This window comes from Epinephelus fuscoguttatus, linkage group LG19 (assembly GCF_011397635.1).
Source record: "Epinephelus fuscoguttatus linkage group LG19, E.fuscoguttatus.final_Chr_v1".
In the NCBI taxonomy this organism is placed as follows: Eukaryota; Metazoa; Chordata; class Actinopteri; order Perciformes; family Serranidae; genus Epinephelus; species Epinephelus fuscoguttatus.
In genome coordinates, this window is record NC_064770.1 from 1710901 (window position 1) to 1841292 (window position 130392).

Below are 130392 nucleotides of genomic sequence, written 5' to 3' on the forward strand. Positions count from 1 at the left end.
TTCCTGATGCTAAATTGCAAAGCTTTAAGTTTTGTCAAACAGCATTGCTGTGCCAGCAAATTCCAATGTTTCATCATGACACAGGAAGCTTTTGTAATTTGACTTTACATACAGTTTGCCCCAAATTTCACATGCTGCGCAAGAATCCAAGCCTGAAGACATCTGAGGACACAGATTTGATCAGAAAAGTCCTTGATGATGCTGTATTGAGAAGATGGTGAGTTTTTGTTTAATGGCTTTTCCGTGCGGTGGCCATTTTACATGTATCACTATAAAACAGACAGTTGCTGTATTTACAGCATGTGTTGTCCAGTGTGCTCCAAATTTTTCATGCTTCATAACACTACCGACCTCATGACATCTACAAGCATACATTAAGTTATAGTCATAGTGCAACCTACTAGCAACAGGAAACACTTTGTTTTATAGTTTGATGTACACCTCCTAGCGGGTTGACCAGATCCACTTCGAATGTGGTCAAATAAATAAAAAAAAGAATGTTATTATTTCTAGTAATTGTGAGTTTTCATTAAATGTTGCCATGGTGACACATTTTTCGCCATGCCATAGGATGTTGTTATAACTTGAGAATACATTGTGTAATCTGCCCAAATTTTCCCATTTCATAAAACGCCAGGTCGAAAGCCATTAACATGCCTATCAGGTGTCATAGACAGTAATCCTTGTGTGACAATCATCATTTGATTTACATGCACTATACAGTGTGGGTTACAATTCATATATCGCAGCATGACCCATAGTTAGTGTGCAGAGCCAGCCCAAGGCATAAGCGAACTAAGCACCTCCTTAGGGCCCCGTGACCACTAGGGGGCCCCCAAGAGCAATTAACTTAAAAGAAAAAAAAGAATTATTTTTTCCATGTGTGAGTGATGATGATTCATATATCAAATGTACGCTGTTGTACAAAAAGACAATATTATGTTAACAGAGTGTAGTTTCCTACTGCCTCTCTGCTCTAAATGTCAGAGCTCCGCTAGGAAGGTGTGCATCCAGCCCTGCAGTGCACACTGCGCATCCAAGGAGCTAGGAGCAGGTGGAAGGCCTAATAATGTCGCAAATAGAACATACCTTTCAGGGGCAGAAGAAAGAAAAAGGAAGGAAGAGGAGAAAAAAACAACAAGATAAAGGTATGTTTGCATATCTTGGTAATGTAATGTTTGGTGTCAAGGAGATTTTTAAAAGTTTCCTCAAATTAGGAAAGTCCCTAATTATTGTTGATATTTTGTTCCAACTATGTTAGCCTATAATAGCAAATTAGCTAACTAACATTAGTTCAAAACTAGAGAAATTTCTCTTTTAACTGGTAGGTTAGATAGCTTACTATTCAAGCTAACGTTTTTGTGTTTGTGCAATACGCTGTGTAGTGAATGGAAATTCTGACTGGAGCCACAAAACCACCAGGAAACAGGATTGCAATCAATCATTCAATTTATTTTAAATCACAGGGTGAATGTTGGTTCTGTGATGTTGCAGGATGATTACCATGGTTCTAAACAAAGAACAGATGACATTATCTTGACAAACAAATGAATTCACTCTTTGAAGCATGTTGAATATATACATATTAAAGGACCACAAATCTCTCCAATAATGATTCCCAAACACATGATTCTTAACATTATTTAACGAATTAGATCAAATAAATTATCCATTTTTCATGTCAGAGACACTACAATTAAAGGAATATAAAGAAACTACTTACATTGGAGGTCAAACCAAAAGACACATGGCAAACACCTGACAAACACTCAGTCAAGGTGTGAGTGCTTGGAGACAAAGAGGAGGAAGTGATCTTCAGGCCTCTATTTATAGAGTGGGAGGTACCACTGATGCCCTAAGCCACCACTGGGTGCCTCCTCCTAGTGGAGAGGAGGGAACATGAACTGGCACTTTCTGACACTCTGAATAAGTTGATTCTCGGTGAATATATTCTGGGTCACTTTTGGGCATCAAAATAACGTTTTTGATAACATTTGATAGCAAATGTTTAATAACAACTAACATTAATTACAGACGCGGTGACATTTGCTAGCAATATGTTTTTGCATTAATGAATTAACTTAGTTAACTTATAGTTTGAGATATGTTGTTTGCTGCAGAGCATAGTAATTTATGTGAGTAAATAAACATGTTCCTTTTACATCAACTCCCTATTATGCTCATAAGTTATGTGAAACTTCCCCAGGAGCACTGTTTAAGTATTTTGGAGGAGGCACTGGCTCAGCCCAGAGGCAGTCCACTTCCTCAGGCTCAGCCAAGGCTAATGAATCAGGTGAGGGAAAACTGTCACCATATATATTTAATTTCTAGTCAAATTATCTCATAAGATATACTAATATAAGATATAATCATATGACAAGGGACATGTTTTTCATCTTAGGTCTATCTCCATCCTCTGCCCCATCCACTGTGCCCACTGTCCCCTCTGTGTCTGCTGCAACCTCAGCTGTACCTGGCAAGTTAACAACAAAACAGTCTTTGTAATTGCTCAATGTACTGCAGAACATTCCGAGATGAATCATTTTTAATATAAGATATAATTATATGAAAAGAGACATGTTTTTAGACAAATGCATATTATTTCAAAACTTCTCAAGCAATTTTCAGTTGTTCCACTGGCAGATTGTTTTCTTATTACAAGCTATAGCTCTACTATTTTACTTAGAAAATAAGCAGCAAGTGTAATATGACATCGAACATGACTAGCTTTTGTTGTTGTTTTTCATCTTAGGCCCATCTCCATCCTTTGCTCCATCCACTGTCCCCTCTGTGTTGCAGTTTATTTAAAACAAAAAATAACAAAGCAGATTGTGTTTACAGTAAAGGACTGGTTCATTTTGTTACTGTTACTTTTACTAGATGACAGTCGGTATCCCACTTAGTATTATATCACTTTGAATATTAAGTGTAAATCAACCCCAGGCTGCTCTTGTAGCTGAGTTTGCTACCATTTCAGATTAAAAACCATAAATGGGTAAACATGCTGGGCTGCTCTTTGAGGTTTTATGTATTGATTCTCTGTGTGGCCAGTAGGGAGAGTTGCTGACTTTGTCAAATATTAATTGAAAGATTTTTCAGCAAGTTTGCAAATCTGTTGTCTGCTTCCGTGGCCTTAATCACTGTGGATTACAATTTAACTACAACAAAAAGTTCTCACATCTAGTTTTACAAGTGTGTCTGTAATGATAGAGTAGAACATGAAATAACTTATAGTAACTGTGTGAATTTTGCTTAGGGCCCCAAGGAGGCTTGGGCCGGCCCTGCCTCTGGCACCAGCCTTTTAATCAAAAGTCAGAACAAAAACCCACGGGGAGGCTGCATTCAGCCATTATGGCCCTCACTTATGGAATAGCCTTCCGGAGAGCATCAGGGCTGCAGAGACTGTTGATGTTTTTAAAAGGAGGCTCAAGACTCACCTTTTTAGTTTGGCTTTTAACTTATTTCTTTTACTCTTTTTATTCTATTATATGTTATTTTAATCTCTAATGCTTTTAAATTATTTATTTTTAAATCTTTATGCATTTTATTATTATTAAATTTCTCAATCTTCATTTTTTAGTCTTTAAATCTTTAATTTTTTTCTAAATCCTAAATTTTTTATGCATTTTATCATTATTTTATCTCATACCTGTTTTATCCTATCCTATTGCCTTTTAGTCTTTTAGTTTTAAGCTCCAGTGTTTCCTCATGGGGGGCCTCCACGCTGGTAGGTGTGTCCAGTCTCCCACGGGGACATCGTCCTGGAGATCCCTCAGGTCCGGAGGACTGGGAGGCTCTGCACCATATGTGGAGTCTACCCCGGTCTATCTGGGTTGGGGTGGTCTCTGTGGTGGCGCTCCCTGTGGCCATAGTCTGTGACACCTCTCAGTGTGGATGAGCTCCCCATAGGTGTTTTTTCTTCACCTGGTTCCTCAGTGCCCAGCTATGTTACTATATTGACTATACTGACTGTGTGTGTGTGTGTGTGTGTGTGTGTGTGTGTGTGCATGCGTGTGTGCGTGTATATGTGGGGATGGGAGGGGCGGGTTTTCAATATTTGTAGTATTTTTTGGTGTATGTTTTTATTTTGTGAAGTACTTTGTGTTGCATTTTTAATGTATGAAAAGTGCTATATAAATAAAGTTTGATTTGATTTGAAGATGTTCTTGAGACAGCCCTTTAACAACAATGAGAAAGATGCAAGGCCACAGTGACCTTGAACACTGACCACTAAAATCTAATCAGTTCAGCCTTAAGTCTAGGTGGAAGTTTGTGCCAGATTTGAAGAAATTTCCTCAGGGCATTCTTGGAATATTGCGTTCAAGAGAATGGGATGGACGGACAGATGGACAACCCGCAACTTCATGCCTCTGGGCATGGCTACAGCTGGCAAGAAGGCATAAAAATATACCAATTGTTTAAGATGTTAGTAGAGGTGATCTTGTTTATTCGGTCAAGATGAAGCTGTTGATCATGCACTTTTGCAAGATCCACAACTAAAGGACTTGAAGGATAAAAGAAATATATAGGCTCATGCCTTCTGTATTTGTCATCAATACAAACAAGAATGATGTGTGATGAAAAAAAATGCAATAAGAACAGGTGGTCCCTGTTAAATTGCAGAGGACTGAGACTTGTCTCAATAGGGGTCTCTTAAAATTATCACAAAGCAATTGGTTGATAAAGGACATTTTGGGTCAAACACTTGTCTTACCTTAAGACCCTGAAGACACTTGACATTCCTGTATTTGTATTTTTTTTCCCGGTGCTCTTCTCACTGGTTCAACATAGGCCAGGCTTAAATGTAAAACTCTGATACAACCTACATCTAAGCACCAACAAGGATTATCAGCATTTGAATGTTTAGTAATGCCTAAAGATGATTTTTTTGTCATGAATATTAAATGTCACAGAAAATACTTCAGATTTGAAAAAAAATGTTTTCAGGGGCTTTATGTGCCAGTCTGTGCATTCTGCAGAGAGACTAAGTTAGCTTAGCACAAAGACCAGAATCACATCCAACAGCTATCTTCCATCAAAGGGAAAGAAAATGTCTCCAATGTGTCCTGTTGGCAAGTAATTTAGACAACATATCTATTTTTTTTTTCACTTTTGACAGAGCTGAGGCCTACACTACGAAGCCAGTTCAATTTACCCAGGATATCCTTTTGTTATCTGGTTTGACTGCCCCTAACACTGGCTGGATAACCGGTACTACAAAGCTGGTTATCAACCACTTCAGTCAACTCTGGGTTTTCCTGTTCAGCCACGAGTATGTTCATGTGAAGGAGGCAGGGGTGTTAGTTATGAGCAACATCATCAGAACCATGAATGAAGTAGGTTGCTTCATATCATATGAGATAAAACGGTACCGCAAGTGTCTAGGACTGTGAGACAGTAAAATGTCAGTGACGCCAGATGTAAACAATACTAACTACAGAAAACATTAAAAATACTATTCAAAAACTCACTGTCGGCCAAGACTTAAATTACGTGTAGATATCACTGGACTATATGAGACATTTGCATGGACTATTTTTTCGTTGTTTTGTTGGATGATGTCACATAAAACACTTTAAAGTGATGTCAGACTGTTTCTGCTACTGAAGTAAAAGGTGGAAAAGTAGTTAATGACTGATGGTCTATTTGACCGAAATGTGGCATTTATAATAACAGGAGCTGATTAACAGTGTGTGGATTATTTAACTAATAAATATCATCCGTTTTATCTTAGTTCTCATCACACAGGCGTCTCATGTTATTTTGAGCTGCTGTGTAAAAAGCAAAAACAAAAGCATCACTATCACTGCAGACTTAAGTAAACTTTGCACAAGTGAAAATACTGTGAAAAAATCCTGTGTTTAGTGTTGTAAATAATCTCTCTGTTTGTTAGAAGCTCTGTTTTTAAACCAGTGGAAATAGGGCCCTGCAACAATGAAATTATTCTACTGACCTGTAACAGCATAGGCTACTCTTTTTTTATCTGAGACTCCCAGCTGTCATCCTTGGATACTTTTTCTTCAGTGATCTGATTGGTCAGGGGTCGGGTGTTGACAGCCTGTGATCTGATACTATGACATTAACCTGCTCTGGAGCAGGTTAGCTGTTGTTGTCAGTTACCATAGTGATTTATCCCTATAAAAAGAGAACCAGCTTTGTAGTACTGAAAACCCTGACTTAACCCCGAAGTTACCTCGCTAACTTCAAATCCTGCATCACAGTATAGGCCTCTGAGCTAGCTTCTAATATTTGTGCTAAGATAGGCTAAACACAAGGTGAAAAATTGTGTATGTAGGTGAAGAAAAAAAACAAACAAAAAAATAACACTGCATGTATCAGTATACAGGAGGTACCTCTAAATAGATTGCGTAGCCACTGAGCATGTCTGAGACAGCAGACACAGCACCACTCTGATAGCTGGATAGGCAGTTGAACTTTCCATCAAAAGTCATATACATTAGTCAATGAAGTACAGGCAAATCTTAATCCAGAATAAATAGGTTAACTAATGATGTAAAAATGCAATCATAACCTTAAAGATATCAGTAAAATCCTTTCTCTTAACAGGTTTGAGTCCTTTAATACTTGTGGTTCACAACTTTCCCCTCATAAAATCTTTATCTTAAAGCTTTTGGAAACACAGGTTGAAGTGGTGAAAATGCATATATTATATCAAAGTCGAGTGTCTCATTAATCATCCACAAAAGTCTGAGTGAAAATAACTATTCATAACTATTAGAAAACCTGGTTTAAAAACAGCTCATTTTGCTGTTTGGACCACTTGCCAGGACAGAGTGGGCGTGGCAGATAACACTCTGATTGACAGTTCCCTCGTTTTGATTGATATCTCCCTGGCTCAGCAATGGCTGCCACAAATTTAATCCAGCTGTACATGTTTGAGCCAAAGAGCATGGATACCAAGAGGCGAAGCTCCGTTGAATTTTTGCCAACAGCCACTAGGGGCGCTGCGGTAGCGCAACATTCAAGATGTCAAGGAGAGAGAATGAAAAAAGTAAAAGAAAACAGTGTAGTGCAATTAATTGCAATAACTATCAGTGGAACACCCCGCACCTGGCCTTCCACCGTTTCCCGAAGGATCCCGACAGGTAAGAACTCCTGAGGTGTATGTTTTAAAGTGTTTTAATATCAATTTATAATATGCCAGTTTTGGAGGGAAGATAACACTTGCAAAACTGATGAAGCTATCAGAACTGATTACTGCTTTAGCATTAAAATATATATTAAAATAGCCTATATTATTATTATTATTATTATTACTAATACTACTACTGTCCCCTTACTGTACAAACTGTAAATAAATCTTTATTCCTGAATATGTGACGTCGCCATTTATGTATTTCTAGTTAAAATATTGATTTTTTTATTTTTAGGTAAATTGGTTTATGGGGTGATTTTGAAGGAGTAATTAAGATAACGTTCTCATAAGTGGATGTAATATGTTTGCTAGAGATGCCATCTAGGCCATTTTTCTTCGTTTTTGTTTTTTTTTTTTTAAAAAGTCTATATTTTGCTTTACAAAAACGTGAAAAAGCAGCTGTGACCAAGCTATCACGAGGTGAGTAGCATTGTAAGCACAATTAATAGCAATATACTTCAGTTTGTCTGTGTGTTTTTGTATGCAAGCGGGTCTGCTGCGGTCTGCTGACAGTCCAAAATGGTGGCGGTAGGCTTGAGCTTCGCCTCTTGGTATCCATACTCTTTGTTTGAGCCCTCTGATGATTCAGAGGACGCTCCGTTTTTCTGATAATAGCCATTTTCATTCAAACACATCCAGTCTTAATAGATTAAATATGTCTTTACTCTGACACACACACCGACCCTCAAAGCGGGAGAGACCGGTGCCAGCTAAAATTGTGTTGTTTCCCCACAGCATCACCTCCGCGATTGGTGATATGTTTATGCGTAGCAAAGCTAACTGCTTGGGGTTGGGGTTAGGGGTAAGGAAGGGTGCACATTACGTCCCCTCCCCGCGAGCCGACACCGGCACCAGGCCTGGTGGGGAAGCCCGGCCGCTCACAAGCCGCCTCTTCCTGCAGCTCCATGAGCGGCAAAGGCTCGGATTATCCGGGCTCTGGAGCCAGTCAACCTGATTCGAGTGCTGCTGGAAGCCCGCCGCAGGCAGAGCCTCCGCTGGGTCGCAGCCGAGCGGTTCAGCCAGTTTACGATCTGTATTTTCTAAATATCAGACTAGAAAGCCATTTGTTGGCTCAGACTCAAAGAGGCAGATTTAGCTGGAGCAGAAAGGTTTTGTTGGCCTGCCACTGGGGGGCGGGATGAGACAACTGACGGATGATTTATGATTGGTTTGGAATTTATTGCATAATAAATCTCAGAGATAACCACGGCCAAATCAAACCCAATTTCAAGAATGTACAAAAACTTATAAGACAGATATTTCGAATTTGGATGGAAACTGATTTCTAATTGTTTTTACATGTTTAATATTATGTACATAAGACCCTAAATTACATAGTTAGAAGGCTATTGTGGATTTGGGTTTCCAGAGGCTTTAAAAATAAAAGATGACAGAATTAGTTGCAAAATTTTTGTCCCACTATACAAAAAGAAATTCCACACCACATAAAAAATAGTTCTGCAACTTTACAGTTTTGGTGTGCTGATCAGTGTCCATCCATACTTCGGTCTCTTCCCTGCTGAAGTTACTTAGCAGCTGTTTATTCTGTATGTCCTGACTAATCCGCTACCTCTACATGCACACACTAACCTTGTTACCTCAAGTTTCAATTGCATCTCTCTCAATCACCTGAAACAACCCAGGAGTTTGTGTAATACATCGAAGCAGGTCCACACAACAACCTGATACCAGAGATTCTTACTGTGATGAACATTTGGATTCAACTAAACAGCAGTAAGACCACTTGATGAAGACCAAGATGGTGGAGATGTTGTGTGATCTTTTTTTTTTATTTTTTGACATCAAATGTTTCAAGGGTGTTAACCTTTCTGATCACAATAGAAATGACCTTGATTAGGCGGACATGTCGAGATAGCCTTAGTCCTGCTCATAGTGGCAGCTGGTTCTTGGACTGCATCTGCAGCTCTGTACTTGGATATGGAATAGGCTGAGGAGAGCTGCTGCTTCTCTTTGTCTCTATCGCCAAGACCTCTGTCCTCTCATCCACCCTCCTCTCGTCCTCCTTCCTCTTGTCCTCAGCTTTCTGTTTCTCTGCCTTGGTCTTGAACCTCAGCCCATGGCCTGTCACCCAAAGACAGGATTATTTTCATTATGTCTGATAATGTTTTCTCTAACAGTGGTTGATGAAAACTGACTATCATGTTCTATGACTTTTTAGATATTCATGCAAAATGTGTGCAGTATTATGTTAGAAAAATGACTTACGATTATGACTTTCCCTTGATAACCCCCTTAGTATCAGATATATTGGTGATAAAATAATCAGCACAGACTGTTATCTGTGCATGTACCTACTTGGACAGTCTGCCACCTCCTTGTAGGCCTTCTTCTTGCAGCAGCCTCGACACAGGTTGAAGACACATTTATTTCCCTGCAGAGCAAAAGAAACCATATCAGCTGCTGGGGCTGAATCGGGATTGTCTTTTTTGATTCCCTGAAGGAAGCACATACAGAAAGAAAAGACATCCTTATAGATACCTATAACTGTATGTCAGTTGGTATTGTTTTAACTAGGGCTGACAGCATTAATTCGATGCGATTAAGGTCTGCAATTAAGGTTGTTTCTTTTTTAAAATCAGTGCTGCTAGTTTTGTCTCTTCAATGCACCCTTACTTGTAGTCAAGCCGCCACAGCTGCTTCCTGCTGTCACAGCAATGGAAAAGAATGGCTCCTTTTACTTTGAAAAACTCCCAATTGGCTCAGTTGACTAGTCAAAAGTAATCTGCACCTTGTGTCAAATGGAATTAAAATATCACTGAAACACTTCAAGTTTGGGCTACCACCTACAAGCTGAGCACACAGGTGGAGCTAATCAGACTGATGTCACTGGGCAAATGCATCACCAGTAATGCACTACTTTGGAGTGACCGAAAAGTTAACTAGCGACTGACAGCAGACCTGCATTTTAAGTTCTTTGTGTGATACAGCTTGGCTTCATGCAATAGAAAAAAACCCCTGCCAGCTGCTAGGCTAATTTATGCAATGTAAAATGTCATAGGCTTATGAGGATGACATATCTAGTGTAAGACAATTTTTAAGAAACCTTTGAGTTGGAACTGAACCATAATTTGTAATATTGCCTTTGTTAAATGTTGTTGTTCCTGGCTTCATATGAGCAGAGGAAGACCTTGGCTAATTTATACAATGTAAAATGCCATAAGCTTGTGCTAATAATGTTAGCATGTTCTATTTGTGGGGAAAATGTGTCCAGCAAAAGACAAGACAGCAGAAGTTTTTTGTCGAGGAACCGTGCAAGTTATAATAAAGTCAATTTGTATACTTTGTTTGAAATGGTCACAATTAAGCCATGTTTAATGCGTGTTTTAAGTGTGATTTGTATCAGTCAAAATACAGCACTTTACCATTACAGCACAGAAAGCCCATTAGCACACTAGAACACCAGGACTACTAATGTTTTGGAGGTATAACTGCAAAGCACAGACATACCACCATGCAAGTATATTATGTGTTAAGGGGATGTGCTCCCCCCGTGCATTCCCTATCTAGTTTCAAACTTCCGTCTGTTGCTGTAATATCTGGTCTGATTTGTAAATCCAAATCATCTACCTGCCTGTTAGACCCTCTTCCGACTAACCTAGTTAAACTCTGTCTTCCTTCCCTTTCCTCCTTTATAACTGTGATTGTTCATTCCTCCCTTCCCTCTGGGCTTGTGCCCATATCTCTCAAAACTGTTGCTGTAACTCCAGTACTAAAGAAACCTGGTGCAGATCCTAACAATTTGAGCAACTAATGTCCAATTTCAACTTTACCATTCCTCTATAAAATACTTGAAAGATCAGTTGCAGCTCAGGTCCACACTCACTTTAGCCATAACAATCTGTTTTAACAATTTCAGTTTGGTTTTTGCTCCCGCCACAGCACTCAGACAGCTCTGGTCAAAATCACTAATGATCTCCTAATGGCAGCTGACTCTGGGCTTTTAACTATTCTCATTCTTCTGGATCTAGGTGCAGCTTTCGATACCATTTCACATAACATCTGCCTAGAAAGATTAGCTACCATTGGTATCACTGGCACTGCTCTAAATCAGTTTAAGTCATACCTCTCCCGCTGCACTCATTTTGTTCAAATCAGCAAATTCAGATCCAACTCTTTCCCAGTCACTAGTGGTGTTCCTCAGGGCTCTGTCCCCTTCTATTCATCATTTACCTTCTACCTATTGGCCATACCTTTAGAAAATTTGGTATTCAATTCCACCCAGCTCTACCTGTCCACTAGGCCTACTTCCACTCTCCCCTCCAAATCCCTTTCTGACTGCTTACTGGATATTAAATCTTGGCTTTCATGCAACTTCCTCAAACTCAACAGTGATAAAACTGAGGGTCTCCTTGTGGGTACCAAATCTACTCTGGCTAAACTGCACAGTTTCACACTAACCATTGATAACTACAAAGTCCATCCATCCCCTCAGGTTAAGAGTCTAGGTGTCATCCTTGACAGTACAATGTCCTTTGAGGCCAACATCAATAATGTCACTCAGTCTGCATACTTTCACCTAAGAAACATTGACCGTCTTCACAATCACTTACGCCTCACAACACAGTCATCCTTGTTCATTCTTTGGTTACATCCCGTATTGATTACTGCAATTCTGTCCTCTTTGGTCTTCTTCTCAAGTGTCTTCATAAACTTAAGTTGGTCCAGTATTCAGCCGCCCCTATCATAATCAGAACCTCCTCGATGGATGGTGTGGTCCAGCAACTTCACTGGATCTTTGATTAACCACCTGCATGAACTGAAGCATTTGGCCTACTTGTGCACTTGCAAAATCAAATTTGGGGTAACAAAACCCGATATTTTTAGCCATTTTTCTGGTGACAAAACCAGGTATTTTTAGCCATTTTTCTGGTGACAAAACAATAAGAACCACGATGGTGGGACATTCTGTCACTTCACAGTTGTCCAAAACATGTGGTTTGTGCCAGGCGGACATGATTGCCAGTATTTTTTCATTATTGCAAGAAATTCCATTGACTCATTCACAAGTCAAAAATGTGTTTTGTCTTAAAGAAACATGCAATATTTACATCTAAGATCATAGAAAAATAGTCAACCAAGTGCAATGATGTCCTCCAAGATAATACTTGTTTTTCAGTTTCAGTTATATAGTGGGGATTTTGATCAAGATTTGTCTTTTAATTCTCATTTAAAGCAAACCTCACGGACTGCATTTTTTCATCTGCGTAATATTGCGAAAATTAGGCCTATCCTGACCCGAAAAGATGCAGAAAAATTGGTCCACGCTTTTGTTACCTCAAGGCTGGATTATTGTAACTCTCTATTATCAGGTAGCTCTAGTAAGTCCTTAAAAACTCTCCAGCTAATTCAGAATGCAGCAGCACGTGTACTAACAGGAACTAAGAAACGCGATCATATCTCTCCTGTTTTAGCTTCTCTGCACTGGCTCCCTGTAAAATCCAGAATTGAATTTAAAATCCTACTGTTAACTTATAAAGCTCTAAATGGTCAAGCTCCATCATATCTTAGAGAGCTCATAGTGCCATATTATCCCACCAGAACACTGCGCTCTGAGAACGCAGGGTTACTCGTGGTCCCTAAAGTCTCCAAAAGTAGATCAGGAGCCAGAGCCTTTAGCTATCAGGCTCCTCTGCTGTGGAATCATCTTCCTGTTACGGTCCGGGAGGCAGACACCGTCTCCACATTTAAGACTAGACTTAAGACTTTCCTCTTTGATAAAGCTTATAGTTAGGGCTGGCTCAGGCTTGTCCTGTACCAGCCCTTAGTTAGGCTGACTTAGGCCTAGTCTGCCGGAGGACCCCTCTATAATACACCAGGCCCCTTCTCTCCTTCTCTCTCTCTCTCTCTCTCTGTCATATGGATTACTGTTAATTTATCATGTTGATCTGTTCTGTACGACATCTATTGCACGTCTGTCCGTCCTGGAAGAGGGATCCCTCCTCAGTTGCTCTTCCTGAGGTTTCTACCGTTTTTTTTCCCCCGTTAAAGGGGTTTTTTTGGGGAGTTTTTCCTTATCCGCTGTGAGGGTCTTAAGGACAGAGGGATGTCGTATGCTGTAAAGCCCTGTGAGGCAAATTGTGATTTGTGATATTGGGCTTTATAAATAAAATTGATTGATTGATTGATTGATGGGGGGGCATTTTGGGCACTGGGGGGAACACATGTCCCTGTCAATGTATATGGTAACTACTGCCCTGTCAGGCATGCATAATTAGGCTACAGTTGTCTGGGTGCGCAAAGGTGAAGTGGCTGGTCTTGTCATTCAAAGTTTGATGGAGTGTCAACTGGACAATATGGAGATATTTGCATCTTGAAAGCTGGACTACAAATTTGGATAGACAGGGAGAAACACACACAAGCCTAAGACGTGGTAAGATACGATACTCCTCACTATATGAAGCGACTGATAACAAGATCTGCATCATGGATTGTAAAGAAATTTGTCAGGTTTTTGTTTTGTAGACAATTAATCTGGATTTATAGCGTGATGGGATGACAGCACAATGATGTGTGTGGTATTACTGGAAAGCTCTGCTCCTGCACTTTCATGTGATATGTGTGGCATTTCTGTGCGAGCCTGCATTCACGAGTAATCCATCCAAGAGTAATGTGTGTGCAAAGCTGTATGAAAGCTCTGTTATACAACATTTTAGTGTAAATTTATCCTTTTTTTTGCTGTAAAAACATTGGACTACAGACAAGTGCTTGGTCTTGTCAGAAAGCTACAATTCTGCTGTTTTGCGTGATATATAGGCTTCTCGCTATGACGCACAGTCGCGGAGAAAATCCATAGAGAAGAACGGGTGTGAATTTGGATGCACTATGCGTCGTTCGGGCCCGTAGCCATGTGCGCACTGTGTACGAGGAGTGAATGGAATAGCACATGAATGAATTACCATATTAAGTAGCCATGTCCGCACTGTGTATGCTATGTGGAGTTAAAAGTCCAAAGTGAATTTTTTACTGGTGAAATTTTTACTGGGGCACTGCAGATCAATACAGGGGCACGTGGTAAAATCTGTCTGGCGACGCCGATGATTCATACCTCCCTGAACTCCTCCATATCTACACATCCTTCTGTACTCTTGGATCCTCTTCTGCACTCACATCATCTGCCTGCTTGACTACTATGGGTTCTAGAGCCTTCAGCCATTCTGCCCCCCGCCCCTGGAACTCTCTCCCCTCTGACATTCCCAATATTCCCTTTCCACTTTCAAATCCCATCTGAATACACACCTATTCAAGCTGGATACTCTGATTTAATAGAGACACACATATTGATGATGCTATTATTATGATTATTTTATACCTAGTGTTTACAATTACGATTTTGTCTAGTCATTTTATTAACTTCTATTGTAGATTACTGAATTGTTTGATTTTATGATCTACGGATACATTGCTACTTGTGAGTTGTTTTTTTTTACTGTCTTGTAAGGTGACCTTGAGTGTCCTGAAAGGCGCCTATAAATAAAATGCATTGTTATTATTATTATTATTATTATTACTACATCCTCAGGTTGGCATGTTGTGACCTGTCATAAACGTTACCATTGCTGGAAACAGACGTTTCACACGTACAGGACCTGTATAAATGAAAGGAAGCAACTAAACTGGAACTCCTGAAAAGTGCAAATACTGTCACATAAACCAGGAATCACTGGAAGTCAGTGAATAATCAAGAAATACCAGATTTAAGTGCACTTTATCAACAGTAACAGTGTAACCCTTTGAAAAAAACCCACTGTATTTTACAGAATAAGCACACACTAAGTTGTCTCCTACATCTAAATCATGATATCAGACCACAATGTTGTAGCAGTGCAGCACTGATTTGAAAGACATACATCTGAAAGTCAAGATCACAGAGTAAATTTCTTTGCATTCACTTGATTGCCAATCAAGACACTCTGGTAAGAATTGCTTTACCTCAAAGTTTTGAAATGCAAAATAATGGAATTTTAAACATGTGTCTAAAAATGTGATTAACCACGATGAACTACTTAAATTACTAAATCAATCTTTACAGCTTGTTTTTTCATTAACACTGCACAGCCATTTCCTTGAATGAGCGGAAATCTGTGATACCTGCGATGAAAAGTGACTGATACACCAGCGTGCACATACACACACACACATACTGTTTAAACTGACTGCTGACCTTTGGGTTCCCACACTGCTCACATTTGATGTACTTGGCTGTAGGAGGAGAGAAGAGACACTTAAACACTGGACTTGTTTCAAAGAGGCAGTTTGAGGTGAAGGTGGCGGGTTAGACTGACGTTTCTGCTCGGGACAGAAGTTCTTGTTGGGGTTTCGTGATCTCTTCTTCTGCTTATTTTTGGAGAGTGTGTCAGCTGTTCCATCAGTGTCCTCCAGTGCTCTCTTCTGACAAACAGTCTTCCTCACCTCTGAGCCCTGGCTGTTACCATTTGCAACTGGCTCCTTCGGCCTGTAAGACATAATCAGTAAGATCACAATGTCCCTGTTGACTGGTGCTCAGGATTATTTGCTGGTGTCAGTCAGAGCTCAGCTCTGGAGTATTTGCCATTTGAAAATGTTTACCAAATACCATCTCTCATGCCTTATTTTTCCTGTCTGCTGTGATACTCAGCCAAAGCTCACTGTCCACGCTTGTGGATAGACTTTTCAGTGGAGCTGACGTCGACTCTACGGTGTATGGTAATTGTATGACAAATTTACTTAGAGAAAAATTCAACCAACAAAGGGTGGTAACTCACGCTGGTCTGACATATGGCTGGCAGATCCAGTGGGGAAATGGCAGGCCACCCTCCGTCTCTTCCCCATCTTGTCCTTTAGCTATCTCCTCCTGTGTGCGTTACACAGTATCAAACAACAGCAGCATCATTTCATTACAGTGTGTGATTTCAGACAGCATGCCAGCATCATGAAAGCAAAAGAGGTGTGAAATGTGACATAACAGCACTGGCTTCTAGTGTGACACATATCATAGGCGTCAGCAGCACTTTCTAAACAATTGCAATGTCGTTAACATGACAATAACAATCATTTACCGTTCCTGTTATATACAGTATCTCACATAAGTGAGTACACCCCTCCCATTTTTGCAAATATTTCACTATTTCTTGTCATGGGACACTATAGAAATGATACTTTGATATAACTTAAAGTAGTCAGTGTACAGCTTGTATAGTAGTATAGATCCACCTTCCTCTGAAAATTACTCAAACCACAGCCATCAACATCTAAACAGCTGGCAACATAAGTGAGTACACCCTACAGGGAACATGTCCAAATTGGGCCTAAAGTGTCAATATTTTGTGTGCCAACCATTATGATCTAGCACTGCCTTAACCCTTTTGGGCATGGAATTCACCAGAGCTCACAGGTTGCTTCAGGAATCCTCTCCCACTCCTCCATGATGACATCATAGAGCAGATGAATGTGAAGACACCTTGCGCTACCCCACCTTCATCTTGAGGATGCCCCACAGGTGCACAGGTGAGTTTAGGGCTGGATACATACTTGGCCAGTCCATCACCTTCACCTTCAGCTTCCTCAGCAAGGCAGTTGTCATCTTCTAGGTGTGTTTTGGGTCATTATCATGTTGGAAAACTGCATTGCGGCTCAGTTTCTGAAGCGATCATGCTCCGCTTGGAATTCATGTTTCCCTAAATGAACCAAGCTCCCCAGAGCCAGCAGCACTCATGCAGCCCCAAACCATGATGCTGCCACCACTATACTTGACTGCAGGTAAGGGACAGTTGTCATGGTGCTCTTCACCAAGGTGCCACACATGCCAAAAGAGCACCAAGACAACTGTCCCTTGCCTACAGTCAAGTATAGTGGTGGCAGCAGCACTCATGCAGCCCCAAACCATGATGCTGCCAGCTTAAGCTGGTGGCTGACACCAGCCAAACCCTCAAGGGTCTTCACCTTGGCCAAGTCTTCTCTCAGGTCCTGGTGGATCTGTAGCCTACACACACACACACACACAAACACACACAGTTGTTAGTTAACTGCGAGGATCACGTCACCTACACTCATCAGTAGGCTCGTTTGAGATGAACTGTGCCTCACCTGGGAAGTGGACGAGAGCAGGCAGCTGCAGCAGGAGGTGGTGACAACAAGTTGCAGTGAAGTCGGAGGCTGAATACAAACATTCACCCTCTGCACTTGCAAAGTCTGCCAAGGCAGAGACTTCAAGCGGATAATAGCCCTTTTTTTACTCGCTGCTGTAGAAAAGTTCAACTAGTGCTGCTGTCATATTCACATATGTCATATAAGTTGATGAACAGTGCCTACCAGGGCAGCACCACCAAAAGTTCAACTAGTGCTGCTGTCATATTCACATATGTCATATAAGTTGATGAACAGTGCCTACCAGGGCAGCACCACCAAAAGTTCAACTAGTGCTGCTGTCATATTCACATATGTCATATAAGTTGATGAACAGTGCCTACCAGGGCAGCACCACCAAAAGTTCAACTAGTGCTGCTGTCATATTCACATACAGTACAGGCCAAAAGTTTGGACACACCTTCTCATTCAATGCGTTTTCTTTATTTTCATGACTATTTACATTGTAGATTCTCACTGAAGGCATCAAAACTATGAATGAACACATGTGGAGTTATGTACTTAACAAAAAAAGGTGAAATAACTGAAAACATGTTTTATATTCTAGTTTCTTCAAAATAGCCACCCTTTGCTCTGATTACTGCTTTGCACACTCTTGGCATTCTCTCCATGAGCTTCAAGAGGTAGTCACCTGAAATGGTTTCCACTTCACAGGTGTGCCTTATCAGGGTTAATTAGTGGAATTTCTTGCTTTATCAATGGGGTTGGGACCATCAGTTGTGTTGTGCAGAAGTCAGGTTAATACACAGCCGACAGCCCTATTGGACAACTGTTAAAATTCATATTAAGGCAAGAACCAATCAGCTAACTAAAGAAAAACGAGTGGCCATCATTACTTTAAGAAATGAAGGTCAGTCAGTCCGGAAAATTGCAAAAACTTTAAATGTGTCCCCAAGTGGAGTCGCAAAAACCATCAAGCGCTACAACGAAACTGGCACACATGAGGACCGACCCAGGAAAGGAAGACCAAGAGTCACCTCTGCTTCTGAGGATAAGTTCATCCGAGTCACCAGCCTCAGAAATCGCAAGTTAACAGCAGCTCAGATCAGAGACCAGATGAATGCCACACAGAGTTCTAGCAGCAGACCCATCTCAGAACAACTGTTAAGAGGAGACTGCGCGAATCAGGCCTTCATGGTCAAATAGCTGCTAGGAAACCACTGCTAAGGAGAGGCAACAAGCAGAAGAGATTTGTTTGGGCCAAGAAACACAAGGAATGGACATTAGACCAGTGGAAATCTGTGCTTTGGTCTGATGAGTCAAAATTTGAGATCTTTGGTTCCAACCGCCGTGTCTTTGTGAGACGCAGAAAAGGTGAACGGATGGATTCCACATGCCTGGTTCCCACTGTGAAGCATGGAGGAGGAGGTGTGATGGTGTGGGGGTGTTTTGCTGGTGACACTGTTGGGGATTTATTCAAAATTGAAGGCACACTGAACCAGCATGGCTACCACAGCATCCTGCAGCGACATGCCATCCCATCCGGTTTGCGTTTAGTTGGACGATCATTTATTTTTCAACAGGACAATGACCCCAAACACACCTCCAGGCTGTGTAAGGGCTATTTGACCAAGAAGGAGAGTGATGGAGTGCTGCGGCAGATGACCTGGCCTCCACAGTCACCGGACCTGAACCCAATCGAGATGGTTTGGGGTGAGCTGGACTGCAGAGTGAAGGCAAAGGGGCCAACAAGTGCTAAACACCTCTGGGAACTCCTTCAAGACTGTTGGAAAACCATTTCAGGTGACTACCTCTTGAAGCTCATGGAGAGAATGCCAAGAGTGTGCAAAGCAGTAATCAGAGCAAAGGGTGGCTATTTTGAAGGAACTAGAATATAAAACATGTTTTCAGTTATTTCACCTTTTTTTGTTAAGTACATAACTCCACATGTGTTCATTCATAGTTTTGATGCCTTCAGTGAGAATCTACATTGTAAATAGTCATGAAAATAAAGAAAACGCATTGAATGAGAAGGTGTGTCCAAACTTTTGGCCTGTACTGTATGTCATATAAGTTGATGAACAGTGCCTACCAGGGCAGCACCACCAAAAGTTCAACTAGTGCTGCTGTCATATTCACATATGTCATATAAGTTGATGAACAGTGCCTACCAGGGCAGCACCACCAAGACAACTGTCCCTTGCCTACAGTCAAGTATAGTGGTGGCAGCATCATGGTTTGGGGCTGCATGAGTGCTGCTGCCACCACTATACTTGACTGTAGGCAAGGGACAGTTGTCTTGGTGCTCTTTTGGCATGTGTGGCACCTTGGTGAAGAGCACTATGACAACTGTCCCTTACCTACAGTCAAGTATAGTGGTGGCAGCATCATGGTTTGGGGCTGCATGAGTGCTGCCGGCTCTGGGGAGCTCGATTCATTTAGGGAAACATGAATTCCAAGCAGAGCATGATCGCCCCTCTTCAGAAACTGAGCTGCAATGCCGTTTTCCAACATGATAATGACTCAAAACACACCTAGTAGATGACAACTGCCTTGCTGAGGAAGCTGAAGGTGAAGGTGATGGACTGGCCAAGTATGTATCCAGCCCTAAACTCACCTGTGCACCTGTGGGGCATCCTCAAGATGAAGGTGGGGTAGTGCAAGGTGTCTTCACATTCATCTGCTCCATGATGTCATCATGGAGGAGTGGGAGAGGATTCCTGAAGCAACCTGTGAGCTCTGGTGAATTCCATGCCCAAAAGGGTTAAGGCAGTGCTAGATAATAATGGTTGGCACACAAAATATTGACACTTTAGGCCCAATTTGGACATGTTCACTGTGGGGTGTACTCACTTATGTTGTCAGCTGTTTAGATGTTGATGGCTGTGTTTTGAGTAATTTTCAGAGGAAGGTAAATCTATACTACTATACAAGCTGTACACTGACTACTTTAAGTTATATGAAAGTGTCATTTCTATAGTGTTGTCCCATGAAAAGACATAATGAAATATTTGCAAAAATGGGAGGGGTGTACTCACTTATGTGAGATACTGTACATTTACAATCCATCCACAGTTAGCTTGTTTACTGTATTAGATGAATGTCACTCTCGCACTGAAACATCAGCTGAACCCTGTTTTATCTTTAAACCTTTATATTGAAAAAAAAATAAATAAATAAAAAAATACAGCCCTGGTTATGGTGTGATTTGCCGTGCCCGCCCTATTGACTTCAACAGAAGTAGCACCAAATTCTGGCTCCAATGCCAAATTCATATGATACGCTACTGGAAACCCTGTATGTGTGAATGCAGTGGTGTGTGATGAGATGTCATGATCAGGATAATGTAGCAGATAGACTGCAACTGGAGTGATTTTTCATTTTCTTGAAAACTTCTAAGTTTTCCTGCTTTTGTTTTACCTCCCTCCAGTACTGCTGAACATTAAACATTAAAACATTAACATTAAAGCTACTGTGAGCTTTTACCTGGCAGCGCAGCTTAAGCTGGTGGCTGACACCAGCCAAACCCTCAAGGGTCTTCACCTTGGCCAAGTCTTCTCTCAGGTCCTGGTGGATCTGTAGCCTACATACATATACACACACACACACACACACACACACACACACACACACACACACACACACACACACACGGAAGGTGTGAGAGAGAGAAACACAGACAGGTGGAGACAGATCAACATTTCCTGCTACAATGTAGCACATGTGAAGACATCAGAACAAATGTTGTAAAACGAGGGAGGGAGTCTGCCAGTGTTGGCAAAAGTGTGCGAGAGGGGGAAAGTCCAGATAAAGTCCAGAGTGAGTTGTTAGTTAACTGCGAGGATCACGTCACCTACACTCATCAATAGGCTCGTTTGAGATGAACTGTGCCTCGCCTGGAAAGTGGACGAGAGCAGGCGGCTGCAGCAGGAGGTGGTGACAACAAGTTGCAGTGAAGTCGGAGGCTGAATACAAACATTCACCCATTCACCATTTGAGAAAAAAAAATGCGATGACATTCTGGATTCTTATTGGGTAACATCAAATGAGACGATGCGTACATCACCAGTGGTGGGTTTGATTCGAGCCTGGGATGAACCTGCTCTCTGCTTGTCAGGGCTGACCTCACAGACACACAGACACACAAACACAGACACACACACAAACACACACACACGGAAGGTGTGTGAGAGAGAGAGACAGAGACAGGTGGAGACAGAGCAACATTTCCTGCTAGCACATATGAAGTCGCAGTGAAGTCGGAGGCTGAATCCAAATATCCACCCTCTGCACTTGCAAAGTCTGCCAAGGCACTCAACTCAACTCAACTCAACTCAATAGAGTGAAGTCAGACAACAGCAGAGAGGCCGTGGTGCAGATGAAGGGAATATATAACTTCAAGATCACTCTAGTTGATAACAACTACGCTTGTTACTGTAAGTAAATGCGATGCGAAACCTCTGCCAGCCAAGCCAATACTTTATCGATACATGTGATCAGCATGTAGAAAACCATATTTCAACCCGCTCTGTCTTGAAATATGATTCTCTCATTCACCACTATGATTTACAATCGCGGTCGACACAAGCACATGGCGATCGCGAGGCTAACAGCAAAGTGTTAAAGACAAACTAAAATGAAAGCTGTCTGTATGTAGGCTAATACTTTATCTGAACATGTACCTGAGGCAGCCGACCTGCAGACAGTGAGTGTCCTCAGTAGAGGAGGGACAGAGAACAGGATGAATGGCTGATACTGATGTTTGTCTTCATGCTGAAATAACGTGACTTTCTTCACTCAGTATTGTGATGTCAGGAGGAATATTTATATTCCAGTGAGATATTACTGGGTTTTAAATAGCGACTTTGTTGTTGTACACATGACTGTTGCTGCCATAGACTGTATAAAACTATCCTGTTTAACTGACCTATAAGGAAAGCATCAGGAGGTGAAGTGTGTGCATGTGTGTGTGTGGAGAGGGGAGAGGGAGATATCAGTTTGTTCTCAGTCTCCATTTGTTTTAATTATGAGATTAATTTACTGAAATACTTTACAGGCTTTCTGTAATTTATATTCATAGTTCAACCTCCATTTTACATGAATTCTCATGTAAATCAGCCTCACATGAGTTTGTCAGACCTGTCCCCTCAGCTACACAGGTTAACTAAATTGTGTCTGACTGTAAGATTAATATTGTCAGAGGAAAAAAATACAAGACAACAGCTTTCATTAAAGATAAGTCAGATATATATATCTAAATCATCAACGTGTCTCTTAGATCCCATCCCAACTAGGCTACTTAAGGAAGTCTTACCTTTAGTTAACACTCATATATTAGATATGATCAATCTATCCTTATTAACAGGCTATGTACCAGAGTCTTTTAAGGTAGCTGTAATTAAACCTCTTCTAAAAAAGCCCACCCTGGATCCAGAGGTGTTAGCCAACTATAGATCAATATCTAATCTTCCCTTTCTTTCAAAGATCCTTGAGAAAGTAGTCGCAGACCAGCTGTGTGATTTTCTCCATGATAATAATTTATTTGAGGCATTTCAGTCAGGATTTAGAGTGCATCATAGCACTGAGACAGCACTAGTTAAAATTACAAATGATCTTTTGATTGCTTCAGACAAAGGACTCGTCTCTGTATTTGTTTTATTAGATCTTAGTGCAGCATTTGACACAATTGACCATCAAATTCTGCTACAGAGACTGGAACACTTAATGGGCCTAAAAGGTTCTGCACTAAGCTGGTTTAAATCTTATTTATCCAATCGTTTTCAGTTTGTTCACGTTCATAATGAATCATCCTTACGTCCTAAAGTTTGTTTTGGAGTTCCGCAAGATTCTGTGCTCAGACCAATCCTTTTTACTCTATATATGCTTCCTTTAGGTAACATCATTAGAAATCACTCTGTACATTTCCATTGTTATGCGGATGATACACAGTTGTATTTATCGATGAAGCCAGAAGAAAGTAATCAATTAATTAAACTTCATAACTGCCTTAAAGACATAAAAACCTGGATGAGCACCAATTTCCTGATGTTAAATTCAGACAAAACTGAAGTTATTGTTCTTGGCCCCAAACAACTCAGAGACTCTTTATCTGATGACATACTTTCTCTAGATGGCATTGCTCTGGCCTCTAGCACTACCGTAAGAAACCTCGGAGTAATATTTGATCAAGATTTGTCTTTTAATTCTTTGTTATCATTAGTCATACTTCTACTGTTATTATACACATATGATTATTGTCACATACAGTACAGGCCAAAAGTTTGGACACACCTTCTCATTCAATGCGTTTTCTTTATTTTCATGACTATTTACATTGTAGATTCTCACTGAAGGCATCAAAACTATGAATGAACACATGTGGAGTTATGTACTTAACAAAAAAAGGAGAAATAACTGAAAACATGTTTTATATTCTAGTTTCTTCAAAATAGCCACCCTTTGCTCTGATTACTGCTTTGCACACTCTTGGCATTCTCTCCATGAGCTTCAAGAGGTAGTCACCTGAAATGGTTTCCACTTCACAGGTGTGCCTTATCAGGGTTAATTAGTGGAATTTCTTGCTTTATCAATGGGGTTGGGACCATCAGTTGTGTTGTGCAGAAGTCAGGTTAATACACAGCCGACAGCCCTATTGGACAACTGTTAGAATTCATATTATGGCAAGAACCAATCAGCAAACTAAAGAAAAACGAGTGGCCATCATTACTTTAAGAAATGAAGGTCAGTCAGTCCGGAAAATTGCAAAAACTTTAAATGTGTCCCCAAGTGGAGTCGCAAAAACCATCAAGCGCTACAACGAAACTGGCACACATGAGGACCGACCCAGGAAAGGAAGACCAAGAGTCACCTCTGCTTCTGAGGATAAGTTCATCCGAGTCACCAGCCTCAGAAATGGCAAGTTAACAGCAGCTCAGATCAGAGACCAGATGAATGCCACACAGAGTTCTAGCAGCAGACCCATCTCTAGAACAACTGTTAAGAGGAGACTGCGCGAATCAGGCCTTCATGGTCAAATAGCTGCTAGGAAACCACTGCTAGGAGAGGCAACAAGCAGAAGAGATTTGTTTGGGCCAAGAAACACAAGGAATGGACATTAGACCAGTGGAAATCTGTGCTTTGGTCTGATGAGTCCAAATTTGAGATCTTTGGTTCCAACCGCCGTGTCTTTGTGAGACGCAGAAAAGGTGAACGGATGGATTCCACATGCCTGGTTCCCACTGTGAAGCATGGAGGAGGAGGTGTGATGGTGTGGGGTGTTTTGCTGGTGACACTGTTGGGGATTTATTCAAAATTGAAGGCACACTGAACCAGCATGGCTACCACAGCATCCTGCAGCGACATGCCATCCCATCCGGTTTGCGTTTAGTTGGACGATCATTTATTTTTCAACAGGACAATGACCCCAAACACACCTCCAGGCTGTGTAAGGGCTATTTGACCACGAAGGAGAGTGATGGAGTGCTGCGGCAGATGACCTGGCCTCCACAGTCACCGGACCTGAACCCAATCGAGATGGTTTGGGGTGAGCTGGACCGCAGAGTGAAAGCAAAGGGGCCAACAAGTGCTAAACACCTCTGGGAACTCCTTCAAGACTGTTGGAAAACCATTTCAGGTGACTACCTCTTGAAGCTCATGGAGAGAATGCCAAGAGTGTGCAAAGCAGTAATCAGAGCAAAGGGTGGCTATTTTGAAGAAACTAGAATATAAAACATGTTTTCAGTTATTTCACCTTTTTTTGTTAAGTACATAACTCCACATGTGTTCATTCATAGTTTTGATGCCTTCAGTGAGAATCTACAATGTAAATAGTCATGAAAATAAAGAAAACGCATTGAATGAGAAGGTGTGTCCAAACTTTTGGCCTGTACTGTATGTATACTATCAGATATCAATATATACTTTCAACATATTGTACAATAGCCAGAATTATAACTATAATATTATTGCTTTCATTAATGTTGTTGTAAGCTACTGTCATTACCGTCTGTCCTGCATCTCTCTCTGTCTCTGTCTCTCTCTCTGTCTCATTGTGTCATACGGATTACTGTTATTATTATGCTGATCTGTACGACATCTATCGCACGTCTGTCCGTCCTGGAAGAGGGATCCCTCCTCAGTTGCTCTTCCTGAGGTTTCTACCGCTTTTTTCCCCTGTTAAAGGTTTTTTTGGGGGGAGTTTTTCCTTATCCGCTGCGAGGGTCCTAAGGACAGAGGGATGTTGTATGCTGTATGCTGTATACCTGTGAGGCAAACTGTGATTTGTGATATTGGGCTTTATAAATAAAATTGATTGATTGATTGATTGATTGATTTAGTCAGGGCTTCACATCTGTACAGATGTTATTTTAACAATCCTCACATCTCACTGACCACAAGTCTCTGTGATGCTAATTACTTCAATAATTGAAACAGTCCAATGTTAATATACAGTAGACTACATATAGTTTATAATAAAATTAAAATGACAAAAAAGTGAATAATTGCATTGCAATATGATTTAAGGTGTGCCCCTAAATTTTCTGCTTGTGCTCCTAAAAGTTTCAGTTAGGGACTACAATGCTCCCACGAAACAAGTTAAGTCTGGAGCCCTGTATACAGCACACCTATGATACACACGTCATGCCAATGAAACCTGCTGAATTGAATTTAACTGAAATGAACTGAACTGAGAGAGGGGAAATATAATTGGAAAGAAATTCATGTTTTAAGCATTCAAGGATGAGGACTGCCTTATCTTTCTTTGACTAATAGCATAGAGACAGTTATCTTTTATTGCAGGTGTAAGGTATATGCATCAAACCCAGCCAAAGAGACATACGTGTGATGCCAGAGCTTGAAGAGGTGGGCTCGCACATAGGATAGAGTGCAGGGGGGATGCTGCTTCACCACCTCAAGATATTCCTCAGCCATCTCCCACACCGGGGGGCTGCGTCCTTCAAACAGTGCTGGATTGTGAAGGTTCCCCTCTACAAATAATAGAGATGAACACTGAAATGAGTTTTGAAACAGTCCATACCCTGAGTATTAATGTACATTACATATTATCCATTAATACCACTGAAATAGCAAAAACAGTTTGTAATGAGCCATTGTAAGCCTGCATCATTAACCTGCACTCATTACTCCCTGCACTCCTGTCTCCTGAATGCAGCGCTCCACATCACTCAGGTGCTGAATGTTGCCATTTGCAAACACTGGAATACTGACTGCCTTCCTGCAGCAAAAACACACCAAACAGTTACTGAACATACCTTGTTTTCAAACATCAAGAACTGCCAGTCATGTGGTTATAACCTAAAGTAGGGGTGGCCAAGACAGTTGCATGCAAAAGTTTGGGCACCTCCAAATTTAATTTATTGTAAATAGCTAAGCCAGTGAAAGATGACCAAAAGGTAAAAAGTTAAAGATGACACAATTCTTCAATTTTTCTTTTAATATATATTTTTTTAATTTCAATCTTTCACAGTTTCAAAAAAGGATAAGGGCCTGAAGCAAAAGTTTGGGCACCCTGCATGGTCAGTACTTAGTAAAGCCCCCTTTGGCAAGTATCACAGCTTCTAAATGCTTTTTGTAATCAGCTAAGGCTGCCTTTACACTACCATGTCTTGATGCCCAATTCCGATTTGTTGCCTATATCCGATTTTTCCTGACTGCTGTTTACATGTTCTATTCACCTTATTTTTCACGGAGACACGGAGGCAAAACAGAACGCAGCCAGCTTCCGTTTTTTTGTGCGACACTTCCGATCCAGCACTCTTGACCACTGTGTAAATGTCCCACGGTATTTGCTACACTGACATTACTGCGCGCATGGAAATGTTTACATTACTGAAAGCAATTTTAAGGACTAACTTTAAATATTTGAAGTTAATCGTTAATAAATCACCTGGAAAGCTGGCGCTGCTCCACATAATTTAAAAGGTAACTTAGCCTACACAGAGCTGTGGAAATGTCCATGCAGCTGCAGACGGGTGCAGCTGGATAACTGATAGGTACATGCTGATTCGGGTGCTATCAGAGCCGATCCGCGCATCACTATGGCTTAATAATCAACTCAGTCAATAAAAACAACCCGTCCTGCGTTAGGAGTGTATGTCGCTGACAGAAAAAAAGAAAGAAAAATAAAAAAAGATAGAAAAGCGGGGCACTGGTGGCTTAGTGGTAGGGCAGGCGCCCCATGTACAAGGCTGTTGCCGCAGCGGCCCGGGTTCGACTCCAGCCTGTGGCCCTTTGCTGCATGTCACTCCCTCTGTCTCTCTCTCCCCCTTTCACGCTTGTCTGTCCTATCCATTAAAGGCTAAAAAGCCCCAAAAAAATATGTTTAAAAAAGAAAAGCAGTGTACACCTCACATATTTATTTCTTACAGTTGCACACACCTTTGGCTGGCATGAGGAAGCGCAGTCTGTGTGTTGAGGGTGCGAGCAGCTGATTGGGTTCTGCAGGTTCTCTGCTGGTACACTGGAGAGGGGGATCAAGCAGTTTGTCTCACTTGGGATAGATTGTGCTTTTTTGGTTCATAGTTTTTGATTAACATGCGATTTATTCGGCTTTCCTTCCTTTCCCTCGCTCATGAACACGTCATCAAAATGCGCTGTCGTCGCATTATTCATAATGACGTGGATTGTCAAGAAATATCCGATCTGTCTGTTTAGATTACAGAGCTATTGACAGATATCTGATTCATATCCGATATATTTCCACATATGAAGGAGGTCTGAATCTGATCTGACAATATCCGATATCATGCGTTTTTTTGTCCCTGTTCACACATTCATGTTACAGATGCGATCTGTGCCGCTTGAGAGGAACAAAGTCAGAACTGGGTCACTTGAACCATGTAGTGTAAAGTAGGCTTTAGAGTCTTTCAGTTCTTGTTTGGGGGATTTTCACCCATCCTTCCTGCAAAAGGCTTCTAGTTCTGTGAGATTCTTGGGCCACTTTGCGCTGCTCTTTTGAGGTCTATAATGAAGTTAAGGTCAGGGGACTGTGAGGGCTATGGAAAAAACCTTCAGCTTGTGCCTCTTGAGGTAGTCCATTGTGGATTTCGAGTTTAGGATCATTGTCCTGCTGCAGAAGCCATCCTCTCTTCATCTTCAGCTTTTATTAGAGATGGTGTGATATCTGCTTCCAGAATTTGCTGGAAATTTGCTGCAGCACAAGCTCAAAGCATGATCGATCCACACACGTGTTTAACAGTTGGACGGGTGTTTTTTTCATTAAATTCTGCATCCTTTTTTTGCAAACATCCCTTTGCTCATTGCGTCCAAAAAGTACTATTTAACTTCATTAGTCCACAGGACTTGTTTCCAAAGAGTCTCAGACTTTTTTAAATGTTCTTTTGCAAACTTGTGATGGTGAGTTTTGTGGTAAGGACAATGGAAAGGTCTTCTTCTGATGACTTTTCCATGAAGGTCAAATTTGTACAGATGCCGCTGCACAGTAGAACAGTGCACCACCACTTCAGACTCTGATAAATCTTTCTGCAGGTCTTTTCAAACAGGAAGTTGGATTTGCCTTTCTAACAATTCCACAGGCAGCTCTCTCAGAAAGTTTGAGTGGTTTTCCAGACCTCAACGTGCTAACTGCTAACAGCAACTGTTGACCAGAAGCTTCAAGGTCATGGTAAAAACATCAACACTCCCTGCCTGAGACGAGCCTAATGGTTCAAAATAAGTGTGGTTCCGCTTTGATTTATTTAATTATACGTTGTATACTTTTTTTTAGCTACCTAATATACTGTATTTAACATTATTGTAAGAGAATTTTATTTATCTTTATTATAACAGCACTTTGTCTTTATTTTGACAGTGGCCATTAAATTTTATTGTAACTGTAGACCATTTAATAATTTTGTATGTTAGTCTACAGTACTTTACAGGATATTTCATATCATGATAAATATTGTGCATTGCAATTTAGCTTTAAAATAGATTAAATACAGTACATGTGAAGTGGGGTGGTAGCTCACCGTACGGCCCTGATGTGCGCCCAGTTAGCAACACCTGTCATGGCTCCTTTCTGGTCTTTGGTTCTGCCATGCACTGTCAGCAGCTGGAAAGATATTTGACAAAGACAAACTTAGGGCTTTTTAACACCTTTCTATTGCTTCTTGAAACTGCATTAAAGGCAGATTTTAAAGATAAATATAAGTAAACATGGCGGCACGGTGGTTTAGTGGTTAGCACTGTTGCCTCAAAGCAGGAGGGTTCCTGGTTTGAACCCAGGAGGGAGCCCTTCTGTGTGTGTCAGCATGGGTTTTCTTCGAGTACTCATGTATTCCTCCCACAGTCCAAAGACAAGCAGGTTGGGGATAAATTGACCGTAGGGGGAATGTGAGTGTGAATGGTTGTCTATCTCAATGTGTTAGCCCTGCGAAAGTCTGGCAACCTGTCCTGTGTACCCTCTCTCGTCCAATGTCAGCTGCAATAAGCTTCAGCCCCCACACAACCCTCTAGAGGATAAGCGGTTACAGAAATGAATGAATGAATATAAGTAAACATTCTGAACATTAAAATAAGATCCATATCAGTTAATCAATCTCTGTTTGATTAAATATTGATCACACCTGACACCCAGCTCTCTCCAGCATCTGAGCATAGCAGACTGTCTTTTCCACCTCCTCGAACACACGGATCTTGCATGTGATGGGCACTGAGAGCTTTTCATTGGCTAACCTGACTGTAAAATAAGAGGGAAATGATGGGTGACTGTGGTGATTTGTGCTCAAGTGGCATTACACTGGTGCAAGAAATTGGATCTTCTCTAGAAATTACATTTTGACAGAGATCAGAGTCCTACAATGAGTTAAATACAGACCTACCCATTTTCTCTAACAGCTCCCACTCGTCTTGTAGGAAAACTCCATAGTGCCCTTAGGAACAAACATCAAGACAGGTTAGTTCTGATCTCACAGCAAGGTTGTTATCAGTAGCCCTTTTTACACAGAGATCACACTATAGGGCCACTATTAAGTCCCTACTTTATGTTGCTTTTTGCATTTTTACATAGAACCAAACAACTGCGGCATTGGTGAGTGATTTTAGACAGCATGCCGACATCCCAGAAGCAAAAGAGGCATGACATGTGACACAATAGTGTCAGCCTCTAGCATGTAGCATCGGGACGGCTCAGACCAGGGTCCGACAACAACATACCCGTGCTCCATTGACTCTAATGAAGTTATTTCAGATTTCCTTCATTTTCAGGCTGGTTTTGTGGATTTGGAGCTAAATGTTGTGCCTGGGGCACATCATGTATTAATGATAGTCATTACCTGGAGAGGTAGGAAAGAGATTTACGTTTCTTGCCTGTTTCAAAACCAAAATCAAACCCTGAAAAGTGTAGGGTTAGCTCACGTTAGCTACTGAAGATATAGCCTGCTGAATGTATACACATGCTGCTTTTGCTTTTGCTTTTGAATGATTATAAAAGTGAAACAAAGACTGACCCTGCTGTAGAGGAACCAGTGAAGGGAAGCAGGGAAACTTTGCTGATATTCAACCAGCTGTGTGTCATCGCATTGTGCACAGATGAATGTTGTTTGACTTCCCCCGGAGATCCCTGCTTGTCCGGCGGCGGAGGTCCGGTTGCTGGCAGCAGCATGGGGGCGAAGCCAAACACCGTTCATCTGCACACACTGTGATGTCACACAGCTGGTTCAATATCGGTGAAGTTTGCCTTTATATTCATTGTCTTGTGTGGCGATTAGCAGTGATGTGGTGGCTCACTTTAACACTTTAGTGCTTCTAACTATCTTTGTCTTTTTAACCTGTTGTTGCTGCTGAGTCAGTTTGACATCCTCGATGTATCCTTCAAACACAGACTGTAGACCCCTCTGTCTGCTTCTCTCTGGAATCACTGTTTCAGTTTTCCAAAAATATGATAATATTTTTTCAGGGAGTGCAGTTAGTTACAGTGTGGGCTCCATGCTTACTCTGACAGCTTCGCTTTTGCTTAGCAAAGGGTCAATTTGTGGACATTTTCTGCTGCTGTTCTTCTTCTTTAAGTGCTATCAGCTACTTTTTAAATGTCCAACGATGGGTCACACACTTAACACGTACTTAAAACATCACAACCTAGCCTCACATGATCCAGCCACCGTCAGCCCATCAACCAGCAGTTGCCGATATATTCTGCAGTTGTGTGTGTGGCGGAGAAAAAAACAAGGAGGGGGGATGTTGCATTCATGTGATGTCGGAAAGAATCGAAAAATGACTTTCAGAATGGGATAATTCACATGAACGCCACCTCATGTCAGAAAAACAACTCGGCAACTTGGATCTCCCGACACCACATGAATGCAGCAAAAAAAATGCAGCGTGCTTTGCGAGCCCACTCATGTCCAACATGGCACGGAAATATCTGTGCATACTGGCGACAAGCACGCCATCAGAGAGGGTGTTTAGCACAGCTGGTAACATTGACTGTGTTTACAAGGTCTTTAGTATCCCGGTTTTGATTGGGTTTTTTAAGTATCCCGTTTTTGTGTTTGTGCATGTAAACACCATATCCCGAATTCAGAAACCGGGTTATGCCCTTTTCCCGGTTTCAAGAAACCCGGTTTTGCCACCTGGAGTACTCCGATAGAAGCCGGGATACTGGAGCATGTATACGCCTTATCCTGGTTTCATGAATGGTTCAACTACGTCACACAGCCGGCTGAAGGATGCCCTACTCATTCTGAAGTTTTCTCTCTACTCTGAATCTGTAAACTCCATGAGAACGATCCTATCCCACCAGTCACGGCTACGTATTTTCATCCACTGTTGCCTTGTACTGCGTGGTGGCAGTGACAGCCGAATACTAGAGCTTGAGATTCTCTGCGCGCCCGGCCTAATAATGTCAAAATATTATTTACAGACTGATTTAACAGACGATCACTGCTGCCACGATCGCTGGAAAGTCTGGGCGAGAGGCTTCCACAGAGGAGCGCCCAGTTTGCACCAGCTTTAAACACGTTATTTACTTCACTCAAACTGCGTGTGGCTATTAGCGCTGGTGTTAGTGAATTAGACCTTGTTTATCAGTGAGAATCATTTGCATAGAAATGTCCAATTTTTTTTTTTTACAATATTTATTCACAGCCCTTCACCACCTGGATCCTAAAATAAACACCTGTTTTATTACATAATCATGCTTCCATGTTGCGCCATTCATTAAGATCCTATGTTTCTGTCATTCAAATAACAAGACTTGTGGTTTAATACTCTTAATTATAACAGCCAACTTATTGAAAAATGTCAGGTTTAAATCGGGCTCGGGTCCATAATTACAGTTAATTGGACGGGCCGGGCCGGTCCCGGACATAACGTGCACAACGTGCATAACGGGCTGGATTTTTTGGGCCCGAAGCTCTACCAAATACCTATCAAAGTTGGTGACGTATTCAATATTTGTTGTCGCTCTCTCCTCCCATTGCTGAAGATGAAGTGGATGAGCCATAGCTGTAATGCGACGTGAGTATTTACTAACGCTAAGCCCGCTAGAAGCCACAGAGGTGTCATTTTTGTCTTACTTCTAAATATAATAAATATATCACATTTCCCGCTCAATCTGTTGTAAACAAAAGACGTAAAAGATGTAACACACGCCTGCGCAGATAGGATGCAGTGATCAGAAAACGGGTTACTGGTATTTATCATGTATACAGGGATATGAATAACTGGGTTTCTCTGTGTTCCATGTAAACATCATATCCCAGATATGCTCAAAACCGGGATAAGCCTCAAAACCGGGATACTAAAGACCTTGTAAACACAGTCATTGTTAACCATATGCGCACTTTGCTTAAGCCAGATAAGGTTAACATGCTCGTTTTCCTCTCCAAAAACATGTAAAACACTGTGTTTTTGAGTTAAAGACAGCGCAAAGGACTTTATTATTTTATGTGATTTTTGCACTTTATTTTTCCATTGTTCTTCGTTTAGCCTATATTTATTATTATTTGTATTTATTTATTCAAGCAATAAGCCTAAGAGAGGCTTTTAGAACAGCTATAACAGCTGTTCTAAAAGCAGTTTTTTTTGCCACGTCCGCAACAGCATTATTATAAAGACAGCGCAAAGGGAGTGGACATCATTATTTTATGTGATTGTGTGATTTTTGCACTTTATTTTTCCAATGTCCTTCGTTTATATTTACTTATTTGTTATCATAGGCTACTGTTAGTGTGTAACTTTTGTGGACCGACCAACTGTTTATTCTGTTTGAATAAATTTACCTGCGCCTTATCGTCTGACTGTGGTCTTTAATGTCAAAATTACTGAATTGAAATTTTACTGAAACATACAGCCTATAGGCTATACTCTTACTCATTAAAAAAAAAAAAATCACCTTGAGATCTTTGCTGAGTAATAAGCTGTGAAGACGGGCTGAAGACGACTGTCCGACACCATTTTAAAAAGAATCTGACGACTGCAGAAGGACGCATTCACTCACAGCCTCTAAATCAGCAAACAGGTGGGAGATAGGGATAACATACCTGTCCTACTATAACGATCGGGGTGCACAACTGCACATCTTTTTTGATGTAGTTCTCAAATATGGTTTATGAATTAACGTTATGGCTGGGTTCCACCGGCTGCAAATGTAAGCATCACGTCAAGCGTCTTGTTTACCATTTGCTGAGCCATGATAGTTTCAGCATTTTCCAGTTATTACATATATTTGAGTTATCTACAAGTTTACTGTACTGTTTGTCATCTACTCGCTTTCAAATGTCTGCCACGGACATTTACACAATGTCACAGATAAACATGGGTAAATGCATGAAAAAAAATCATCACATATCACCTCTGATAATGGTTTATTCATTTAAAAACACATTGTCCTCGTTTAGCACACTATTTCATATAGTTTTTATCTGCTGGAGGGTCGCGTAGGGGAGCGTAGCATGACAAAAATAGAAGAGCATCCTAAAATATAGAGTTGTAGTGCGGCAGACGGGGGTGGTCGCGCCGCTCCCGTTGCCGGTGGAGCCGCTGTAATTGATTAACAGGGGGGCGAGCTGCTACAGGACTCGCGCTGCAGACGTGTCGCGCCACTGACGTGCCCGGTGGACCCCGGCTGTAACTTTCAGCTCCGCCATCACTGACGTGTTTTGTGAAAGACTCGTCGGAAATCAGTGTTAAGCTGCCAGTTCCAATACTCACACACTTTGATTTGTGCTCTACATAGTAATTATGGACTATATGTACCGAGTTAAATTTTGTGGAGACAGACCATTAATTTAGCAAAATAAAATGACAAAAATCGCCAAAAAAATCGCCAAAAATGAAACCAACCGTGATGGACTCAGCCGATGGGCGATTGGCGATATATTCGTCCAATCGCCCAAGCCTAGTGGCATAAAGGTGTGAAATTCCCGCCTTGAAGAGGCTGTCTAAAAGGGGCTAGTGTATTCCTGATACAACCACTGGGCATCACGTAAGTCAGAATTTGGGGCTTAATTCCTGTCAGAAGTGTGTGTACCTCTCTTAGCGATCATTTGTGGACAGCCCAGGTTGAGGTCAATGGCATCGCAGTAGTCCTGGGCCAACAGGGCCGCCTGAAGGAATACCTCTGGATCATTGGCACAAAACTGACACAGAGGGAATGCAACACTGTGATTTACTGGAATTATATGAGGAACAATGTTTTGTAAGAACAAATACATAAAGCACCTGGTGACCAACCCGTGGCGACTGCACAGGAAAATCAACATGCCTGGAAATGTTCCAGTCTACCATCATTACCAACATGTAGATGACCTCACCTGTGTGATGAGAGGTCTGTCCTCTTCACACACCTCATTGTAGAGGTTTTCTCTCCTGTAGTTGGCATCGCGAACAAACACCTGGGCATGCAGCATGGGGGTGTAGCAGAGCTGAGCACCATGTCGGCGACTCAGCAGGCGCCAAGCCAGCTCGCTCTGGTCCACCATGGGTGCCACCACAAAGCGTGCTCCTTTCAGGGTCTTCTTCCAGAACTCAAAGCCCTGGAGCTTGGCCATTAAAGTTGTTTTCACTAGACCAGGAAGGACAACAATTAATTAAAAACCCTGCGAATAAACTGGTAAACACAACGGAGAGTGGACAAATTAAGAGAGTTACTCTATGAAACGAAGGGGGAAAGACGTTCAGATTTTGATGTAGCACCCAATAGTAGTGATGTTACCTCTGATACTGAAGTCCTGAGGCCTGTGTCGAGCAAAGTGGCCGTGTCCAAATGAAGCCTGTGTAAAGGCCCATATCGTTTTTCAGAATATCACATGACCAAAGACAAATGAGGGTCTGTTTCTCTGAAATCACGACTGCCTCGTTGTGGGACTCGAGTTGCTTAAAAAGGCATGGGAAATACAGTATCACCTCAGATCAGTGTTCTGATCTGAGGTGATACTGAAGACTGTTACGTGCAGAGGATTGAGTGACAGGCTGACAGCACATCTGAGAAAATGGAGCCACCAAAGGTAGATTTTCCAAAGGTAAAATCTAACATACATCGTCTGGACGATAGAAAATGTATTCCGTCTAATATGCACGCACACTAGTACGCGCTTTACGGCAACATTTTACGTCATGACGCTTTACGTTCTTCCACACGGCATGCGCAGGCGCAGGCACAGGCACAGGCATGCAACACGGCTGAGCACGCTGCTTAGCAGAAACAAACATGGAGGAAGACGAAAATGGACATGACACAGAACGGGGTAATTCCCAGAGACAACAAGGTGACAACGAGGACCAGCCAACACAACAGGACGAGGAGCTTGTACATAAAAAAGGGGCTACTTCAATCGTGTGGATGTGGTTCAGATTTAAAAAGACAGACACGGACCAGAAAACCATAGTTTGTAAAGTATGCTGCAGCCCGGTCCCAACAACGTACTCAAACACTCCCAACCTATTTTATCACCTACGCAAGAATCACAAGAAAGAGAACCGAGAGAGTCAACATTTGAAAGCTGCAAAAGCACAGTCGAGTAACGTTGACGATATTACAAAAAAACCAAAGACTCAGACGTTACAAGAGGCTTTTACCCGTGGCACACCATACAGCAAAGACTCCCGAAGATGGAAGCAGATAACTACTGCTGTTGCAACACACATCTGGAAAGATAAGGCTCCAATTTACACGGTCGAAAAACGGGGGTTTTGTGAGTTGGTGCACACTCGATCCAAGATACAGAATGCCAAGCTGAAAACAAGCTAACTCTAAATCGATGTAAACAATATGTATAAATTTCAGTACCTTGTAGCCTATGGAAATATATTAGTTATAGTAACAGCCATGAATGGTGAAATCATCCTGCAATTGAGTTTCTGAACATTTAAAATCTAAAAATACAGAATATTCCACCTGACTTTGTAGTCATGATTTTTACCATCCTCTGTGCACCTCTATACAAAACAATAAAATATAATCTATAAATTTACATTTTGGTAGAAAAGATACCTATAATAAATAAATAAGTATAAATAAATAAGTATAAATATAAATATAACAATGAGCATGAGTAAACAGCATTGCTCACAAACATATAGGAAAGAGTGGGAAAGCCAGGCCAATTTTGCCGGATGGCTGAAACCTGTTGCAGGCTCCGACGGTAAAGCCCTCTGTCGTTGTTGTAACATTGAGCTGGTGGCCGAAATGACAGTTTTAAAAAACCACAGCAAGTCTAAAAGACATAAGGAAAAAGAAAAAAAAATCTAGTGGCAACACTAGGGCTGTATATCTTCTTGGATTTCACGATATGATACGATACACAGGTCAAGATACGATATGCATCACGATACACAGGTCACAATACGATATGATTCGATGCGCATCGCGATACACACACATCATTTACTGTAAGATTTTAAGTGTTCAAGATTAGACTGAAAAGTGAATGGTTCAGTTACACTATATAGATAAACTCAAACTCAGTAACAGGAAATTGAAATTGAATCAAAGACGTGGGTAAAAAAATATGAATTTATTGTTGAAACAGTGCATTAAAGGCATACGTGCATAAATGCTTTTCACAAAACATGACAGGTTTTTTTTGTTTGCAGCCTACAGCTGACAATGTTGACTTGAAATGCTGCATTTGTATACTACTACTGTACTGTAGTAGGCTAACCTAGCCTGTATGAGTCACGGTCTGTCACTAACTGAAAAGTGAAAACTAGCATTTGTTGAAACGAGCCAAGACCAAGTGCATCAAGAGATCAAGATCAAGAAAATAAGAGATCAAGAAAATAAAGTGCATACCTCTCAGTAGTAATTTCAAGCACACACTGAGGTAGTTAACGTCACACGGACCTGTGACCACTTAAAGTGAGAATATTAAACATACAACACAACGAACAAATGAAAATAACCCTCCTGTTGTCCTCCCAGATCAAATTGACCCCTTCCTTCGTTCTTCCCCTCCGTCCCTCCTTGATGCACCGGCACTTGATGCAGTGGTTTGTATCCAGAGACATTTCAGGTATGAACTGAGCTATTGAGTATCTTTAAGCAATGAAAGTTATTATTAATTTATTTTTACTTGTAGGTTAGATTATGCTACAGTGATTTGTTTTCCACTACAGAGCTCTACAGTGCGGGCATTTTACTGGCATTTGCGACTTAAAATAGTTTTGTGCGCGCAAAATAAATCATTCAGCACGCTGTGCAAATACAGATTTCAATCAGCAGCAGAAACTAAAGGCAAATCCTGTCGGTTGTGGGTTGAACGGGGGTCACAGACACAGACGGGAATGTATTCCTGTTCAATACAGCGAAGGCTCATAGTGCTGCGCAGCGCAAGAACGGCTTACCGGCGACAGAGAAGTCCAACTCCAGATCCAATAATGTCCTCTTCTTGGCATCATGACTGCCCAAAAGTACCTGAACAGCCGAACTGTGGCGGTACACAGGTATGTGACGTGTCAGAGGAGAAACGAGCTGTTCACATTTCTCTCTCTGTGGCAGGTAATGGTTCACAAACCTCACTGCACTTTAGGGACTGTTCGTTACTTATGAAGGGACTGTCAGGGGAGGAGGGTGGCTGGTTGATTTTATTTCATTTATTTATTTTATTTTGATCCCCCCTATGTTAATCACTTATTGATGCCATTTTTGAAGTATGAATAAGTCAATAAGTAATTTATTCCATTGAAACATCATTGATGTATTATAGAAAAGTGATTTATCTTTTTATAAATGACAAAAGGCACATCTGCCTCATTTTTGCTGTCATGATACTACTCCGAACCATGATACTTTCACTGGTATCATACCGTGGGTCCCAATTTTGGTACCGTGACAACACTACTACATAGTAGTGTCTACTTGATTTGTATCTGTGCTGTTCAGATTAATATGACAGGTACTTTTTTTTTTTTGATAGTGTATATTGCACTAGTAGTTTAACACTGTCTGGGAATTTAATAAATATTGACAATCAATTTGAAACCCTTACAGCTATTTGTTATCAGGATGGGATTTTTCCTGTGAACAGAATTTCCTGCTTTTCTGACCTTATACTTACCTCAAGTTGCCCTCTGGGACATACATACCTGCATACATACGTACATATCATACTTGCCTGTAGAGAGGAGTTTATTACAGCCTCATATAAAATCAACAATAATGATAATAATATTAAAGCAAACAGAGCTCTGGTATCGGAATAGTATCGGTATCAGCAGATATCCAAATTCAGGTATCGGAATCGGATCAGAAGTGAAAAAATGTGGATCGGTGCATCCCTGGATGGGACGACACAGTTCTGTCTCCAGTCATCTCAGAAACGATTTGCCAGGGATCACCGTGCAGCACTGCATCCGTCACTCCTCACTGGCTGTCGCTTAATGAAGTTGTTAAAAGGGTGTCCACCCAGTGGGAAGCCCTCCGGCTTTTTTTCTCTGACCAGTGGCTTGATGCCAGATTGAATGCTGCAGAGAATATCTATCATGCACTCAAAGATGAGTCTCTCCGGCTGTATTACCACTTTCTGGAGTGGGCTCTGCCAGAGTTCACAGACCTTAATCAATATTTCCAGAGTGAAAACGTGGTTATTACATCACTGAGGAGCAAGATGTGCAAAACCTTTAAAGATCTCCTACTGACCTTCATGCAAAGGGACTATGTTGTACACACAGCCCTGAGTCTAGGGTTGGGTCGGTATGAGGGGGGGGAAAAAAAAAAAAAAAACGGTCCGGTTTTTGTGAAAAACCACATCAAGTCGGTAATACCAGATTTTTGCGGACTCCGCATACGCGGAACGTACGCGGAGTCCGCTCCGCGTATGTTCCGCCCGAGTATGTTTGGGCCTACAGGCTGTACAATGACATATGCGGTCTGGTCGGTCCCAAAGAGAAAAAAAAAAAAAAAAAAAAACCCCGGTCCAATACGGAGTACCGAACCAAATTGGTATTACCGAGAACCAACCCAACCCTACCTGAGTCAGATCAATTTCCATGATGACTCAAAGCTTTTACCACTCAACACAATGTACCTGTAGATGCTGCAAAAAAAATTCCTCCGGGTTGCCTGCAGAGAAATGAAGAAACACTTTGATGATGTCCTCTTGACCCACACTGCATGCCTGTCTCCTGCCGCTGCGACTGATGCCAGAGCTTGAGCAGAGTATCCCTCCCTGCTTCTACTCATGAGAGTATTGCCACGTCTGATTGAATTGACAGATGCTGACTGTCTCCAAGCCATCGATGACCAGTGAAGGAGATTGCCTCTTGTGACCCTTGATGAAGACACTAAGACAGTGACTGCGGATGAATTCTGGCACCATCTCTCCACTTTGGTGCAAGAAGGGTGTTCAGGGAACTGGGGGAGTTTGCCCTTGATGCGCTTGTCTTTCCTCATTCAAATGCATCTTGTGAGCGTGTGTTTTCCAAAGTGAATCTAATCAAAACAAAACCACGAAACCGACTCATCACAGACACGCTTAACGGGCTCATGCACACATCAGAGTGTGTGAAGATGGCAGGTGGATGTGCCAATATTAAGCCAACAACCATGATGCTGCGCTCCATGACAACATCAAATCTGTACCGTAAAAGGACTGCCCCTGCCCAGCAGGATGCAGCAGACTCAGACAGTGACTCAGAGCTGGAGCTTGAACTTTAAGGTAAGCATAGTTATTTATTTAATCAACCTAGCTGATGGCCTAAACTGTTTCATGCACATTATGAACAGGCTTCTAGTTGTGACATTTATCATGTAATGTAATATCATTATCAAACTAAACAATAGTCTCCTCTCTGCTCTTCTTCTATTCATTCAGAAAATGGCAAAAGACAGATGTGATGTGACATGAATGGCGCAGACCTGACAGCCCATGAAGACCGAGACGATTAGGGCTGCACACCACTATTCTAATTTTGTGAAATGTTCAATGCATCCCTAGTTTTTTTTGTCACCATTACTCTGGGGAGGTTGGGGATTGGTGAACTGGAAAAACATGTACCCTTGTTTTATTTCATTTATTATTGATTTATTATTTTTGACTTTTGCAGAGTTGCCTCTTTTATAAAAATGTTACGCAAACATTTGTAAGTGTCACAGGGAAATCACGGACTCCATAACAAACTACATAATAACAAATGAAAAATTGAGCAACTTTGCTCGGGTTCGGCCCACTTGACACGAAACATGGTCAAAACCAGATGAATACAACACCCTGAATGAAGCTACACCTCCAGCATTCTTATATATGCAGAAGCCCCAGCTATCTGGCCGCGGCGGAGGGGTCGCTGTCATCTACAGAGACAATTTCTTTAATAAGCCTGTTCCCTGTGGGGAATTCTCCTCCTTCGAAAACTCAACATTTTGTGTTAATAAGCACCAGCCGATTTTATTCCTTTTAATTTACCGCCCTCCGAAGCCCAATGGCACTTTTGTCTCTGAATTCTCTGACCTGCTCTCTCTGCTTTTACCTAATTATGACCGGGTCTGCATAATCGGTGACTTCAACATTCATGTTTGTTGTCCTGGTGATGCTCTTGCGGGGGAATTTCTTAATCTTTTAGAATCGTTTAATTTTGTTTTACATTCCACAGGGCCCACCCATGAGAAGGGCCATATCTTAGATCTTGTTATTTCATATGGTCTGAAGATTGATAATGTGGAACTTAACATCTGTATATCCAATCATTTTAGTATTGTTTTAAACTTGTACTCCTCTCCTTCACCTAAAGTCTCACCTGCCCCCACCCGCTCTCGCATCATTAACTCAACAGCAGCTAAATTTTCACATGCTTTTTCGTGCCTCTCTTCCAAACTACCTCTCTTGCATGATACCAACCTCCTGGTGAATTCCTTCAATGACCTCTGCCTGAATACAATGGACTCAGTAGCCCCAGTCAAAACCAGAACCAAAATCACTTCCTCAGTCTCTCCATGGTTTAATAACCATACCCGCTCCTTAAAAAGAGAGGTACGCAAAATAGAGGGTAAATGGAAGTCCTGCAAACTTCAAGTTCACTATGAGCATTTGAAAAGCCTAATGAATAATTACAATGCTGCATTAAAGATGCACAAGCAACTTTTTTCTCCAACTTGATCTCCCAGAATGCTCAAAACTCTAAAGTGCTGTTTCAAACACTCGACCGAATTGTTTGCGCCCCCACCAATATAAATTTACATGCATCACCTAAACTCATTTTTCACTGAAAAAATTGAAAACATTAGGCCCGTTTCCACTGCAGGAACTTTGGGGTAATTTTACGGGGCCGGGGCCATTGCTGCGTGTCTCCACCGCAGGAACCACCCCCAAAGGACAGAGTTCCGGAACTTTTACAGGGGCTAAACAAGTCCCTGCCTGGGAGTAGGTACTCAGAACGGCCCCGAAAAACTCCTGGCTGGGGCCTGGGGGTTACTTGGTGCTGATTGGATATACTCAAGGGGGGATGTGATGTCAACAGAAAGCAACAAAATAGCTGGCATTTTTAAAACTCAGCAGACGAGAGTTAGCTTGTTCATAGCTTCCACCACCATATAAACAAACTCAATAACCGGTCTGTGAAAAAAATATTTTTTCCAGCGGATATCTTAGTTACAACATGATTGAGCAAGCAAAGCAGTTTTGTGTTGCTAAGTGTGGTATTTATTCAGTTTTGGGAAATCACGATGTCTAGAAAGGGACAGGGACAGCTAACAGCAGCAGCAAAGCTAACATCAGGACGTCATCTGTTAAAAGCCTCCCGTTGTTGGATACAACATGAAACTATTCCAGTTAGCTCAATCATGTTGTAACTAAGACGTCCGCTGGAAAAAATATTTTTTTCATGGACCGTGACCGGAGTTATTACAGACACCGCTAACGGCTAACGGCGTCCCTACGCCCCTACATTGCCCTGGTCAAAATGGTCGTGCAGCAATTACGTCACATACAGAGCGAGCCCGGTAACTTAACAAGAACCTTCCTCCTACTCCGCTCTCTCAGTGGAGACACGGCGGTTGAGAGGGCCGAGCGAGAGGATGTTCCTGTAGTAGTTCCTGCCCCCCAAATACTACCAGGAACTTCTTCAGTGGAAACAGGCCTATTAGATCTCACACCATCAGCAGTCGACCAAACAATTCACTTGTCCCGGAACCGCCAACTCACCAATCCTACTCTATGTCAGTCCTGCTCGTTTAGTTCAGTGTCACTAACTAGGGATGTCCCGATCCAATATTCAGATTGCGTGGAAAAATGCAGATCCAAGAACTCCTATCCAGTTTTTCACGGAGTCCGATTCAGGTTTTCCAACCAGCCCAGCGCTCCGCGAGTAAAGCAGTCCATTCCAGTGATCCGCTCCAGCTCTTACTATCAATCCACCAGGCCAGCATGCAGACGGCAGACACGCACGGAGGGTAGGAAGAGTAGCGGTCAATTTAGTTAACTGACTATTTGTTTTCTGCTCTGGTTTTTTGAGAGTGATATTTTTATTTGGTTTACACTCTTACTGTTTAAGTAAAGAGCACTGATGGCATTGTTTTGGGCACACTTAGTGAAACTGGAGCCATGGATGGACTATTGCTTGTTTAAACAGTTGTACAATATATTTTTGTCCCCTCTGTTGGTCCCAGGAAACAGCAGCACCAGGCTGGCACTGACACTACTAAAATAACTGAAAAGGAAAGGCTGCATTGTTTGTTTAATGTCAACAATGTCTTGTGGTGTTAATCTTTTTTTTTATTTATTAGGGGGGCCAAAGCACAAGTGTGTGGAGTCTTGCTGCTGTTTTAATTTCAATATTAGACATTTTAAAGATTTCTTGTGTTGATTTATTTTCTATTTATTAAGGAGCCAAAGCAAACCAGCTATATTTTTTGTTTAAAGTTTTTTTATTTAAGCCTGTTAACAATAAACGGGTCAGTTTCTCATATCAACTGCTGTGGATCATTCTAACTAACCCGATTAAGTAGTTGTTCTTGTTAGAGTAATATCGCTTGATCAAACCTTTTCTAACATGATTCACAACAAAATAAGTGAATATGTATAATACGCGCTTGGATCGGATCGGTATCGGCCAAAACTCAAGGCTGTAATATTGGTATCGGATCGGAAGTGGAAAAAGCTGGATCGGGACTAGGATTGGGACTCGTTAGGATTTTAACGATTAACTAACTTCCAACACGACTCAAACCACAACAGCAAGAATGAAGACCTACTTCAAACAGTCACATGGTCAAAAACGTACATGCGTGTATGTATGTGTACGTACACTGCAAAAACTCAAAATCTTACCAAGAATATTTATTTCTAGTCAAAACAAACCTCATTACAATTGAAATAAAACTCATCACCTACAAAGTAACTTGTTTTTAGACAATTTTCACTTGTTTCAGGAAAATTTTCACTTGAAATAAGTAGAAAAAAAAATCTGTCAATGGAGCAAGTTTTTTTTTCTTACTGCAAGCAAAAAAAAAAAAAAACTTGCCCCATGGGCAGATTTTCATACTTATTTCAAGTGAAAATTTGCTTGAAACAAGTATTTTTTTAAGTGTAAAGAGATTTGTTTTGACCAGAGGCTAGTAAACACATTTTAGTAAACACATTTTATAGTGAGCAGCATACACATGTATGTCCCCTACAAATCCCAACCGTGTTTACAAAGTTTGAATGAACGAGACGGACGCAAAGGAAACGGAGCCTGCGCATTGATCCTTTTGCCTGTCTGCAGGAACGAATATAAATCCCGTTCATGATGGGGTCAAATGGATTATGTGCATTATTAACCACAAAACAAGCCAATACTTCATCTTAATGACATATAACACTCATTATGCTTCAGCTGAATCCTCTAAGCAAATGACCATGTTGAATTGAAATTAGTTTATCACGTTAAATGTCCGAAATTGTATGAAATTGCTCCAATGCGTTAACCAATCTTTGTGCATAATCACACAGCCTGATATGCCCTGGCAAACACAGTTGGACTGCTGTACAGACCGTTGGTCTTTCTTACCCTAACCCTGGTTATTTTCTGAAAGCACAGAGCAAAGAAATGTCCTTTTTTTCCTCCCCTGGTCTGCTGTCAGCAGAGAGTGGCGGCTGCAGCGGGGATTTCAGCACCATGGACGACGCACGTAAAAAGACTTGACAAGCGTCTCCTTTAAATGTGTTTGCTACTAGTGAAATTATACATAATAAATGTGACATAATAAACAGTGACATATTTTCAATAAAAAACAATGAGTTGAACGTTCATTTCAAGCTTTTGTAGTACAAGAAGTTTCAGAATTGTGCGAGTGCGGCCGGAGAGCGGGTGGCAGTGTTTGATGCAGGAAACTCGATATGGACTTGAAAATCAATTTCGGAGTGGGGGTCGTTCGGAACGGTGGGGTTTCGGAACGGCGGGGTTTTGGAATGGAAGGCTGTCCCCCGTCAGGTTCATGCGGAAGTGACTCTGTGTGGTAGCAGTGACAGTTTTATTTCAGTCAATAACAGAAATCCCCACCTCGTTTGAGCTTCAGAAATGATTTTGGAAATGCAGCTTGTGTGGACGCAACCGCGCTAAGTGATCAATAAAAGAGCTTAACTACTGAGAAGTTACTTGATTCAGAAAACAGCGACGCTACCACCAAGCTACTGAGAAATTTAGGCCTATCCTGACCCGAAAAGATGCAGAAAAATTGGTCCACGCTTTTGTTACCTCTAGGCTGGATTACTGTAACTCTCTATTATCAGGTAGCTCTAGTAAGTCCTTAAAAACTCTCCAGCTAATTCAGAATGCAGCAGCACATGTACTAACAGGAACTAATAAACAAGATCATATTTCTCCTGTTTTAGCTTCTCTGTACTGGCTCCCTGTAAAATCCAGAATTGAATTTAAAATCCTACTGTTAACTTATAAAGCTCTAAATGGTCAAGCTCCGTCATATCCTAGAGAGCTCATAGTGCCTTATTATCCCACCAGAACACTGCGCTCTGAGAACGCAGGGTTACTCATGGTCCCTAAAGTCTCCAAAAGTAGATCAGGAGCCAGAGCCTTCAGCTATCAGGCTCCTCTCCTGTGGAATCATCTTCCTGTTACGGTCCGGGAGGCAGACACCGTCTCCACATTTAAGACTAGACTTAAGACTTTCCTCTTTGATAAAGCTTATAGTTAGGGCTGGCTCAGGCTTGCCCTGTACCAGCCCCTAGTTAGGCTGACTTAGGCCTAGTCTGCCGGGGGAACCCCCTATAATACACTGGGCACCTTCTCTCCTTCTCTCTCTCTCGTATTCTATTAGTGCATCTTGCTAACTCGGCCATTCTGGATGTCACTGACTCGGCTTCTTCTCCGGAGCCTTTGTGCTCCACTGTCTCTCAGATTAACTCATATCACAGCGGTGCCTGGACAGCGTGACGTGTGTGGTTGTGCTGCTGCCGTGGTCCTGTCTGATGCCTCCTGCTGCTGCTGCCATCTGTGGGACTCATAGTAATGTGGGCAATATAAGCGGACACCCCCCATTCTTAGTTTGTATTATGTGTGTACTATTTTCTCATTATTTGGTTGTCATTATTTGTATTTATTTGTAATCTTATTTTTGTGCATAAGATCAGCTAATATTTGCAGTGGGTTAGAATGTGTATATAGTATCGGTATCGGGTTCCGATACCGGCGTAATTCACAGATCGGAAATTTCAGATCACCTGCGGAAATTTCTGATCCACGAGCCGTGTCTGTGCTTTCACATTGTCTGCTGGAATGACCCCACAAGTGATTCCTGCCTGCTACTAGTCTGCTGACTGGCTACAAACTGTGTAATGGATTTCCTGAACAGAGGAGTGTCTGAGAGACACACAGTTATGAGACACGCCTCCATTCAGGAAATCCATTCCACAGTTTGTAGCCAGCTAGCAGGCTAGCATTTTAGTGGCACTGTGGCTAGCTTACTTTTCCACACAACATGTCCGCTGTGTGGACATATTTTACTCTCGAAACACCGCAAAGCAAGACAGCAACGTGCAATGTTTGCAAAGCCGTTACTCCGAGAGGCGGAAGCTCCGTCACCACGTACAATACCACAAATGTTATCAAACATTTGAAAAAGCACCACGTTAAAGAGCACGAGGAATTTTTAGCCGGGGGGGCAGAAAGACAAAAGGAGCTGTCAGGAATCACTTCCGGAGTCATTTCAAAAGCTTGGTAAACCTCCAGCAGATGACGTGAAAGCTAAAAGGAATTACCAAGAAGCTGCTCAACTTCATTGTACTCGATGACCAACCGTTATCAGTGGTGGAAAACGAAGGATTTCGCAGCCTGATGGAACACTTGCAGCCAAGGTATAGTTTACCATCCAGGAGATATTTATCAGAGACTGCGCTACCTGAACTTTACCGAGTGTCAACCAAGTTTGCTAAGAAGTTAAAAAGGAGTATCAGCCCTGAGCTTTACTACAGATATTTGGACGTCAGATGTCTGCCCAATGTCGCCGAAAACCCTCACAGTGCACTGGGTTGACTCGGATACACATGGCCTAAAGAGTGCGGTGCTTCAGGTGAAAAAAAATGCAGGGGTTCACACAACCGAGCTACAATCGCATCTCTGCCATTACAGAGATGTTAAATCACTGGGAGATCCCTCTGGAAAAAGTGCATGTCATTTTACGTGACAATGCAAGTAATATGAAGGCTGCGATGGAAGACATGGCAGTCCCTAGTCTGGGCTGTTTTGCTCACACGCTGCAGCTCGTTGTGCACGAGGGGCTAATGTCACAACGCAGCGTTAGTGATGCATTAGCTAACAGCAGGAAGATAGTGGCCCATTTCAAGCATTCACAACTCGCACTGTCTCGCTTGGAGGACCTGCAGCGTGAAATGCAAGGTGTGGGAACCACATCCACCCCAACTCGTCTTGTCCAAGATGTTCAAACAAGATGGAACAGCTCCTTCTATATGATCAAGAGCCTTCTTAAAGAGAAGCGATCCCTCTGTGCATATGCTTCTGACTACAACTTGCCGGCAACACTGTCAGCCAACGAGTGGGCTTTGCTGGAAAAAACAGTGACGGTGCTGGAACCCTTCGAGGAGTTAACCAGGAAAATCAGCTCAGGGACCTCCTCTGCAGCCGATGTAATCCCAGCTGTCACCATTTTAAAACGCCTGCTCGCTGAGGAGAACAGTACTGACAGTGGCATCAAAACAATGACAAGCACGCTCCTCCAAGCTGTATTATTTATTAATGTTGGCCAAGTTTTAAACTGAAAAAGTTAAATCCTGCTAAACCAAAACTACATGTTGATTTTTTTCAGCTTTAAAGTGGATATTTGTTAATGTAGCCTCTAACGAATTGGATAAGGGGGAGGTGTGTGTGTGTGTGTGTGTGTGTGTGTGTGTGTGTGGCTGTGGCTGTGGCTGTGGCTGTGTGGCTGTGTGCATGCGTGCAGGCAGGGTTCTTGTGGCAGCAACAAATAAGTTGTACTCAACCTATTTCATTTTTGTGTCAGATTCTTTACAGGTGAAGAAACTGCCAGGGGTGCGAAGGCTCTCCTGACACGACAGCTTGAGAAGATGGAGGAAGCACTGCTCAGGGCATCAGCTGATGACTCAGGGGCAATGGAGGCAGAGCCAGCAGAAAAGGTCGCTCGCATGGAAGCTGGTCCAAGCACTGGTTCTCCTCCAAGCACAAGTAAGAGTAGCTTCAGCAGTCTGTATAACAGAATTCTGGAGGAGCATGATGAACCTGCTACAGGGGGTACCCAGGTAGTGGTTACCCAAATGCAAATGTATTTGAGAGAACCAACGATGGGTGAGAAAGACAGTCCTTTCCAGTACTGGGCAAACAACCATGCTGGCTTTCCTCTCCTTGCTGCTGTTGCGGTAAAGTTCCTGAGTGCCCCTTCAACTAGTGTGGAGAGTGAAAGACTGTTTAGCACGGTATCCAATATCGTGGATGCAAAGAGGAATCGTCTGACAGCAGAGAGAGCAGAAGTGCTCATATTCCTCAAAAAGAACCTGCCAATGTTTAAGTGAGATTTGTGAAACACTAGATCACTCCCTCAGTGTTAACTTTTTGGAGTGTCATTTACTTGTTATTGTTTTCTTTTGAAGAATAGTTACACAGACTCTGGTGTTAAGCTTAGTCCAGGTCACCATTCAGTGCCATACCTCATACTGTACTTGATTTGTGCTGTTCAGATGCACATTGCTTTATTGATAATGTGTGTGTAAGATGTTTACACTTATTGCACTTTTATTTTATTTCAGATATTTGACATTTGAAAAGAAAACCTTGATTTGTTGATGCTACAAGAGCCAGTGTACTTAATTTGTGATCAGATGAAGCAGCCCTTTGTTTGTATTTTATCTGGAGAGGGGCAGTGTAGAGTTTACACTTTATTTCATATTTGACACTTGAAAACTGTGTTGCTACATAGTAGTGTCTACGTATCTGTGCTGTTCAGATAAGACAGGTATTTTTGTTTTTTGACAGTGTTAAACAGAAATACTAGTGCAATATACACTGTCTTGGAATTAATAAATATTGACAATCAATTTGAAACCCTTACAGTTGCATATTTGTTTTCAGGATGGGATTTTTCCTGTTCCTGATTTCCTGCTTTTCTGACAATCACTCAGACAATTCAGCAAGCACTGTTACTGAACCATTATCAAAATATGTGGACTTTTTTCTGAAGGAGTTCATAAAAGATCTACCTGCTTACCTTGAAGACACCAAAGATGTGCTGAATTGTCTGAGTGAGTTTACATTGAATTCAGACACAATATTGGTTTCCCTGGATGTTGAAAACTTACATGGTTGCATTCCTCATAAGGAGACTTTGGATGCTGCTGCCTACTACTTATCCAAGAGAGAAACATCACAAAATCCTCCCAATGATTCCTATTAGAACTGTTACATCTAGTTCTGAGTCGCAACTATATGCAATATGAATCCAACTGGTACCTCCAACAAGCTGGGACTGCAATGGGGACAGCAACAGCACCTTCTGTGGCTGGATTGGTTGTGGGAAGATGGGAAGAAACTGTTGTAAATGACCCCAACAATAATCCATATCACTCAAAAATAAAATTATACAAATGGTACATTGATGACATCCTGTTGTTTTGGGATGGGACACAGGGACAATTAATTAACTTTGTGTCATACCTCAATAACAGTTCAAGTTTCTTGAAATTCACCTGTGAATAAAGCACTGCTAAAATCAACTATTTGGATTTAACTATACACAAAGAGCAAACTGAAACTATTCACACTTCTATTTTTCGAAAGGAGATGGAACGCAATTCAATATTGTATGCTTCTAGCAATCATCCTAAACACTTGAAAGATAACATCCCAGTTGGGCAGTTTTTGAGGTTCAAATGCAACTGTTTGGACCCTGAGGACTTTAATTCCAAAAAAAAAAAAACATCATGGCTTCTCAGTTCATGGAAAAAGGATATGCCTCCAGCTCTATCCAGACAGCCATGCACAGAGCTGACATCACCTCTCGCTCCAATCTCCTATCTACGTAATACCCAAAGAATAAAGAATCCCAGGGCTCAACAATATGGACTGCCCGATTGCCCGGGACAAGTAAAACTCACGGTCGGGCATGTAAACTAACAACTCACTTGCCCGATCGGTCAAGTTGCTAAAAATAGTAAAAGTTAATAACTAATTGATAAAATAAATGTATTATAAAACGTGCTCTTCTGCTCTGATGCAGCGGTCTCTCTGGCTGAAGTCACAAGCACACGCTGTGTAACAATGTCCTGCCCACAGCCCCCATTGATACTATTTTGCGTGACGGACGCTTCATATAATAACATAACAATATACTATTTATGGTGTTCTGTCATCGTGTCACTTCTGTCTCTACACGGTCACGTGTTAACAATTCTCCTCTGCTCTCTGTATCGCGCACGGCGGTGTGCCGCACTGCCTCACACACAGGTGATCACGCTAGAGCGGCTCGAGCCGCATTTTCCTGACCAAACCTGACCCCAAGCCTGGTGCATTTTGTCAGCTGACAAAGTTATTGTTATGGACACTGTGTAAATAACCAACAGACTGCTGTTATGCACAGACAAACAGCAGCTCAGTACAGCACTCATGCAGAGCTTGTGTTGCATTCAGGCGTTGTCACGTAAATAACAAGTTCCAACACTTAAATAGGTCATAGCACAAAACAGCAGCATGTCACGTGACTTTTTACTTTATTATATTCAATAAAATTGTATGTTCCTAAATCTTGAGACACCTCATATGTAAGCTAGACAGACATTTCACCTGCTCATTACTGTGCACACATGTACTGTATGTACTTAGTCCTAAAGAACCCTTCTGGTGCCAGTAGATACATAGAAACATCCCAGCAGGCTCTGTGCTGACCAACTTGCCCGACCGGGCAAGTGAAAAAAAACCTTAGCATTGAACCCTGAATTCAAATCAGGCTTGTTTTTCTACTGAATACAAACACTGTGCCTCACAAATAAAAGCCACACTGAAGAAACATTGGCATGTGCTCCAAGCGGAACCATCTCTGAAGGACTTCTGTAAATCTCCACCCCTGGTTTCATTCAGGAGAGCACCAACTATTAAAAACATTGTCATGTACAAACATATGACTCAAAACAAGACCACGTGGCTTTCTACAACTGGCATGTTTAGATGTGATAATTGTGCCTGCTGCAATAATACTACAATTACTAAATCCTTCAACAATCCCCACACTGGAAAGAACATTCCCATTCAAGGATTTATAAACTGCAAAACAACCCACGTGATTTATATGCTGTCATGTCCCTGTGGTCTCTCATACATCAGACAAACTAAAAGACCCCTCAAACAACGAATATCAGAACACAAAACTGCAATTCGCACAGGTAACATGGACTATGCAATTGCAAAGCATTATGCTGAAGCCAATCACGGTTCACCTTCTTCTCTGAAGTTCTGTGGGATTGAAAAAGTCATGATGACCACTAGAGGAGGTGACATCCTAAAGAGACTGGCTCAGAGAGAAATGTTCTGGATAAACACACTCAATACTATGACACCAAATGGACTTAATGATGATTTCAGCTTAAAAAGCTTCTTGGATTAAGTTTGTCTTTTTTTTCAAAAATGTAAAATGTTTGCTACTATCTGATTTATATAATCTCACACACACACACACACACACACACACACACACACACACACACATACTTCACTCAAGGACAGGTCATGTTTCTCCTACCTGCGACACGCAGGTTTGCTTCACAGAGTATGTTGCCATGGTAAGTGACTCAGGATTGCGCTGAGCTGGCTCTCTGAAATGGAAAACTCAGAGTTTCCCTCATCTCAGGCTCAACATAGGCTACTCAGAGTTTTCACTAATCCTGCTTTCTGAAATAGGGCCCAGATGTCTAAGTAAGAGGTTTAACAAGGACATAAATGTATACATATTCTTATTCTTTATGTATTTGTCTACATCCTTTATATTATTACTGTGCTACTTTCTATGCAATAATATTTGAACATTTTCTAGTATAATGATACAGACCATGTGTATTAAGATTGTTCTGAGCAATTATCCATCAAGGACATATCTGTATAACCAAAAGTTGTAAATAGTGTGCATAGCTTGTCCCCTGCCCCACTTCACCCCAGGACAGACATCAAGGTGTGATTTTTCTTTCTTACACACACACACACACACACACACACACACACACTTAAAGCTCGGGAAACGGAAATAGCTGCAGTGCACGTGAACGCAGCACTGTACGCTCAGAATGTGGCACAGAGCTCCTATAAATGTGCGATAATTTACTTCACAGGACAGTAGTGAATCTTTTTCTGGCACTTAAATGTGTGTGTATGTCGCCTCTTCCTCCAGCCACAGTGTGTACCTTCTATGTAGATCTTTATTTTGATACAGTGTGGTTTGGTTAACTTACCATTAACTCAGTTAAAAACAAGACTTTGAATGGTATTTATCCCCCGGTAAACACACGGACCTCCCCAGGTGTCTAAAGTTACTGTTCAATAGTGGCTTCTACTCTGATATTTTACTTATTTTTTTCTACCGAGTGTTCTTTAGTTTCTTGCTCTTGTGCAGATTGACGTGACATGTTGAAGCACGACACACTTCAAATCTTCGAGCTAACGTCATATTGCAAGCTCAGCCAGGTTTGCATTTGTCCCCTAAATGGGCAAGAGCGAAGTCGACAGCTCCGTCTTTTGTTGATTTCGAGTGTTTCTGCCTTTGTCTGTCTACGGTCAATACTTCTAAGCATTATCCACTGACTAGCTGTATCTGACCTGTGGAGCCGTTTAAGTTAGCTATGAAGCTAACAGCAGTCATGCAGCACACGATGCTCCAGGACACAGCCACAACAGTTACCACACTTTCTGTTTCTCTGGCAACATCATGCATGGCTCTGCTCAAGTACTTACTACACTTATCAATATAAGTTATAGCTTAATATGTTTATTTACCTGTAATACTGTAAGGATTATAGAGTAGCCTTGGTGTACAACTAGTCCTTCCGAGTGCAACGCCGACACAGCAGCGGAGGGAAACTTCTTCTTTTTTAAGTTTTAATGGCGGTTGGCAAACCAGCTTTAAGGTGCATTACCGCCACCTACTGGACGGGAGTGTGGGGCAGTAGATTGGATTGTCAGCAAGCCAAACGGAAAAAACAAACAAACAAAAAAAGGCCGAGGCTAAATTCTCTCTATTATTCATTTTACTCTTAAATGATTAAAGAGAAGCTTTTGCCATGGTGATTGACTCAGAGTTTGATTTACCTCTCTTTTTGGAACGGAAAACCCAGAGTTTCCCTCATTTCAGGGTTAACAGAGTTTTCACTAAACCCGCTTTCTGGAATACCCCTCAGCTGATCAGAATCAGTTCAATCAACTCTGAGTGGCCTATGTTCAGCCTGAGAAAAGCGCGTTCACGGCGAGCACCCCAAGCCATCAACTGTAGAGTGCAAATAACGCGATATTCAGTGGCCGAAAGCAGAAAGCCACTTGTTTCATCCCAACTGAGTCGGAGATTTAACGGCCGCGAAATGAAAAAAACAAAACAGCTGCAGCTAAACAGCGTGAGGTGTGGTGGGAACAGACTGCAGAGTGTGTTAATAGGTAGCCTAATGTTAAGTGATGTGATGTGTTAATGTGTCTAATAGGCTATAGGCTACAGAAAATACAGAAATATTATACAGAGTTCATATGTTTTAATATAATTTGCTTTATCCTCTAATTCAGCTGTAATCTGATGGAACCCAGATGCACGGGGCAGAAACTCAAAATCAAACACAAAGATATTAAACTACGACAGAGTATTAGGGCCACATTGAAGAAAAAAAAAATCGGAGATTTCGAGAATAAAGTCGAAATATTACGATAAAAAACTCGTAATATTTCGAGAATAAAGTCTGAGAAAAATTCATAATATTACGAGAATAAAGTCGAAATATTATGAGATTAAAGTCGTAATATTTCGAGAATAAAGTCATAACTGAGAAAAAGTCATAATATTACGAGAATAAAGTCGTAATATTATGAGATTAAAGTCGTAATTTAACGAGATTAAAGTCATAATATTACAAGAATAAAGTCGTAGTTTTTAAGGAAATAACCTACAACAAACAGAATATCAGATTGTCTTTCATGCCGTTGCAAGTAGCCTAATAATTAGGCCTAGGTTCGGGAACCGGCAGCGTGCCGGTTCTGTGTCAGTCGAAACTCCAGGCCCAACTCTGCCACTGATTGGCCAGTCTGACATTCTTCATAATACTTATAGAACATTAGTGAAACACAAATAGGTCTAACAGAAACATGCGTTTGTTTGGGGACAAGTTAGTGGTCACGTTACTCGTTTCACAGGTGAAGGACCCTGGACACATAACCTAGCCTACAGTAAATAGGCCTACACCGGTTGTAAGTGACTTTTAACATACATGAGTCTTTGTGACTCTTGACTCTTGTCCCCTAACTAACGCTTGTTTCTGTTTCACTAACGATATTTTCACCCCATTAAGTCACATCCCGTTATTTCCCGTTATTTCCTCTGTAAACCTAATGTTACAGCAGCCTACAAGCATGCTGTGTCAATAAATCAGATCAGACACTGTTAGAAATGTAGTATTTAGTCTAATAACATCATGCTACAGCAGTAATAACGTCAGCTTTAGTCAAATGGCTCTAGCTCTCCTGATAAATGTCATAAACTCTGGACACATTTTCCCTGTATGTTGACATGATAATGGCCGCGTTTCCCAGATTGCTCTTAGCTTAAGAAGATTTTTCACTAAGAAGGAGTTGTAAGATTGAGCTGACCCACTCTTAACACTCTTCTTAGCGACCAAACGCTCACAGATCCAGCCGCAGCAGGCACATTAATATTACACTAGCCTAAGCACCCTGTGTGCGCTCAGAGCTGTGGCACAAGTTACGCACCAAAATCTGGCGGAAGAAAAATAATAATAAGACGAAAAATAAGTAGGCTGTGTGTGACTTATGGCTGATAGTGGTGGGTGATCGATGTGCCTGACATCGATTGATTTAGTTTCAGCACCGCGGTGGTGGCCAGCTCCTGTCCCCACCTGTTTTAACATCTCCTTAATCTCGAAATCCATCGGTAAAAAACAAACAAAAAAATTCTTCCTTTAGTGTTGTTTACAAATACTTCGGGTAGAAAACCAGCAGAGTTTAGCTATATATCACATTTTTCACGTCACTATATCACCGTGTAGACTAATCTGATGTTTGTTAAGTCTATAAACACAATGACTGAACAAATGTTACTATTTCTGTGTGCACGTAATTAATATGGTTATCGTAGATTACCTGGGCTAACGTCAACTGTTAGCTGTTAACATTTGCCGTTAGCATTGTCTATAACCATAGACTGTATAAAAATAAGGTAATAACTCAACAAAAGGTCCGTGAATAAAAAATTTTTTTCAGCGAATATCTTAGTTACAACATGATTGAGCTAGCAAAGCAGTTTTGTGTTGCTATGTGTGGTATTTATTCAGTTATGGGAATTCACGATGTCTAGAAAGCATCAGTGGCTGCAGCTGACAGGGACAGTTAGCAAAGCTAACATCAGGACGTCATCTGTTAAAAGCCTCCCGTTGTCGGATACAACATCGTGCTATGGACTTGGAGCTTGCTGTTTCTGTATGTCCACATTTCCTGGGGACACCTGCACGTCTCGGCCGCGCCCCCTCCAGCGCTGCATCGTTCAAACTCAAACACTGTTCTTACAGCCCGACAAACCGCTGTCTCACTGATGTGTTCAGTGAGACAGCGGCAGTGTATAAAATTTGCTCAGATGATAATGCAAATCCACGATGTCCTAATATTTGATATATGTGGGTGGAACAGATTGTTGAGATAGCCTAAATGAAAGACTGTATGGGGTGCCGTTTGTAAAGTGGCTCACGCTGAAAATAACATTTTGCCACATTCAGCTTCAAACAATGTTTAAAAAAGTGTTGTGAATTTTTTAACGTCACCTTTTACCACATTTACAGCAATATTTGTTAACTTAAAAATATATTAGATAGTTAAATCTAAATATTAAATGTGGCACATAAATGTTAAATGTTAAATCTAAATATTAAATCTAAATCTAAATGTTAAATCTAAATATTAAATATAAATCTAAATGCTAAATATAAATATAAATATAAATGTTAAATCTTAATATTAAATCTAAATCTAAATCTAAGTGTTAAATCTAAATGCTAAAAATAAATCTAAATGTTAAATGTTAAATCTAAATGTTCTGGGTGAAACTAAATATTTAGCTAATATGTAAATTCACACTGCTGGTCACCAGAAGTACCAAAATAAAAGCTCGAGCAGGTCAGACCGTGTTTATAGAATCAAATAACGAATTAAAACCAACTTATCGGGGGAAATGAACACTTGAACATACATTAGCGTGATATAACCACCTAAAATAACAAGAAACGTGTTTGGAGAAATTTTATTTGATGTGTACTTTGAGTTGTTAGTGTCCCTTCGGAGGGAATCACCTTATTGTTTACAAATACTTCCGGGTAGAAAACCAGTGGAGTTTAGCTACATATCTATATCTATATATATCTATATATCTATCTATTTATATATATATATATATATATATATATATATATATATATATAGATAGATAGATAGATATAGATATAGATATATATATATCTATAGATATATAGATATCTATAGATATATATCTATCTATAGATATCTATCTATCTATATATATATATATATATATATATATATATATATATATATATATATATTCATATCTCACATTTTTCACGTCACTATATCACTGTTTAGACTAATCTGGTGTTTGTAAAGTCTATAAACACTATGATTGAACAAACATTACTATCACGTTCTGAAATTAATAACATGGTTATCGATATAGATTAGCGGGGCTAACCGTTAGCTGTTAGCCCCATTAGCGGTGTCTGTAATGACTCTAAACGGTCCGTGAAAAAAAATATTTTTTTCCAGCGGATGTCTTAGTTACAACATGATTGAGCTAACTGGAGTAGTTTCATGTCGTATCCAATAACGAGAGGCTTTTAACAGATGACGTCCTGATGTTAGCTTTGCTGCTGCTGTGGCCACTGATGCTTTCTAGACATTGTGATTTCCCAAAACTGAATAAATACCACACATCGCAACACAAAACTGCTTTGCTAGCTCAATCATGTTGTAACGGACCGTTTACGGACCGTTTAAGAGTTAGTGGCTACGGTTACATGATAGTTTCTCATTCGGAATGAAATAAATCTGAATGAAATCATTCGGAATTAAAGTCTTTCCAGGTAGTTTACATGGGAAATATTCATTCCGAATGAGGGTTTACATGGGAGATCAGTTCAATCGCCTTTGTTCAGGTCTGCGCAAGGTTTGGGTCAGGGAAGGTTTCTGATTGGATAGGGGGCGGGCAGATGTTACGTGTTTACGTTTACCGGAAGAAAACACTGTAGTCCTCGCTCCGGATAACAAGATGTTTGACGATGCTTAGTGCCTTTTTCGGGCGTGTTTTGCTTATATTCTTGAGGCAGCAGTACAACAGCAACCTTGTTCTGCTAATGCTTCATCTGTTGAGCAGAAGGGAGGTAGAAGGTCAAAGAAGGGAGACAGAAGACCGTGCTGTGGCAAATGGAAACCGGTGAGTGCAACAAGTCCGACTGCTCTATCTCAGCCTGTTGCTATGCAGCCCGTTGCTATGCGCGCTATATACGTCATCGCACCAGAAGGGCAAGGAAACGAGCATGCGCAGAAAGACCGGAATGAATTTAAAGAGGAATGAGTGTATACATGCACACAAAATTCTTTGATTCAGAATGACAAACGGATTAAACCACCCCCTTTGATCAGATTTAATTTTCAATCGGAATGACCGTTTACATGACCACTTTTAATCGGAATGGCCTTTCATTCCGATTAAAAGTGGAATTAAACTGTGCATGTAAACGTACTGACTGAGTCATTACAGACCACTAACGGTGCTAAGAGCTAACGGTTGTTAGCTTAGCTTAGGTTGTTAGTCCCTCCGAAGGGACACTAACAACTCAAAGTACATGTCAAATAAAATTTCTCCAAACATGTTTCTTGTTATTTTAGGTAGTTATTATCATGCTAATGTATGTTCAAGTGTTCATTTCCCCCGATAAGTTGGTTTTAATTCGTTATTTGATTCTATAAACACAGTCTGACCATCTCGAGCTTTTATTTTGGTACTTCCGATGACCGGCAGTGTGAATTTGCATATTAGCTAAATATTTAGTTTCACTCAGAACATTTAGATTTAACATTTAACATTTAGATTTATATTTAGCATTTAGATTTAACATTTAGATTTATATTTAATATTTAGATTTAACATTTAGATTTATATTTAGCATTTAGATTTAACATTTATATTTAGCATTTAGACTTAGATTTAATATTTAGATTTAACATTTAACATTTATGTGCCACATTTAATATTTAGATTTAACTATTTAATATATTTCTAAGTTAACAAATTATGCTGTAAATGTGGTAAAAGATGACATTAAAAAATTCACATTACTTTCTTAAACATTGTTTGAAGCTAAATGTGGCAAAATGTTGATGTTATTTTCAGCGTGAGACACTTTACAAACGGCACCCCATAAGACTGTGAGGTGAAATTGTCATACAGACACTCCTCCAGGAAGGCATCCAAACTGGGTCTAATCACTGGGTCTTCTCCTTACGCAACAGCCTCTGAATAAACTGTGCCCCAAAGTCCACAGCTTCTTTCACTCAAGGACAGATCATGTTTCTCCTACCTGCGACACGCAGGTTTGCTTCACAGAGTATGTTGCCATGGTAAGTGACTCAGGATTTCGCTGAGCTGGCTCTCTGAAATGGAAAACTCAGAGTTTCCCTCATCTCAGGCTCAACATAGGCTACTCAGAGTTTTCACTAATCCTGCTTTCTGAAATACGGCCCAGATGTCTAAAGAAGAGGTTTAACAAGGACATAAATGTATACATATTCTTATTCTTTATGTATTTGTCTACATCCTTTATATTATTACTGTGCTACTGTCTATGCGATAATATTTGAACATTTTCTAGTATAATGATACAGACCATGTGTATTAAGATTGTTCTGAGCAATTATCCATCAAGGACATATCTGTATAACCAACACACACACACACACACACACCTCATCCCAGCACCTTCTTACAGACATTTCCCTCTGGAATAATACTACACATTCAATTTTATAAAACATTCAATCAAAAATACACCCAGAAATGTTATTGATGTATAGCACCATAATCCATCCATAAACTCTATTTTTCCACCTTACTACGTATCCTCTCTCTCATTGGTTGGGGAGTTTTCACTGTGGACGTTCTTCTTATCTCTTGATATCCTGCAGGGAGGAGCACCATGCATGGCCTGTTATGTAACTGACCTAGCTGCGCAGCAGCAGGTGCTCACAGTTACCCCACAGCACCGCCCAGTGGTAAGATTGTCATTGTTGTTAAAAACAATTTTATTGTAGCACTGGGCAGCCCAAAACATTATTGTAATGGATTGGTATTTGATATTACAGGTGCACTGGGCAAGGCCTTAATGTGAAAACAAAGAAATAGGAATGATAATTTAGTGCTTTATTTTCCACTGTAGACACGATGAGCCTCCACCCTTCAACTGTCACCTTTATCTGTGGCACAGCTGCTTCCAATTGTTCAGTTACTTGGGGTCAATGGAGCAAACTTAAAACCTAACACCTGATATATAATCACCTCAAAAGTTATGTTAGCAAACAGCTTCCCCTGTACAGAGCAATATCGGCATCCATGTGGAGCTGTGATTTTATGAGTTTTGAGCTTTATGTATTTAAAGATATACAGGATTTTCCTTACCTGTAATTACCACCTTGTGGTTGTATGCCTCTGCACATCATTCAAGTAACAGTTACAGTTTTCATTTATGTGTATGAAAACATGGATGCTTCACACACAACTACCCCCAGCAGCACATAAGATCTATACAATCAGCACAGTTCCAAGGTGGACACCCAAGATTAGTGTCACCTATTCAGTATCTGACCAAATGTCTCCCCTTTTGCTCCTGAGATAGGACGTTGAGTAATAGTCGGAAAAGTGTGTTTGCAGAACATGTCACAGTGAAGTTGACCTTTGACCTTTTGGATAGAAGTTGTCAGCACTTCATCATTTTATCTTATTGGACGTTTGTATTATATGTCATAATTAGCATAATTCTTGAGTACTGGTTCACATTTTGTGAAGTCACAGTGACTTTTGCCCCTCAAATTCTAATAAGTTCATTTTTGAGTCTAAGTGGATGTTTGCGCCAAATTTTAATGCATTCCCTAATGCCTTCTTGAAATATCGCTCTCAGAAGAATGAGACAGATGCTAGGTCATAGTATCGTTGACCTTTGACCACCAAAATCTAATAAGTTCATTGTTGAGTCAGACATGGACATTTGTGCCAAATTTGAATAAATTCCCTCTAAGGCGTTCATGAGAATGGAACGGACAGACGTACGTACAGACATCCCGAAAACAATGCCTCCAGCCACAGTTATCGCCAGCGCAAAGGCATAAAAACAATGTGCATACTTAAACAGAAGTAATCCCTCTCAATCATCACTTGCAACCTACTCTCAGTGAGTGGTGATCGATTTGTCTGCCTTCTGCCTGGATTTTCTTATTTCCTGACTTTGTGTTTGAGTTGTTTATGGGTGTGTACTCCCAAAGAGCTTAGGTAAGGCCAGGGAATTATGAAAATCTAGCGACAAGGTGCCAGACTTTGAGCAGAACTCACCCAAGAGACACACAGCGCCAAAAAAACCAAAACAGAAATACAGCAAGGCAAACGTCGAATTAGAGTGAATCTGGCTTTTACTTTCACTTTTCACTGGCGAGTGTGTTTACCAACAGTAATTGACAATCCTGCATAGTATACCTTTAACAACACCTGCAGATTCAAGTCCCTTTTATAATCCCCATTCACAAAGACAAGTTATGTAGTTCATGTGTCCAGAGAATGAATTCTAGTATGGATAATTATGGTCCCCTGACGATGGTTTGTAACAATTTGAAGGATGAGTGTTCAAAAAATAAACAAATCCACCTCAAATATGTCATTTTCTTAGCTTTTAATTTCAACCAGCCCAATCAGTAAAAAGCAACTAATACAAGTACTTTTTAATTTATTTACATTTTTAAAATACACAAATACAGTAGCATTACAGTTGAGGAGCAAAAGTCATAAGGTTTGAGTGGAAAGAAAGATTTCCCATGAATCCATACTAAGAGATGCATTGTTGGATATGATTAACCATATTCAATGCATAGTTAAAAGCAAAATTGAACAGGAGGTGACAAAATAAGAAATAACTGAGAAGCAGACACGACAAACTGAAAAAACTGTACTCCCCTGTAAAGTGTACTTGCATCTATCATAGCCATCAGAAGCAAGACAAACAAGTTAATCCATCCCTTTTTTGTTTGTTTCTCAAGCCCACCGGTGAAGTACACTTATGACCAAAAAAACCTAAAACAACAAAAGCAAAAAACTAATGTGAGGCATTCCCAGTCCCTCTTCACACTATTACTATCAAACAGCGGCTCATGTGGACATGGTACACAGAGTAAGCACATCCTATACACAACAAACATGGACAAATTACCACTACATCCCCTTCCCCCCTCTCCAATTCAACTAAATGGCCTGAAATACTTTGCAACCACATCAAGGATTTTATATTTCAATTGCTGGCACCTTGTTCAATTACTGGTCAGACTGCTCAGATGGAAGACAAGCGTCACCAAAAAGAGCCACGAGGCTCGCAGCTCCACTAAGGTGGGGACTCAGTTGGGACACAGCCGGGACTCAGCTGGGACGAACCTGTGACACAGATGGGACATACCTGGGACTCAGGTGGGACACAGATGAGACTCAGCTTAGAGTTAGCTGGGACACACTTGGGACTTCCTTTCATAAGACAACACTCAATAGCTCTCCGCACTTCCATTTAGCCTGATATTAAATCACTCCAGTCCATTTTTTTATCCCTGGACTGTCACATTGCTTGTGTGACCTTGTGTGATATGGGGATGTCCCAAGCTGGTCAGAAAGATCAATCTTGGGCCTGACTGCAGTTGAACTGAACTATACTGGTTACGTTAAGCCTTAGATTGCTTCAGTTCATTATATAACTGACCCTGCTGTGCTCCATGGATACCATCTCCTTTCAAATTTAATGACAGATTAAATGTCTATACAGTGGCATTAGATGCACTCTAGCTAATCAGTGTGGGACCTGCCAAAAAAGATCAAAAGAAAAATGGCCAAAATTTAGGCAACAAGGGCTACGGTATCAGCTCACCCTTGAGTGGATCATTCTCCACAAAGCCTGGATCCTGCGTTAGCTTTCACAGGCTACAGAAGACATTCTGCCTTCCCTGGGTCAAGACCTCTTAATCTGCCCAATCCATCGAGTTCGAATTTACTCATTTCATCTGGCATTGGGACATAAAACAGCGGCTTCCCAGTTAAAATAATAAACAATCAAATTAGTGCCACATGGGGAGCAAAATCATTGACGAGCTGTTGTCAAGCAGTGTGCCAGAACCAATGAGGAATATAACAAAGGCTGCTATCCAGGCTGCTCTAAACAACATGTCTTCTCAATATTGCCCACTATATTGCTCCGCTTTCACTCTTGAAACCCCAGCAAAGCCAGTATGTTGGCATGTTAAAATGATGTTACACTCAGACAGATAGGTTGGTCTCTAGTGATTGGTTGGGGAAAGTCGAATCTCCCTCCCCCACGGAAATCAGAGTGGATGCAATGTCAGACTGAAGATGGAAACAGAGTGTAATGAGTTGACTGTTCTGTCCAACATCAGGCAACATTAAACCTTTTTCCACAGGCTGATTAGTTGTCTCCATTATTAATAAGTGCCTTCATTTTAGCCACAAGTCAAGGACACCTCATCTAAACTTACTGGCTTCAATTCAGATCACAGTTTATTTGTGCACTGTGCAACCATGTAACTAAATCTTGTGTTATCAATATTAAATGATTTGAACTGGGAGATTGGGATATTGGGCTACAAGTAATGGATTGGGAAGTTGCCCGATTCCCACCAGTATCACTATGAAGTTGTTTGTTTTGCTTCTCAGGAGGCTTTTTTCCAAGAAAAATCCTAAAAACGGACGTAAAGTATCCACCGTTACGCCTCTGTCATGAATTTACAAGCTCATTGTTTGCTCTAGGCTTGCTGACTGAAACTGTAAACTAAACTGCAGCAATCATCATTGCACTGGAAAAGACATCATTTAAGCATGTGAGGTCAATTTTAGTAACATCTACTGATCTAGTATTGGACATGCACACCCAGACAGGCAGGTTTTAAATCCCTGAAATTCTGGTCAAAGCCCATCAATAAGACAGACAATGAGTATTTGTCAAGGTCTAGTTACAAAATGGCCAGAGGTATCATTGGAAAAAAGCTAAATGGAGGCAGAGGGTTAGGTTTCCTACAGTGAGGTTAGGAGGCAAAGGAGTTAAAACCTACAAAAAAATGCCCCTCAACATGTTCATCCCACCCATTTGAGCTTGTAAAACCCCAAGACAGAACCATACAAACAAACACAAAACCACATCACTATGCACCCAATTAAAACAACTCGTCTGTTCAATGTGGACAGATTGTTCCATTCACAGCTTTCCCCAAGCAGCACACTGCAGTCAAAACCTGAAGACAGAAAGACAATGTGCTGCATGTTTTTAGATAAACCACATCATTCTGGTTCTAACACACCTGAGGAGGACAAAAAACATTTGAAAATAGAACATTAAAAGACCCTTTGTCCCATTTTAGAAACAAAGGGGTTGTTCTACCTTTACATTTAAACGTCAAACACCGAAAAAGAAAAAAAGAAAGAAAAAAAGAAGTTGACTTGTGGGATTTATAGTCTTTAACACTGCTATGATGGATCATGTCTTCCTGCTTTCATAATTAGAAATGTCCCACACACTATTTTCAACAGCTAACAGACTTGTCATTCTCCAGTTTCAAACCCTTGTGAAGTCTGATCAGCAGCGCTGGTGTCAGAGAAGCTTTAATGCTAAAGAACTAAAAAAAAAGTAAGACCAGTTTAAAAAAAAAAAATAAAAAAAATAAAAAAGTGAATCCATGGCTTTATCAACCGTAAGGAGGCAGGGGGTGGCTGCTACGAAACAGTACTGAACCCACCCATCTCTCACTCTCTCTCTCTCTTTCTCTCTCTCACACACACACACACACACACACACTCCTGGTTGTGTGTTAAGTGAAAAAAAGCACAGCTAGACTCTGGTGCATTGATTGGGAGTCCTCTGTGTCCTTTATATATGTGTGTGTTTGTGTGTGTGTGTGTGTGTGTGTGTGTGTGCGCGTGTGTGTGTGCATGTTGAGGCCTCCATGGTTCACAGGTGGAAGGGAGGGTTTCACCGTGGAGCTGCAGACTGGAGGCCACTGGGTGTGACCCGGGACAGGGCCTGCGAAGATACATGATGATGACATCATCAACATCAGTAGCAAAAATGAATGGTAAAAATGAATTCCAAGCACACGGGCAGCAGGTGAGGACAAACATATAGTTATTTTTCAGAATAAAACAAATGAGAACGATATGCAGCATTTATGTAATATTTTGACATATAAATACGATCAAGCTGCAGTTCCTTTTATTTTGAAAGTCAGTGGCACAAGTGTAACCTTTGACCCCATGGTCACATTGGTCACTGACGTGGAGGACTCCAGCCATGAAACTTTGCAGCCCGAGGATGAGGTGGCAGCCTACATGGAGTTCAAGACACCCAAGGAGGATCCTTTGGAGGTTTGATGGTGGTGGAAGGAGCATGCTAAAATGTTTCCTAACCTGGCAGTGATTGAATGTTTTTCACCATCCCACCATCGAGCACAGCCAGTGAAAGAAACTTTTTTCCTCTGGATTTGTAATTCAAGTATGGAGATCCCAACTAATGTGAGTGACTGTAGACTGTGTGTGTTTAATCACTAATTTTCAAAATAAAAGCACACGGATGGTAACAGAGGTTTTTACTGGGGGACCCTGCACAAGGCTGGATTTTCAAAATAAGACTCCCAAAGTGGTGATATTAGTTTACTGGGGTGGCCCAGACAAAGCTGAATTTTCAAAACAAAAGCCTCTAAATGATTATGGTTATGATCAAGTTAAAGCTTTTTTTTAACCTGTACTTGCAGGGTTTTGAAAAATCTTCAATCTACTCTACTTTGTGACAGAAGTATTGAGAGTACTAGAATTTCAGACTTCAGACGCTCTTTAAGGACTTGAATTCAGTCATTCATTTCCATAACCGCTTATCCTCTTGAGGGTCGCGGGTGGGCTGGAGCCTGCCCCAGCTGACATTGGGCGAGAGGCAGGGCACTGTGGGAATTATTCAAGAATCTGTATTGTGGGGCAATTTTCTACATCTTGAGGTCATGACCTTTCATTTGGTAGGGGCAAGTTTCTTGTATTGCTAAACCTTTTATTACGGGGGGGCAATCTCCTTTATGAGTGCAGCTGGTGGGTGCAGCCTCAAGTCAGAGCTTTGCTTTGGTATACAAATCTGTACATTCTGAAGGTTGTCAGAGAACACTTGGGTCCTCTCTCCATGCTGCATGTATTAAAAATACTTGATTCCTTTCACCGAGTCTGTCACTTCTTCAGAGAGGAGAATTTCCCTCACAGTACACCCTGGACAGGTCACCCAGTCTACCGCAGGGCTAACACAGAGACAACCATTCACGCTCACATTCACACCTATGATGAATTTAGAGTCACCAATTAACCTAACCCCAACCTGCATGTTTTTGGATTGTGGGAGGAAGCCGGAGTACCCGGAGAAAACCCACGCTGACATGTGAAGAACATGCAAACTCCGCACAGAAGGGCTCTCTCCCTCCTGGGATTGAACCAGGAACATTTCTTTTTCTACATTTTATGCTTTATACATACAAAGCATTTCTTCATTCAGCCTTTTAGTAAGTTAATTTTAAATTCCACCTTTGACAGTATTAGAGTTTAGCTTGTTTTTCAAGAAATGTCTTTCAGCTCTCAACTTTTTTGGGTAATGCAGTTCAGCTTTTCAGCTCTACCAGTTTTGCATTTCAATTTCCAGGTTCTATTTCATCCCTGCTGACCGCCAGACGTGGTGCTTTAAGCACTGAATATTCCCCTTGGCGCATGAGCAGTTCGAGTATGTATACCAACAATGTCCCCTGTGACCCCTGGATGACCCGAAAGAGACTATATCTTCCGGTGACATCAGAGGATAATTTCCTTTTCATCTGCTCGTACGCAGGTTGCTTTTGGAAGCACTGCAACTGCATTTCAAACTTAAATCCTGTCACTCCAGGAACTGATGGCATTCTTTCCCTCTTGAGAGGAGTGTAACTACATTTGATTCAGTGTGGACCTGGTGCGTCCTTTTGCCGGTAAGGCAGTGTTTCATTTCCCTCTCCGGAGAAGGTATGAAACTCCTAAGTTGTTTGCAAACTAATGTTATATTACCTATTTTGTTAAAGACTTGTCGGTGAAAGTTGCGTTCGCGCAACATCTTCCTGGCACTTGATTTACTCTGATTGAGTTAATATTCTCTGTTTCTGGAGTTTTTTTCTGCTGGAGGGTTGCGTTACTGCTCCCCAGTTGCCAGCGTGTATAGCCTGTTGTTTATTTTAGCGGTAACATCTGCTGTATTTTGAGTTTGTTATAATCAACCTCCGTTGGTGAAGGCTGCGTGCACGCTGCCTCCCCAGCATATGGTTTCATTTTGTTACCGAGAGCGTCGGGGCTCTGATTAGTTCTCTGTTTTTCTTTTTAGTGGATAAGCTGACCAGTCTGACCAGTAATACCTGCTTAGAGGGAAGCATTGTTTTGTTTTTTGGTTAACACTAGTGTCTGTGCTCCGGGTAACTATTGTTTTTTGCAAGTAGTGCTTTTGCCTTTTGACAAGCCTTTGCTGGTGAAAGCTAGAGTTAGTGCTCCCTGTTCCCAGCATACGGTGAATAAATCTATATAGCTATATCCATATCTTTATATATATATATATATATATATATATATATATATATATATATATATATATATATATAAAAACGATTTACAGCAGGCAATTTTCTGTGGTTGCAGTGTGTATTAACCCTCTGCTGGTATAGGCAGCGTATGCGCTTCCTCCCTCCAGCTTACGGTTTCTGTACTCCAGCTAGCTAGTTTGCCGGTGTGGCAGTGTTCCTCCAGTGCCACCATGATGGATAACCCCCATTACTGCACTTGCTGTGGGGCTCTTCTGCAGCCAGATGATGGCCATGATCTCTGCCCTATGTGCCTTGGACCGGAGCACTTGAAGGAGGCACTCTCTGGAAATCCTTGTATGAACTGCAGCTACATGCCCTGGGCAGTGAAGGCTGCCAGACTGGCAGAGCTGGAACACCCAGAGGGTGACGGTGACCTCCCCCATCAGGTCAAATGTCTCCACCCCAACATCGACATTCTAAGCGTTGGGCTGAGGCCACTGCAGCCACGCCTTCCAGAAAAAAGACAAAGTCTGGCCACGGCAGACTTTCATCAAAGGTGGATCAGCTGTCTGCTGAGTTTGCTCAGATGAGGTCCATGCTTAGGGTCCGCAAGCCTGCTGTCCCTTTGGAGGATGAGGTGCTCAATCCTCCAATGCTAGAACTGGTTCCAGAGGATGATGCGCTCTCCCTGGCAGCTTCGGCTACTCGCTTCCATGATTATGGGGAAGATATAGGGGGTGGGGTCTCCCAGGCCTCAGAGCCGGACTCCCACTCCTCAGCGCAGAGCTCACTGGCTGAAAAGGAAGATGGCTCCATGCTCAATATCATGCGCATGGCCCTAGATCGCCTACACACTGAAATAGCACAACAGACGGACTCAGGTTCTGCAAGTGCCTTCTTCAGGCGCAGGCCGGCCTCCACTGCCTTTGCTGTTCCCCACTCTGAGGACTACCTGAAGGAATTACAGGCCTGTTGGAGGGACACTAAAATTTGCTCCCGTCTCTCTGTTGACGGTCGAACCCTGGCAGCTATGCACGACGCAGCAAGAGTGGGCCTGGATTGCATGCCAGCTATCGAGCCTACCATCGCATCCCTCATCGTTTCCCCTGATGAGGCTCTGCAACGGGATGCTAGGTGCCCTCGACCTCAGTGTCGGATCATGGATGACCTTCTCACATGGGCTTATGATGCTGGAGCACGGGACGGTCGTATAGGCAACTCCCTATCACACCTAATGCTCGCCCCCTCAGCTTCTCTGCAGGGAGGCAATGTGAATGCGGATGCCATGACTTTTTGTGATGCATCACTAGAGGCATTCGGGCTTCTGTCCAAGGAAATCGGACAGATGATGTCCATCATAATTCAAACTTGTCGCCAAGTCGGGCTTTCACAATCGAATTTGACAAAAGCGTCTAGGAGAACTCTCTGTAGTCTCACTGTGGAGCCAGGAGAGATATTTGGTCCAGCGGCGCAGGAAGCGGTGGAGCGAACCATCCAGGCTGGGCAGACCAGGCAGCAGCTTGCAGGTCTTCGATGTATGCCTCTCCCCAACAGACCTAGAGGCTCCGCGGCTGCCTCCCGAGCTCGCTTACCACCACCAGCTCACTCCAGTGGCCGTCTTGAGTCTCAGCGTCCTGTGCAGAAGCCAGCCCGTGACTTCCGGGACTCTGCCCGCCTGCCCTCCAAGCAACCTCAAGCCCTGGATCCTGTCCATCCCCCTTCCAGGACCCCCAGGGGCCGGGGGGCCAGGAACTGAGGCCTCGGGGCTGGCTGTCGGGTATTTCTCCTATCAGCAGCTCAATTACTGGGCTGCTCACGCTTCAGGGGGGCTTCAGGTGTCCCAAGATACAGAGCGTCTCCTGTCCCACGTGGTCCACCTAGGCCTCAAGGTAAATATGGAGAAGAGTTGTCAGGAACCATCTCAGACCACAATTTTCATTGGTGTAGAATTGAACACTGTAACTATGACAGCTTGTCTCCCCCCCCCCCCCGTGTGGCCAACATCCTGCACCCTGTTCCCCTATTCCAAAGGGCACATCTGTTGCCCTTGGTCAGGTTTCTTCGGCTTTTGAGCAAACTAACATCCGTTTCAGCTGTTGTTCTGCTGGGCTTGCTATCGCTGCACCCCCTGCAGAGGTGGCTGAACAGCTTCCACTGCCGGGCGGCACAGGCACAGGAACCTCAAGGTGTTGCAGCAGTGTCTCCTCGCCCTGGTCCCGTGGCCTACATGACAAGGGGTGTCCCTATGGGCTCCATTCCATCTCGCAGGGAGACTGTCACTACAGATGCCTGCCCCTCGGGATGGGGTGCAGTGTGGCAGAGCAGGACGGCTCACGGACAGTGGTCTGTGGATGACCGTGCCGAACACATCAATGTGCTGGAGTTGCGAGTGGTGCACCTAGCTCTCAAGCACTTCCTGCTGTACCTGAGAGGCAAGCATGTCCTCATACAGTCAGACAACACCTCGACCGTATATCATTATCAACCATCAGGGTGGGGCCAAGTCTGCATGGCTGCTGCAGTTGTCACAGGATCTCCTGACCTGGGCAGCCCCCACTTGATCAGCCTATGGGCAATATATCTACCGGGAGAGCAGAACCACCTTGCAGTCACTCTTCCGTCAAAAGCCTCCATCAGGGGAGTGGCACCTCCACCCACAGGTGGTGCACACCATCTGGAGCCTCTTTGGCAGAGCAGAGGTGGACCTCTTCACCTCAGAGGTGTCGACCCACTGCCCTCGGTGGTTCTCCTTGGCAGAGACGACCAGCCCTCTAGGCCAAGATGCTCTGGCTCATCCTTGGCCAGAGGGTCTTCTATATGCCTTCCCACTGCTTCAGCCAGTACTTCAGAGAGTTCTTCAGGAGGGTCACAGGATTCTGCTGGTGGCCCCCTTCTGGTTTCCTCTGCTGCACAGACTATATGGTGGCACGCCGTGGCGCCTCCCCAACAGGAGAGATCTCCTGTCCCAGCTAGGAGGTCGGATCTGGCATCCCAATCCCCAACGCCTCCAACTGTGTGTGTAGCTGCTGGACGGCCTGAACTGCTGCTGAGCAGCTGTGTGGACCCCGTCAGGCATACCATAATGAATGCCAGAGCGCCATCCACTCGTTTGCAGTACGACAACAGATGGAAGCTATTTTCCGACTGGTGTATGGGTCGGAGTGAAGACCCAATGCATTGCTCTGTGCCTACAATCCTTGAATTCCTGCAGTCCCTCCTAGACAATGGCCGCTCTCCTTCTACTTTGAAGGTGTATGTGGTGGCCATATCGTGTCGACATGCTAGGGTCGACAACGGCACAGTGGGGAGCCACAGTCAGGTGTCCCTCTTCCTGAAGGGGGCTCGGAGGGTGTTTCCTCCAAGAGCCACGAGACCCCGACACTGGATCTTCCCCTGGTGCTGGATGCGCTATGTAGGCCTCCCTTTGAACCCTTGGCACAGGCAGAGCTGAAGCGGGTGTTATTTAAGGCCGCATTCCTCCAGGCCATTCCCTCAGTGAAGTGTGTCAGTGAGCTGCATGCTCTGTCTGTCAGTGACTCATGTCTGAGGTGGAACTCAGATGGATCAGGGGTCACTCTGTGGCCAAACCCAGCGTTCCTCCCCTAAGATGCTGTCACGCTCGCACCTCAACCAGCCTATAAGACTTGCATGGTTTGACCCTCCGTCAGGAGAGAGGGGTGACAAGTCGGAACTGCTGTGCCCAGTGCGGGCCCTAAGAGCATATATTGCAGCTACCACAGGCATTCGAACAGTCGGAACAGCTCTTCCTCTGCTATGGTGGCCCTAGCAAGGGTTGCGCTCTTCCCAAACAGCGTCTGTCACACTGGATTGTGGAGGTCATCAGCAATGCATATGGGGCGAGTAACCGTCCCCTGCCATCCGGTGTGAGGTGCCACTCTACCAGGAGTGTCTCCACGTTTCCCTGAGAGGAGTATCCTTGCAGGACATTTGTGCTGCTGCCTCATGGGCATCACCAGACACTTTCTCCAGGTTCTACAGGGTGAATGTTACCACTCCCCATCCACTGGGTGTGGTCCTTTCACCAGAATCCTCCGATTCTACTCATTGAGGTTTGTAATCTGGATTCCTCGTGACTTTGCTGGTATAAGTCATTCAGTGCTTAAAGCACCGCCTCTGGCGGTCATTTGGGCTTTAACATTTTTTGGGGCATTTTCAGCAATGCTTTGCAATTGTCTTTAACTTTAAATATTCAAATGCATTTTCTGCAGGTATTGCATTTTCTAGTTACATATGTTATTTTTGGACAATCTTTGTCAGGCAATTGAGCACAAATTTCATTGTTTATAATATTTACTGTTGTGCCATGTAAAGCCCTACTTTTGCTCTTCTTCATTCCCGTTACCTACTGACTGAGTGGGAATCTATTCTTGCTCTACTGCTGACCCAAAGCCCAGTACATTTCATTTATACATGGCTAAGCAGTGTGTTACCTGTGAAGACATGCGGGAGGTGTCCTGGCGCCCCGTCAGGTCTGAAGAGGAGATGTTCACAGGTGCCCCACGATGAAGACGCATGCTCACCTTCCTCTCCTTCTCCATACCTGAAAGACAAAAAGGTACCAGAAATCAAAGGCTCCCAATCAGTAGATGGAAAAGCCCTGACTGTCACGCTAAACTATACATTAGGTAACAATAGACAAAACAACAATTGATCTGTTAGTTTGTTTTAGCTTGCCTTTTGTTCTTAAAAGTATATATATATATATATATATATATATATATATACACATATAGATAGATAGATAGATAGATATAGATACATATAGGTACAATATGTATGTGCATGTGTGTACGTTTTTTGTGCTTACAGAGAACAATCCCCCCCCCCCCCCAAAATTATCTCTTTTTTTTTTTTTTTTGCTTGACTTTGCACTTGACATGCTGCTGTGTTGTGCTACAGCCTATTCAAGTGACAATGCCTGAACGCAACACAGGCTCCACTCCATAGACTGTGTGTTAAGTGCCCGGGCCGCGCTCTTGTATGCTCACCTGTGTGTGTGTGTGTGTGTGTGTGTGTGTGTGTGTGTGTATGTGTGTGCGCGCGCACATGTGTCTGTGTGTGCGCATCGGGGTAGGGCTGCAACGATTAGTCAACTAATCGATGACTAATCGACTATTAAAATAATCAATTGATGACCTGACGGGTTACCCGCATAAACAGTGTCTGACGGGTAAGAAATATACTTGCATAAATTAACGGGTACTGGCACGGGCGGAACTGAACTAACATGGGCGGGGCGGCGGGTAACTATTTTCATCATTTTATTGTGAAAAGCAGTGACACTTGACTAGTTCCGCCTAAATAAATAATGTCACTGCCACTGTCACTCTAACTGAGCCGCCTTGCTGGTTAGCTGCTGAGCAAAATGGACGACATAAAATCAAAGTTAGTGAGTGGTGAATATGAAATTGTGAACAATAAATCGTTGAGGGCCAAGTCAGACGTCTGGGAGAAGTTTGGTTTGCTTCAAGACCAAGAGAATAACGTCGTTAGTGGCTACGCCGTCTGCAAAACGTGCAAAAAAGTTTTAGCCTTCAAGCCCTGCAAGCTAGGTACTTTGTCGCTGAGAAAACACGCAGAGACCTGCTGTGGGAAAGCCGTTGCTGGGTCAATTGAGAGATTCATTTCCAAAAGCAAAAATGAGCTCTCAACACCAGACCAGCCGGCCAAGGACGCCATAACCAAGTTGGCGGTGAAATTTGTGTCTCGGGATGTCAGGTCGTTTGAAACTGTGTGTGGGGAAGGGTTCAAGGAGCTGGCACAGGGCTTGGTTGACGTCGGGACGTCTGGCAGAGTCGACACTGTGACACTTCTGCCGGATCCAACAACTGTGTCACGCAGACTCACAAAATGTGCCGAAGAAATTCGAGAGAAACTCATCCCAGAGCTGAGGAAACAACTGACTGAAAGCAACGCTGCAGTTACGTTGGATCTTTGGACAGATGAATATCGGAAAGTTGGTTAACTTTGTGTCACCATGCATTACATCGACAAGAAGTGGGAGCTGATTGAGCGCGTGCTTTGCACAGCTGAATGGGACAGTTCGTTACGCAAAACTGCAGAAAACTTGAGACCAGCAATCATGCAAGCACTACACAAATACAACCTGGATGAGTTCTTCCCTAAACTGGTCTATGTGACTGACAGAAGCGCAAATATAGTTGCAGCACTGCGCAATGTTACCAGGCTTAATTGCGGTGCTCACATCTTGAACACAGTGCTACACACCACACTTGGTGGTACCCCAGCAGCTGAAGATGACTTCTTTGATGAAGTGTCTGCTCTCATCGAGTCTGCAAGTCCCTTGTAACTTACTTTAAGCAGACAAATCTCCAGAGTCGTCTGAAGATAACACTGAAAGCGGCCGTGGAGACACGCTGGAATTCGCTATACACAATGCTGGACTCCATCTACAACCAGTATGAACAAGTCCATGCTCTTCTGGAGGAACGAGGAGAAGAACACCGCCTCACCAACTTGAGCACAGAGACTCTGGGTGACATGGTTGCCTTTCTGGCACGATTCAAAGAAGCCACCAAGGCCTTGGAGGCCTCAAAAACCCAGACTCTTCACCTGACCGTTGTGTGGTTGGGGCACCTGAGAAATCACCTGCAGCCGTCTACCACTGACAGCATGACACTGTCCTCGCTGAAGAAAAAAAGCCTCAGGATACTGAACAAAAAATTCCAAGTGCATCTCCTGCATAAGATGGCAGTGTTCTTGCATCCCAAACTTAAAAGCCTTAAGCTGCTTGCAGATCAGGCCCAGGGTGACGTGATAAGTGTTACAATTAGGGAAAAGTCAGTAAAGAGCTTAGATAGATAGATAGATACAGTTGAATGATAAGGAACAGGTGGTGAAATTTAGAAAAGATGTGGCTGAAGGACTGGATAGAATAGATAAATCAGAACTTCTTGGAAAGTTGAAGTTGTGGTGTTTGCAATTTGGGCTATATCCTAGGTTAATGTGGCCATGTCAATTTATGAAATTCCATTATCCGTTGTGGAGAGAATTTAAAGGTCGGTTAGCTCCTAGGAAGTGGTTGGGCGCTCCTAGATGCCTAAGTAGTGTTGCATTGTATGAAAAAGGGATTCTTCAGCTGCCAGTATCTAGTTTAACAGAGGATGGAAGACTAGGATTTGTCCAGTGGAAGTGGGGTGTAGGGGATTCATAGCAAGATCAGCTGTCTCGCTCCTGGGGGAACTCGGAGTGCGGGGACAGAGTCTGAGGAAGACAGTGAAGGAAATGTCATGTGAATCAATTAGGTGTAGCCAGTGGATCTGGAAGCGTAGAAATAATGTCAGTTGGGGACCAGCAGGGGGAACTACTAAGCAGAGTACATAATTCCTTGAGATCAGGTGGAGAGATCCACTTCCTCTCAGGAGGAAATCCAGGAAGAGGAAGGTTATTTAAGTGTGGGAGTGGCCTATTTGAATCACTTTTGTTTGAAACCATGCTGCAAGGTGAGTGTGTTTGCTGATCCTGTGAGTTTATCTATCTCCTTTAATTTTACCTTATATTATAGTTATGCTATGTAGCGTGTGAAATAAGAGTATGGTGAATGTGCTAGGAAAGGTAGTATCAGCACTACTTCTACCTGGAGCTCGCATGTACGGAGCCTGGGTTTGGTTGAAGGTGGCAGTGCTGTTTGGGCTGAGAATGCCATGTGTAAGTAAGAAGGAAATTCAGGAAGAGGAAGGTTATTTAAGTGTGGGAGTGGCCTATTTGAATCCCTTTTGTTTGAGACCATGCTGCAAGATGAGTGTGTTTGCTGATCCTGTAAGTTTATTTATCTCCTTTAACTTTAGCTTATATTGTAGTTACGCTATGTAGCATGTGAAATAGAGTATGGTGAATGTGCTAGAAAAGGTAGTATCAGCATTGCTTCTACCTGGAGCTCGCATGTACGGAGCCTAGGTTTGGTTGAAGGTGGCGGTGCTGTTTGGGCTGAGAAAGCCACGCGTAAGTAAGGTAAAGGAGGTTATTGGGTTGCTGTGGGAGCAGTGAGACCTGGCATTAGGGGAGTGTCTCTGGGACGCCAGAGATCACTGTCTAGCCTCCTGGAGGTGTTGTGGGACCAACTAGACGAAACACTGGTGAAAGGAGGTTCCCACCCGATGACCCCAAAGACACGTTAGTTATCACTCCTCACTGGTCTGTATAGCTAAGCCTTGCCATAATAGCTTATCATAGGGCTTAGGAGGTTATTCACTGAGTGCTGATCCTTTTCTAGAGTACAAACTTCTTGTGTTTATTTGAATTCATGCCGAAGCACGACGTCTTGTTGGTAAGAATAACTGTAATAAAATACGACTTTAAAAAGCTACAGTAATAACTTGGCTCACTAAATGTGTGTTTTGGCGTTCAACATGACACTTCAACTGTTTGAATCTACTTTGTGTGCCTCTTAAAATAGCACTGATCTTATTATTTATTTTTCTTCATTTTCGTTTTTTATTATTTTGAAGAACACAACCATGGAAGCCCCTCGGGCCCGCGGACGCAGGCTGCGGCTGCCGCTGCACCACCAGAGAAGAGACCCCGTCCAGGAGCTGATGATTTAGCAGACGTTTTTCCTGCTTTTTTTTTTCCTGCTAACTTTAAACTGCTTTTGTTTAATGTAGTGGCCTTGTAGCTAAACCTGTCTGGCTGTAATAACTATGTTTTTCTTTATTCCTTTATGCACAACGCACTTGTACGGACTGGTGCATGAAGATTCAAAACGGAAGATGTTTATAGGCAATGCCGCTGCACTGCGGGTTTCCAAAATTGGACCCGTGCAGGACTCTGCGGTGACTATTTTAGTAGTCGACTAAGGAGTCAGAGTCATTTTTCATAGAAAAGTACTGTAAAAGTACCCCAAAATACTGCAAATACTACAAGCTTTACATATTCTACCATGACGGTGTACTAAAACCCTTTGGCGTGAGAACGAAACAAGACATTAAATGACAAAATCTGGGGGTTTGGGAGAGACAGACCAACATTTTTCAACATTTTAACACATTTTTTGATAAAATGATTAGTCGACTAATCGAAGAAATAATCGACAGATTAGTCGACAATGAAAATAATCATTGGGTGCAGCCCTACATCAGGGCCGAACTCTGCCGTTCGCGACACAGAGAGCAGAGGAGGATTGCAAACGTGCGACCATGTAGAGACAGAAATGAGATGCCGTTGTGTAAATAAGATAAATAACATAAGGCTATTTAGTTTGTTTAATAAAAGAACAAGGTACGGGGCGGGGCGGGGCCCGGCTCCAGTTACAACAGTGTGAGGAGTGGGCAGAGCCACAACAGTGATTGGACATTAACTCACGGGGAGGGCTTTTGTGCAGTGGGCTGACTTGGCCATTCTCTTTACACGTCCATGGACTTGGCCTGTGGACAGGCACACACACAGTGGCCTGTAAAGCATCAATGCAAAATTAATTGCAAAACCAAAAACCCGCCGTCCATAAGGGCGTATTGATCCGTGCAGGGCAGACCGAATGGTTCAATATTTTACTGTGGGCCGTTGCATCCCGTGTGTGTGTGTGTGTGCGTGCGCTGACCTGTGTGTGAGGCAGGGTTGAGTGGTGAGGGGGCTGTGACGTCCTGAGCTGCCCTGGCTCTCCCTGAGGCTGAGGCCATGCCCCTGGCGCCGGGGTTCCTGCTGTGCCTCAGCCTCTCCTCCCGCTCCCGACGCTCCCTCTCTGCATCCTCCACTGCTCTGTTGGCACCCTGACACAAACACAGTTACCTGACCTCAGTGGCCTCTTTCTGAATCCATCAGCTTTTACAAACTTATTTCCACAAGTAACAGTCCATTTTGAAAAACTTGAAAACAAGATAAGGAGAAGCCATCAGGAGAGCCTGCAAGCTCATCAAAAGGGCTACTTTAAGAAAAGCTTCAGGTCAGTTTCTAGCCCGAAGAGATTTAATGTGTAACGTGGCACTGGCTAAAGCACCATGTCAACAGACCTCATGCAAGAAGCACTGGTTAGTTCTGAAGTGGCACATACAAGTGATTTAAGACAAATGCTATGACTTCCTCTAAATTAGAATTTTCTCTCAGGTATGAATGAAATTCACAGGTGGTCCAGACATATGAGTCATGCACAGACAGTCTGTCTCTCTCCACAGTACAAGTGATTTATGATGAGTTCATCCAGTTACAAGAGTTTGGTGAATCCAACTTATGAGAGCAGTTTAAGATAAGACCATAAAAATGTTTCCATCTAGTTACAAGGTACAGATCTTTAAATGAACACAAGTTGTTCCCTACACAAGGTTGGTGTCTTGAGGACTAAATATGAACAAACCTGGACTCAATAATCAGAATAATAATGAAACCAAATACTGTTATTATTTGTTTGCTGAACAGCAAGCTTTATTGGAGATGCCAAAGGCTAAACTGATTCTCCTCAATGTAATAGTACAACTTACAAATTTGAGCATGTTCCAGTCAAAGACGTAGTCGTAGGAGAAGCCCTGTCTATGGAAGAGGTTCCTGAAGAGCTGGCGGAGGTACGAGTAGTCTGGCTTGTCATCGAACCGCAGAGAGCGGCAGAAGTTCAGGTAGGTGGCAAACTCCGCTGTAGGCAGGAAAAGGACCAGAACATATGAGCAATGAGGGATTAACTTTGATCAATGTTAATTCATGATTCTTCACATCCTATATGGAATTAATAAAAGACGGGAGGGAGCAGCTACACTTACATGGATAGCCTTTGCAGAGGACCTCAATGGGCGTGGACATTTTCTTCTCACTGATGCGCTCATACTTCTGCCTTTTAGTGGCAGCTTTGAGGCCTTGCCAGGGCAGAGAGCCCAGGTTGAAGTACATGAGGACATAGCCCAGCGACTCCAAGTCGTCCCGTCTGGACTGTTCTGTAGACAGAGAGACCAAAGTCACATCAGCAGCCTAGTGCGGGCTATCTGTATGTTAGTGCTTTGTGGATGCTGGTCTTACCGATGCCCAGATGTGTGTTTATAGAGGCGTAGCGGGCGGTGCCGGTCAGGTTCTTGTTCTCACGGTAGGGGATGTGCTGGTGTGTGCGGGCATCGCGGTACTTTTTGGCCAGGCCGAAGTCGATGATGTAAACCAGGTTGCCCTTCTTGCCCAGCCCCATCAGGAAATTGTCTGGCTTCACGTCTCTATGGATGAAGTTCTTGGAGTGGATGTATTCAATGCGGCTGATCTAGAAGAGAAGTGCGAGGGGATCTGATGTCAGCCTTAAAAGGGAACTACGCCACTTTTTCAAAATTTATACATGGTATTCCAGTGGTCTAAGACAGTTCAAAAATGTTGGTAAACATGAAAAATTATCTCCCAAATCCAAAAGCCAGAGTAATAAATCTCAAATTGGTAATGTCATGGCACACCCACCCAACCACCCCCTTCCCTTTTAATGAGGCCAGCAACTCCATGATCCCTATAGCTGGTAGCTCCCAACTCTCACCATCTGGTCAGCCAAAAGCAGGACCGTCTTGAGGCTGAACTTCCGAGAGCAGAAATTGAACAGATCCTCCAGGCTGGGCCCCAGCAGCTCCATCACCATCACATTATAGTCACCCTCGGCCCCACACCACTTTATTGTTGGAATACCCACTGGAGGAGAGGAGAAAGTAGAGAAGAAGAAGAAGAAGAAGAAGAAGAAGAAGAAGAAGAAGAAGAAGAAGAAGAAGAAGAAGGAGGAGGAGGAGGTATATTTAGTGTTTATTCACTTAGGACAGTCATGCAGAGGGATCCAAAAGTTACCAAAAGAGAAGTACCTTAAACATCTATCTACTGGTTTCTCTCTTCATTTCCAGCAAACTTTGTTGTTTCTGTTCAACCATGATGGAATTAGTGACTGATCTACTCAAATGGAAAACAGTGAAGTCAAACTACCATCACTAATGTTAATTCTCCTTGGCCCAGTATTTCAATACAGAATTTGAAATCCAATCCTACCCAAAAATCCACATCAAATGTTGTTTTGGGTTATTTGAAAACTACAAAGGTGGAGATTAGGATAGTTTTGATGCTAAAAAATTAGGATAATCCTAATCCCACTGGAAGGGTGGACTCAGTAGGGATTCATGTTGGATGTAGAGATATTCAGGACAAATGGCACATACTGAAGCATTCTTTTACAGGGTATCTGCAGGTTTCAGTAAGTTAAATTTAAGACTTTTTAAGACCTTTTTAATGCCACCTTGAATGGAATTTAAGACCGAAAAAACTATAAATATAGGTGATGGTTGGGGGATCCCGCTGTACTATAACCAGTGCTTAATTTGTAAAATTAGAAGTGGGGGAACACTTTTTTAAGCGGTACCAGAGCCGCTTCACTGCGCAACTCCGAATGGAATGGTTGTGACATCTAGTGTTGTCATAATACCAAAATTGGAACCCATGGTACGATACCAGTTAAAGTATCATGGTTCTGAGTAGTATCATGATACCACAGCAAAAATGAGGCAGATGTGCCTTTTGTCATTTATAAAAAGATAAATCACTTTTCTATAATACATCAATGATATTTCAATGGAATAAATTACTTACTGACTTATTCATACTTCAAAAACAGCATCAATAAGTGATTAACATGGGGGGACTGAAATAAAATAAATAAATAAAATAAAAATCAACCAGCCACCCTCCTCCCCTGACAAGTAAAGAACAGTCCCTTCATAAGTTAAGAACAGTTCCTAAAGTGCGGTGAGGTTTGTGGACCGTTACCTGCCACAGAGAGAAATGTGAACGGCTCGTTTCTCCTCTGACACGCCACATACCTGTGTGCCAGCACGGCTCGGTTGTCCAGGTACTACTGGGCAGTCATGACACCAACAAAGAGGAAATTAGGCTACTGGACATGGGGTTGGTTTTCTCTGTCGCCGGTAGGGCTGTGCCCAAATATTCGGATATTCGTTTCTATGGGTAGGTATTCGTTATGAAAATTTGGTATTCGATATTGGTTTATTTATTTACTTATTTTTTAAATTTTTTTTTTGTGCTAAATGTAGGCCTTTTGTTGTTGGTAAATGTAGGTTATCGATAAAAATCAAAACTTTTAAATTGCATTGTTAAAAATGTGAAAATATAGCATCGCCTACCAACTGAGCTTGTGTGCATGGCAAGCTTGAGCGCATCCGTCTGAGGCTGTGGATCAATGCCAAGTTTTACCACTTTATCACTATTCCCTCTAACTTGTAGCTGTTTTTTCATTATGTTTTGAATTTAATATGAGTTATGGAACCGTTTTTGTCAACGTTTGTTTCCCCCGTTTTGTACAATAAATGATTGTTTACAGTTTCAACAAGTTTCTTTTGGAGTGCGTGACACAAGTGTGTTTTGAAAACGACCGCGGACTGTCACCTGTTCAACGCATCAGTACCTTCGGATGCCATGACAGTAATAGATTATAGATTATCTTTATTATTATTATAATCTATTAATGTCAAAATATCATTTACAGACCGATTTAACAGATGATCACTGCTGCCCGACCCGCAGGTCCATTTGCGGGTCCCGCAGGTTACGGGTCGACCTGCGCATCACTACTCAGCTCAGTCTATAAATGCTCCTACACAACAGTAGACATTATATTCTATTCAGGCCGGCAGAACCAGCAGCGCATCGGCTCTACAGTGCACGGCACTGCTGATTAACCATTTTATTGCAGCACAGAGTGTCTGCCAGCAACCAATTACTTGCAGAGGCTTCCTACAACTTGTTTCAACGGTTTCGATTTAATCAGAAGACAAATTAAACAGGATGACTAGCCAATGTGAAAATCAAAAGAAAGCATAGAATAATGTTCTGAAGGAGACTGTTGTGCCATCACATCTTTTTGTGGTTTGAGAGCAAAGATCCAGTTGCCGCTGTGCAAAACGCAATATAATTAGGTCTGAAAAAACCCCGGAGGAGTGCTTTGCAAGGAGTCTTCGAAAGGAGCCGAGCCTGGCATAAAACCGGAGAGAGCAGGCAGCACGGCTACAGCATGCACCCCGTTCGTTTCTGCTGCTGGTTGAAATCTGGACTCACACTGCATGCTGAATGCTTTATTTTGCTGGCACAAAACTATTTTTAGTCGCAAATGCGAGTAAAATGCTCGCACGTAGAGCTCTGTGGAAAACAAATCACTGCCGACAAGTAAAAAGTCATAAATAATAACTTTCACTGCTCAAAGATACTCACATGTCTGGAAAACAAACCACTATAGCAGCATAACTGAGTGTCAGGTGGCCAGTGCGCGCCATTAAGCCCTTTTCACACAGAGCGCGCAAAGTGCAGAACTCCGCCGACGAACCCATTCATTGTGTATGTGCTACCACCAGCGCGCGCCATTATTGGATGGTGCATGGACACTCACAGAAAAGTGCTGCGAGAATAAAAAAAAGAAAGAAAGTAAGATTAAATATTCCTTTCGCAACAATTTTAAGACCTTTGAGTAATGAATTTAAGACGAATTTAAGACATTTCTAATGAATTTAAGACATTTTCAGGCCTTACTTTTAGATACATGAATTTAAGACTTTTTAAGACTTTTCAAGGATCTGCGGGTACCCTGTTTTATTCAACCCTTGCTTACAGAGATCATGCCAAACAATTAACCAAAAAAATATTTTCAAAAACACTCCAAGCTGTTATAATGCAACATAATTCTTGCCTGCATCGTGCTTCATGATATGACTGAAGAACACAAGTTTTCTTATTGTGATGAAAGGGGTGATCACTCACAGCTTTAAGTACACTGACCTGACCTTCCACTGGCAGCATTGCAACCAGATGGAGCAGCAGGAGGGTCAATGAGAGACACTCTTGTGAACCTTTATTTTTCTCCGACTCTTTGGATCAACAAAAACAAATGGTTTCACTTTGATCGCAGACACAGACAACAATACGACCACTGTAATTCAGTCATTAAGAGAGAATTTGACAGACTCTTAGTCCATCTAGCTCTGCAGGAACCAGTGTAATGGGTTGGTTGAGTGAATATTTGGGAACTGCTCCAGATGTTAGATCCGGTGGTTATAACATACTTCATTCTGATTTGCCTACTGATGTGTTTTAAGGCTATGGTGTATACGTATGTAGTAGGGTAGCTGGGCAGTATTTTCAGGTTCGCCAACAAGACTCACGGAGCCCAGCTAATGTAGTAGTCATCTTTCTTCAAGCTATAGTTGGTAATGTTGGAGAGCTAGCAAGATTTGAAAGTGGCACCTCCTCTAAGCTCCGCCCCCTCCTCCCCCTCCCGTCAGTGCTCTGTCCAAAGCCACGGCCCTACAAACTTGAACGTGCATCCTGCAGTACACCGACAGAGAAGCTAATGTTAGCATTGGGCTAATACGAGCTACAAAAGTAGCTAACTTGGCTAATGTTACATATTCCATGAAAATAACAAATCCCCCCGCAGCAAAACAAATAATTACCTGTCTAACAGAAAGACAGCAACCTCTGCATCACTTTTCAGGCCCTTCAGCTCCCTCAGTTGTCTCTAGGGTTGGGTACCGTTCATAATTGAACCGATACGGTATCGGTACCGGTATCTGGAATTTGGTACTAGTACCAAACGGTACCTTATTTCAGTACTTTTTAACCCTATGGGCCCTAGGCGTTTTTGGGCTATTTTTTACTGCCTTTACTTTTAAGCTCATATCACAGTCATTATTAAGGCTACATACACATGTTATATCTTGTTTTTTTTTTCCAGGACAATCTGGGCTAACCAGATTTGCCATCATTCCATGTCCTTCTGTGTGCCTGTATTTTATATTCATTTTTCTATCAATGAAAAAAACAAATCCGTGTGACTAAATTCTTACATTTTTACATGTATCTCACCACAGCAAGTCAAAGTTGACATATCCTGCCATATATGAAGAGGGGAGACTCTCTGGAATCTGGCAATATAAGAACCATGATGGTGGGACATTCTGTCACTTCACAGCTGTCCAAAACATGTGGTTTGTGCCAGGTGGACATGATTGCCAGTATTTTTTCATTACTTCAAGAAATTCCATTGACTCATTCACAAGTCAAAAATGTGTTTTATCCGAAAAAACAAACATGCAATATTTAGATCTAAGATAATAGAAAAATAGTCAACCAAGTGCAATGATGTCCTCCAAGATAATAATTCATTTGAAAGCCTCGTTCTTAGTCTTTTACATCCGACCTGGAAAACCTCGCAGCCACTTTTATTTGTTATAGTGTACTGTGCTCCTGGCCCGTATTCTGAATTTGTATCTGAATTCTCAGAGTTTTTATCCAGTTTAGTTCTTAAATCAGATGAAGTTATTACTGTAGGCGATTTTAACATTCATGTCGACTTTGATAATGACTCCCTGGCTACCGCGTTTATCTCATTATTAGACTCCATTGGCTTCAGTCAGGGTGTACATAAACCCACTCACTGTTTTAACCATACCCTCGATCTAGTTCTGACGTATGGAATTGAAATTGATAATCTAAAAGTCTTTCCACAGAATCCCTCGCTATCGGATCATTATCTGATTACTTTTGATTTCTTTTTACTCGATTACACGCCACTCAGCAACAGTTACTATACTAGATGTTTATCAGATAGTGCTGTCGCAAAATTTAAGGAAAAGATTACTCCGTCATTAAATTCAATACCAAGTCCCTCAGTAACAGAGGTTTCCCGTGCCGACTTTGATCATTTTGTCGATAGCGCCGTAGGCTCGCTGCGAACAACACTTGACTCTGTAGCTCCTCTTAAAAAGAAGTTAAAAAAGAAAAGAAAGTTCGCTCCTTGGTATAACTCTCAAACCCGTAAGTCAAAACAAATATCGCAAAAATTTGAAAGGAATTGGCGATTATCCAAACTGGAAGAATCTCGTTTAATCTGGACAGACAGTCTTAAAACTTATAAGAGGGGCCTCCGCAATGCCAGAGCAAACTATTACTCAGCATTAATAGAAGACAATAAGAACAACCCCAGGTTTCTTTTCAGCACTGTAGCCAGGCATACTGAGAGTCAGAGCTCTATTGAGCCTTGTATTCCTTTAGCCCTTAGCAGTAATGATTTTATGAGCTTTTTTAATGACAAAATTCTAACTATTAGAGGCAAAATTCATGACCTCCTGTCCTCAGATAGTACCTATCTAACCTCAAACACAGCTGTAAAACCTAATATATATTTAGATTGCTTCTCCCCAATTTCTTGATTTCTTCATCTAAATCATCAACGTGTCTCTTAGACCCCATCCCAACTAGGCTACTTAAGGAGGTCTTTCCTTTAGTTAACACTCATATATTAGATATGATCAATATATCGTTATTAACAGGCTATGTACCACAGTCTTTTAAGGTAGCTGTAATTAAACCTCTACTAAAAAAGCCCAACCTGGATCCAGAGGTGTTAGCCAACTATAGACCAATATCTAATCTTCCCTTTATGTCAAAGATCCTTGAGAAAGTAGTCGCAGACCAGCTGTGTGATTTTCTCCATGATAATAATCTATTTGAGGAATTTCAGTCAGGATTTAGAGTGCATCATAGCACTGAGACAGCACTAGTTAAAATTACAAATGACCTTCTGATTGCTTCAGACAAAGGACTTGTCTCTGTACTTGTTTTATTAGATCTTAGTACGGCGTTTGACACAATTGACCATCAAATTCTACTGCAGAGACTGGATCACTTAATTGGCCTAAAAGTTTCTGCACTGAGCTGGTTTAAATCTTATTTATCTGATCGTTTTCAGTTCGTTCACGTTCATAATGAACTGTCCTTACATACCAAAGTTTGTTTTGGAGTTCCGCAAGGTTCTGTGCTCGGACCAATCCTATTTACTCTATATATGCTTCCTTTAGGTAACATCATTAGAAATCACTCTATAAATTTCCATTGTTATGCAGATGATACACAGTTGTATTTATCGATGAAGCCAGAAGAAAGTAATCAATTAACTAAACTCCATAACTGCCTTAAAGACATAAAAACCTGGATGAGCACCAATTTCCTGATGTTAAATTCAGACAAAACTGAAGTTATTGTTCTTGGCCCCAAACAACTCAGAGACTGTTTATCTGATGACATAGTTTCTCTAGATGGCATTGCTCTGGCCTCTAGCACTACCGTAAGAAACCTCGGAGTAATATTTGATCAAGATTTGTCTTTTAATTCTCATTTAAAACAAACCTCACGGATTGCATTTTTTCATCTGCGTAATATTGTGAAAATTAGGCCTATCCTGACCCGAAAAGATGCAGAAAAATTGGTCCACGCTTTTGTTACCTCAAGGCTGGATCACTGTAACTCTCTATTATCAGGTAGCTCTAGTAAGTCCTTAAAAACTCTCCAGCTAATTCAGAATGCAGCAGCACGTGTACTAACAGGAACTAAGAAACAAGATCATATTTCTCCTGTTTTAGCTTCTCTGCACTGGCTCCTTGTAAAATCCAGAACTGAATTTAAAATCCTACTGTTAACTTATAAAGCTCTAAATGGTCAAGCTCCGTCATATCTTAGAGAGCTCATAGTGCCTTATTATCCCACCAGAACACTGCGCTCTGAGAACGCAGGGTTACTCGTGGTCCCTAAAGTCTCCAAAAGTAGATCAGGAGCCAGAGCCTTCAGCTATCAGGCTCCTCTCCTGTGGAATCATCTTCCTGTTATGGTCCGGGAGGCAGACACCGTCTTCACATTTAAGACTAGACTTAAGACTTTCCTCTTTGATAAAGCTTATAGTTAGGGCTGGCTCAGGCTTGCCCTGTACCAGCTCCTAGTTAGGCTGACTTAGGCCTAGTCTGCCGGAGGACCCCTCTATAATACACCGGGCACCTTCTCACCTTCTCTCCTTCTCTCTCTCTCTCTCGTATTCTATTACTGCATCTAACTCGGCCATTCTGGATGTCACTAACTCGGCTTCTTCTCCGGAGCCTTTGTGCTCCACTGTCTCTCAGATTAACTCATATCGCAGCGGTGCCTGGACAGTGTGACGTGTGTGGTTGTGCTGCTGTCGTGGTCCTGCCAGATGCCTCCTGCTGCTGCTGCCATCATTAGTCATTAGTCATACTTCTACTGTTATTATACACATATGACTATTGTCACACTTGTATACTGTCAGATATTAATACGTACTTTCAACATATTGTACCACAGTAGCCAGAACTATAACTATAATATTATTACTTTCAATAATGTTGTTGTAAGCTACTGTCATTACCTGCATCTCTCTCTCTCTCTCTCTCTCTCTGTCTCATTGTGTCATGTGGATTACTGTTAATTTGTTATGCTGATCTGTTCTGTACGACATCTATTGCACGTCTGTCCGTCCTGGAAGAGGGATCCCTCCTCAGTTGCTCTTCCTGAGGTTTCTACCGTTTTTTTCCCCCGTTAAAGGGTTTTTTTTGGGGAGTTTTTCCTTATCCGCTGCGAGGGTCATAAGGACAGAGGGATGTCGTATGCTGTAAAGCCCTGTGAGGCAAATTGTGATTTGTGATATTGGGCTTTATAAATAAAATTGAATTGAGCTGAATTGAATTGAATAATATTTGTTTTTCAGTTTCAGTTATATATTGGGGAGACATTTTGGGCATTGGTGGGGGGGCACGTGTCCCCCTCAATGTATATGGTGACTACTGCCCTGTCAGCATGCATAATTAGGCTACAGTTGTCTGGGTGCGCAAAGGTGACGTGGCTGGTCTTGTCATACAAAGTTTGATGAAGTGTCAACTGGACAATATGGAGGTATTTGCATCTTGAAAGCTGGACTACAAATGTGGATAGACTGGGAGAAACACACGCAAGCCTAAGACGTGGTAAGATACGATATTCCTCACTATATGAAGTGACTGATAACAAGATCTGTATAATGGATTGTAAAGAAATTCGTCAGGTTTTTATTTTGTAGACAATTGATCTGGACTTATAGCGTGATGGGATGACAGCACAATGATGTGTGTGGTCCTGCGCTTTCATGTGATATGCATGGCATTTCTGTGCGAGCCTGTGTTCGCGAGTAATCCATCCAAGAGTAATGTGTGTGCAGAGCTGTATGAAAGCTCTGTTAATACATAATTTTAGTGTAAATTTATCTTTTTTTCTTTTTCGCTGTGAAAACATTGGATTACCGACAAGTACTTGGCCTCAGAAAGCTACAGTTCCGCTGTTTCATGTGATATGCGTGGCTTCTCGCTATGACGCATGGTCGCAGAGAAAATCCACAGAGAAGAACAGGTGTGAATTTGGACGCACTCTGTGTCGTTCGGGCCCATAGTCTAAACTTCTCAGTTTCAACATTTTATTGAGAACAGTTAGGAACAGTGCTGCATGTTAACTTTTGTCTGCACACTTTTTTTGTCACCATTGTTGCTGAGTCTGAGGTGCGAGTCGTGCTCTTGCTCCGCCTCCACCTCAGGTACCAAAATTTGGCACCGATTCATTTTAAGTGAATCGGTACTCGGTAGTACCGACGTGAATCAGTACTAAGTACAAAACGTACCGAGTTTTGGTACCCAACCCTAGTTGTCTCCACCGTTCAAAAGCTGCAATGTTGGTTTGTCCTCTCGCTTTATCCAAAGCCTTTTTCGTCGCAGCCTTTTCTGCCTCCGACTTTCTTTTCTTAGCCTGTTTAGCGGGGCGAGCCGTTACAAGTAACGCTGGAAGTGGTACTTCTGGCAGCATTTTCTCTGCCACTGTTCAGCAAACTTATTCTCCTGCTAACTCGGTATTTCTGCTGAGGAGTGTGCTGAATATTTCCGGCAACGGTGACACACGATGAGTGCACGCAGGGAGGAGGGAGGGACAGAGAGGGGCGTGGGCAGGACTAGAGCGATATATAAAGACGAGACATGAAGGCATCTGATTGGTTCTTTCCACTCACACCGACAGGCAGGGCCTCAGCTGCCACAGAGGTCGGATTTTTTTCGTTCCTTTTTCTGAACACATTATGTATTGACTACTCTCAGGATGGAAGGACCATTTCACCCAGTATAACAAAAAGTGTTTCTGAACAGGATTACCAACGACAGATTTCAGGTGCGCTCAAGTAGATAGAGGGGCAGTGTACCTGGACTCTATTATGCAGCAGGACCAACAAGGATCAAGGCTGGGGCGATAAGTAAAGGATGTAAGACACCACGCAGCCTGCCAGCAATCTCGCATAGGTGGAGAATGTGAAAGCAAGGCTTTCTACTATACACAAAGTACATGTGCTGAAAGAAACCTGGAAGGAGACATTAACTAAGAGACACACTATATAACTTCTAATCACCGAATAATCACCAATGTATATGAAAATTGCTGTAACCAGTCCTAGCTAATTCTGCTATTCTGGCTTATTACATACTCATACAGAAACAGATAAGTAAATATGAATAACATGCAAACTGATAAACACTTACCAACTTTTTAACGCCTGTGTTAATTAGGGGTGGGAATCTCCAGAGGCCCACCATATATGGTATTATCACGATACTTAAGACACAATTATTGCGATTTTAAACGGGCTGTTATATGCTGAGTATTGCAATAACATACATTGTAATTTATTACCTTTTTTCAACTGCAAATTATGTCCTTGAAGGAAAACTTTTTCAACATCTGTTTTATCTAATCAGATTAAGTTTTCAGTCTTTTCATTTCACTTCAGTCATTTTTATTGCAGCAAATTGTGTCTAGTGAACTGAAGAAAGCTATGGATTTTCATTATCGTAAACTACCAAAAGTTCTTCTTGTATTTTTTAATATTAATAATCTATATCACAAAAAAATTGTTACTTGGTGTCCGTACATCAACACAATATTGCCGATGTTTTCAAATAATGGACTAACCCTAACCCTAACCCCACCTCCCGAGGGAGGCAGTGGCGGAGGCCAGCTGCTTTAGTAGTAGCTGGTAAGTGGCTGACGTTGCAAAGGGGAAGACGCCATCTGGTATTTCCTTTTACAGGCAGACAGCAACAAAATGCTGCAGGTCAGCAGCTATCACTGCATGCACAAGTACACACACACACACACACACACACACACACACACACACACAGCATCAGCTATTTATATACATACAAACGCAAATACATCCTGGGTCAGCCACCATGCCCCTATAAATCCTACCATACTGGAACAAAAATACAAATGCATGTGTGTGCACAGTCGTGTTTGCATATACAAACTGTGCCCTGTACACACAGTTGAGTACAAAGTTTGCAAGGAAGACAGAAATTTGGCCAGAACTAGTTTGAAAACTTGGTGGAAGCACACCACTGTGGTTTCATGACACTGCTGAGCTGGCAGAACATTCACAGATACACTTTTTAAGATCCTTCCTTAACATGTGCTGAACACACTCACACTCACACACACCTTACTACTTCTGGTTAACTCAATAAACACTATTTGATCGATCACCTTGTATACAGCTAATGATGTGCAGTGATGGATGGATGTTGGCTTATATTTTTAAGTGCTGATAAACAGTGTTGCAGAGTACTTAGCTCATAAAAGCCCAAGCAATACTTCACAGCATGACTGATGTGTGTACATCATGTGTTCTAGTATACAGTACCTCCACCCTGCATCATCTTGTAGATTTTGCTCTCTATGTGGAGCTGTGGGTGTTTGGTCTTCACACATTCCAACTTGATGGCTACCTCCTCTCCCACTGAGATATCAGTACCTAGACAGACAGAGAGAGAGACAGAGACGTGAGCTGCATGGAACACATCACATCATTTGCCCATTACGTGCACATTAGGGCTGCATAATATGAAGAAAACATGTGATATACGATAACATTGTTGAATACTGTGATGACGATATGACTTGTGATAAATATTCAAGTATATAGTTTTAGTGTCTTTGTGCATTAGGTCTGCACTGCTAACATAGACCCTAGACAATGAATACCCTCTGCACACTGTAAAAATAATTGAAATGCAGTGATGTTGATAGGTTTTCAATGTACGGACCCACAGGTGCTTATTTGAGTGGATCCACTATAACATAGTGTTTTTTTGCAAACTGTCGTGTTCAACTGGTGTTTGACGTTCTATAGTTCTAATTATGGTTATATTCATGTATGTTAAAAATGTATCTAAATAAATAAAATACCAAATCTGAAAATTTTATTTACAAAACCAGACTGTGTATGTATCATTATATACAGAATAAATCCAAATGTCAGCACTCACAAATATCATTTATGTCAGTCTTTTAATAACGCACAGCAGTATCAAAAACGGACGTGTTTCAGCACTTGGCTTTCCTCAGCGTTGAATTGCATTATATACAGTCCATGTACAAAACATGATAGAAATGTCACATCTTGAGCTGAGGTTAGAGAAAGCACCAAAATCATCTCCCTGGTATAATGTAGGCTAAATCAGATGTGATATGTGATTTTGATTTGTGATAATCTCACAGATATACAATTTCTATGGATAATCCATTAAAAAGGTTAATAAATCACTATAAATTTGATAGTTTAACATTTTGAGAAATATTCTCATTCTCTGTCATTCTAAGAAGAGTTATGATTTCCTTGTCAACATGGCACGTCCCCAGGACAGTAAAGCACGATCATCACTGACACGAATGAATACAAGATCTGCTGTCACAGCAGATGTAAGATAACAGGAATGTCTGTTGTAATATCCTACATAATTTGTGAATTTGCGTGTATTTTATAATACAAGATTATTGTCTACCAGTGGTCCCCACGGACCTCTGTGCCACCCCGCCGCCTTTACCAGGAATTGCCAGCACACAGAGCTTCAGAGAGTTGGGGATGAGAAAAGGTTCATAGGGCAGACAGATGTCAGGTCCGTGCAGAGCACAAGAAAAAAAAACACCAACACATTACAGATAGTATGATGATAACATACAAAACACAAGTTTCACTGTCAGTGGTTTCTGTGAAATGAGAAATACTTTCCAAACTAGTAAAACTCACCTGATGCAACTGTTTCAACAACACATGCTGTATGTGAATGTATGGCACATAGAAATATACTATATATCACAGTTCAAGCAGTCTTTTGCAATACCCATGTTTTACATGTTGATATCACGATGAAGGTAAATGTTTAATATGTTGTGCAGCTCTAGTACACGTGCACTGTGGCAACGATTTGTCTAATGTAACAGTATGCAGTGTGAACAAGTCAAAAAGTAGTGCTGTCAGCTCAAAGTCCAGTGTACATATTGATGGTTACCAATTTGGTATGAAGATAACAAATGATTTGACTCACAGTGAACACATAAGCTGCTCACCACAGATAAAATATATAATAACAATAATCTGTAATCACCTGTGTGGTTGGTGATTTAGGGGTTGTTAACACAGCACAGGCAGCCAACAAGGAAGAGAAGCCAGCAGTGTACACTGCATGTACCCTGCTGCTCTTTCATGGATTTGCTTGCATGTGTCTTCACAGCTATAATTACATTGTCATCAGACAGGAGGTTTAGCCTAACCTGAGAATAGGCTCTGACAAACAAGTGCTTCAGCTGCTTTCTTCCTAAATATGGTGATGATGGGGTCCAGTCCCCTCCACATAAACACAGCAACTGGACACTAGGTTATATAATCCCATTTGTCACACACACACACACACACACACACACACACACACACACACAAGCGGTCTCATACTGGCAGGAGTTCAATAATGTAGGCTAACAGCAGCACCAATGGAGCATCATCGTATGAGGTCACCTGGGTGGGCTGAGCAGCACTCCCCTGGGCGGGGCACAAAATTATGGCCATGACTCACTTTAAAGCCGACATGAATAATCTATACAGAGCTGTTCAAATAATGCTTAAGAGAAGTCTGTAAAATAAAATATGTAGCTGTGCAGCATGGATGATGCAGAAAAACAAAGCAGTTCTGCTGCATATCATTTATGCAATTAAATTAACTGACATTAATCTGCCGCTGGCTGGCTACCCAAACCCATACTTGTCTGAGTAGTAACTTAGTACACCACTAATTCCATTCACCTTCACAATGTCAGTGCTTAAGCCCTGACAAAGACCTGCAGTCATCGATACATGTTGGCTCTTTGATTTTTGCAGATTTAGCCACTGCAATAAAAGTTATTTAATACTTCTTTGCTCATTTTCTATTTTTTTGGAGTGCCTGGATTGCCTTTCTGTGTATCCTGTTGTTTCCCGTTCTCCATGAGCATCTAACAGGTTTTGATCAGAACAACCAGTCAGCTCTCTTTTTCTTAAAAAAAAAAAAAAAAAAAAAAAAAAATATATTGCTTTGTCATATTGGCAGAAAATAGGCATGTTGGCCGAGTCCGATATTTCATTTGAAAGCCAATATTGGCCAATACGATGATGTGCCAATATTACTGTGCATCCCTAATTCTCAAAGTTTTAAAATAAAGGTCATGATGACTATGAAATGGCAAAACTGGAGCTATGTATCAAAGGGCTACATTATGTAGACCACTGGGACTTTTTAAAAAGGCCTCTGTTTCATTTTCTAACACACTATTTAATTGTTAAATGTAGAGACCACATACTATTTTTACTCATGGCCTCTTGCCTCAGATCTCATGCCTTTTTTTTTTTAGTTATTTACCTTATGTTCTCTCTCTGAAGGGCTGTTCTACTCTACTTTAGTTTCAGCATAACACAAAGGCGTGTTGTTGTAGTTTAGTGCTTGGCTGATCAATCAGTCAATTGATTTATGTGATTTGTCTGTACAGGTTTTTCTCTGGAATACAGCCCTGCCCATTGTTACTACACTGACTGTGTGTGTGTGTGTGTGTGTGTGTGTGTGTGTGTGTGTTTTCTGGGGAAACATGTTCAGACACATCCTTCTACACTGGTTCAAACACTAGAAGCCTTTTTTTAATTGTTTGAAATGAAATCCTGTGTCATGTATGTGCATGTTAATAAACATAAAAGACTTGAACACAGAAACCTGACTCTGAAGTGTCATTTTGAAATTCATAGCACAGACACAGCAAACATGATAAAGATGACATGATGCAAGGCATTTAAGCAGCCAAAAATGCTACTGTAGCTGCATACTGTGGGAGGTGCAAGCCAGCAGATGCAATATGTCGTACAGAGAATGTTCGTAGTTTGTAGCTCCTCCTCTTCTCAGAGTTGTGGGGCCTGTGGTTCAGGACAAGTACACGCAACAAAGCCAGCCTGTTAGTGTTCAACATTCCTGAGACGTCACTATCTCTGAAATGAAGAACTTACTGCAGGGGAAGTGGACTGAATGGGGCCTGTGCTTTACAACTGCAAGCTAAAACAGATTTCTCAATCCCAAAGTTTGAGACAAGTAGTGGTCTGAAATGCCGTCAACATAACCACTCGAAACACCATCACCTTTTACACAATCAAAGGACAAAACTTCCTTCAGAGGCAGAAAAGCATAGAGGCAGTTGTGAATCACAGACTGAGTCACCTGCAGCAGTAGGTCTGAACATGTCTTCACCTCTGTTTTTTGTTGTGAGCTTGGCTTGTATAAGAGGACCCATTCCTTTCAGCATACACTACTTTCAGTTTACCCTCATATTACAAGCTAAGTATCTGTTACACAAGTCCCAGCCAAACAGGTCACAAACTGAAGCAGTCCTGATGCTCTCTGGCAGGCTATTCCACAAGTGTGGGCCATAATGGCTGAATGCAGAATCCCTGTGGGATTTTGTTCTGACTTTTGGGACAATTACAAGGTCAGCAGGTCAGATAAATAAGATGGTTCAAGACTGTTAAGACATTTAAAAACTAATAACCAGCCAATGCAGGGATTTTAAGATCGGTGTTATATGGGGCCACCCTCTGGCTTCATCAGCACACGTGCGGCTGAGTTTTGAAGTAATTGCAGATTGGAGATTGTCTTTTTGGGAAGACCAGAGAGCAGGGCATTACAATAGTCTAAACGGCAAGAGATAAAAGCATGCATCAGTACCTCCGTGTTAACCTGAGAGAGAAGCAGGCGGACTCTGGCTATATTCTTGAGATGATTAAAAACCTGTCTTTGTTACATTTTTGATGTGTGGAATAAAATTAAGCTCAAAGTCAAAAACGATGCCCAGGTTTTTCATACATTGTGAAGGTTTAAAATCTTGTAGTTTTGGTAAAAGTTTCTCTCTCTTGCCTTCAAGACCAATAATTAAAACCTCTGTTTTGTCCTGGTTGAGCTGTAGGAAATTCACTGCCATCCATGACTTGATATCTAAAATACAGTTAAAAAGGGTATCAACTGGCTTTGTGTCATCAGGAGACATGGCGATGTACAGCTGTGTATCATCTGCGTAACTGTGGAAGCTGACGCTGTGCCTCCTGATGATGTCCCCGAGGGGAAGCATATATAGATTAAAAAGAATTGGACCTAAAATTGACCCTTGGGGAACCCCACACCTAATTTCATGCGTTCTGGAGGAACATGTATCCATGCTTATAAAGAAACATCAATCTGCGAGATAAGAGCTGAACCAGTTAAAGCTGCTGTGCGGAACTTTTTACCATTTATAAAACTGTCCCTAGTTCGTATCACCCCCCCTTGAAGAACCGCATATTTATCTGAACCCAACAGTGACAAAAAAGCCTTTCTCTATATGGCTATTTAGCGTAGCCTCGGTCAGGTCGGACACAGTGGAAGTCAGCAAACCAGAACACGGCACCCGGAGGTGGAAGTAAGTCTGCACGCCCACAGAGCCCCACAGCCATTAAACCACAGAAGAAGAAGGAGCCGTGTTTATGAGTAGGATTTAAGAAACAGGCTAAATGACATGTAGTAGGGAGTAGTGAATGATTTCGGACACACTGCACACTCCTAGGTGGTGGTATGCACCTGGAAGTTGTTTGCGATCTGCCAATAAATTGAGAGAAGGAGAAGAGCCATGTTTGTAGAGAGTGTTCTTCGAGTAAGCGGTATGCAGCGGGCATTGCTGAACACATAACATTTTTACCAGATGTGTCTATAAAGACTTGGTTGTACTTTCATTGTCATGACAGATAAAGAAGGAGCACCATCTAAAAGAAAAAGAACAGAAGAAGGCTAAATGGAATAGTGATAGGGCTCGAGCCCAAACGTGTGTAAACCTCAGTCGGGCATTCACCAAGTGGAGAGAGCTGAGAGATTTGAAAGGTTTTAAAACTGATCCCGAGTTGGCCCTATTCGTAATCGACAGGTATGTAATTTTTGTTTTTATTTAGAGACTATATCGCAACTTGTTAGACGTTTCACTTCAATATATGATGACATGGACGTTATAAGCAAGCTAAATGTAACGTTAGCTGATGTGAACCGCTTTTGTCTAGTAACGTTACAACAAACGCCACAAAATTATCTGTGACTGTGACCATGAACACAAATATACCGCAGGCAGTTGTCCTCAGTTTATAAGAAATTCAGAGCTACACCAGAACATTAATGATTTTTCTCTCGCTCTCAAAAACAAATGCATGCGGTAATTTCCAGTTGCAGTCGAGATTTTACGAATGAAGCCGAATGCCGGCTGCAGTCGGAATTTTACGACACCAGGCTGTGGGTGTCATACCGCTTCGACCAAAGGGGGTACTATAGGCCTAATCATGAAAACGTAAAGTTCCGCACAGCTGCTTTAAAAACAGTACCAGAGAGGCCACCCAGGTTTTTGAGTCTGTTTAATAAAATGTGGTGATCTACTGTATCAAAATCAGCGCTCAGATCCAGTAGTACCAAGACTGAGTTTTTGTGAATCAACATTAAACCTGATATTATTTAATGTCTTTAAAAGGGCTGTCTCGGTACTGTGATTCATCCTAAAACCAGATTGATATTTCTCTAAAATATTGTTTCTATTTAAAAAATCATTTACTTGGTTAAAAACCAGTTTTTCTAAAATCTTAAAAACGGTTAGTTGGATACAGGTCGGTCATTATTGTAAATGTTGGGATCTAAATTACTCTTCTTCAGAAGGGGCTTCACCACTGAAGAGAGTAATTTACTATATTTAAAACTGGTTCCTCAAAGAATCCATAAAATGTCTTTTAAAGTGATGTGGGAATCGGATCTAAAAGGCAGGTTGTTGGGTTTACCTGGGAGAAAACTCGACCAAGTGTCCTTGCATCAACCAGGGCAAAACTCTCCAGTGTTTCCTCAGGTAAAAGCAGCTGTTCATGTGTGTTAGAAGTTACATTCTGTTGAGATAAAAGACTGGATCTGATATCAGCAATTTTACTTCTCAAGTGGTCTGAAAAGTCCTCGCAGAGGGCGTCTGTTGGCATCTTGGATGATTTATTAAAATTGGTGTTGGTTAAAAGATCGAAGGTGGAGAAAAGGAATTTCGGGTTGTTTTTATGAGCGGAAATGAGTTTTGAAAAGTGGGATATTCTTGCCTGTTTGACTGTTTTATTGTAGGATTTGCATTGATCGCGTAATATTTCATAATGGACTGTCAGTTTAGTTTTTCTCCACCTTCTCTCTGCACTCCTGCATTTTCTTTAACTTTCTGATATCATCATTTCCCCGTGGGGGTGTAGGTTTTGTTTTTATTGTTTTGGTTAAAAGTGGAGCCACTGAGTCAATTGCTGACTTCAATTTACTGTTAAAATTGTCCACAATAAAATCACAGGGTGCAGGTAAAATTTCAGCAGGAGTGCTCTGTAAAATCTTGATAAAATTTGCAGCCACTTCAGAAGTTTGGTAGCGTTTCCTCACCGTTCTCACTGGGGCCTCCTGTTGGTTAAAACTGGTGATGTTAAAATGCACACAGTAGTGGTCAGACACAGCCAGGTCAACAACAGAGGACACACCAGTGGACAGGCCATAGGTTATGACCAGGTCCAGGGTATGTCCTCCGTTGTGAGCTGGCTGTGTGATGTATTGTTTAAAATCCATGCAGTTTAAACGGTTTAAAAATTCTCTGGACATTGGATCAGAGATGTTATCAACATGTAAATTAAAATCACCAGTTATAAAAATCCTATTGTAAGTGGTGTGTATGATTGATAATAACTCTGAGAATTCACTGACAAAAGAGGTGGAATGGTGGGGTGGTCTGTAAACTGTGACAGCAGCCCCGGGAGCTTATCCAGGATGACCGGGACTGTGGCCCCAGGGAAACAGCGAGTGGCAGCGTTAAAGAAACAAATGTTTCTCACTATGGAGTCCCCCACTATCAGAGTGGTTGGGGGGAAGAGGGGACGAGGAGAGGACAGCTGCAGCTTGTAATTGTAATTTCATTTTCTTTGTGTATTCTTTGTGTTTTCAAATACTTCAGATGTCTAGACCCCTTAACCTCACACCTAGATACAAAATCCTGCAGGATATGCCAAGTGTGAAACACACCGGTCGGAGCCAATACTTGAGGCAGACGAAAAAGTGTGAAAACAATGGGTAGGAGCGCCGCTCCCTGCCGCAGACAGAAGGGTGTAAAACACACCGTAAGAGGCAGTCCTCAGGTATAAATGTTTAAGCTTCCCCATGCTCGGGGTCTTTCTTCATTCTGACTGCTCGTGTGCTGATTGACCTTTTTTTTGCAAAGAAAATAAAAACCTTGTCGGCTGGCAGAAGTCTCTATTTCATTATTCACCAGCAACAGGCTCACCAGGGGAAGGCGGCGGGCAGTCAGACCCCATGTGCTGGGGCCACCGGGAGAGGAGTCCAAGCAGATGAGTGTTGTGGTCAGGCAGCGGCACCAGTCCCGTGAGGAGGATTATCTCCCGGTTTAGGGTAGTGGGGACCTCCGGAGCGTCTCAGCACAACCTCCTTCAGGATCTTACTAGGGATGGGCATCAATTTTTGATTATCTATGATTGATTGTTAAGGCTTTTGATCGATCGCAAATCATTTTGATCGATAGTTGCAGTGTTTCCCCTACAATGCCTGGCATAGGTCCGGCGAGCCACCGTGCCAACGAGACCCCCCGCCCGGCAAGTTGCCGTGCCAATGGGACCCTTCTGCCCGGTGAGCACGGCGGTTCGATGGGCCTACGAGACCCCCGCCGGACCTATGCCAGGCAAAAAAAAATCAGAAACAGACGGAGGCTCTCATCGCTCTCCAAAGCCTCGGCGGCTTCCCTTGAGGCCTCTGAAAACACTACGCCATTGAAAGACGGAGGTTTTGCTGAAAACTGAAGCCTGTAACTCTTGCTGGCAACGGTTATAAACACCCAGGGGTGTGGCCATTTTTCCTCTTTGGCCTGAGGGGGGGTTGAAGCTCAAAACGGGGGCAACTGCGCTCTCTTGCAGCGACAGTCTGCACTACACTCTTTTGTTTTCTCTCTTTTGAAATACTCGCTTATCAATTAATCGATAATTGATCGTTATTTTTTTTGATGATCGAATAATGAATTTTGATCGTTTGCCCATCCCTAGATCTTATGCCGAGATGCAGAGGTCATTGCCCTGGAAGACAGCTGCCGATGTGGCCCCTCGGCGGAGTGTTGAGCTACCGGCCGAACACCGCCTGCTGCCGGTGGAGAGGAAGCCGGGCTTGGAGAGGGGTCCAGATCGCAATGAGACAGAGTCGGATCATCCCCAGACAGAACCGCAAAGTGGTTGGAGAGGCTAAGGCGAGGAGGCGAAGCGGTCCCTTCCACAGCCGTCTTACCACTCCGGATCACCACCTCGGCCCAGGACGACTGATGGTTAGGTGTCAAGCAGGAGGAAGGCCGAGGACAGGTGGAGGGGTCCCACAGAGCTGTGTCCTGGAGGGCTGCGGTGAGGGAGACAATCCGTAGTGACTGCTCGTGCGCCACATCCAAGCAGCTAGCCAGAAGTGACTCTTTGTTTTTCAGTTCATTAGAGAGCCGGCGGATGTCCTCTTTAAGGTCAGTGATCTTTTTGTTTGCTTTCTTCAGTAACAGATCTTCTTCACTGGGCATAGCTGTTCCGGCTAGCTTGGCCATCAGGCTAAGCTAGCTTGATGTGTTTGTGCAGAGGTCCTTTGAGTCCACAGGGTAGCTGCAAACTAGCTGAATGAGTTGATTACCTGTCCAGGCTGTAGACAACTCGAGGTGCAAAGTCACAATTAAGTTTGACACAGCACTCTATCCTTGTCAACTATATTCCTCCGCTCAACTCTGCTCTGCTGGTGGCTGTGAGTCTTACTCGTCCACTGCCAGTGCTCTCTGTGGTTGAGATTCTCAGTGGCCTTGTGGTCTGTCTCAGTGTTCTCTTCTCCTTACCTTGCTAATCTTGGAGAAATTATCTTACTGTATAGCCAGAAACAAAAAACATATTTATTATAATATTTACAACTATTGGATCAAATAACCAGTTGAGATCATCATTTAAGCTGCCAAAGATCAAAACCAGGCCTTACATAGCTTAGCTGGCCTCCATTTCTACAGTCTATCTGGCCCAATCCCAATAATATGGAAACAAACTAACAAAGCGAGAGAGCCAGTCTGTTTCCATGGTTACCGGGATGCTTTGTTTCTCCGTTGCTCTGAAACTTCCTGGCATTGAACAATTCCATTGTGATAAATATACAGTTAGTTTGATCATTCCTGCCTTTGTGTAACTGAAGGGGGAAAACATATTTTTGATTATTGATATATGTTATTTTTTAGAAACAAAGCTGCTCTCACTATCACACACCATTAAAAGGTGGTGTATAATTAAAATGTATTAATTTTTTTTCCATTCATTTTACTTTGTTTGAGGAAAGACTCATTAGCACATTTGGTACTCTGATACAATATCAACTTCACCACAACTATTTGCTGTGTCTGTCTAAAAATAGTTGAAGACAGTTTTTATTTACTGGATGTGCTGCTGTCTTACTGTGTCCTTCCTTTGTGCTGATAATCATAGAAGTTTCAGTTTATCTTTTCTGTACAGGATCACTTCAGTGTATTTTCCAAATGTAATAGGATCAGTTCAACGAATCATTTAGTTTGTAATGTGTACTAACCGAAAGCCTCTCTCTCTCTCTCGTGTCCTGTTACTGCATCTCGCTAACTCGGCTGTACTGCATGTCACTAACTCGGCTACTTATCCGGAGCCTTTGTGCTCCACTGTCTCGCAGGTTAACTTATATCGCAGCAGTGCCTGGATTGTGTGACGTGTGTAGATGTGCTGCTGCCGTGGTCCTGCCAGATGCCTCCTGCTGCTGTTATCATTAGTCATACTTCTACTGTTATTATACACATTTGATTATTGTCACATATGTATACTATCAGATATTAAAGGCACTTTATGTAAGAATGCGGCCAAAAACTGTTACTGCACTCAAATTCAAAATACTGCCGCGAGTCGTGTCTGCCCCCCCTCCCCTACAGATTCGAGGTTGCTGGACAGCGGCACACTGGAGACTGATTGGTTTGCCCACGGGCGGCTGCCATGGCAGGGCCGCGTCACCGCGTCCTTGATCTTCAGTTTTCCAGCGGACGGTTCGAGCAAGTCTGGCTTCTCTGCTGCTAACGCTGCTGCCGGGATACAGCTGAGGAGGAGCCAGCTGCTAATGCTATGTACCAGGACACTGCTAATGCTGCTTGCCGTGCTGCTGTAGCTCAGTCGTAACTGTAACTGATGCTGAGACTCTACTGACTGCGTAACTGGTAGACGGCGGTGGGTGGCGCAACAGGCCAAAACACAAATTCAAAACATAAACATGATTTGCAGACCGTAAAAAAAAAATTTAAAATGCGAATATTCTGGCTGTACTATTGTTGTCGGAGAGATCAGAATGTTATATGAACATTATTCCTTAGTCTCTGTGACATATTACGAGGATTTTACGACTATTTGCTTTAGATTTCTTACATATAGCTCCTTGTACCACAATAGCCGTAATTAGAATTATAATATTATTACTTTAATTAATGTTGTTGTAAGCTACTGTCATTACCATCTTTGTCTGTGTCTACCACATTTCTCTGTCTGTCTCATTGTGTCATACGCATTACTGTTAATTTATCATGTTGATCTGTTCTGTATAACATCTATTGCACGTCGGTCCATCCTGGAAGAGGGATCCCTCCTCAGTTGCTCTTCCTGAGGTTTCAACCGTTTTTTTCCCCCCGTTAAAGGATTTTTTGGGGGGAGTTTTTCCTTATCCGCTGTGAGGGTCCTAAGGACAGAGGGATGTCGTATTCTGTAAAGCCCTGTGAGGCAAATTGTGATTTTGTGATATTGGGCTTCATAAATAAAACTGATTGATTGATTAAGTTTCAGATTTAAATTATTTCAAGGACTTTTACTTTGGATTATAAAGTGATGCAGTAAAAAGCTTGATTTTTGTGTCTGTATGTAGTCAGAAATGTCCTCAACTCAAATGTATCTGTCATTGACCCGAACTATCAATATAATTTTTTTTCTAGTAACCCTAAAATCAAAAAATGAAGACATGTCATCACAATTTAGTAGTACTTAATTCTTAATTGGTGAATGACAAGGGTAACTCATTTTATACTTCTTGTGAATATAATCAAATTAATCAAATTTACATATATGTTTTTTGTACCTTTGTTGACACCTTATTCTTAAAACCGGAAGTAGTCCCATGTGGGCAACACTTTACATTAAGGTACTGTAATAAGCGCTAATTAATGCTTAATAAGCACAAATTAACCATTAATGAGCACTTATAAGACGGTATAAGATGCTTATTAACATTAATAAGACTACATAAGCTATATATACCAATAATATAATTTATATAACAACCACATTTCCCTTCATCATCAATAGCCCTTTTTAAAACAGGAATTGTGCAAATTTGCAGGAAAGCCCAATCAGTCTTCTTTAAGCATTGGCAGTATAAAAGCAAAATCAGGGAGTGTGGCAAAATGCGGCCTACCTACTTTTGTTTATACAGAATGCGCCTTTTTCGGGGCAATGGGGGGCGTGAGCAAGTAACAAAACGTGTAGCTCAGCGTGTGACGTAAACAGTGACGTGGGAGGGAAGTCGTGGCTAGTCAGGCAGCAATAGTCAGGCAGCGATTCTCTTGTAAATTGGCCCGTTCTTCACCATTCCTGTCATCTGATGATTAATGGCCTCCTTATGTGTGAAAAATGTTCTACTTTTTCTGATGAAAACACTAGTGGTATGTTATGGTGAAGGGTTACACTTAAAATACGGCTGAGGATTAATGGTTAAACATTTCAGTAATCAAAAGAAAAATGATTAACATAATGATCTGCCTCTGGAGGGCTATTTTATTATTTCAAATCATGTGCAGACAAAATATTCTTTTAAAACTCTCTCTCTCTCACTCGCTCACAAACACAGTTACAGATACGCAAAACAATACAAAATGTGCAATATGAAAAGGAAACAAAAGGTAAGACCCAAATCAATTACACACAAACAGACACAAATTACTGCTTCCGTGCTTCCCTCCCTCACGATTTGCAAGTACGGTACCCTGAATCAGAGCATTTAAAGGGCCAGTGTGTAAAATGGGTTGAAAACAGTGACATCAGTGGTCAAATTCTAGATTGCAGGGCTCAGTCACTCAACCCTCCCGTCGGGTAAATGACGGTGGCCTCGTAGGGACAAAAAGCCTCGCGCACGACTTTTTCAGGAGTAGGTCTATCTAGCGACGAGGTGAATGTTTATTTAGAAATCTAAGCCATGTTACGATATTGTATTGAATCCCTCACGAGCAGGAGACCAGAGGAGCGTTCGGGAAAAAGGCCCGTTTATTTGAGCACTCCAGAAACTCCGGTAACACTCCACTCCGTCCCAAACTCTGACTCTTCTAGCATAACAGACACAGTTCATAACTTTACACACATACTCCTTTACCATACTGAGTGGGGACCCCCCTCCCCTCTCTGCTCCGCCAATCTCCAGCCCGCACACTGACTGACAGCGTAGCCGGTAACAGAGCTCAGCTGTTTATTTAGCCTAGCAATATCTCCGGACTATAGTAGCTGCAATGGATGACTTTGAACGCGATTATGAGTTTCTTGTAGCGGACACAGACCCAGAGCCATACCTGTTTGAGCCGGAGCATACAGATGAGGAACTCCATGTGTTTGATGCTGAGCGGGTGAGAAGAGAGGCTGAATGCACAGAATGGGATTCGGTGCTACTGCTGCCATTGTTGGGGAGATATATCACCAGGAGGAAAAGCGCCGCCGAGTGCATCACAAGTTTTGTCTTTTCCTCGCAGATGACGGTTCGAGTTCATTCTCTCCTGTTGCGTAGTAAGTGTGGTCCATTCGCAAACTTTATAACTAAAAAAACTTTTTACTACTCTCTATCGACGAACTACTAACACTATCTGCTGTTTCCTCCTCCTTCTTCCTTCCTTCCGCTGTCTTCGTTGGTTCATTTATACACGCGAAACGCGTTCTCTGGCTGGCTGGATTGTCCACTCGGTCTGCCGTACATACATGGCGGCGCAAGATGGCGATCTCTCTAAAGCAAGGCCCTTGCTATATATATATATATATATATATATATATATATATATATATATATATATATATATATATATATTTTATTTTATAGCGATCATACACTTGTATAAACATATTAATGGGTAGAATATTCAGATTCAGATTCAGATTGACAATAAATCATTCCAAATATTACACACTGGCCCTTTAATTTTACGCAGCCTCGAAAAGAACATTTCACAAGCCCTCTGGTAGTTGACTGCCTCTGGGACAGGCCCATCTATGGCAACCCACTGGATCCGTGGCGTGCGCAATCTGGCCGAGGCGTGGGTGCCAGAGCTAATAACGGCCATTTAAGTCAATGTCAGCTGCTCCACCAGCCGCAGCCTAGAAGCAGCTTGGCGCTCGGCTAAAAATACGGACGAGTGCCGCGCGACAGCACGTCAATTTGCATAGACCAATTGAGTCAAACAGGAAGTCAGGCGCAGAAAACGGTGATGCAGTGGTTAGCGCTGTTGGCTCACAGCAAGAGAGTTCCTGGTTCAATCCCAGGAGGGAGCCCTTCCGTGTGGAGTTTGCATGTTCTCCCCCGTGTTAGCGTGGGTTTTCTCCAGGTACTCCAGCTTCCTCCCACAGTCCAAAGACATGCAGGTTAACTGTTGACACTAAATTGTCTGTAGGTGTGAATGTGAGTGTGAATGTTTGTCTGTCTCAATGTGTTACCCCTGTGATAGTCTGGTGACCTGTCCAGGGTGTACTGTGAGGGAAATTCTCCTCTCTGAAGAAGTGACGGACTCATTGTAAGGAAACAAGTCTCTTTATGCAGCATGGAGAGAGGACCCAAGTGTTCTCTGACAACCTTCACATACAGACTTTTATACCAAACCAAGCTCTGGTTTGGGTGGGTGATATGACTGGAAAGTATATCATGATATAGCTGATTTATATTGATCAATAATGATAATTAGATTATTTTTTTTATAACGTATTTAAAATAAGGACCAGGAGAAAATAAATAAATTTTAACACATTTATTTTAAACTCAATAGCTTTCTTCTGATTTCAATCACAGTAATCAGTCAAGGCACACGGAGGAAAATGTAATGTCAACACAACAATTAGAAAACACTAAAATAAATGAACATACACAAGACGGTATAAAAACTACTACTCCACTATTTCCTCGCTATCCACACTCATTCTTGCTACTCACTCCACACTGTGTTGTGTTCAGTGTTGCCAGATCTTGGGAGAGAAACAAGCAACCAGGACCAGCACACAAAATTACTTTACAAATACATTGTATTTACTGCCCTTGAACTCTACCAAACCAACTAGCCGACCAAAAATGTGGAAATAATAAATGAATGAATGAAAATGAAAGGAAAGAAGATGCATATAACAAGCCATTTTACTTTCACTGACAGTATTGGTATGCTGAACAAGATCTGAATGATGAGTACATATTTCACACAGAATATGACTCTGCACACTGCCTTTCAATCGTCCCCCTCTTGAAGTCGAATCTTTTAATCCTCTCATTCTACAAATCTGTATTGAATTCTTTCCATATTTAAAAAAAAGTACTAAAAGGAAAGAGTCCAGCAGCACAGACACGGACACCAGTAAGAAAACATAATCATGTTTATTACACAGCTCTATTAAATGCTGTATTCTGATTGGTCAGTCGCGGCATTCAGCGGTCTGATACAGGGCTTGACGCTAACTTTTTTTTCCCAAGGAACACATGTGCTCCTAAGTTGAAAAAGTAAGGAGCGCACAAAGAACTTTAGGGGCACAATGTAAATTGATCAAATAATGTGTTTTCCGTAATAAACGTGATGCAAATAGACATTTACAAGCAAAATTATTTAATGAATTTTAATTAATTTTGCTTGTAAATGGGGAAAAAAAAATATTGAATGAATTTGTATACAAAATATACAGAAAGGTAAAATCATCAAGTTTTGAAAAAATATTGCAATTTAATTGTGGGTGAGAGACATCCCTCAGTTGGGACCCATGGTACAATACCAGTGAAAGTATCATGGTTCTGAGGCAGATGTACCTTTTGTCATTTATAAAAAGATATATCACTTTTCTATAATACATCAATGATATTTCAATGGTATAAATTACTTGTTGACTTATTCATACTTCAAAAACAGCATCAATAAGTGATTAACATAGGGGGGATCAAAATAAATGAAATAAAAATCAACCAGCCACCCTCCTCCCCTGACAAGTCCCTTCATAAGTAACGAACAGTCCCTAAAGTTTCTCCTCTGATACGCCACATACTGTGTGCCCCCATGGCTCAGCTGCTCTCCTCACTATACTGGCTGCTGCGCTGTGCAAGTGCACAGATGTCTCAGAGTGGTGGTGCATTTGCAAAAATGTTTTGAAGGATTATTGCGTCAGCGGCGGCAATAATTTAAATGAATGTAGCGGAAACACTGATGTTATTACTATCCTAAAACATTCTCCAGGTCCTCTGAAACTCTGCAGGACTTATTTCCACCCTGCCCAGCAGCGGTACCGTGGCGAACGGTCCCTAACTGCGGGGAGAACGGAGCAGGCCTCCCCGGAGGTCCGCCGCTTTTCCCAGTCCATCTCCTCCACACTTTGACTTATTTCCACCCTGCCGACAGTGGGACTTATATTCACTGTGCTGACAGTGGCTTGGAAAACCGCCCTAACGCCAGGGCCTGCCCTGCCTGCGAAGCGCAGCGCACCGAAATTCTCCCGCAAGCCAGAGCACTTCCGTTCACATCAGACGCGCATTTCTCCACGCTGGTCGACAAGCGGTTCTGCTCCCAGCTGTTGTCTCCATCACATTTGGGGCTGTTTTTCCATCATGGGTAACTACCCAGCTTGACACATTCGCTCGCAGCTCACGCAGAAAATAGACCAGATGCAGAAATGATCACTGCAGGGCAGGCAGCGGAGCTGCGCAGCGCGGCCGGTGTGGATGACACAATCCGTTAACATGGGCGCCGAAAGGAAACTGGCTTCACTTCTCGGCGCTTCAAGGCTATTCGCGGCACTTCCGCGGGTGGTGTGGTTCTTAACCGTGTCACACGTGGAAGAAGGAAGAGGGAAGGCGGCTGGAGTTCCTCCAACGTTTGCGGTTAGATTATCATATTTTTTTTATTGACAAAAGTATAGGCTGCTTCGGCTGATTTTTTTCATGCGCACATGTGCCCCTAAATATTTTTTACAGTTCGCACACACCTATTTTTAGTCGCAAATGCAAGTGAAACGCTCGCACTGTCGAGCCCTGTGATATTACTGTGATGACCGTTGCTAGTAGCAACGGTCATTACACAGTTGCTATGGAGCCCAGCGTTGCTAGGGACGCTCCCCTGCAACCCTGCAGCTGTCAAACAACTTCCGAGGGGAAAGACAAACAGAATTTGCTGATTTTAACATTTCTTTTAACTTATTTGGAGAGTAGCTACAAGGATTTTGAGGAATGGGATGCCACTGAAAAAAAAGAAATGAAGGAAAGAAAAAAAAGTGAAAAACGGCACAAGGAACTGACACCTGAAGAGCTTCAAGTGATAGAGGAGGAGAAAGATGAGATAAATAGCCTACAAAAAAGACAACAAAATGGGCTACTGTACTATACTGTACTGTACTACTACTACTATACTGACGGACTTTCTCTGCCAAAAACAAAAGAACACGGATTTGAATACACACTCGGCAGTCATGCTTAATGACATTTTATGCGAGTTTTATGCCTCGGTTCAGTCCACTAAGCCTGGGTGAGTACAAAACTTTCACCAAAATTTGTCGAATCCGGTCGGTTTTAATGCACTTCACGGAGGCAGACAAGATTATTTATTTAACTGATAATTAGCCTTGTAATAAGTAACTATTTTCCCAGTATTCACCGGCTCATTAAACATTATCCCTTACATAACAAGTTCAATGTTAAAGTTCAGTTTCTCCTGTTGAGGCAGTTCTGCATGCAGTGTGTAGTTCCGATGCTTTCATTTTGATAGATAAGGATGGAAGCAGTGATTGTGCAAAGAGGTGTACTTGACTGGGTGGGTGGGTATGTTTAAGTGTGACTATAGCCCCTTTTACACTGCCAGATTTTCCGTGAATGTTGGGCCGCTTTGCCGGCAAGCTGCGAGCGTTTATACACACAGAGGCGGAATGGCGAGTTGATCCAAGGTGCCCAATTTTCTACCTTATAGGGTAGACATACTGGCGGAACCCTGTTAGTTTAAACAGTCCGAGGCAGCCTTCCGCAACGGGAGGGGCTGTTGAAGACTTGTGGGAGGAGCTGTTGATGATGCCGCACGTGCAAGCCACTGGCGGTGGATAAACAGGAAACAGCTGATAGCAGGAATTGGCAAGCAACGGGCCGACTTACGAGAGAATCACCAAAGAACTGACCAGCCGCGGCTTGCCTCTCACGTCACTGTTTACGTCACATGCTGAGCTACACGTTTTGTTACTTGCTCACGCCCCCCATTACCCCGAAAAAGGCGCATTCTCTATAAACAAAAGCAGGTAGGCGGCATTTTGCCGCACTCCCCGATTTTGTTTTTTATACTGCCAATGCTGAAAAAGACTGCAAATTTGCACAACTCCTATCTAAAAAGGGCTAATGAATGAAGCAGTTGTTTCATTCAAATGGCTGTTTTTAAATGCACTGTCAATTGACTATATAAAAAATAAACAAAAAAAATGTCTTTAAGCCTCCAAGACAACCTATTTAAGGACAAATCAAATGCGGTCAAAAAACTGTGTAGTGCCGCTCTACCTGACCCAACCTGAGTCCCAAATTACCTGACAAGACAAAGGTGTGGAAAGGAAACGAGAAGAACATGGGAAAAGAAGGCGTGAAGTCAGGCAGGTCACCATAACCAATTATTCTAATATTAATAATAATTAATATTAATTAACACAACGAATAAACCTTTAATGGGGCAAACCAGATACACTTCTCACAAAACAAAATAATGAATTTGGCTCCTACAAGTACATTATTTCTTCATTTCCCATCTGGCAACACTGATGCCAACAGTCAGACTGTTGATTACATGTCAGTGATGAAGAGATCTGTCCACAGGGGCAGAAATATGTGGCGTTTAATTCATTCAGTGTAGATTCTCATGAGTGCTTAAATTTTTTTTTCTCCATTATCTATGTTTTCCCAACATTTGTACCTCAAACACACAGAGCTCAGTTATGAAGCACTTAACTTCATCACTGTGAACTTCCAATGTCCCAACATCAACAATAGCTAGGGGTGAGGGAAATAATCGATTCTTAGATGCATCAGACGTGGATGATTCAGCATCAGTACCCCAATGTCACTAATCAAGTATCCAAATGTTTATTAATAACATGATGTTAATGGAATGAAAGAGGCAGAACTCAACCACAAGTTCAGTGCAGTACTCAGACAGTCTTGCAGCGCGGACACGCTACAGTTAACTTGTAATTCATCTTCACAAAAGGCAGCAGTTGCAAGCTTGTTTTACTTAGATGTCTACATAATTGCCTCTAAGAGACAAATGTGAAGTATACTGTGAATGCCTTCTAGGCCATCGCCCAGAGACAAACGTTAACAGAGCGGAGCAGCAATCAGTGATAATATTAACAAATGAGACTGGCTGATCAATGCACACTGCAGCATTAAACATCTTAAAAGAACTCTGTTGTGAAGAAAATAGCTATACAAAGTCTGTTTTACCTCAAAAACCCTTCACTTGGTCCACTTAGCATCTTAGCTTTTTCTGAATCTGATGCAGCAGAGAGGGTGCTCTCCACTGTTGGTGACATTATGTAAAAGAAACAGCAGTGCATTCCACCTCCCCCTCATTTTGCTATTCCTATACAGGCATGGAACTGTAAGGTGCTTACAAATTAATTAGTCAGTGTATTAACTTCTTAAAATAAAAAGGCTGTGGACCATTTAACATTCAATAGTTTTGCAGTAATTACATAGGCTACTAATTCTGGTCAAGTATTCGGGTTTGCAGTATCCCACAAAAGATTGTGTGCAACCGTAGATGGATACAAACCGACGGGTTTAAAAGCACTAATATGGAAGCATTTTTGCTGTACGGTTGAAGAGAAAAGGGTCCTGTATAAGAGCCTCCCTGTACGCACATACATTCAGTTTAGTTAGTTAGTTAGTTAGTTTATTTACTTTATTAATCCCCCTGAGGGGAAATTCAATGTTCATTCATTCATCTGTCTATCTAATTATGGATCACTACAAATACAGTACGCTATGTTTTCAAAATAGCAAGTAGTCACACAGTTAGAAAAATACATCATGAATAGAAATTAGGGATGCACATAATTAGGGATGCACATGATATCAGCACTTCATATAGGTGGGGGAAAAAATTAATATATCTATATCAATATCAGTTATTGGTAAAATGAGCTGTTAGCCTACGTATCAGCATATCAGATATGGGCAAAAAAAAAACAAAAAACAATACTGTGCATCCCTAATAGATATCAGTTTTTTTGATGCATCATGGCGCATTGATAAGTTATTTTATCATCATCAATTGTTGAACTCTGAATCATCAACAAATCTAATCACAAGGTGCCTCATGTCTAACGACAGCATCAATGCTAACAATCTAAATCATTCTACTCATGTAGAGAATAATCTTTGACCAGCACAGCTCATGTTTATCTCAATAATATTTACCTATCACCATTAAGAGGCAATACATCCTATTAATAAGCCAAAGCTCTTGGCATTTTGTAGATGAAACTCAGAAATATATGAACATGTCCTCTCAGGCAATAAACAAGCAGAAGTTAATTTATTAACCAGTTTCATGCTACCTCAACTGATACTCACTTGACCATAGAGCATCATTAAGTCTCAAGGACCCAAATCACACACAAATGTATTATCCCACGTTTCATATCTTGGTTACCTTAAGAAACTAAGGCGAAATTTGACTGCATGGACCTTTTTGTGTCTCATTGTGAACAGAGAAGCATCAGTACTGTAGAGTTATGCTGCATGTCATTTACAGTTTCAGGGACTTCCCTGTGAAGACAATGGCCTGGTCAGCTATCCTGTACCAGGTGAGTAAGGGTACACTATCTGCTAACGATAGTTGGTTTAGCTTGCAAAGGCTTTAGCTAACGTTACAGAGCACCCGTCACTTTAGATTATTGCTGTTATCACGTGTCATTCAGAAATGAACTGTACGTTATGACAAGCAGAGTGTTTCCCAAGTCGAGAACACTGAATAAATACATCGGTTACTGTGAATTACTACAAAGTAATGGAAGTGTTACTGCTAACTTAGCAGCTAATGTTGCTAACATTGATCAGTGAACAGCTAATTGACAGGAAAGCAACTAAGACACTGTTGGAGCGTCATGTACCAGGGTGAGATAACTGTTTGCTGGAAACAAAGAAGAGACAGCAGCTTTATTTGACTGGAACTTACCCAGATAGATGTCCCCAAATGATCCACTTCCTATTTTCCTGCCCAGTCTATATCGGTTCCCCACTCTCAACTCCATGATAAGCAATCTGTGTTTGGCTAGCAAGCAGGCTCGCTAGCTCCCAAATATCCAAAATGTCCAGGTTTACAGCCCAAGCCTGTTTAAAAGCACAGCAGGCAAAACATCCAAAACATTAATAAAACCTCTTGGAGCGATCGGCTGGATCATGAGTATGTTGTCACCGGATGAAGTCAGTTCACAATCTTTCGCCACTTGTTTTAAAATACGACTAACCTCATATTGTGATAATACGCAGCTTGTTTAAAAGGTTTAAGTCTGTACTTTGTGCTCTCGCTATTTATCATATGGATACGCATCAACTGTCCACGGATGAAGATGGATTTTGAGGAGATTAGGTCAGATTGTGTCTCTCTTGCTGTCTGTGTTGAGTGATCTGCTGCTAGGTGTGTCTGACATCACTTCCCTGCTGGTAATGATGAGGGGGGACGCGGCCAACAGACAGCAGGGGGGCGGTGAATGAGAGCCGCGTTCAAGTCGGAGACTGAATCCAAGGCTGACACCCTTTTTTTTTTTTTTTTTTTTTGTTAAGTCATATTTATTGCAAAAAGTGGTTTACAGTTCAGATGTGACTTACAAAGATCGATATAGCCAATATAACAATGAATGAACAAATAGAATACAAATAAGCACAAGTGAAGCTTTGCCAGGGGAGGCTTATAAGTTATTAAAAGGAGAAAGAGGACCATATGTTGACAGTTTTAACTGCCTTTCTGTTGTTGGAAGGCTGACACCCTCTGGACGTCGTATGACGTATTTTCTGTCATCACGTAAAGTCTGCGAGGGCAGACGCTGAATCCAAGGGTTCATCCCAATATCCCTCCTCGACTCCGCGGTCCTCGATCCTCGATCACTTGACCCAGAAATCGATCCACACTCGCCATCTTGTAGGACGTCTCAATACGTTAAATGCGCTCGGAGGAGTCGAGGAGAGAGGAGGCTTACAGAGGAGAGGGAAGCAAGGATAGGCCTACATAAGTGCAGCCTTCGCGGAAGTCATTACCGACCGACACACCCCCTGAATGGATATCAGTTATTGATTGGACAGCTGATCGGACTGATCTTACACATCCCAGCATCACTGGAGTTTCATACAGAGCGAAGACAGGTAAGAAATTAAAGTCAGTGTATCACTGCCACGTTTTATAACTATTTGATTTGTTTTCTGATTCCATCGAGTTAAAAATCTGAACAAACAAGGAAAAAAACATTTTCTTCATTTAGGCTATTGGAAAGATTTTTCTCTTCACGATCTGTTATTTCAGTCATCAAGTTAATTATGATTACAATCAAAGTCAGAGAGTCTGTCAAAGAGTCTGTCTGTCAGCAAGAAACACTTTCACATCACTGATCGCCTTTTCCATTCAGTCACACAGAGGGTGATCATTCCTGAGCGTCGGGTTGATGAGTTACAGGATTATAATTTTACCTGCTAATTGCTGATTACCGGGAGCGCGCTGTCACTTTACGATGGATTGGCATTCATGATCATACACACGTGTTTACGATCAAATCTGAGTTTCCCGCGGCGTTCCTGAATCCGGAGTAGGTTTTTAGTAGCGTAGGCTTTTATGTGCAAATCAACACACAGATTTACTCACTTTCCATGAATGAGACCCAACGTGTGACTCTGACCTGGGCCCTATTTCAGGAAGCAGGCTCAACAAACTCTGAGCCTAATCCCTATATCTCCAGGTTGACTGAGCCTGAGCTGAGAAACGAAGGCCCAATTCCAATCCGATCCCTTACAGACTCACTGACTTAGAGGCGCGTTCATGTGAAGTGCATGAGTGTGTGAGGGCTGTCCCATTGTCAAATCATCAAGTCAGTGCGCCCTTGTGCCCCTTAATTGCGCGCTCCCGCTAAGGGGCGCAAGTGCATAGGGTGTCCAGATTGTCTTCTGTTGTTATCAAGGGGTGCAAACCTGCGCCCTTAATCACTTAACAGTTTTGATTGTGTCTTTAATTAGGCCTATTATTATTTTATTACCGTATGTCTTTATAGTTTATTTTATATCACAATTTACCACAATTTATCCAAGCAAAAAACGTTTTAATAGTAGGCTAATAACGGTAATCGGCTACGTTAACAGTAGAGTAAAAAAACATGTTACAGCTAATATAGCTACACATTATTAACAGGTAAATTCAAGAGTAAAATTTAATTTAATTTACCTGTTGGTTGGGCATCAACATCAATACTTGGATCCGCCTTCTCCTGCGGCTCCTAATCCTCCTCATCAATCACTGATTCTATCTATTTATCATTTGCAGCAGCAGTGCTGCGAACAACGTTGTTTCCTCTAACGCCATGTTTCGTCTCCTAGGAGACGGACCAGCTGGACCCAAACGGAAGTGACGTGTATGCAACTGTCCCAATTCTCCTTTTTAAACAGTGTCGATCCCTTGCGCACTTACGCCCCTAATTGCACTTTTGGCAAGTGCACTTCAGGGAAGACCTCAAGGCGCAAGTGCAGGTATTTGGACAGAACCAGTGAGTCAGTGAGTGAGCCCTTTATGCCCCCTTACTGTAGGTGAGCATCAATGTGGATTTACGGTTAGGAAATTACCCACAGTTCATAGCGTTGTGACGTCAAATACAGGGGTTGCCATGGACATATATACGTAGACGCCGCATCGAGTGGGTTTTCCCACTGCTGCGATACGTCAGCGTCACCGCCATATTGGATGTGGCAAGGCTGTGCTGTAAACTAATACAAGTAAATGGACTTAATTTCATAAAGTACCTTTCTACAAAGACATTTACGTTAATGCCTCTCGTTTATTCATTCACACACGCACTAATATACTTGGGAAACAGTTAGGCACCAAAAACAATGCATTTGATCTTCTCAGATGGCTAAGATAAGAACTTTATTGATCCCACACAGGAGTAATTCACGTTACATTAGCTATAGAGAACAAGGTAGTGCCAAAAAACAATACACAGTGTGTGTATGTGTGTGTATATATATATATATATATATATATATATATATATATACATATGTATACATAATGTAATGTAATGTAATAATGTGTGGACACGTGGACAAAATTGTTGGTACCCTTCTATTAAAGATAGAAAACCCTACAATAGTCACTGAAATAACTTGAAACTGACAGAAGTAATAATAAATACAAATTTACTGAAAATCACCTAATGAAAATCAGACGTTTTAGAATTGTGGTTCAACAGAATAATTTGAAAAAACAAACTAATGAAACTGGCCTGGACAAAAATGATGGTACCCTTGACTTAATATTTTGTTGCACAACCTTTTGAGGCAATCACTGCCATCAGGCGATTTCTGTAACTCTCAGTGAGACTTCTGCACCTGTCGACAGGTATTTTGGCCCACTCCTCATGAGCAAACTGCTCCAGCTGTCTCAAGTTTGAAGGGTGCCTTCTCAAGACTTCATGTTTCAGCTCTTTCCACAGATGTTCAATAGGATTTAGATCAGGGGCCTGTATCACGAAGCAGGATTAATGTCTTAGCGAGGTAACTTCAGGGTTAACCCTGGGTTTTCGGTCTCACGAAGCCGGTTCAGTTCTTATCGGGGTAGATCACCATGGTAACTTACTCTGAACGGCTATCCTGCTCCGGAGCAGGGTAAGTTCAGGGTTGAATCTGATCCTATAAAAAGCACCACCCACTGGCCAATCAGCTGTTCGGAAAAAAATGACTCCGCTGACAGAAATGCAGCCCAGTCATGACGGGAAGTTTAATTCATTTGATTGATTTTGATTTTAAAGTTTATTTTGAACATTAAAAAAGAAAAGAAAGCAACAACAACAGACAATGAAAAGATTGTTCAAACAGGAGTGGAAAGAAGTCGAAATTTCATCCCACCCCTTCATAAGAAAGAAACTGATCATTTGCGGACACTTAATAGCACAATTAATTAGTGCCAACATTTTGTTTTGTTGGAGGAAATGATCCCTGTTAAAGATAATGGGCCTAATTGACAGCTTTGCTGCTGGAAATGTGGAAAGTAGCTTATCATGTCTACACTTCATGGTGTTTGAGGGATTTTCCTTTTTGTTTTTTAAAGAGGGAGAGTAGGTATATTTTTGCGCAGCTGTTAATTTCTAACACAGCTCAATATCAGGATGATTTTATTCAGACTATCAATTTGGTGTTGATATGATTTAATTTTGGCATCAGCTTTAAGCTTTATTGTAGCATAACCAAGTATATTGTCAATATACTACCAAAGTCCAATGGTTATATCTGTTGTCTCCTGGTAAATCTGGAGCAAATCATGAATTATGGGGAGCCGAGGTGGCGTCTAGCGTGTCATCTTCACCTGACGACTCACGTGACCAAATTACTAGAAGCAGCAAAAAGAAAATCGCTTCAAACGTGTCTGGTGATATGGCAGCCGGCACTCATCAGCTGGCTTGTGCCTCTGAGCAGCAACAGGTGTGCAGTGAGGATGAGCTGACAGACACACCTACAGTACAGGCCAAAAGTTTGGACACACCTTCTCATTCAATGCGTTTTCTTTATTTTCATGACTATTTACATTGTAGATTCTCACTGAAGGCATCAAAACTATGAATGAACACATGTGGAGTTATGTACTTAACAAAAAAAGGTGAAATAACTGAAAACATATTTTATATTCTAGTTTCTTCAAAATAGCCACCCTTTGCTCTGATTACTGCTTTGCACACTCTTGGCATTCTCTCCATGAGCTTCAAGAGGTAGTCACCTGAAATGGTTTCCACTTCACAGGTGTGCCTTATCAGGGTTAATTAGTGGAATTTCTTGCTTTATCAATGGGGTTGGGACCATCAGTTGTGTTGTGCAGAAGTCAGGTTAATACACAGCCGACAGCCCTATTGGACAACTGTTAAAATTCATATTATGGCAAGAACCAATCAGCTAACTAAAGAAAAACGAGTGGCCATCATTACTTTAAGAAATGAAGGTCAGTCAGTCCGGAAAATTGCAAAAACTTCAAATGTGTCCCCAAGTGGAGTCGCAAAAACCATCAAGCGCTACAACGAAACTGGCACACGTGAGGACCCAGGAAAGGAAGACCAAGAGTCACCTCTGCTTCTGAGGATAAGTTCATCCGAGTCACCAGCCTCAGAAATCGCAAGTTAACAGCAGCTCAGATCAGAGACCAGATGAATGCCACACAGAGTTCTAGCAGCAGACCCATCTCTAGAACAACTGTTAAGAGGAGACTGCGAATCAGGCCTTCATGGTCAAATAGCTGCTAGGAAACCACTGCTAAGGAGAGGCAACAAGCAGAAGAGATTTGTTTGGGCCAAGAAACACAAGGAATGGACATTAGACCAGTGGAAATCTGTGCTTTGGTCTGATGAGTCCAAATTTGAGATCTTTGGTTCCAACCGCCGTGTCTTTGTGAGACGCAGAAAAGGTGAACGCATGGATTCCACATGCCTGGTTCCCACTGTGAAGCATGGAGGAGGAGGTGTGATGGTGTGGGGGTGTTTTGCTGGTGACACTGTTGGGGATTTATTCAAAATTGAAGGCACACTGAACCAGCATGGCTACCACAGCATCCTGCAGCGACATGCCATCCCATCTGGTTTGCGTTTAGTTGGACGATCATTTATTTTTCAACAGGACAATGACCCCAAACACACCTCCAGGCTGTGTAAGGGCTATTTGACCAAGAAGGAGAGTGATGGAGTGCTGCGGCAGATGACCTGGCCTCCACAGTCACCGGACCTGAACCCAATCGAGATGGTTTGGGGTGAGCTGGACCGCAGAGTGAAGGCAAAGGGGCCAACAAGTGCGAAACGCCTCTGGGAACTCCTTCAAGACTGTTGGAAAACCATTTCAGGTGACTACCTCTTGAAGCTCATGGAGAGAATGCCAAGAGTGTGCAAAGCAGTAATCAGAGCAAAGGGTGGCTATTTTGAAGAAACTAGAATATAAAATATGTTTTCAGTTATTTCACCTTTTTTTGTTAAGTACATAACTCCACATGTGTTCATTCATAGTTTTGATGCCTTCAGTGAGAATCTACAATGTAAATAGTCATGAAAATAAAGAAAACACATTGAATGAGAAGGTGTGTCCAAACTTTTGGCCTGTACTGTAGGTGGGCCAGAAGTATTGCCTTCCAGCTCAAACAAATTCGAGAGGATTTTGATACCAAAATGGACAGCATGGCTGAATCCATTTCCAGCCTTAATAAAGCTATGCTCAACAGATTAAGCAATGAGGAACGCTGCATCGGAGAGTTGGAGGACAAGGTAGAAAGCTCCTCCACTGAACTATCCCAAACTACCAAGCAGATTCAGACCCTACATCGTAAAGTGGATGATATGGAAAACAGAAGTCGCAAATCAACAACTTAAGGTTGGTGGGGCTCAAAGAAGGTATGGAGGTGGGCGATATCTATGGCGCACTGGACAAGATCCTGCACTACATACTAGACCGACCAAATGACCAGCTGGCTCCGGAGATAGACCGTGTGCATCGCACACCAAGGCCGATGCCAAATCCAGACCAGCCACCTCGTCCCATCATCCTACGCTTGCTGCGCTGGAGAGACAAGCAAGACATCATCAGAGCTGCCACCAGAAAACAGCTCACCTGGGGAGGCCAGCGCTTTTCAGTATATCAAGATTTCAATGCAGAAGAATCAAGGAGACGTGCCCAATATAATGATGTGAAGAAGCGGCTTCACAAAGCTGGGGTACGATTTGGCATCGTTTACCCAGGATCGCTCATTGTCTCCATCAACGGGGAAAAGCTTACCTACACCTCACCCAAGGATGCAGAAAAGGACTTGAAAAAACATCTTCCAGAGTTTTTCTGACTGATCTAGGAACGCGGTGCCCATGGTGTTATGGAGCCCACAACGTCACAGGTTGGATTTTGAAAATGTCTCATTAAAACTTTACTGGCGGTTCCACAATTTAGTCATTTAGGCTATCATTTTTCATTTATCACGTTCATTTTATAATAATTGGGGGTATCTTTTATTTGAGTTCTACTGCATTCATATGATAAGGGGAAGCTGGGTTCTAGTTGTGTTTTCGCCGCATCATCGCGGATAATGGAACTTGTGCCCCCAAACCTGGCTTTTGTGCCAGGATTGGCCAATTGGCCAATATGTTTATGTTTTTGTCTGTGATTATGTACTATTTTTTTCCTCTGGTAAATAGTGTTCATTTGTTATTCCCCTTTTCTTTTGATGCAAGAGTGACACTCTTCCTAATTTCTTGTTCACATGCTTTCCCCTGCAGCGGGGTTTCAGGGCATTTGCCCTGGTGCACGCCGTTGCACCTGCTGCGCATCGGCGTCACTGATTACCTGCGGGGCCGGTGTCTGCTTGGTGCTGAAGCGCATCATATTATCAGTATTTTGATTTAAATGATGTGATTCTTACTGTATGGATATACGACTGAATAAAATTACTTTGGTTAGTTTGAATGTAAATGGAATTAATAATCCAATCAAACGTTACAAAATATTGGTGTATCTAAATTCTCCCAACTGTGATATTGCCATGCTGCAGGAGACTCATCTGAACGCCACAGAATTGAATAAACTGAAACAGAAATGGGTAGGGCAGGTATTCTCCTCCCCTGGTGCTAAAGGAAGCAGAGGTGTTAGTTTTCTTATTTCCAAAAAGATCCCATTCAGATTTTCTAGCATGCATCATGACAATGATGGGAGATTTGTTATTGTTTCGGGCCGGTTTCTAAATGAAAAATTGACACTTGTGAATTTGTATTCCCCAAATACACTACAGCCTATGTTTTTTGCTTCTCTTAGCCCAGTGATATCTCAGTCAATGGAAGGACCTCTTATTATAGGTGGTGATTTTAATTCTGTTTGTGACCCTGCATTAGATCGATCTAGCCCCCCCCCCCCTCCCTTCAGACAAACAGATATCAGTAGCACTAAGGGAGTTTCAATCACAGTTTGCTGTTATAGATGTGTGGCGCCTGGTTAACCCAGAAGCTCGAGAGTACTCCTTTTATTCTGGAGCGCATAATTCGTACTCCAGAATAGATTACATTATGATGTCTTCAAACTTAGTTCAAAATGTTCTTGAGATTAAAATGGATATGATTGCTGTAAGTGACCATGCTGCAGTTTTAGTTACATTTTTTCCTTTGACCAACCCCTGTAAATCTAGGCAATAGCGACTCAACACATCACTTCTAAAAAATGAAGAGTTTATTTCCCTTATGAAAAACAAATTTCTGATTTTTTCATGATAAACTTAAATTCTGTATCATGTGTAGCCACTGTATGGGAGGCCTTTAAGGCTACCTGTAGGGGCTGGGTGATCAGTTTCGCCTCGGCAAAGAGAAAAAAGCGTGTGGAGATAAAAACCAAATTAAACAATAAACTTAAGAGTTTAGAGGAGCAGCACATGCTGAACCCATCCAACATAGATTTGAGAAAATCTCTTCTCACCACTAGAACTGACTTGCAAAGGTTAGTGCATGAGGAGACAGCATTTGCTCTTTTTCGTTTGCGTAGACTTTATTTTGAAACTGGAGATAAAGCAGGGAAAATACTAGCTCATAGTTTAAAGCATATAGAATGTAGGCAGACAATTCCTGCAATTAAAGATGAGAACGGTGCGTTACAATATGATGTAACTATAATTAATCAGTCTTTTAAAAACTATTACTCTAAACTTTATAGTTCAGAAAATAAGTCCAGTGAAAGTGAGCTGGATACCTTCTTCACACGCTTTAACCTTTCGAGAGTCAGTTCAGTTGATAAAGATGCTCTTGACGCCCCTCTTACACAAACTGAGATTGAGAGTGCAATCTTGAAAATGTCCTCAGGTAAAGCCCCAGGGGATGACGGTCTGGGGATTAAATTCTACAAGTGTTTTAAAGAACAGCTCTCCCCATATTTACTGTTATTATTCAATGAAATACTGGAGTCCAAATCCATGCCCCCATCTATGAGTAAAGCTACTATTTCTCTGTTACCCAAACCAGGGAAAGACCCAGTTTTGATGAGTAACTACTGGCCCATAAGTTTGTTGAATTGTGATTATAAGATTTTTGCTAAGACTCTGGCACTCTGTTTGGAGAAGGCAGTCTCATCTATAGTTCATTTAGATCAAGTAGGTTTTATCTCAGGTCGTCTGTCATCAAATAATATGCGAAGGGTTTTTCAGATTATGCTACATGCTGGTTCCAGTGAGTCTCCAATCATTGCAGCATCATTGGACACTGAAAAAGCTTTTGATCAGATAGAGTGGCCATAATTATTTTTCACATTTAAAAAATTTGGTTTTGGCTCTAAGTTCATAAACTGGGTTAAAGCCCTTTATAGTGCCCCCTCTGTTAAAACTAATGGTTTACTTTCAAAACCTTTCCCTCTACAAAGAGGTGTGAGGCAGGGTTGCCCAGTCAGTCCCCTGCTTTTCATTATTGCTCTTGAACCATTAGCATGTGCAATACGTGCCAGCACTGATATACATGGTGTGGATTTCCCTGGACATAGTTTTAAATTGAATATGTATGCTGATGATATATTACTCACCTTAAGTAAACCAGCATCTTCCATACCTGCAGTTCTCAGTTTTGTTAATCTATTCAGCAGTTTTTCTGGTTATAAGATTAATTGGAATAAGAGTGAGGCAATCCCACTCAACTCTCACACATTTAAATCTGATTTAAAAGGCACCCCTTTTATTTGGAAGACAAATGGAATGAAATATCTGGGGATAAATATAATTTCTCCTATTACTAAAATCTCTAGTCTAAATGGCCCCAGCATCCTCCAGTCGATCAAGGACGACATCATCAGATGGACAGCCTTACCATTGTCTCTCTGGGGAAGAACGGAAATATTGAAAATTAATGTCTTACCTAGACTCATTCATATTATGACATCTATTCCTTTCAAATTTTCTCAATGCTGGTTTAGAGACATCAAATCTCTTTTCATTCGATTCCTCTGGAATAATAAAAAACCCAGAATTGCTCTTAAGAAGTTAAGTATACCGAGATCCAGGGGTGGGTTAGGGGTCCCAGATGTATATCAGTACTATCTTTCATATAATGCAAGGTACCCACTAACATGGGCTTATAAACTTGACGTCCTGGTAGGTAGTTGGGAATGGCTGGAGAAAACTATTTTATCTCGCCATAAAAACATATCATTGTCATCATTGTGGTACTGCCTCAGACCTCCTCCTCTCCTAGATAACATTATTAATAGGTTCTCTTGCTCTATAGTGAAGCAGTGGCACAGGAGACTGGGCATCGAGGGGCTCTCTCTTCCATCCTGTCCTATTTGGTGCAATCCCATCTTTTTATCGGGTGCAGGCACCTTAAACAATAAAATGTGGCAGAGACTTGGCATTGTTTCAGTTAGTCAAATTTTTAGTGACACTCTTCTTTCCTTTCAACAAATCAAAAATCAGTTTGGCATTACAGACTCATCATTTTTAACATATGCACAGGTATCATCTGTTATAAACAAGAAATGTAAAGAGGGCGCCTCTCCAGCCTCATGCTCTGACTGGGATCAGCTTCTGAAAAAGGCAACATTTTCAAAAGGCATGGTTTCTAATATTTATAGTTTAATGTTCAGAACTATTCTTAATGCATATTCTCCTATTCAGCGGGCTTGGACAATAATCATCAAGACTTATGCTGGCACAACTGTGGTAACAGTGGTACATTACTCCACTTGCTGTGGGACTGCCCAGCAATCAAAACACTGGTTAGAGGTAACATCCCTATTGTCACAATTATTCAATGTTAATTTTCCAGTCTGTCCTTCAGCATGCCTGCTCGGCCATATACCAGATAATAGTTTTGGAATCATTGTTGACCAGCTTTGGACTCTGGGTTGCCTTACCACTAAAAGATTAATTCTCATGAACTGGAAATTACGCAAACCAGCCTGTTTTTCCAGGGAATTATGGATGGAGGAATATCTAGACTTGTTGAACATGGAACGTGCAGCTGGCCTGCTAAAAGACTTTGAGAAGGGCCATGAGGGCCACTGGGACATTGTTCGCAACAGCCTTACCTGACCAGGCTTGTGTGTGTATTTTGCTCATTCATGAAATGTTTTTATTTATTTTGCTATTCACATTTATTGATTTATTTATCTTTTCTGCTTCTTCCCTTTCTGTAAAGTGAGTCAATAATAATCAATTAGACTGTGTTAATTACTGTCTCTGTATCACTTCAGTTCTGTCTGGCCTTGGATTCATGATTGTGCAAATGGAATAATGAGAGCATAATATTGTGTTCTGCTATTCACTGGGTGCCACTCTTGCATTCCCCCACCCCCTTTTATTTATTTATTTTAGTAACTTACTTTTATTTTGCGTTTTCTGTGTTAATTTGGTGATTTGTCCGTTTGTGTTGTTTATGTTTAAAATTTGTAATAAAAAATCTTAATAGAAAAAAAAGCTTTATTGTAGCATATATAACGTTATGACAAAGAAGACCAGTTTATCAGATGCAATGATGTTAGACGATAATTGTAATATACACAATTCATCTGCGCAGCATTGATTTCATGGGATTCAAGGGTGTGATCAGTGTCAGATGTACAGGTACAGGTACTGTAGCTACTTGAACCAGTGAAGAGTAATTTAACCTACCTTTGTCTTGATTTTTCCCTCTCTCCTCCTCTATTTCTTCTTTCCTTACCCATTTTTTTCTTCTCTATTATGTGATTTCATTGATGTTTTGACAGGGGAATTTCTTTGATAAGCTTTTAGTGGCTTCTAACCTCTCCGGCACTTTTCTTTTTTTAATCTTGTAAATTTTATACTGTCTGTTTGTAACATTATGTGCAAATAAACTAATCTAAACTAAAACTAAACATTATTCATCCCGTTATGCATTGCTACGCATGTTTCCTCCTCCTGCAGCTGCCACGGTGTTGGCCTTTTCTGTAATGTTGCTTTTCTCCTCCTCATATTTTAGTAGAATTAATCTCTGATCCTCACTAGAAATACTTTTTTTTCCCCTCACATACGGCGCTCTGTGAGGACGCTCAGTGACGCTGCGCTTCTCTCATGATTGTGATTGGTCCGCTGCGTGCGCGTTCACGGCTCTTGATAAAGCAACCCTTGGTTGAGTTACGGAGTTGATATCCAGCGTCGTGATACCGATGATCCTGATTGCCATTGTTAGGGTTAGTCAACCCAGGATAGGTCTGGGTAACCCAGGAAAGGTTGATCTCGCTTCGTGACACAGGCCCCAGGGCTCATAGAAGGCCACTTCAGAATAGTCCAATGTTTTGTTCTCAGCCATTCTTGGGTGTTTTTAGCTGTGTGTTTTGGGTCATTATCCTGTTGAAGGACCTATGACCTGCGACTGAGACCAAACTTTCTGACACTGGGCAGCACATTTCGCTCCAGTTAGCGCGCATGTGCCCGTGCGTGCAGCCTGTTGCAGTCGCTCCTGCTTGTTTTCTCGGTTTTCTTACTTTTTTGCTTTATTAAGTTTTGTATTTGTGCTGGCTTTTTGTGATTGTCATTTTGAAACTGTGCCCTCTCAAAACATGCTGATTGAGAGAGTTGTAGTCGTTTTCCTCACCCTAGAATTACTTATTTCATTCGGACCCGGCACCATTGCGCAACAACTTCATGGCCGCATTGTTTACTCCGCTGAGACCGGCCGGCTTGGCGGCCGGAACATCAGAGATACCAGCTGAACTGTGGAGGAAAACACACAGAGGATGCAGGGGAGGAAGTAAACAGCGGCGGAAAAAAGCAGGGTTGAGACAACGGAGGCTTATGGAGAAGAGAAGATATAAGCCGTGTCTCCCCTCTCTCATCATGGGCAACGTGAGGTCACTGGCAAATAAGATGGATGAGCTGACAGCGGTCGCCAAAAGTCAGAAGGAGTACCGGGAATGTAGTTTTATGTGCTTCACTGAGACATGGCTTCACCAGGACATTGCCGACAACAACGTCTCCATCAGCGGCTTCCAGACTGTTCGGGCCGACCGGGACCGCACTGAGAGTGGTAAGCGCAAAGGAGGGGGGCTTGCTGTTCTAGTAAATAACCGCTGGTGCAGTCCTGACCATATTTCCATTAAGGATCGTATCTGTTGCCCGGACATTGAACTGTTTGCTGTTGAACTCAGGCCGTATTATTTGCCCAGGGAGTTTTCACATGCAATTATTGTAACTGTTTACACCCCCCCCCCCCCTCCCCCCCCCCCTCTGCCAACCCGACGTCGGCATGTGACGTCATTCACTCCGCCATAGCCCGCCTGCAGACTAAACACCTGAGTGCCTTCATAGCTATCTCGGGTGACTTCAACCATGTCACCATGGCAACAACATTGCCCACATTCACACAGTATGTGAGCTGCCCTACCAGAGAGGAGAGGAGAGGACACTGGACTTGCTGTATGCAAACGCCAAAGATGCATACAGCTGCTCCCCCCTCCCCCCTCTGGGTAGGTCAGACCACAACCTGGTGCACCTCAACCCCTGCTATGTACCACTAGTCAAGAGCCAGCCTGCGACCATGAGGACAGTGAGGAGATGGTCGGAGGAGATTTATGAGACACTGCAGGGCTATTTTTGGTGCGACAGACTGGCAGGCACTCTGTGAGCCACATGGGGAGGACATCGACGGGCTCACAGAATGCATCACGGACTACATCAGTTTCTGTGTGGACTCCACTGTCCCAGCCAGGACTGTCCATTGTTACCCAAATAACAAACCGTGGGTAACAAACAACATCAAAGCCATCCTCAATGCAAAGAAGAGGGCCTTCAGAGCTGGTAACAGGGAGGAGGTGAGAACAATACAGGGGGAGCTGAAGATGAAGATCAGGGAGGCTAAGGAGAGGTACAGGAGGAAGCTGGAGAGGAAACTCCAGCAGAACAACATGAGAGAGGTCTGGAGTGGAATGAGGACCATCACTGGCTTCAGGACCAACAACCACAGAGGAGCTGAAGGCAGCATGGACAGGGCCAATGAACTGAATCTGTTTTTTAACAGATTTGACACTGCTGGCCCTGCCCATCCCCCCCCTGACTCTTCTGTTGTCTGTCTTGGTCAACCATCTCCCACTCCGCCCTCCTCCCCCACTCCTCCCTCTCACTCCTCAAGACCCTCCTGCTTGACCCCCCCCCCTCCTCCTCCTCACACCTCCTCACCCCGTGGCCAGACTGACTGCACTCTCCATCATGAGGACTACACCCCTCCCCCGCGTGTCGTCACCTCCACAATGTGCTTCACTGCTGACCATGTGAGAAGACAGCTGATGAGACTCCACTCAAATAAGGCTGCAGGCCCTGATGGTGTCAGTCCCAGGGTGCTCAAAGCCTATGCCCCCCAGCTATGTGGAGTACTTCAGCATGTCTTCAACATGAGCCTGAGTCTCTAGAGGGTCCCCTTGCTGTGGAAGACATCCTGCCTCGTTCCTGTGCCAAAGACATTGCGTCCCAGTGGCTCCAAGGACTACAGACCTGTGGTTTTTTGACTTCTCTAGTGCATTCAACACCATCCGTCCAGCTCTACTGGGTGGCAAGCTGACAGCAATGCCGGTGGATGCCCCCCTGGTGTCCTGGATTGTAGACTACTTGACTGGCATATATTGTGCTTCCTGCTTCTGAAGAGTGCAGACGCTTTCCTGCTCGCTCCAGCCTGCTTCCTTCTTTACTCTGCTTTTTAATCGTTTTACTCCTTCTACAAATCCTGGAAAATCTCTATATCCATCATTTCATGAATTATTCTAAGTAAACCAAGACTTTGAAGAACATTTTTATATTTTTAACCGATCTGACAAGCCAGCAGCATGTCCGGGGGAAGAAACCAAACAAATTCCTTCCGTGAACGCTGTTGGAGATATCAACAAGAAATTAATGAGCTACAAGCACGGATTTTTGCTTTAGAATCTGAAAAAGGACTTCACAAGACGCTCCCAGTGACATCTGGTGGTAAGAAGCCCACAGTTACTTTCAGTAAAAAGGGTGAAAAACCTGCTACTTTCATCTTAAACCTGAGTGATACTGTGTCTTTTCCAAAACTCTGTAAAGACCAAAATGCCTCATCCTGGAGAGAACTTGGTGCTAAGCCAAAGCAGCACAAAGTGATGAGAGACAATGTTAATACCTACGTAACATCACCCAAAATACAGCTTACAAACAGATTTTTGCCACTGTCAGAGACTGAATTTAATGTTTCTAACGAACAAAGAGAAAATGGATTATCTTCACGAAACTGGAGCCATAAAGTCGGCAAAAGACAGCAGGCAGACAGACAGTCTGGACCAAACGTCAAGGTCAGACATACGCTGCTGATAGGAGACGGTGCTATCAGTGGCATAAACCACGGAAGAATTCAAACATGCTGCTGTCCCAGTGCCACTGTCTCTGAGATAACAACACTCCTCCCAAAAGTTTTGTCTACACACCGAGGAGTCAAACAGCTGATCGTGCACGTGGGTGCAGTGGACATCAGAAAGGAACAGACTGAAGTCTTGAAAAGGGATTTCACTAAGTTCTTCAAGGATCTTGATAAAGTGGAGGTCAAGGCATTCATTAGTGGACCTCTTCCAAACATAGACAGGAAGATAAACAAGTTCAGCCAGCTGCTTCAGCTGAACACATGGCTGTCCAAAGAGTGTGCGCACAGAGGATTGCACTACACTGAGAACTTTTATCTGTTCTGAAAACGAGAGGACCTGTTCAAGGGAAAGGGCCCACACATGTGCAGAGGTGGGAGGAGAGTGCTGACGGAACACCTCCTCCACGCTCTGAGGCATCAGAATGTGCCGGGACAGGGTCCTGAGCGACCAGTGAGAGAAAAGAGGAACGAGAGAAGCATCTCTGTCGCAGAAGCCAGAGACCGAGCCAGTGTTTCAGCACCAGCTGCACCACAACAGCCTCCACCGCCCCCAGTGAAGGATTCAGCTCCAGCACCACAACAGCCTCCACTGCCCCCAGTGAAGGATTCAGGCCCGCCATCGGTTCCACCTCCCCCCGGGCCCTCATCACAGGCCTTGGACTCGTCTGTGACGGCCCCAGCGAAGGTTTCAAGCCCGCCATCGGTTTCAACTCCCCCTGGGCCCTCATCACAGGCCTTGGACTCGTCTGTGACGGCCCCAGCAGAAGTTTCAGACCCGGCAGCACCCCCATCACCTCCTCTACCCACAGACCAGCCCTGGGCCCCCCCCTGCCACATCTACCATCCACCTTCCCCCATGGGCCTTCCCAACCATCTTGAAAGCCTGATCAAATCAGGGATTAAGATGGTTCCCCTCACCCTTAATATAGCAAGGTCAAGACTTCTATCACCAACTATGCTGAACTCTCCCCCGTATAAAACTGTGCCTCTCAAGTCATACAGGAGCTTCAACTCTCCTGCTTCACAAACTAAAGCTCCCCCAGCTCCTCCCCCTCGGTTTTCATCTGGTCCATCACCCAAACTTCCCCCTGCTTGTCCTGCCCTGCCTGCCCCCAGAGCTGGTATCCCTAAGAGCTAGGATGCACAGGGCCTCTGCTGTCCCAGGACCTACAGCCATGATAAAGGTAATATCAAGCTGGGGCCCTGTGAGACAATATTCTCCCCTAGTGCTATATCTACAGCCACACCACATAGACCAGATTACAGAAGGACAGTTAGACTGTCCAATCAGAGAAATTTAATCCATATCCCTTGTAAGAAGATAATGTCCAGTCCTACTGAAACTAATCTGAAACTTGCTGTGCTTAATGTCAGATCCTTGTCTAACAAATCATTTTTAATTAATAATTTGATCTCTTCGTATAATCTTGATTTTATGTTTTTAACTGAAACATGGCTTGACAATAACACAGGTAATGCTGTTCTAACGGAATCAGCTCCACCCAACTACAAATTTGAATCCGAAACACGAGAAAACAAAAAGGGTGGAGGTGTCTGTGCAATATTTAGAGATCATATGGTTATGCACAGGTTGTCATTTGGGGTGTTTTCATCATTTGAGTATGTATCCTTTAAAATGGAGCTAAAACAATCTCCATCCATACTCTATGTAGTTATATACAAGCCTCCCCAGCACCGTCAAAGTTTTATTGATGATTTTACCAGGATGCTTTCAATTGTATGCACAGACTTTGATGGTTTGGTCATTACAGGTGATTTTAATGTACATGTGGATAATGTCTGTGACAGAAATGCTAAAGAGCTCAGTGCTGTCCTTGAAACCTTTGGCCTGACTCAGCATGTGTGTGAGCCCACCCACAGCAGAGCGCAGCACACTCTGGACCTGCTCATTACAAAGGGGGTTAATATTTCAAATGTCAATGTGGTTGATGTCGCTCTGTCTGATCATTTCTGTGTCTTCTTTGACCTGTCTGTTTCTCCCAAACCACCGGCTGGTCCTGCAGTTGTTCGGAGGAGACACATAAACAACAGCACAGGTGCTCTGTTCATGGAAATGATAAACTTTGAAAATGCCTCATGTTCTAATGTTGATGATTTGTTGAACTTTGTTACTTTGAGTGTTTTGAATGTTCTCGACACCATTGCCCCAAGGTTAAAATGGTTAAAAATAAGCAGAAGGCGCCATGGAGGAATGACGACTCGGTCAGGGCACAGAAAAGGGGGTGCCGGAGGGCCGAGCGGAAATGCCGCAAGTCGAAGCTTCATGTTCATGATGAAATTTATAAAGAAAAGTTGTACATGTTCAACCGGATCTTACGTAGAACAAGGGAGAGGTACTTTTCTGAAATTATTGGAAACTGCAGTAAAAACTCGCGTGTCTTATTTGCAACAGTGAACAGATTAACAAACCCTCCAGCTCAACTGCCGTTGGAACTGATCTCCACACCTAAGTGTAATGAGTTTGCAGTATTCTTTTGTGACAAGGTTCAGACCATTAAAAATGCCATCAATTCCACAACACCAATAACAACCCTGCAGCCACCTCGACACTTAGAGCTGACTCATTTTGCACCTGTAACTGACAAAACTGTCCAAGAGATCATCGCCAGTCTGAGTTCATCTACATGCTGCCTCGATGTGTTACCCACTAGATTTCTAAAGTCTGTGCTGAGCAGTTTGTTACCACCACTCGCTCACATAGTTAACATGTCACTACAATCTGGAACATTCCCAAAGGCCTTGAAAACTGCGGTCATAAAGCCTCTCCTAAAGAAGAGCAGTCTTGATGCCACAGTATGGAACAACTACCGGCCCATTTCAAATCTGCCGTTTTTAGGCAAAGTCCTTGAGAAAGTTGTTTACCAACAGCTTACTGACTTTCTCCTAAAGAACAACTCCTTTGATGTTTTCCAGTCAGGTTTTAGACCCCATCACAGCACTGAGACTGCTCTTATTAAGGTGACAAATGACATCCGCCTGAACACTGACGCAGGCAAAGTCTCAGTTTTTGTCCTGCTAGATCTGAGTGCTGCTTTTGACACTGTTGATCATGAGATCCTTTCACAGAGACTAGAGGACTGGGTGGGCATCTCTGGCACTGCCCTAAATTGGTTGAAGTCCTATCTAGAAGACAGGAAGTACTTTGTTGAAATTGGTAACTGTGTCTCAGACCACATGGCCTTGACCTGTGGGGTGCCCCAAGGGTCAATCCTGGGACCCCTTCTGTTCAATCTCTACATGCTGCCTTTAGGCCAGTTAATACAAAGTAATAATGTGTCCTACCACAATTGTGCAGACGACACTCAGATCTATGTCTCACTGACAGCAGGTGAATATGGACCAGTGGATTCACTCTGTCACTGCATCCAACAGGTCAGTGTGTGGATGCAAAACAACTTTCTCCAGCTAAATTCAGACAAGACTGAAGTCATCGTATTTGGTCCACAGAAACAAAGAGAAAGTGTCAGCAGTCACCTAAAACCTACAAATCAGGTTAGAAATCTCAGGGTAATAATGGATTCAGACTTGAACTTTAACAGCCACATCAAATCAATAACATCAGCAGCTTTTTACCATCTAAAAAACATTGCCAAAATCAAAGGTATAGTGTCTAAACCTGACGTGGAGAGACTTATCCATGCATTTGTCTCTAGTAGGTTAGACTACTGTAACGGCCTGCTCACTGGCCTCTCCAAACGGGCCGTAAGACAGCTGCAGTACATCCAGAATGCTGCTGCTCGGGCTGGCTTCCTGTGGCTCAGAGAATAGACTTTAAAGCAGCTCTGCTTGTGTACAAGTCTCTCCACGGCCTAGCACCAAGTACATCTCTGACATGTTAGTGCCATATGAACCATCTCGGACTCTGAAGACCTCAGGGACCGGCCTCCTGCTGGTGCCCAGAGTCAGGACTAAACATGGGGAATCAGGATTCCAGTTTTATGCAGCTAAAATCTGGAACAGTCTTTCTGAAGATGTG

At 42.2% G+C, this 130392-nt stretch overlaps 3 protein-coding genes across 8 annotated transcripts; 1 reads left to right on the top strand and 2 right to left on the bottom strand.

Annotated features, from left to right (window-relative positions):
• Positions 1 to 1431: 1431 nt before the first annotated feature.
• Positions 1432 to 53241, bottom strand: dus1l (dihydrouridine synthase 1-like (S. cerevisiae)). 2 transcript variants are annotated; one of them, XR_007447794.1, is made up of 15 exons: positions 53132 to 53241; positions 35014 to 35264; positions 34731 to 34839; positions 30082 to 30132; positions 29827 to 29939; positions 29230 to 29312; positions 26371 to 26474; positions 26079 to 26226; positions 20726 to 20822; positions 15919 to 16007; positions 15460 to 15629; positions 15339 to 15376; positions 9473 to 9548; positions 1724 to 9238; positions 1432 to 1510 (listed from the first exon to the last, which is right to left on the bottom strand). XR_007447794.1 is itself a non-coding variant. In XM_049560242.1 (14 exons), the coding sequence occupies exons 2-14, from the start codon at positions 35248 to 35250 to the stop codon at positions 9045 to 9047; spliced, it is 1509 nt and encodes a 502-aa protein (XP_049416199.1). In that variant the 5' UTR covers positions 35251 to 35264; positions 53132 to 53241; the 3' UTR covers positions 1432 to 9044. The 2 variants fall into 2 exon arrangements, 1 of the variants encoding a protein (XP_049416199.1); XM_049560242.1 differs by having other exon boundaries at positions 1432 to 9238.
• Positions 39395 to 49297, top strand: LOC125878872 (E3 SUMO-protein ligase ZBED1-like). The gene is made up of 2 exons (XM_049560338.1): positions 39395 to 43082; positions 48147 to 49297. The coding sequence occupies exons 1-2, from the start codon at positions 42922 to 42924 to the stop codon at positions 48670 to 48672; spliced, it is 687 nt and encodes a 228-aa protein (XP_049416295.1). The 5' UTR covers positions 39395 to 42921; the 3' UTR covers positions 48673 to 49297.
• An 8143-nt stretch (positions 53242 to 61384) lies between the features above and the next one.
• On the bottom strand, positions 61385 to 113379 carry csnk1da (casein kinase 1, delta a). Of its 5 annotated transcripts, none has more exons than XR_007447798.1 (10): positions 111011 to 111487; positions 89811 to 89921; positions 78750 to 78898; positions 78260 to 78488; positions 78007 to 78177; positions 77734 to 77882; positions 76860 to 77028; positions 76625 to 76686; positions 71734 to 71843; positions 61385 to 64740 (listed from the first exon to the last, which is right to left on the bottom strand). XR_007447798.1 is itself a non-coding variant. In XM_049560293.1 (10 exons), the coding sequence occupies exons 2-10, from the start codon at positions 111084 to 111086 to the stop codon at positions 64690 to 64692; spliced, it is 1215 nt and encodes a 404-aa protein (XP_049416250.1). In that variant the 5' UTR covers positions 111087 to 111165; positions 113261 to 113379; the 3' UTR covers positions 61385 to 64689. The 5 variants fall into 5 exon arrangements, 4 of the variants coding, with proteins under 4 accessions (XP_049416250.1, XP_049416249.1, XP_049416252.1 ...); XM_049560293.1 differs by lacking the exon at positions 76625 to 76686 and adding an exon at positions 113261 to 113379 and having other exon boundaries at positions 111011 to 111165; XM_049560292.1 differs by lacking the exon at positions 76625 to 76686 and having other exon boundaries at positions 111011 to 111165; positions 111303 to 111487.
• Between the last annotated feature and the right edge of the window lie 17013 nt (positions 113380 to 130392).

Coding starts and splice junctions, on each gene's coding strand:
- LOC125878872 (XM_049560338.1), top strand. CDS start 42,922: ATGCAGATCCAAGAACTCCTATCCAGTTTTTCACGGAGTCCGATTCAG. Junction 43,083..48,146: donor ACGGCAGACACGCACGGAGG/GTAGGAAGAGTA, acceptor TTTTTGTGTCAG/ATTCTTTACAGGTGAAGAAA.
- dus1l (XM_049560242.1), bottom strand. CDS start 35,250: ATGGCCAAGCTCCAGGGCTTTGAGTTCTGGAAGAAGACCCTGAAAGGA. Junction 26,475..29,229: donor GCGCACATCAGGGCCGTACG/GTGAGCTACCAC, acceptor TTTTTGCTGCAG/GAAGGCAGTCAGTATTCCAG. Junction 9,239..9,472: donor GGAGGTGGCAGACTGTCCAA/GTAGGTACATGC, acceptor TTTGGGTGACAG/GCCATGGGCTGAGGTTCAAG.
- csnk1da (XM_049560293.1), bottom strand. CDS start 111,086: ATGGAGTTGAGAGTGGGGAACCGATATAGACTGGGCAGGAAAATAGGA. Junction 77,883..78,006: donor CCTCTGCAAAGGCTATCCAT/GTAAGTGTAGCT, acceptor TCCTGCCTACAG/CGGAGTTTGCCACCTACCTG. Junction 77,029..77,733: donor ACTGGAACATGCTCAAATTT/GTAAGTTGTACT, acceptor TGTTTGTGTCAG/GGTGCCAACAGAGCAGTGGA.